The 142,055-nt window shown below is 50.3% G+C and overlaps 1 protein-coding gene across 10 annotated transcripts; it reads left to right on the plus strand.

Moving 5' to 3' along the window:
• Positions 1–2,210: 2,210 nt before the first annotated feature.
• Positions 2,211–86,096, plus strand: BCOR (BCL6 corepressor). Of its 10 annotated transcripts, none has more exons than XM_081126107.1 (15): positions 2,211–2,351; positions 61,507–61,632; positions 62,964–63,042; positions 63,997–66,840; positions 67,497–67,550; positions 68,020–68,206; positions 74,320–74,580; positions 74,898–75,242; positions 75,905–76,230; positions 76,540–76,794; positions 81,420–81,586; positions 82,698–82,843; positions 83,304–83,381; positions 83,578–83,734; positions 84,929–86,096. In XM_081126107.1, exons 2-15 carry the CDS (start codon positions 61,547–61,549, stop codon positions 85,218–85,220), a joined length of 5,277 nt encoding a protein of 1,758 aa, XP_080982233.1. In that variant the 5' UTR covers positions 2,211–2,351; positions 61,507–61,546; the 3' UTR covers positions 85,221–86,096. The 10 variants fall into 10 exon arrangements, with proteins under 10 accessions (XP_080982233.1, XP_080982232.1, XP_080982239.1 ...); XM_081126106.1 differs by having other exon boundaries at positions 2,211–2,328; XM_081126113.1 differs by lacking the exon at positions 2,211–2,351 and adding an exon at positions 41,272–41,351 and having other exon boundaries at positions 75,000–75,242.
• The last annotated feature ends 55,959 nt before the right edge of the window (positions 86,097–142,055 follow it).

Consider the following 142,055-nt stretch of genomic DNA (forward strand, 5'->3'; position numbering starts at 1 on the left):
CTACCTCCCTCACAGCCTGGTTGTGAGGCTGGTGCAAATGAGATAATACTCAGGGAAAAGGCTTTTGTAAACTATCAGGCCCCAAGTAGGCAGGCTGAGGGATTAGCGTTGGCTTTCCCTTTATACTCCCCCTCTCGGGCAGTCTGTGTCTCTGGCTGGCCTCTTTCTCTGTCAGGCATGAGCTCCCTCCTTCATTATGGGCCCTCTCCTCTCCCTTGACCACCTTCGCTTGATCTCCCAGGATCCCCACTCTGCCGGGACTCTGCGCTGAGGCTAGGCAGTTTTGAGGACACCCAGCAGGGAGACAGGAAGGGCAGGCGAGGAGGGGAGAGAGAGAGAGAGAGAGAGAGAGAGAGAGAGAGAGAGAGAGGGGTGGGGGTGGGTGCAGCGAAAGGAAAGCGCTCGGCTACATTCGTGGAGAGGCGCGCTCCACCACGGCTGCCAGGGACTGTGGAGCTGGGGGGTGGGCAGTGAGTGGAGCGCGCTGCTGGCTGGGGGGGGGGTGCTGCTGCTGGGACTATTGTGCGGATGGTGGGAGGGAGCAGTGGAAAACCTGAGGCTTGGGGCCTCTTCCCACATTACATTGTTCTTCGTTGCGGGAAGTCCAGTCTGGATTCCCGATTGTCGTAAAGTCAGGGCGTGGACTGTGCCTTAAGGGTCTTGTGATTGTGAAGCCCAAATGTTAATTCGGTGGAGGGTGGCGGTTCTCCAGTTCCTTCAAATGAGATAAACAGTCGCCCAAAACCTCCACGTCAGAGACTCTCAGCCGTGCTCCTCTAACCCCTATTACCTTTGTTGGAGGTTCCGGGAGGGGCGGAGACCAGAGGGGTCCCTATCGGTTAAGATCACCCCGGGGACCCCGCCATCTGCTGCAAAGGCCCCAAGCTTACTCGCCAAGCCAGCCCAGGCCCAACAGAGACCAGCTGTGGCAGTAGGCCCCGCTGGGAGTCTGAGTTGTCCCTGGGCGCCCAATCCTGGGTATGCCAGGCAGGGCCTGGCTGCACACGCCTCCGCATCGGGCCCGGGCGTCTGCTGCTGCCTGTGTTTCCGGGTCTGCGGCGGAGCCTCCCTGGCTTTCTCCTCCCGCTTTGTCTCGCTGCCAGCTTCTCAAGAGTCTGCCCTCGCCAAGTCTTCTGGGTCGGCAGGTCATGCTCTACCTCTCGGAGTGCGTCTCCGCTTTTACGCTGCCGCGCTCTTTGCGCACGTGTGGCTGCATTCCCTTCACCGGGACTCCGCTCCGTCTCTTCTCTCAGGCGACTTGGCACTGCCTTAGGATTGCTGCCAGTGCCACCTCTTGAGCGCCCCTCCCCCGCCCCTCCCCAGGCTGACGCACCCGAGGCTCGGAGATCTCTGGGGCTCAAACGTCCCCCAAGTTCTGGTTTAGCTCCACCAAAACAAACCCGGTACGGCTCGGAGCATCCCTCACCATAGACCCCGTTGCTCCCAGCCCTAGGCAGCAACTGGAGGGGGGCTTTTAGGAGACCCGGTTTGCACAGTTGAGGGGAAACACTTATGCGGCCGACCTCGCACCAGCTGTGGCGTTCTCTGAACTCAATTCTCCGGCTGTAAGTCCCCGAGAATTTGAGTACACGGTTCTGCTGCTGACCCGAAAATTGGCCAGACGGGTGGGTCCCGGTGGGGGTGCCCAGAGTGCGTGTGCCTGTGCCCATCACAGGGACTCAGTGGCTGAGCTCCTACAAAGGGGGGTGCAGGGAGCGCCGGTCTCGGGCGCTGGGGGCCAGCCAGGAGCCTTCAAACACCCTAGGCCGCAGGGCAGGTGAAGACACCCTTCCCACCCTGCCCCCTCGCTCTAGGTCTGCACAAGGCCGGCCTTTGAGGCAAAACCCGTCCAACTCCTTGAAAGTAAACTTGCCACCAGGGAAGCTAAAGGAGGGAGGGGGCTGGCGATGGTGTTTGTATCGGGAAGGCTTGTGTCAAGTTTCAGCCCCTAATGACACTCGGTGGCAAGGTGCCAAGGCCCTGGTAACAGCAGCAGGGGTCAGGGTGAGAGTGACCGCGCGGCGGGGCCGGACTCGCGAACCCTAAGGCACAAGGCGCACACCTCCGGCGGGTGGCGACGAGGGGGGGTGGAGGCGGAGGCGGCGGGCGGGGAGGGGGCGCTCGGGGAGCCGCGGGAGCCGAGAGGAGCGCAGGCATCTTCCGCAATCCATTCATGCACTGGAGCGCGTGCAGAGCTGCTGATCGCTGCCATTGTTACTCGCGGGCGGTGTGGGAGCCGAGCCTCCACTCTGGCGAGAGATAAATGGCCTCTGACAGCCCCTCCTCGCCAAGAGAGCTCCTCGGATTTCACCGCGCGGCGGCTCTCAGGTCTGTGCCTTGCTCGCTTCCCGGTGAGAACCTTTAAATCAGCCTCCTGGCCCTCCCTCCTCCCGGACGTTACCCGCCCCCCCATGCTCTGGCCCCGGCAGGGCCCCAGGCGAGCTGCGCGCAGTCTCCTGCCCTCTCCCCACCTGGAAGGGACTAGGTGGGGAGCTCTGGGAGGACCCAGGGCGGCGGGGGGGGGGGGGGTGGCGGCGGGGGAGGCCGCTGGCACCCCCCCTCCCCTGTTCCTCACCTCCCCGGGAGCGGAGCCCCGCGCCCCGCCTCCGCGCCCACAAGATGGATCAGGCTACCGTGCGGAGAGCGGGCTGTAAATATTTAAAAAGTCTCTCGCGCGCCGGCGGTAATGGCTTTCGCAGTCGGAATGTGTGCTAGGAGAAGAGAGGAAGGGCGATATGTGCACTGTGTTGCGAGGTGGGGGAATTGCTCCTGTGCCTCCTCCCCCTCCCCGTCCCGGGTGGGCTGCACGGTCAGTCTTCCCAATTTCCCGCCCTCCGCCTCTGCCACTCAGTCCCACCATAGCATCGCGAACGCCAGTCGATAGGGAACTTGAGCATGGCAGGGTGACGGAGACCCGGACGAGGCGACCTGGAGCCACTCTCTCCCCTTCGGGCTCTCCCAAGGTCCTAGGTTGGGACTGGCCCGAGACCTGTGGTCCACGTTCGCTTCTCGCACAGGGGAGGGAGGAGACGCACAGTTTGAAGCCCCCTGAGTTTGGGTGGTCCCTGAAACCTGGGCTGGGGTTTTTGCAGCGGGGAGGGGGGGGGCTCGGCCCTGTTTGTGCCTTTTCTCCCCTTCCCATTGCCTCTCTTAAGCCTAGATCCACTCTGAAGGAGCGCCCTTCCCCCGCCCCCCCTTTGAATCTGAAAGTAGCTTTGTGGCTGCTGGGACGGAAACCTGGGAGGAAGCAACGCGGAGAGATGGGGGTGCGGAGGGGGGGCGCAGGCTAGTGCCCAGGCTTAGTGGAGGTCACACGTGGATGTGGCGGGGAATCATTTGCTTCTTTGGCCAGTGTGGGCCTGGGATATTTAAGGCCAAGACCAGCCGGATGGAAGAGGTGGGGGAGGGGGGAATCCAGCCTTCTAGGCTGCGAGAGGCTTAATGGGCCCACAACTGGGTGTGTGCCGGGTGGGGCTGTCGCCTTTGCCAGAGGCCCCTCCCTGGCGGGGTGGGGGCGCCGAGTTGCCCGGAGCTGGGGCGGGCCGTTCGCCGGGTTCGTGCAAGAGGTTGGAGGGGGTGTGGGTCCAGTCCGGGGCTGCTCCCCTGCACCCCTTTGCTCCACCCCCTCAGGGACTGGCCAAAGTGAGGGTGCCGGCGGCGTGTCAGGGCGCGCCAGGGCGGCTGTCCACGTTCGAGCGCGTGGAGCTCCAGACTCCTGGCAGCTCCGCGCACTCCGCTTCCAGGGGCTTGTGCTGCGCCCTACTCGCTTGTTTGTCTCGTGTGAGTCTCGTAAACCGCTCTGATTTATTACCCAGACTAAATGCTTAATTTGTGAATATGAAACAGATTAAAAGGGGCGGGGGGGAGGGGGCTTGAGGTCGGCATATTTTAGCAATCAGACCAAAGCAACCCGGCAGATGTTTCAAATTTGTCGACATTTTCAGGCTCATGTGGAAAGCCAGCCAGAATGGTCAAGAGGTCCTTTCTCCTTCCTTCAACCTGAGAACTTGGCAATGATCAAAAGGAGGTGATTAGTAGCTACAGAGAAAAGACACCAGCAGGCAAGGAGTTAACAGAGGCTGAGCCCTTCAGCTCCTGGAATGGGATGGGAGGTGTGTGTGTGAGAGCTGCTCACAAAGGCAAGAGGGGTCCTGGCTAAAAAGGCCCAAGTCCTAGAAGCCAACTCTGAAGAACAAAGTAGAGGATCCATTAAAAGTTAATTCAGTAAATAAACTTAATTGGTGATAAAACAAACAAGAAAGATGGAAAGGCCAACTTAAAATAGCCGAAGGATAATAAAAATAAATAGTTTTGATGTGGCCTAAACATGTGTGTGTGCCTTTGGGCAGGCAGGTCCCTACAGCGCTTGGCCTGACACAGGCCTCTGGGGAGCACCCCCTCCCTTTGAAAAACCCCCATGTGTACAAGCAATGTTTTTTGGCATTTGTTGTTTTTTTAAGGCAACTTCACACATCAAAGGTGAGCACCGTGTTCTTTTCAGTTCCCTGGTTCCAGCCGCCCAGTGAAGCAGATACAATTTCTATAAATTGGCCTTCTCCTCTGGGTTTTGATTGATCATCACCATATGAGATTATTGAAAGTCTAATGTCTTATTTCACTTTCTCCAAGGGGTGAGGAGGGGGAACAGTTTATTGGAAGTCAGGCCACGTGAAGACTCTGGTGTTGTGCAATAGTAATTTCCATTAGCCTGGGTAGATCAGCCTCAGGGAAACTCCTATGCATCTCCTGCTGGTCCTTGTACCACCCTCCCCCTCTCCCTCCAGGTCTCAGCTTCAGTCCTTGTTAACAGGTACAGGACAAACTAGAGCTTTCTGGAGCCTTTGTAGTTGGAAGGAGAAAATGGCTGTTGACTAAAAATAAGGCAACAAAAGATTCATTTTCTAACATATTTATTATAACTTAAGAATCCCCTCTTGAGGATTGTTTCCCATTCCAAACTTTTTTGTTCCCCTTCTGCCTCGATACCGACTTTCATTTTATTAAAGTTGATTATGGTTCCTCTGTCTTGTCCTCAGCCAGACAAAGGCTTAGGGAAAGTCAAAGAACGTGTTAATTATATGTTTCTTGTAAACTGACTTTTCATTTCCCCCTAACACATTTAGTTGGCTTGGTGTTTAGTTTAATACTCAATTGCTGCAAATATGCTGCTTTAAAATGCTGTCTTTATTAAAACAAATAAATGAATGCAAAGACCTTTCTAATTTCAACTTGCGTGGGCTAGAAACAGAAGAGAAAAGCGAAAGCGAGAGCAAGAACGAGGAAAAGACAGCGGGGAGGGGAAAGAAGAGACCAGGAAGCGCACGCGCCCATACACACGCGCGCACACGCTCGCTCGCGCATACACACACACACACACACACACACACACACCCCATTCCTTCTGCCAACCCTCCCCCAGCCATGTTAAACTGGTCCATACAATTGTCCCTGGCTGCGCCCTGCAGCTCGCCAGCCCGCCTGGATTTTCCATCACTTGGCGCCTAAGGCGATCATTAGCTGAGAATGGACAACCTCCTCTACCTGCTGGCAGCCCATCACTTACCAGCCAGGGGAAGCTGGCTGCAGGCTTCTGCGCTTGGGCTGGGCCCCATTTGCTCAACCCGAGAGGGGTCCTTGCTTCTTGCCCCTGGGTGCATTGGTGCCTAATTAAACTCTATCCAGGGCTACGTGCACTAAATATACGGAGGCTGAGAGGCAGCTGGGAGGAAAAGGCGGTCATTACCTGGGCAGAGAAAGTGACTCTTCTGTGAGAGAGGAAGAAGGGATCCCTCTGATGGCACTTTCTGTTTACCCTCAGCAGAGCCCCGGAGTGCACATTAACTCCCGTGCTGAAATCAAGGAGAAATGGAAATTAGGAGGGAAAAAAAATCCATAGCCCACACTTAACTAAACAGGGCCTGTGTCACCACCAAGCAGGAGGGAGGTCTACCAGAGCTCCGAACAGACAATGCTGGCTGCAGAAAAATGACTCAGGTGCCCTTGTGGCATTGGAGTTATTGCTCATGTACCACAGCCCCGTCACACGCAGGAGCTGGAGCTGTATAAATGGCTGTGAGGACGGGAAGGAGTGGATGCGTCAGGAGCCCAAGGACCAGGTGCATGTTGTGAAGCTAAACAGACCGTGGAAAAGCAGGGGGAGAATACTCCGATGAAGGTCAGGGACACCCCACTAAGACCCGGGCCTGGGTGGGATCGAAATGGCCTGGCTTAAGTATAAAGCGACAGCCGGCAAACAGTATGGAGTTCTCATAGAACGGCTGTCAGGGCTTTAATTGGGCCCCCCATTTCACCCAAAGGAAATTGGGTACAGAGGGTAAGAACACTAACTCAACAACTTGACACGTTGGTGGCAAAAGTAAGACCAGAGCCCTGAGCTCCCTGCTTTGGACGAATTGGAGGAGGAAAGCAAGTTCTGGTTAAAGGAAGATCCAGGGCGCTCTTGGTCACTGAAGAGGCCTAGTATTTTAGTCATTGAGCATTTATTAAGCACTCACTGTCTGCAAAGCACTGTGCTGGGCATATGAGGCCACAGTGCTATGAGCCCTCAAAGGACTGAGTAAGGCAGACTTTCTGTGCCTGGTAACAAAGGTCATGAAGGACAGTGGGCAAGGGGGCTGGAGAAGGGAAGGAAGCCAACCACTTGGCGGGGTGGATTTTGCTTCTTTACGCAGCCCACTGCGAGGTTTACAGGAGGGCAGCCTGGATATAAGACTGTTCTCCTGGGGGTGGAGGTGCAAGAGAGGTCATCTGGGCCAGGGCCCTTCACACCACCTTCCTTGGAGGGCCTGTTTCCCAAGGCTGGCCAGGAAAATGAGTCTAATGCAAATTGAGGAGGCAGCTTGTCTAGCTCAGGCACTCATTGCAGTCTCTCTCTTGCCCTGGACAAATAGAAGAGTGTAGCTTATCCCCAAAGCTCCTGGACAAATGCAGGCTCCCTGGGGGAGCTGGTAAGGGAATACTGCCTCCCTCGACAAAACAAACCCGAGACTCTCCAAGGTTTAGCACTGGAATTGGAGTCTCCCAACAGAGAAGAGGGGCTGGCTTCAGTGCTTCCCGCTCTGTGCCCCCCAGATTCCACCTGCCCCTTGGGGAGCTCGCAGTGTGATCACAGGTGCCCTCCCTGCAGCCATCTGGCCTCAGCCCAGCCTCTGCTCTTGGTTTCCCTAAGCAGAGGCGAAACATGCTGGAACCTTCAAAGCACATTCCTAAACACTAAGGGAGAGCTGTGGGGAAGTGAAAACAAAGAGGCCAAGGAGTGCCGGAGCAGTTCAGCTTACAGAGTCTGTGGGCCAACAGGGCTGGCCCACGTTCAGTCAGACTTCCTGGCTGTGGGCCAGCCTGAGCTGGCAGCGTGCCCTCTCCAGCCCACCACTCAGGCCTGAGTGGCCCAACAGACCTGGGCACACCCTCGCACCCAGCCAGGCCCCAGGAAGCCCGGCTGCCCCTTAGCCACTCTCTTAGCCTGTCCTCTCCCCATTCAGGTTGCTAGTACTAGGGCCAGAATGGCTTCTGCAGTCCCTTAACCCAGCTCTTCCTAAGAGTGAGTGGGTTGCCAGTTGGCCAACTCTGCCTCAGGGTGGCCTGGTGGGTCTGGGGGTGGCCCAAGTCCCCTGGCTGATAGCTTCAGGCTTTGAGCAGCCCTGTTGGGCAGTTGTGAACACATGGTCACTGTTTATCGCTGTGTGCCATAAAGATATTATCACCTGTGTGTGTCAAGGCTGGGAAGCACTGCTAACTCATGGTAAGTGTGACATCCAGGGCCCAAGAGGTGTTCGCACATGTAAGGCGGAGAGCATCAGGCCACATGGCCCTTTAGGGCTCAGTCATTCATTGAACAAGCATCCGATCCAGCCCCCTTGTCTGTTGGGCACTGTGCTGGGGGAGACCCTAGGCCCCTCCTTAGAGAACTTACAGTCTCATGGAAAGAGATAAGCCCCACATGGCTGAATACCTCTCTGTGTTCACGTTAACTGAAGCCAGGAGAAACAGCTGCCCTGGCTTTTCCTCCTCAGGCATATATTTTTCAAACCAAAGAGCGGATGGTGTTTCTGCCCATTTTCCACTTACAGCTGGATAACCAAAGACTCCCCCAAACTCTGAGCGCTGACCTGCTAAATAGGGACTTGGGAACTGGGAATTCTCTGCTTTCTTTCCTGATGTTCCACCCAGACGACGTCAGGTTAATGGCAGATGTTATGTGTCGCACCTGCGTGTGGCACACAGTTCTAAGGATATCAGAGGGTATGCCAAGAAGTAAGCCTCTCCCTCTGTCCCCCAGTTTGCCTCTCTGCGGGCAATCACTGCTCCTGGGCTCTGGCTTACCCTCCCCAAGATAGTCTATTAGGCTAATCCTTAAAAAGATTTTGATTTTAGCCCTGGCCGGATGGCTCATACGGTTGGAGCACCGTCCCACACACCAAAACGGTTGCAGGTTCGATTCCCAGTCAGGGCACATACCTAGGTTTTGGGTTCAATCCTTGGTAGGGGCGGATGGGAGGCAACTGATAGATATTTCTCTCTCACATCAATGTCTCTCTCCCTCTCTCCCTCTCTCTCTCTCTCTCTCTCTCCCACCTCCCCTTCCCTCCCTCCCTCCCTCCCTCCCTCCCTCCCTCCCTCCCTCCCTCCCTCCCTCCCTTTCTCCCTCCCTTTCTCTCTTTATAAAATCAATAAACATATCCTCAGTAAGGATTAAAAAAAATTTTTTTATTTTATTTTGAAAAATCCAAAACCCCCAAAGAAAAATCTAAAGACTGGTACAGTGAGCACCCATATGTGAAGGCCGACTTTCAAAGGTGCTATATTTATTCAACACACCTACCCTTGGAAAGATTTCAATACCCCTTCAGAGATCTGAATTAATTTACCTTTATCTTAGAATGTTACTTAGGAATACTTTGCCCTCGTAGATACATTAAATGCTCATCTTCCCTCTCCGCAGCCCCAGCACCTTATCAGTGTGCCTTGTTCACAGTAGACAGTTAATGAAGCTGTGGATTCGGTAGCAGGGACTGCACAGTAGTTGGTAGGGTGGAGCCAGACTGCCCAGGTTGGAAACCTGACTATGCCACTTGACTAGCTGTGTGGCCTCAGGCATTGACTCTAGGCAGCTCACTTTACCTGTCTATAAAATGGAGGGTAATAATACAACAGATTCCAGAATGTTGGGACAATTAAATTAGTTGATGGACATGAACACTTAAAATCGTGCCTGAGCCCTAACCAGTTTGCTCAGTGATTAGAGTGTCAGCCCACGGACTGAAGGGTCCCAAGTTCGATTCTAGCCAAGGGCACATACCTCGATTGCAGGCTCAATCCCTGGCCCTGGTTGGGGCACGTGCGGGAGGCAACCAGTTGATGTGTACCTCTCATATCAGTGTTTCTCTCTCTCTCTCTCTCTCTCTCTCCCACTCTCTCTGAAAAGCAATGGAAAAAGTATCCTCGAGTGAGGATAAAAAAAAGTCGTACCTGGCATATGGAAAGTGCTTAATAGGTACCGGGGAGACTTAAATACATTTGGTATCAACTTTGTTTTGGTGATTGCACATGAATTATTTGGCCCTGAGTTCACGGCTTCCCCTTCGAGAGAGGCCTGAGAAAACCAGGAATGTTGCTTCACAATCCTTCCCTGCCTGAGAGAATCACCTGAGCTCAGCTCTGCTCCCAACTGAGGCAGAGTGGCATTTAAGTGACAGGGCATCCTGCGGACAGTTTCTACACTCATGGAGAGTTTCTGGCCATACTTATTAAAAAGACATTTGGAGCCTGGCTGGGAGTGGCTCAGTGGTTGAGCATCGACCTAGGATCCAGGAGATCAGGGTTCGATTCCCGGTCAGGGCACATGCCCAGGTTTCGGGCTTGATCCCCGGTGGGGGCATGCAGGAGGCAGCCGATCAATGACTCTTTCATCATTGATGTTTCTATCTCTCTCCCTCTCCCTTCCTCTCTCTGAAATAAAAAAGATTTTTTTTTTTTTTTTTAAGACATTTGGAGGGAAAGTCTTTTTTTTTTCCTTCCTATTTTCTAGCCTGGCTAGTTGCTGCCCTGCTGACAGAACCATCTTCGAAAGAAGAACTAGCTTTTTCTTTAAAGACAGAACCAGGAAGAAACGTCCTTCTCCCTCAGTGAGTTCCGGCCTCACAAATGCCTGTTTCAGGCCCGAGTCGAGGGTCACACAGCAAGTGGGTGCGATCCCAGGAGTCCCCCATCTGACAAGCCAGAGTGGGTCTTATGGACCCTCCAGACAAAGTTGCCTGGGATCCCATAGGAATGGTTGAATGGTGGATGTTTTAAGAGCCAGAGGCAAGAGAGGACATGGGAAAGATAAAGAAATTTGTTTAAAGGTATACTTTGCTGTGCTATAAAATCCTGAGTCTAATGTTAGGCTTTGACGGCTGTAATATCTGACCTTGACATTGTGATGTTTCTGCCATATAATTTAATTAACGTGTGATGCTGGCATGATGCCAGAGAGTCAAATGTTCTGACAGCTCTTGGAAGCCATATAAGTCCCTTTGAAGTTCCCCTCAGTGAACTGACACATGGAGAAACCTCCTAAGGTTGAGGACAGCCCCTGCTATGGGGTACAGAAATGTAGCTGTGTTGTGGTTACACTGGATAACACTGGTAAAGCCACCTGCTGCCTTGTCACAGTTCTGGGGGCCAGCTGTGGTTTCTAAGGGCCCTAACCACCAGGAATGGCTCCTTAAGGGACATGTGGAGGTTTCCTATTGACATATTTTTCTCCATAAAATGTGTTCTTCTTTCCCAACTTCGCTTATCACCATGTCCTTGAGCTACACATAGGAACATAAATGAGATGAGAGAGGACATTTTAACTAAAGACAAAAAGGATTGTATACATCCATTCCACACATAAGTATTTAACACCCACTGCGCACACCTACCAGAGCTCTGGAAATTCATTTATGGCAAGGAACAAAACAGTATCTTGGCCATCATAAAACTTCATTTTACTGGAGAGAGAGAAAAAGAATAAATACATGAGTGAAAAAAATATATACTATTTCAGGTTGTGATGCTATGAAGAATTAAGAAGGGTAAGGGGATCGAGAGAGATGGAGTGCAGTATTCTTTTAGATGGTAGATTGTGCATTATAAGTCTTGGGTTGACCGTGTATCAGTCAGTACTTTACCACAATAAGACTGTATAACAAACCACTCCCAAACTGAGTAGCTTACATCAATAAGCATTCAATCTTTTTAAATTTTTTTTTAATTGATTTCAGAAAGAGGAAGAGAAACATCAGTGATGAGGATGAGAGAAAATCATTGATCAGCTGCCTCCTGCACACACCCTACTAGGGATCAAGCCCCCAACCTGGGCATGTGCCTTGATCAGGAATTGAACTGTGACCTCCTGGTTCATGGGTCAACAATCAACCACTGAGCCACACCAGCTAGGCAGCATTTATTTATTTTTTTCATCAATAAGCATTTATTTCTCACATATGTGTCTGTGGATCACCTATGCTTAGCTGATGTAATCTGTGCTCAACTGGGCTTGACTCCAAGTATGGGTTGGATCCAGTCTGTTCCATGTGTCCCTCATCCTCCATGGATGAGTGGGCTACCTGGGACATGTTCTCCTCATGGGTAGAGTGGAAACAACATAACTCTTAAGTCCTAGACTTAGAATGCTCACACGGTTACTTCTGCTTACATTCCATTAGCCAAAAGACATCCTGTGGCCTGAGATCAATGGGATGGGGGGAGGTGCACTCTACCTCTAGCAGGATGAATTGCAAAGTCATATGGCAAAGGGCATAGATACAGGGCAAGGTGAAGAATTGGGAACAGTAATGCAATCTGAAACAGATGGTTCAAACAAAAACTATGTATCTCTAGCTATGACATTTATATACACAAATACATATATCAAATGATATAAGTGCCTTTGCTGGAATCTTCTGTTTTAAGTTAAATTTAAATAAATCCATGCAATAATTACACATTAGCGTCCCTGAGGTGGTTTATTATGGGACCAGAGGCTTCTGGGTCATGGCCACCAACCTCAGGAAACCTGGGAAGATGGACCATAGGCCATCCAGTGCTGAGAGAGAAGACCCTGATGGGTACCTTTCTTCCTGCCTGGACTTCCTGAGCAGGGATGGTGCAGGTGGGAAAGACCACAGGAGACCCCAGACCCAGCAACTGTCTTTGCTGGCCTCTGGGCAGGTCTTGGAGTGACACAGATCTGGAGTAAGACCCAGGAGGTATCATCACTAAGTCTCCGTCTACTACCAACTAGTCTCACTGGCTGTCTAGGACATACCTTCATGTGTTGTATAAGGGCATAGATTGAAGATTCCAACTCTTTCTTGCAGCTCCTTTTCCTCTAGTCTTGCCCTGCCTTTCTCATGTCATCTTTGAGTAATGTGGGCGGGATCCATAAGTGTCTCTTCAGAAAGCAATGATGTTTCAAGTCGGGCCTCCCTTCCATGAATTCCTCCAGGGCTATGCAGTCAGCCAAGCACTGGAACCTGGCCCTACCCTTTAGGAAGGAAAGCTTGCTGTTCAATTGATTCCAATGGCTAATGGAATCTAATCACCTTTGCCCAGAGTGATTCCAATCAAAGGAATCCACTGTATAAAAATTCAAGGCGGCAGCATCAAGATTTACATCTTGTAAATGGGGAGAATGAAGCATGGGGGCAAATGTTTAATGGTGGGGCCCCATGGGGTTCAGACCATCTCTTATTTGGGGGAATTCTGGCTCCTGTCTCCAAAGGTGTTCAAGGTGATCCATCTTCTGTAACTAATCCTAGCCTAGAACTGGAAGGGGGACCAGCTGGATGTAATCGCCTCTTAGACCAGCTGCCATTATGGAGTGCGTCGGGCATTCCTGAAACTACAACTTGGTCTCTGATTTCACTGGCAACTTGGCTTGATTTCACTGGGTCTACCTTGAACTTATCCACGTCTGAACCTCCCTCAGTTTTCTTTTTCAATCTCAATGTAAATCTCTTCACAACTGTCTCCCAGAGGCCCTTCTGTGCTTTCAGCCTTCATTCCCCATTAGATGATGATGACAATGATGATGATTTACTTTTTTTTGAATAAAAAAGCTGTACAGAACAGTATGCATATCATAAGTGCAGGGCTCAATGAACACACTCATATAACCTGTACCCAGATCAGGAAACAGCATCACCAGCACTCCAGAAATCAACTCACCCTTCCTTCCTGGTACTATGGCCCCAAAGATAACTGCTATCCTAACTTCTAATAGCATTGATTAGCATTGCTTGATTTGGTACTTTATAGAAATGGAATCTACAGAATGAACTATTTGTGTGTCTGGCTTCTTTTGTTCCACGTTGTGCTTATAAGATCCATTTATATTGTGTGCCATGTGGTTCATTCATTCTCTGCTGTGTAGTATTCAACTGTGTGAATACACCACATTTTATTTCTCTGCTATTCTACTGTTGATGGGCATTTGGGCAGATTGGCTTTCGGTCAATTACTAATCTTGCCACTATGAACACTTCTGGTGAAGAGATGGACACATTCCTGCTGGGTGTATGTATACCCATGAGTTGAATTGCTGGGCTATAAGTCAGGCCTGTGTTCAGCTTTAATAGATAGTGCCAAAGTAGTCGTGCCAATTTATATTCCCACGAGCATGAGAGTGCTCCTTGTCAGCACTTGGAATTTTCTTTTCTCACTTTTAGGCATTCTGGTGGACCCTATTAGATTTAAAGCTCTTAAAGGGCAGAAACAAAATATTTTCCTTCCTTGAAAATCCTCCCAAGTATCTCCTACAAAATCATCATGGGAAAAATGCTAACTGATGCCCTGGGAAATTAAAGCCTGTGGTTTTCTTTACATTTCAGGAATATCTGAGATTTTGTCCTTGATCTTTAACGACAGTAGGTTTTGGAAACTGAGAAAATAAAAGTTTGGATCAAGCTTCAAGGCTCCCCTTTCCCCCTCCCCCACCTGGTCTTACTCTGGTTTCCGGTGGCCCAATGCTTCCCTGAAGCCCACGGGTGACCTTCTGCTGGCTCTGTCTCCCAAGGGAGTCTCAGCTCCTAGGCCCCCACCTAGAGTGACCTTCTTGCTCACCACGACACCCAGCTCCAGGCACACTCATTTTCTCTGTACTTATTGTCACGGCCACAAAACGTATCATTTGGTTCCTCTGAAATGAGTGATATCTCCTCTGTTCAGTTGTAAGTTCTTAGAGGGCAGGGACCACAGAGCCTCTTAAGGTGTTAACACATCTTGCCCACAGTGTTGCCCACGATGTACTTGCTGATTAGATACACTACCATTGGTTTCTGTCTCTTAGTTGAGTGGAGCTGGGAAAGACTCAGATGCTAGGGTCAAGAAAGTCTAAATTTAATCAGATGAGCACATATCATGAGTGATTTCTTAACACTGGGTGTATTTTGAAGAAAAGCTTGCTGGTCTCATTTCATTGTCTGTACTAACCTAGCTGAGCAGCAGAGTCCTCTGGCTGGTTCACTCACTGACTATCTCAGTGTCGCTTGGGGTGTCAGTGTAGAATACCTTGGCCCCACGCCTGAAAAGTCTGACTCAATAGGTCTGGGGTAGGGCCTGGCAATCTCTATCTTTAACACTCACCACAGCTGACTCTGACGCACAGCCAGGTTTGGAAACTAGTTGAGTCTGAAAAGAATGTTCTCTTCTAGGAAGTGAGAAAATATCAGGGGGTGCCGTGAGAAGGGACTGTAATATAATGTTTTGGATTTAGAGAAACTGTGTTTGAGTCTCAGCTCTTCCACTTACCAGGCGTGTGATCATGGGCAAGTTACTCAACCCCTCTGGGCCTCAGTTTTCTCTTCTGTGAAGTGAAATCACCATGGATCTGCTTTGGTGCAACAAATTACCCCAGATTTGTTGATTATTTACCAGCCAATTACTTCACCACTTAAAAAAAATTTGCTTTATTTTATTCACGATTCTGTGGGTTAGGATTTCTAAGAAGGGCTTAGCTGGGTGGTTCCCTCCTGGGGTTGCAGTTAAATATCAGTGAGGGCTGAAGCCGTCTGAAAGATGTTTAAGATGGCACACTCATGTGGCTATCAGTTGATGTTGGCTGTTGTCTGGGAGCTTGGCCGGGCTGCCAGCTGGGACATTTACCTGTGACTCCCCAGCACGGCAGTTGACTTCTTTCTGAATTCTTCCAGAATGGGTGTCCTAAGAAAACCAGAAGGAAGCTGCATGAAGTCTTTCTGACTTAGCCTTAGAAGTCTGAAAGTATCATTTCTGTTGTGTTCAAAGCTGTCACAAGACCACCCAGATTTCTAGGAGTGGGGGCATCAACCCCACCTCTTGGCAGGAAGATTATCAAATAACCTGCAGACATGTTTAAAACCACCACAGTATCTAGGGTTTTTGAAGATTAAGTGAGATGATCACTGAAGTGTTGAACAAATGTGAATTTCCCTGGGGTAGAGGGACAGTCTTTCTCAGTTTCTAGTCATTTTTAGTCCCTGTGGATAGTTTGTACAGTGAAGCAGTGGGGCAACTTCTCATTCCCGGATGGTGGTTGTTGGGTACGCAAGGAGTTGTGTCCACAAGGTATCCCATGATTTTCTGCCACCCATGTCAACCCTGCCACATGCCTGGTTTCAACTGGAAACTCTTTGGGCTCCAAATAGGAACACCAGGCTGAGGACACAGTGTCATCAGGACAAGACACACACTCTGGTGTGAGGCCTTTGGGAGGCCCAACTGTGTTAGAATGGTGAACTGAGTGGCACCCGGAGAGAAGGCAGCCGGAGAGTGGCTTTTGTGGGCATTGTTGTTCCACCTCATGTTCAGGAGTGGATCCCTTCTCTGACCTTGTTTTTTTTCACCCCATGTCTGGAGAGATCCGAGTAGCTGAGGAAAAGTCAAAGGGAGACCATTCTGGCCAGCTTCCAGGCTCCCAAAGGAAGGTGGAGAATGGGGTGCTTCTGGATGAGGCAGCATTAAAAGGAAGGCTGGGCTCCAGCTGGTGCCAGAGTGCAGATGATTTGCCCTGAAGGCTACCCTGAGAAGGCCGGACAGCACAGGGAGGAGCCAGTATGTTATCTGCTACAATTTCCTGCCATTTGGGAAGGAGGTGGTTGAGAGTTCTCTCTGAGAAAGGGGTCCATTTACCTCTCTCGTTCACTCTTATTCTGGAAAAACGTAGTAGGGCCTGTGTTTGGCAGTTTGAAGAAGCTCCTCTCTCTCTGGTCCTCCTGCTTTCCTTCTGGGGTTCCTTCCCCCTTGTCCCCCATCACCACCATTAGTAGTCTCACATTGGGCAACTGTATCATTCAAAGTAGAGTGGGATGAGGCTCGGAGCTGCACAGCAATGCAACAGTTTAGCAGCCAGAGTTCACATTATTAGGTTCCTTCTATGTGTGCCTGACACCGTGCTGAGGGTGAGAAGTGGTCCACGGGCCCCCACGGTGCCGGTGGAGGAGCACACACCACATGCCTAGTGAGTGATACACGCGCGTGAGCACCTTCGGAATCCATGGCAGGACAGGCCTCAGAGGACTGTGGAAGCCAAGAGAGGACTCCTGCATGGAGTAGCTAAGCAAGGCCATACAGCAGACTGTCCATTCTCTCACAGCTCTGTGCCTCAGTTTCCCCATTTGGAAAATGGGGGTAATGAGGTGCCCTTCTCAAAGTGTCTCCAAGAGAATGAAATGAAGGGGTGCTGATAAGCACTCAGCAGGGGCCTGGCGCTGTCAGCCCTTAATCAGGTTGGTCTTCACAGGTCAGGGATTGGCATGAGGAGGAGGGACAGAAGCCTAGGGGCCCTGGGGTGTTGCCGGGAGGGTGGATTCATGGAGAAGCCAGGAGGTCAGAGGGGTTGTTGTGGAGGGAGAGCTTACTCCAGGGATGGGTTCTATATGACTGGCTGGTTTTGTACAGTGTTGAAGCTCCTCAAGCCTCCCAGCCCCTCCCACCCTCCAGATTGGTTTCATCTTCTCCCTGAGGCATTTCCTGGCAGCTCCACCCATGGTTCTGCCTTCTCACAGACCTGGCTTGGCCCTGGCACCACCACTGAAGCCTGGCCCTACTTTTTAAATTTTTTTTTAATCCTCACCTGAGGGTATTTTTCCATGGCTTTTCAGAGAGAGTGGAAGGGAGAGAGAGAAACATGGATGTGAGAGAAACACATTGATTGGTGGCCGCCTGCACACACTCTGCACGCACCCTGACTGGGGCCAGGGATTGAGCCTACAACTGAGGTACGTGCCCTTGGACAGAATCGAACCTGGGACCGTTCAGTCCGTGGGCCGACACTCTAACCACTGAGCCAAACTGGCTAAGGCTTGGCACTACTTTTATATGACCAGCTCTTTGCATTTCTCCTCACTGGGGCAAAAATCTCCATCCTCCTTATGTGACCACCCCCCTAATTGTCCAACCTTGGTGGAGAGGAAAGACCATCGGTTTAGGAGCCCAACCCACTAGCTCTGTGACCTTGGGAGAGCTCCTTAACCTCTCTGAGTCTCAGTTTCTTCATCTACAAAACAGGGTAATAATCATGACTAGTGACTTGTTTGACCATACTTCCATGAGGATTAAATAAGGGAATGCATTAAATATAGGCCTTGTACTTAGTAGGTGCTTTGTAAATGGTGGCTATTTCCATAGTGATTCTATGCTGTGTATCCAGGTGTTTGATTCAACAACATCTGGGGATGTGCTCCCTGCCCCCTTTCCCTCCTCAGAGGTACCCCATGCTGTGCCTCAGAATAGGAAAGAGCAGGCTCAGTGAGGGGGCAACTTCTGCCATGTTCTGTTGGTCAGAGCAAGTCACCAGGGCAACACGGATTCCAGGGGCAGGGACACAGATTCCACCCTGTATTAGTTTGCTTGGGCTGTTATAACAAAGACCACAGATGGGGTGGTTAAACAACAGAAATGTACGGGCTCACAGTTCCAGAGGCTGGAAGCCTGAGATCAAGGTGTCAGCAGGGTTGGTTTCTTCTGAGGCTTCTCTCCTTGGCTTGTAGATGGCCACTTTCTCCCTGTGTCCTCACATGGTCTTCCCTCTGTGTGTCTCTATGACCATATTTCCAACTGTTATAAGGACACTAGTCATATTGGATTAGGGTCCACTCTAATTATCCCACTTTAACTTAATTACCTCTTTAAAGACCCTATCTTCAAATACAGTCACATTCTGAGGTAGGACTCCAATCTAGGGGTTAAGACTTCAACGTATGGATTTGAGGGAGACACAGTTCAGCCCATAACATACCCCCTTGGTGTGTGAGGAGCTGCAAGGAAGTTGTGGCCAAGTTTAATCTACGAAAGATTATACGGTGCCTGATCATAGTATGTGCTCAAACGTGCCGTCTGCTGGTATTACTATTTCTGCTAGTTTATTACCAGCTCGTTGTGAGGTTAGTGAAAAAAAAAACCCACAATAACAACACTCCAATTCTAGGCCCTAAACCTTCCAGACTCACTCTCTCCAGCAAACACCCACCTTCCCCAGGGCTGCGGCCCTTAACACATCATTGCCAGGTACCCAGCAGGCTGCAGGGACTTCACCTGCCTTGGCTACCAATCTTCGCACTCCCTCAGCTGGCCTTGAGTGTACTGTGGGCTGCCTCCCAGAACAGGACAGGCCAGGCTGGCCTCACCTGCCTTTACTCCCCCCCCCCCCCCCCCCCCCCCCCGTCTCCACCCCCCCCCCCATGCAACCCCTCCATCTTCCGTCGGACCCGACACTGCCCCCAAGATGAGGGAGCACGCATACTAGTTCTCATAGTACCTGACTTATATACATAAAGGCTCTCTAATAAACATTTGTAGAATTTTATCGATGTCAGAGTCTTCGTGGTCCCCTTAAGCCCCTAGCTCAACAATTCCCCCGAGGTCTCAAATCCCAAAGTCACAAGAAAGCCCAGCGGGGATTCGACGGTTTCTCCTAGCACAGCTTCTCTGGTGCTTATTCCCTACTCCCCTCCCTCCAGTCCATTCCACAGCAGCCCTTCCTTACCACGTGGCGCCCTCAAAGACTTGGAGTTTTGACGTTGAACCTGCCTTTTATCTCTGTGGATGGGTGGAAGGGTGGCTTTGGGAGAGAGGCAGCATTTCTGCTCCCCCTTAAACCTCTTACAAGGTGGGACAGCTCTGCACTTCCAGAGTCAGAGAAGTAAAGGAAAGAAAGACATAGCTGCGGGGACAGCCACCCCAGGAGAAATGAGAAAGCGACAGAGAAAACAAGAAGAAATGGTGTGGAGTTGGGAGAGGTCAAGCGCTATGATGTTGGCAGCTCTGACGGGCACACAGAACAGCTCAGGGATGTGGTGGGGGTGGCAGCCTGGCAGAACAGGCCGACAAGGCCAACCCTCATTGCCAGAGCCGGTGCTCAGCTGGGCAGCCCCGCGAGGTCTGTCTCTGGACACCGTTATGAACTGACGGTGAACATGCAGAAGCCTTCCCCCCAAAACGCGCTTAACGGACTGCAGCGTCCCTACTGACTCTACACATCTCCCCACCCATGATGCGTTGGCGGAGGGTCCCTTCTCACAGTCCCCGTCCCCACCCTCACCACTGCACACACAGCTGGCCCGCAGGCCAAATATGACATCCCCTCAAGGGCGGGAGAAGCAGGTTCATCAAAGGAGGATTTACACAAGGATTGATTTAAGGAAAGGACCAAAATGAGGATTTCTGATCCCCACGACCCTTTTTTTAAAGTTGCCGTTTGGACGTCTTGAATGTTCTATAAAGGAAGGTCAGCAAGTGGCCCAGACTCCCAGGCCTCAGACTTGCCCCAGGGCTGAGGAAAGAGGTCAGACATGCTAACTGCCATGCTGTGGCCAAAAGCTCCTGCCGTGCTGAGCAGTTCTGCTAAGCCAGACCATGTTTTCCAAACAGTCTGGCTGGCCAGTCAGGCTCGGGCAGCAGCGGGCAGCAACAGGCTAAGTGTGACACTGGGCTGTGGGCCTTTTAAACAAACACACTCCGCTTCCCTCTGTACTCTGAATTGCCTGCTTGGAAAGAGAGAACATCTCGGCCCCGGTGGTGAGGGATCTAAGCCCTGGTGACAGGGGAGTTGAAATTCTCAGGATGGGCGGCCAAAGGCTGCTAAGAATATGCAGCCACAGGCCAGACCACAAGCCAGTTAACGCCCCACGTGGCGGCCTCCGTGGTCCTTCGGGCATGGGAGGAAGGAGCTTAGTGAGCAGCCAGTGCTCCTGGAGTCCCTCAGTTGGAATTGTGTAGACACAGAAGTAAAGAATCAGGTAAAGTAACATTTTAAAAACCCCAACAAGCCCAGCCTGCTCTCAAGGAATATGTGATCTGAAGAGGGGAGGACATTCCTGCCATGAGGGACTTGCTGTACATTACAGATAAAAGCAAGAACAGCCATAGAGAAGAGGCCAGGGGCATGCCACCTCACATGGGGTTGTGAGGCTGTAAGTGCCAACGACAGAGCCCACGCTGGCTTCTCACTATCAGCTTGGTTGGATCTTGTGGCCTAGCAGTTGGTGGCCTGACGGGCAGTCCGGAATATGCAGTCCCTCTTCCAGACCTTGATTTCTACATCTGGGAAGTGAAGGGTTTGGATCACCGTTTCATAACTGTTCTTGAGGGTCAGGTCTCAGATCCTCTGGGACTCTGGTGTGTGCATTCCCAGCAACATGGACACAGGCATCCAGGCCGCCATTTTCATACCATTTCAAGGGTGGCCCGGCCCCAAGCAGACCATTCGAGGATCTCAGATAAAGGTTCTGAGGTTTTGGTTTAGGGGAGGAAGTGATCTTGGAGACCTGGAGTGGGCTGCGAATAGTTCGAAGAGAAAGTGGGATTGAAGGAGGGGCAGCACTGAAATATCTACTCTATCCAACAGATGCAGTGAGCATCACCTGTGAGCCAGCACAGTGGATGCAGCTGCAAAGAAATCGCAAGGGGTCTTGCATGTTCTGGGATTGTCATTACATCTGGACAGACAACCCATTCGGCTCCAGCCATGCAGGCTGTCCTTCTCTTCCTCACATAGTTCAAGGTCAGTCCAACTTCAGGGCCTGTGCACTTGCTCCTTGGTTGCTTAGAGCTCTCTTTCCTTCATACTCTTACAGATGGTGCCTTCTCAGCTCTGGTCATCCTGGCTAAAGATGCCCCTCACAGCTGCTTGGAGCCACAGTGCCCTGTTTCATCTTCTTTGTAACACATAGTATCATCTGAAGTTGTCTATTTGCTTTCTGTTTATGGTCTGTCTCCCATAGGATAGGGACCTTGTGGGCCCTGTTCTCCGGGGTGCCAGGACAGTGCTTGGCACAGAGTAAACACCTGTCACAGATGCGATGAACCAAATGAACTAATTATAGACTTAATGACAGATTGCTGGGAACTGGTGAGGCCTGCAGTGTAGGGGGTGGGCAGGAAGGTTTGAGAGGGTGAAGCTGGGGGACTAACCTGGTTTGGAAAAGGTGTCTTGGAGGAAGTGCTGTTTGAATAGAGCTCTGAATGAGTAGGCAAAGGGGGAGGCCTCTGGGGGGAGATGGATCTGGGCCAGCTCCTGGCAAGGCCCAGATGTGGGAAGGGGCTGGAAACAGAATCCAAGAGCAGGGCTACAAAGGGCCTGCCTGTGGAACTGGCTCAGGGTTTTCCTCTCAGCTCTCTCGGGAGTGACAGCTGTGGGAGCACCATGGCTCTGGCTGGAGGAACTGCCCTCCATTACCTCTCTGATTCATCCTCCTACCCTTTAACACCCTGGAATCCTGGTCGTTCCTTACTCAGAACAGGCACTCTCCCGCCACAGAGCCCTGGCACTGGCTATGCCTCTGCCTGCAATTCTCTTCTTCCAGAAATCCTTTTACTCACTCCCTCACCTCCTTAGAGTCTTTGCTCATGTCTCACCTTCTCAAAGAGGCCTCCCCCTCAATCCTGCAAACTTCTCCCCACCCCGTGCCTTCCTGACACCCCTTACCTGCTTCCGTTTTTCTTTCCATGGTGCACATCACTGCCTACTATCCAAGGTAACTTTATGACCTGTTACCTTTATTATTTATCATCCGTCGCGTTCCTGCTGGAATACAAGCGCCTCAGGGGCAGGCATCGATCTGTTCCCCAGGGTGTGCCTGGAGGAGCACCTGGCACCCAGGAGCAGTCGATCTTTGCAGGGATGGATGCTGCTGTTGGCTGCTGTGTTGGAAATGGGCTGCAGAAGGGCAAGAGTGGATGAGGAAACCAGTTAGGAGGTCATGGCCATGGCTTAGGTGAGAGGTTGTGCTAGGCAGGCCCTGGAGGCAGAGGGAATGCATGACTCCTGGAGCTGCATAGAAGAAAGAAAACAGAATTTGGGGATGGGTCAAGTTGGAGAGGTGAGGCGGTCAGAGAGGTCAAAGGTGACTCCCAGGCTCTTGGATGACATTTTATGCATAACTGCATGTGATGACCAGGTGGTTGGTGGGGACCAGAGAGAAGAAGTAAGGTTAGGGGAAGGAAGGGAAAAGAGGGTGGCTGGAGGGGACCGTGCATGTGCAACAGTGAGGAAAGGCTGTGCCTGCTTAGGGGGTAGTGAAAAGTCCAGTTTGACTGGAGTGGAAGGGAGTTCCTGCAGAGGAGAGAAGGTAAGAGGAAAGACAGGATGGGAGGCCTGGCCATCCGCTAAGGTGCCTACCTTTCCCTCACTCTGGAGTCCAGGGCTGTGGGCGGGGCTGCTGCACTGTGAAGCAGCCTCAGCCTGAACATCTCTGCCTGGAGCATCATTCTCAACAGCTCACCTCTGTTAGGGAGCAGAACATTTGCTTCTGTTGCCATGATTTTAACCTGTGCTTCCTGGCTGTCGCTAAAACAACCTCCCCTCACAGCCCCCCTCCACCCAGAGCATCCCCGCTCTCTTGCAGCCAGGTCTCCTGCCCAGAGCTCACATGCAGTGATAAACCTTATTCTTCCCCGGTGTGTTTATGTATTTTTTTATTTATTGTATTTTTTATTTTGTTAACATTTTATTGAAGTGCAGCAAACGAACAGAAGTGTGTAAATCCTAAATGTACAGCTTGATGAATTTTTACAAGCTGAACATACCCATGCAGCCAGCAGCCAGCTCAAGATGCAGACCATTCCCAGCCTCCCAGAAGTCCCTGGTGCACCCCTCCCTCCACTGTAGCCCCTATGCTGACTTCTGACATCTCACATTGGCTTTGCTCACTTTAAAATTTGATGTAAATGGGATCTTCTTGTGCATTTTTTTCACTTACTACTTCAATGGTTTATTATGAAAAGATATAATCCAGGAACAGCCAGATGGGAGAGATGCATAGGACAAGGTATGGGGCAAGGATATGGACAAATTCTGTGCCCTCTCCAGGCTTGCCATTCTCCCCAAATCTCCATGTGTTCACTAGCCTGGAAACTCCTCTTGTGCATATTTATTTGTTTTTTAATCCTCACCCTAGGATATTTTTTCCATTGCTTTTCAGAGAGATTGGAAGGGAGAGAGAGAGAGGGCGAGAGAAAGAAACATCGGTGTGAGAAAGACACATCAATTGGTTGCCTCCTACAAGAGCTCCGACCAAGGCTGGGATCAAGCCTGCAACTAGGTATGTGCCCTTGGCCGGAATCGAACCCAGGACCCTTCAATCCGAGGGCCGACGCTCTAACCACTGAGCCAAACCGGCGAGGGCTATGCATGTTTTTTGAAGTGGCCTTCCTTTGTGTAATTTCATTCCTGGGATGTGCCCATGTTGTTGCATGTGGTTGCATTTTAAAAACGGTCTCTCCAGCAGCCTCCCACTTGAGACAGGTGAAGAGGGCTGAGCCTCCAGAGCCCCTCTGGCCAGTGGAATCCCTCAAGAAAAACTTGGAGCAGCCCTAGTGGAAGGCACTAGAGGGTCGATGGAGCCTTTGGCTGGGGGAAGGGCAACATGGGTGTTGAAGCAAATGATATGCTAAGCATTGTGGTGGGTGCTGCAAAGGATAAAAAAATTGATGTGGTTAGATGAGGAGAAGGGGAGATGAGACCGGATCAAGAGAGTTGGGCCAGGTTATAAGAGTAGAGAAAGTAGCTCACACCCGAAGGAGGGAGAAAGAGAAGATCTGGAGGGGCAAGACTCTCTGCCTCTCAAAGGATATCCTCCAGGCTACCCTGCTCTGTTCTCCTGGAAGATTGGAAGGGGGGGTCCTTGCCTTGGGGGAAGAGGCAATGTAGGTTTCATTGTCCCAGTGTCTGGGAAGATTTTTCTGTGTGTGTGTATGTGTGTGTGTTGGGGGGGGGGGCAGTGCAGGAGAGAGCATGTGCTTCTTGGAAACCCATTTCCTAGGGGGCTTCATGCCAGATGGGCAGTGCTGGATTCCGCCTGTGTGATGGTGAGAGTGAGAGGGAGGGAAGAGGATGAGGGCTTAGAGATGGGCAGAGACATCTGAGAATTTCAGAATCCAAAGTCCAGAGAGGGTGAGTGACTTACCCAAGGTCACACACCAGAGGAGCCAGCATTAGAAACTGGATTGCTGGTCCCCTCCAAGGTTTTTTCCATTACTGCATACTGCCCCCTCACTTTACAAAGAGCCTTGTGTTGCCACCAAAAGAGCTGAATTACCTCATTTTTAAAAGGTGTTATGAATTCAGTTCTATTATGTGGACTGGGGCAAAGATGTTGTGAGCAGGCATGACATTGTAATTCATGTCCCACTTCCATTTCTCTTTGCTGGGGTTTTTGTATCATTGGAGGCAGCCTTAAATCATGATTGGAACAAAGTAGGGAGAAAAATAATAATATATGATTGCAAACAAGGACCAGACCGTGTGATCCTATTAATTGCCTTCTGTGCAATCCTTATTTTTGGTATTTGCAGAATAATTAAAAGATTAAGCTCCCATTGATGGAGGTGGAACCCTAAACAGTCACATCACCTCCTGCAGAAATGGCCCAGTGCCACCTGCCACTGTGACGCTTTCTGAGTAACACCAAAGGCTGTGCTCCAGTCTCTGAGTATTTACTCTCTTCTGAGGAGAAACTCTGGCAACGGCTGTAAAATAAACCCCAGAGCAAGGAAGAAGCTGAAGAGAGGAAATACTCGGCTGCACATTAATCATAGTCGTCAGGCCTAGAGCAGAGGACAGAGGCTGGTTCGAGGAAAGACAGACCTAAATTATCTTGAAGATTGATCTTCCCTCCTCCGCACTCCCTGTGCCAGCAAGCAGGTCAGAAAGGTCCTGGCGCAGCCAGTGGCATTGAACGGGTGAGGGCGTCCACCGACTGACCAGCATGCTTTGTCAAAGAGAGCAGGGCAGGGATGTCCACACTCTGTTGTGGGGATCATACCAGAGCTTCCAGTCGCCTGGAACGGGCCACATTTTGGAAAGCTACCAAACAGAAGAGGCATCTCAGAGGGACTTGCGGGACAAATTCACTGCCATCATGTCCTCAGGTGACATCGCTTGCATGCCAGGATGCAGTGAAGGCCATTTCCTTCAGATGCGAATAAAGCACCCAGTTATGATGAGCTTGTGGAGTTGGCGGAGTCATAAAGCTGACCACAGGTGTCTGAAGAGTCTAAAAGACTCTGGATAAAAGTTTGGGCTCTAGGAATTGGGGCAGTGAGTGTCCAAGCAGGAAAGCAAGGTAATTATCCTCCAAGCCTCAGTTTCCTCACCTGTGAGATGGAGATAAGAAGAGTGCCTTTATTATAGGGTTGTTTTCTATATGGAATGAAATTATTAATGCATATAAAGTGTTTAGAACTGTTCTTGGCAGATATTAAGCCCTTATTAATCCTAGCTGCTGTTCTTCTGAGAGCTGAGAAAAGTTAGTAACCCTCCTCTTCCCACATCTCAAGAGCTGTCCAGCTTCAGAAGGGCTGTGTGGTGGGTTCTTCCTATGTCATCTCTTCCCTGCTCTAGCTCTCCCCATGGTAAGAGCAGAGTAATCCTTATTGAAGCTTAAAGCTGGGAGAAAAGTTGCCCAGAAAAAGGAAAGGGCAGCTGGTTTATAATCTCGCCAAAGGCTGAGCCATAATTTAGTATTGGTGGAGGTGCAGGACTTTATAAACAGAGCTACAGATCTACTTGTTCTGGGGAGGAAGTCCTTCCCTTGAACTTGGCCCCACACTTTTCAAAGCTTACCTGGGAGGAAGGCAACTCTTCATTCAGATGATAAATTCTTAGGTTCCCATGGTGAACACAACAAATCAGCTGAGACCTGCTGATCCCAGAAAGAAACAAACTCCTTTTGCGATATTTACTGCAGTTGGTGAGTTGCCAGGACGACCCCAGAGGGTTAAGATTGGAGAAGCTCTGTAGGATCTGATCCTAGAAATAGTTTAAGGTTTTGGGGGAAACAGTGCATGTGTGTGGGAAGCAAACAATATACTGGACCGGAAAGAGCCTAGGGTTGGAGTCAGATTCTCTGTAGCTAAACTCGGCTAGATTACATATGTATTTTGGGATGGTAATTGTAAGAGTTCAAATTTCCTCAGATAGAAAATGTGAATTGTAATACCTCACCCATAGGGTGATTTGGGGGCTTATGTGAGGTAACTTGGAAATGGACCTCATAAAGCAACTGAAAAGAGTGAAGGCCTTCAATAAACAGTAGCTATTTTTATCAAGTAAGAACTATTCATTGTTTAAAATGACTTACTCTGCTATCAAATGCTTTATAGCAACACAGTTACTATTAGAAGTCAAATGTCATGAAATTGAGAGAACTCCAACTGCCCAAGGTCAACTGTGACCAGAACCCACTCTCCTGGTCTCTGAGAGTCTCCAGAAGAGACTTTTGCCACCAAGTAAGAACCAAATGGTTGGCAATAGGCAAAGTACTTTAAGGAGGTTCTGGTTTTGGCTCTGTCTTGGTGTTGGCTGGGATGTCCTTCTCTCATCTCCTGGGAATAATATTCTGTGGCACTTATTAGCAAGGATAGGATGCCCAAGGACTTCCCAGAACGTGCATACCCAGGAACCTTGGCTCTTCTGACAAAGCCCTGTATGCATGCATCCCAAACTCCCATGGACCTCCCCAGGTGATCCTGGCATTTCCAGCTTCATGCTTCACTTTCCTAATTTCTTCTGCCTCAGTCCTCGCTAGAACTGCAGAGCCACTCCCCGCAAGCCCAGGCATTCCCTGTTTCATTTGGCACCCACCCACGATTGTTTTGCTCTCTTGAACTTGTTTTTTTTCCTCTGGCCATGGGATAGAATATCGATTCAGTTAGCAACAATGTATTAAGCATGCCGTCATTCATTTATTGTTTATCAAGTATTTTTTTTAACATCTACAATGTGCTACGCACTGCTAGGCACCATGGGCTATACTGTGCTTATGCAAGTTTGTTGCTGGACATTGATGTAAACGTAGTTCACGGTGATGATGTGACCTGCCCTTACAGAGCATGCAGTCTCGTTGGGGAGATGAGAGCACAGGAAGACTCAGAGCCTGTTAAGGAGCGGACAGCAGGCCTGTGTGCTGGCCCTCAGAGGGTGAGATAGTAGCAAGCCACGATGTGGCAGGGACCGTAGACCTTGTTAAGGAGTTTGGGTTTTGTTCCAAGCGCTGTGGGAGCTAGTAGGGTAGCGACATGTGACGTTTCAAAAGACCTTTCGAGCTGCGCTGTGGAGGATCTAGGAGGGGAGCGAGTGAGGCAGCACAGAGACCAGCTGGAATAATAATCCTGTATGCTAATCCAGTCAAGAGAAGATGGTGGCCTGGCCTCAGGGGGATGTGGGAGCATGGGAAAGAGGAGGTTTATGGCATAGAACATTTGGAAGTAGGATCAGTTAGCCTTGCCAGTGAACTGGAGGAAGGTGAGATACCAGATGGAGACAGATCAAGAATGACACCCCCCCCCCCCAATTCTGCTTTAAGCACTTGAGTGGCTGAGACATTTTCTCTGAAAGGGAAGGGAGATGAGATAAAGGGCAGGTTCCAAGGGAAGAGCTGGATAATTTGTCCCGCTTACCACTGTTTCTTCAATGCCCACCACAGGGCCTGGCATTTAGTAAATACCCCAAATATGTATAGAGCGATTCATGTTTTTAAGAATTCAGTTTTAGGGATGCTCTGAGGCAGTGAGGCAGCGTGGCTAAGAAAGTGGACTCTGGAGCTAGGACAGCCTGGGTTTGAATCCTAGTGCTACCATTTTCTGAGTGACCTTGGAATGTTCTGTAATGTCTCAGTTTTCTCACCCGTACAATGTGGATAATAATTCTACCTACCTTATAGGGTTATTGTAAGGATTAGTAATTAATTTATGTAAAGGGCTTAGAATACGGCTGCCAGCACTATGCAAACGTTAGCTATTGTTATTAAGCTGGACATAGATTGCCCAGATGAGAGGTCAGGTCCACAGTTTGATATGGGGGGCTGGAACTGGGGGGGAAAATGAGTCATCAGCAAGTAGGTGGTACATAAAGCCATGGGCCTGGATGAGATTGGGGGGAAGGGAGGATCCAGGCACAAGGGTAACTGGTAGAACTGAGAAAAGAGCCCAGAAAGAGGCTCCGAGGTAGGATGAAAACCACTCGTGAGTGGCATCTGGAAGCCAAGAGCAGCTCAACAAGGGAGTGGTCAGGGGTATTGGGTGCTTCCCAGGCCAAAGGAAAGACTGAAAAAACAGCCCCCAGGAAGTAACTGGTGTTCTTGAGTACTTTCTCTACAATGGCTAGCGAGGTTGGAGGTGTGGGTTGAAGAGTGTGATAAATGATGTATCTATACAAACAAGGCCCATCTTTATGTGCTGATAGAAAATGATCTCTAAGATGTAGTGGTATGTTTCATAGGTGAGGTACAGAACAGCTTGTGCACCATGTTCCCATTTCTGAAAATAAAATTACGGACATGCATATGTACAAAGAAAGTGGTGGTGGTGGGGTGCTACCCAGCAGTTAGGGATGTTTAATGCACATACAAATAAACATATGTCTACATTCCCCCCTACTTTTAAAAAAATATATATATTTTTATTGACTTCAGAGAGAGGAAGGGAGAGAGATAGAAACATCAATGATGAGAAAGAGTCATTGATTGGCTGCCTCCTGCACGTTGAGTCCACAACCCAGGGATGTGCCCTGACCTGAATGGAACCACGATCTCCTGGATCATAGGTCAATGCTGAGCCATGCCGGCGGGGCCCCCCTACTTTGTTTTGACACAAACTGTAACATATCCAAATTGTACCATATTATACATACCCATTCATTTCTGCACCTTATGTCCTTCCTTTAACAATAGATGTTAGGGGTCATCCCGTATCGGTACACAGAGCAGATCTTTATTTTTTAAAGAGCTACATAATATTCCTTTGTGTGCATGTATCATCACTGTCATTGCTGGATATTTAGGTTGCTTCTAATCTTATGCTGTTACAAAGCAAGCTGCGTTTATACCAATATCTTAGAATAACTTCAACACTAGCTGATCTTTAGAGTGCACACCAGGTAAGGAAATGGAGATGCCACATGGATGTAGACACCTCTTTTGAGAAGTACAGCTGTGCAAGGGAGCAGATAAATAGGGAGCTGGGGAAGGAGATGTGGGGTCAAGGAAGGGCATTCTAAAGATGGGAGATGCTTCAAAGGAATGAATACACAGAGTAATTCAATAAAGAGTGTGAGTTGGGGGAGGGGACATCCAGGAAGAGCCTCTGTGTCCGTCATATTTTAGCAAGTGTAGAAGAAAGACTTAAAATGATTTGAAGCCCTGTGCTGGGTGCTGTGGGAACGCCAGGATGGATGGATGAACACAGGCCTTCAGGAAGGTTCCGCTCCAGCAGGGAAGCTATGATGTTTCACAAATCAGTGGCAATATTGTTAGAAAGTGGTTGATTCTGTTAGTGAGGTACAAAGATCTACAAACTTCTCCCTGGGGTGCCTGCTGGTGGAGTTTACTTACATTTCCAGCGGTTCCCTGGGTTCCTGATTCAACATTAGCTGGGGGAGAGGAGAATGACATTTTGCCTGAAATTTGTAGATTTTCCCAAAGGGATTAAATGACATGCATGGCCTGGAAGGCTTAAAAAAAAACCCCACAGAAATAAATAAATAAAAATCCCAAGAAGAATTTATATTCCTGATGGCTTTGCTGATGGTCTTGTAAATTGTATATTTAATCAAAGGCACTCGAATGTCTTTTTTTTAACTATTGAAGAGCCATTTAAATGTCAACATAAGTGATTCCCTCCCAAATAGTGCTGTTTATACATTACTTCCCCTAATAGACCATAATGATTCATAAGGAGGCATTTCGTGCCTCTAAATTGTAGGCCTATTGAAATATAAATTAAGATGATAAATAATTTGACCTTACCTGAGAGTACTAAGTATTTACATGTGTCAAATACGAAATTACCCTGAATATCAGGGTCCCTAAAAAGACAGCCTTTCTCCCCTGGCTGAATTCAATAAATAAAACGATTTAGAAATTTCCTTGAGTGTAGAGGAAAGAGGAACATACACAAAAGAATAGGCCCGTGGACCTGCCATCCCCACCCCCCATGACTTTCCATTAGTCTGGGGGGTCGCCGCTGACCCCCCTCCGGGGAAGTGACTGGCGGGTGCGGGCAGCCGCCGTGCGCCTCGCGCGTTCTCCTCCCCCCTCCTCCCGCAACGCGGCTGGAGTTTCTAAACATGGAGTTTCCACGGGAACTTTGCCAGGCCGAGCTCCCAGCCCTCCCGAGCCCCCGCAGCGGGATTCGCCGAGTCGGAGGCGCCGCACGGCCTCTGCGTCTCCCTCCCCTCGGGGAGCAGCTGACCAGGCGCACTCGTGCAGCTCCACAAAGCCGCTCTGCCGGGTTCATCACCCGAGAGGGCGCGGAGCCTCCCGCGCTCAGCGCCCCCACCCAGGCCCCGGTGGGTGGCAACTGGGCGCCCTCGGCGGGGGCGCGAGCCAAGCCTGCCCGCCAGGCCTGTTTGTTTGCTGCCAACGGCGCTGGGAGCCCGAGGCCCAGAGAACCTTTCACTCCCCGGGCCGGGGTCGAGGCGGTGGAGGGGCGCTGGCGGCGACGGGCCCGGGTTGGGCGCGTTCGCTGCTAACGCTGGGTTTCTGTTTTGTTTTGAAGCCGCCGTGGGGGAGGGGCAGCACCTTGTCAATGAGAAATTTCCTGTTCGCTAGACTCCGCTTGCAGAGTTTCTGTCCTGCCCTTGAACTGACAAGTGGATCTCGGCAGTGCGGGTCCCCGAGAGCCCATCCAGGCGCGCCGAGCGCGCGCGGGGATGGGGGCGGGGGCACCCGCGCCGCGGCTTCCAATTCCCGGGAGCCCGGCGGAGCGGGGCCGACGCCTGCTCTCCCGGTTCCCGGGCGCACCCGTGAGCGCCGAGCCGAGCGGTGACTAATCTGCGGCTTAGGGCCTCTTGGCGCGCAGCCCGGGCTCGCCTCCCGCCCCTAGTCCCTCCCCCTCCCCCGCTGTCCTCCTGGCCCGGCAGCGCCAGGTTCAGCCGAGAGAATCGCGCGGGCCAGCGCCGCCACCGCGTTCCCGAGAGTGTGGGAAGCGGGTCGAGGCGGGCGGCTCCGAGCCGTCTTTCCAGTCGGCTTTTTTCGACCCAGGCCCGAGTATGCGCGTGTTTCCTTCCCTGTAAGCACTTTGATCGGCGCTTCCTCTGCGCCGCTGAGGAGCCAGGGTGAACCGGGGATTTTAACCCCATGCGTGCTGCCCCACGATGGGCTCTGTAGAGAGGGCGCCGCAGGGAGACTGGTCGACATGGGGACGATCAGTTTAGTTTGGCAAGCCAGAGTCTGGAGGAACCCGACCGGGTCCGAGGAGCTTGCCCAAGCGCGGCAGGCTCTCACGGGGAGAGCAGGCCGCGAGGCCCGGGGCGGCTTGTTAATGTTCAAGCCCTCCCCGGGGCCGCGCAGTAACCCGACCTGCCAGGCGAGGCGAGGCGAGGTGCGGGCCTAAAAGGCATGGCAGGCAGAGGCTTCTGGAGGGGATCGAGAGGCCCCGGGGGGACTCGCCTTAACGCACCTTGTCTGCTAGCGCGTGGACGGCTCCCAACCCGGAGAGGGGGGCCTGGCGCTCGCCCCACGGCTTTGCCTCTAGCCGCCACTCCCTCCCCTCGCCAGGTTTCGCTGGGGAGTTAATGATTGATTTACTGGCTCCGCGCGGCCGGCGCCCTCCAAGCTATTTGTCCAAGCTGAGGAGTTGCTGGCGAACGGTGTAAAGGCCGGGAGAGGGGGCTCGCCTGGGAAGGGGAGCCACGTTGCCCACGGGAACGAGCAGCCACTTGATTAGCCCCCACGGAGCGGGGCGAACCCGTTGGAGGCCCGGGCTGGGCGAAGGGAGCATTGGGAAGCGCCACACGTAAACGAGTTGGCAGCTGGTGATTAGGCCGCCCGGTTTTATGAGTCATAATGGGCCGCCCGCCTGGCCCTCAACCTGCTCGCTGTGGACTCGGCGCGCCTAAGTCCAGGCGGTGAACAGTTCCGCGCTGCGCAAAGGGGGATGCTCTGGGGGGCCTGGACCGCCGAAGGCGTTGCGCAGGATTTCCTCTCATTTCTCGCAGAAGGCAACACAAACACCCTAAATCAAACCGCTCCGACAACTGAGGGCTCCACACAGACACATCAATAAGGATTTCGCCTCCCGCGTTCGAACGCACTGAAACACTTGTCCTATTTTTATGCAAATGACACCACACAAATAGATCTCGAAGGCCGGGGAGTGGGGCTAGAGAAGGAGGGGCGCCGCCGCCCCAGCCTGGGGGCTGCGAGAGGAGGAGGGAGTTCCAAGCCCGCACCCTGGGGCCCGCGCCGGCTCAGGCGCAGCGGGGCTGGTACTGGCCAGGCAGCCCGCCCCGCGAGCAGTGGCTCCCTGCCAACGCCGCCAAGTCGGCCGCGTCCCCAGGCAGCCTGCAGAGGCGGATTAGGGAAGGAGCGAAGCGAGCCTGTGACTAATCGCGGGGCCTCGGACCGGAGCACCAAGGCCATGTGCGACTGACAGGATCGACACTAGCAGAGGACACGGCGACGCCTCGCTTAATTGCAGGCTTAAAAAATTGCCGCCTGAGCAGCTCCGGTGCGGAGAACCACGGGCGTGCGCGCTGGGCTGGGGAGCGCGCCAGGGGGGACCGGCGCTCCCGCTCCGGGGAGGGAGGTTTGGCGTCTCCTTGATTGAGGGACCTGGCCCCCACTCTGCAGGAGTGTGGCTGAGCCAGCCAGCAGAGTACGGTCCAGCTCCCAAGCCTAAGATTCTGACCCTTTCCTGATGGAGCCCACGGTTCCCTTTCTCGACCTAGATCTTATAAAGGAGGCTCTACAGTGGGGATGAGAGATTCCAACAAACTGAATACAAAAACCACACACCGAACCACTTTCTTCCCTTCCTTTCCTTTTCCACTGACTGATACAAAGCCCCAAAGACCAAGGGGAGGGAGAGGCAAGCCAGGGCTGCCAGGAGCCAGGTCACCGAGTGCCCCAAACTCGGGGCTCACAGACACGCACCCTAGGCTCTTCACTCCTGGTCAGAGTCCTTCTGGCCCAGACCTCCTTCCTGGAGCGCTGAGGCCTCTTGGGGGAGAAGGGGGAAGCGTTGGCAGGCCTGCCGGCGTGTGTGTGTGTGTGTGTGTGTGTGTGTGTGTGTGGAGGGCGGAGGGGGGAAGGCGGGGTGGCGGGGAACCCAGCGAGAGAAGTTTCCACCACGCTCTGGTCGGCTGCTGCCAAAATCCCCGGGCCCCTCCCCGCCCGCACCGCCTTACGTTGCCACCACAAGTTTGGTTTAACGAGAGCTTGGGACAAAAGCAAACGTTTTCTATAGACCCCGAAAACAAAGGGGAAAGAGACGCGCGGGGCCGCCTAGGAGCGGCTGCTAGTGTAATGGTGCCGGGCCGACAGCAGAGCATAAGAACTGCAAAAGCCGGGCGGGCGGGAGGAAGTGCGAGGCGGGAGCCCGGGGAGGGCGGGCGGGCGGGGGAGGGGCGCTGCGCCATGTTTCCGTGTCACCCGCCGAGTCGCCGGCGCTGGGCTCCGCCGCCAGCTCCCGCCTGCCTCCGTAACAGCAGAAAGCGTGCGATTAGCAGCCAGACAGGCGGGGACTCCGGGCCCGCGGGGCCGCCGCACACGCTGCCCGCGGCCCAGGCCTGCGCCCCCCCCCCCCCCCCGCCGGCCGGGTAATCATCCTCCTCGCTGCCGCGCTGTGTGCACTCTCATTAGAGCAGGGAGGCTTTTCTCTGCGCACTCGCTCGGCTCCCGCTGGCAAAACAACGCCTTCCCCGGCCGGGCCCTGGGCCAGGACTGCTAGGGAGGGCGGGACAGGGAAGGGGGTGGTGAGGCAAAGCCAGCGGCGCAGGTCACGTCGGCCGCCCGATGTCCGCTGGGCACGGAGATGAGGAGGGTCCATTGGCCCTCCCCACACTGGGTCCCTACCTCGTACCAGACCCTTCGTGGGCGGGGGCGGGGGGGAGTTGCCGGTGCCGCCGTGACCTACTCCCCCTCGCGAGGCTAGAGTGGGGGCAGAGGGCAGATGAGTTTGTCTGGTTTGGAGAGCGGAGGCGAACACCGGGAAGGCTCCCAAAACAGGTTTTGTCCCATCTGCTTTGTGGCCGACCACTTAAGGCCAGAAGCTCCATCCCAAGGGAGGCGGCCCTTTGACCCTCAGAAGACCCGAGTCCCCAAGACTCGGGCTTGATGGAAAAGAAGAGGTGGGAGATGGGGGTGGCCGAAGCACGGCTGAGTCTCGCCCCGAGCTTCGGAGCCCCATTTTCTCCGCGATCTCTGCACACAACAGTAGGCAGCCTCTCCCAGCAACACGCGCCCAGCTGCAGGGCCCGGGAGCAGGTGTTCCTGCCCCGCCGGAGTGGTGGCTCTTTGCCCCTCCCGTCCCAGCTGCGGGGCTGGTTGGTGAAAGGGGGGCGCTTATGGCGGTGTAGAGGGAAATCTCGCTGGAGTGCGAGAAGGGTCCTGCGGACTTAAATGGGGATACCCCGGGGCGAGGACGGCCGCTCGGGCCAAGAAGAACCGAGGATGACGCGCGGCCGGCCAGCCCCTTGTCTGGAACAGCCTTGGGGGCCAGCGGAGGCCGCTCGGGCGGCGCAAGGGCTTCCGGTCCCGGTGACTGCGGCGGTGGGGCGACTGGGAAGTTCCCGGGGCGGCCTCGAGGAGCACCCGCCCCTGGCTGCCGCCGCCGCCGCCGCACAGCTTTCAGAGCGGTGCCCTAGGAGCCTCTCGGCGTCTGGCAGCGCAGTTCTGAGCTGGCGCGGGGCTGGGGGCGGCGGGGTGGTCCGCGCCCAGCCCCAGGCAGGGAGGGGCAGACGGGAGTCAGAGACCCCGCGGGAGCTGCGGCGCCCTCCCTGCCCCCTCCCTTCGCCCAGGCCTCTGATATGGCGGGCACGTGAAGCGCAGCTCGGCGCCTCGGCGCCAGCCAGGGAGCGGCCTGCCCCGCCGGCTCAGCTTACCCGCGGGCCCAGGAACGCGGAACCGAGCCTGGCCGGGCCCCGCAGAGCCCGCGCCCCCCGCCCCGCTCCCAGCTCGCTGCGGCCCCGCACCCCCTCCCCGCCCGGCCTTGGGGCCGCGCCAGACGGCTGGCCCGAGGGGAACTCAGGCTGACTAATGGGTCGCTTGTGGGCCTTACGTGAGGCCCGGCTGTCAGCGGATGCCCGCTCGCTCGGCGCCTACGCCGCGGTCAGGCTCTTCGGGGAAGGGCGAGAGGAGGGGTTTCCCCGCTTCGAGGTTTTGGCTCCCCGGGGACAATCCGGCCGGCCGCGGCTGGCCCGGGGCTTTAGGTCGTGCAGCCCGGCCCTGAGGGGGCAGACTCGGTGTGCCCCCGGCACCAAGGTGCGAACCCGGGATGAGGATGAGAAAGTGGGAGCTTCGGAGCTCTGACCCGGAGGTGGGTGCTGAGGCTTGTCAACTCGGCCTGGGGCGCCCACCTTGATGTTTAGGATCTGGGGCCAGCCTCTGGGCTGGGGGAAATTTACAGGCTGCCCTGGGAGCCTGGAGTTCAATACCGAAACCGCCTTGAATACAAAGTCTAACGGAAACCCCTTCGTGAGATTTTTGTGTGGAAAAAAAGGATTTTTATAAAACTCCCCGTGAGTCCAGTTCGGCTGAGAGTTCGTGGGTCCTGGGACGTGTGATGCCTTCTGCTTTCTTTCCAGTAACAATCTGTAGTTTCTTATTATTTTGCATTAACAGCCACTTAATGTTGACATAGTTATATGACCCTCCCAAATATAACTATAGTTTCAACACACCAGCTCGATGGTGAAACACAAACACCAATCAGTAACTAAGAGGAGGAAAACCAGGCTGTGAGCTTGGGGTTGGATGCAGGATAAATCCTCATCATACATCTCTGGTTTTATTCAGCCTAATTACACTAGTAATCCTGCCCCTCATGAGAAATCCTGAAACCCTGGAGTTGAGGTACGACTTTTCCTGGGGAGCCCCGCCAATGGGGAGGGGGTTTTAAATGTCACTTCCAAATGAAAATGCTTCCCTTTAGCCTTTTTCTTTCTTTTTTTTTCTTTCTTTTTTTTTGATGCAGTTTTCGAAAGGAGCATTTTGGCGAGATAAGAAGTGACCGATCAAAATCGCTGAGGGGAGGTTGTAAGCAGCCGCTTTGCCCCAGCTTAACGTTATCTTATCTTTCACACTTGCATGGCGGAAAAAAAAATTGGCTTATCTTCATCCCCACCCCCTTCTCGCCTTAATTGCTAAAAAACACTGGTGTGTTAAACCCGGAGGAAGGAGGTCTCCCGATCGTCAGTGGAAAAGGAAGATTCAGAAATGTGGGCGCCTGGGGAAAGCAAGGTTGGCAGGATTTCTCCCCCCCCCACCCCCCGGCCTTCATAATACAACCTAGAAGGGCCAGTAGGGGTGGAAGTTTCCATGGCCAGATTTTGGGGGGTAAATTCTGGCGATGGCCTTGGGTCACGTAGCTTCCCTCGGCCTCGATTTCTCCCGCTGCCTTTCCCTACCTCTCTTCCCCTTCATCTCACAAAACCTGGAGTGGGTCTCCGATTGAGGCCTCTCACTCTGCTTTCATTCCCCCCTCCACTACATATCCCCCTTTTGGGGAGGGGGATGCAAGGCTGGGACGCATGGCCTGCTGGAAATCATTAAAATATATGCGAGTGTCTGCAAACACACTTTTAAATCATGGCGTTTCCCCTCCACGCTGGTATATTTAAACTCCAGAGCGAGCTGGATCTCCTCCCTCTCAGTCGTTTGTCTGTGTCACCGACAGGCCGCTAATGGCCGGGCTTCCAGGCGCTGTGCATTATGCATTAGCCTCCTCCCTTTGCCGCACACAGAAGGTTCTGTCAGGCATCGAAACACAAAACACCCTGTGCCCCCCACCCCACCTCCGCAGTCGTGGCTGGGGGCTGCGCTGCTGCTAAGCGGCTGGAGACGCAGGGATGGGGGAGGTGTCATTGGGGGAGAGGGCAGAACGGAGTGGGTCCGGAGGGGGAGTGGGAGAGGGTAAAAATGCCCCGGATTAGGCTGCTTGGACTCTCCAGCTCTGTGCCAAGCCCCAGCTTTGCTCCTGGCTTTGACCTTCCCGAGGCAGCCACCCCATACCACTCACCTCTGCGCCCGAGTTGGTGGGGGCCTCAGGGGTATTTTGAGACAGATCAGTACTGCATTTCCAGGTGCTGCGCCCCTACTCTCTTCCTGCCCTCAGCGAGGGGCTGATGGGGCCTTCCAGGTCCCTCCAGTTCCCGGGGTGGTGGGTATCCTCAGGGGTCCTAAGGAAGTGAAGGAGGAAGGCTTGATCCAAAATGGCTGGGGCTGAAGGCCCCCGTGCTAGCTCCGTGGACCAGTAGTTGGTGGTTCTCCGCTCCCTATCCCTGAGTTCCCGCGCACTACCCCAGCCGGGTAAAATATTGGCTGGAGGCGCCTTGCTAAATAAGCAGCCAGGGCGGGATGTGGCAGCCGGGTTTATCTGCAGGAGCATCTGGCCCAAAGCGGGGTCTTCCAGCGCTCTTAAGCTGGGACCAGGTGGAGTGCAAGACAGGACCTCCCAGAAGCCGCCTGCATTTAGGCTTATTGGGCTGACACCCACCTATCTACCCAGGGGACCCCCCAGTGTAAATGGCAGTTCACCCACTGTCCCAGGATTTGGGGATCTCAAAGCCTGACACTAATCCAGCCCGGACGTTCCAAGAGGCAGTTGCTTGCTGCAGTTGTACTGGGCTTGCCTTTTGGACCCTCCTACCCAAATGGCCCAATAACCCTTCAAAGGCTAGGCAGAAAGAGCAGCTATCTTCAGTCTGGCCACTCCTAAGTTTGGCAGTCTCCTGCAATGGAAGGCAGCTACCTTTAGTTTCTGTATAACAAATTCCTGGGACAGGGATGTCCTGTGCTTGGGAGGGTGGGCCAGTGGCTCTTTTAGGGCCACTGGGTAAGCCCTGAGTTCTCTTACAAAGTGACCAGGGGAGACTGTTAGTGTGGGTGTTTGTTTTTTTAAAAATAGCTAACATTAATAGGCTGGCTCACACTATGTAAAGTAAAAACACATTATCTGAAATCACCCAACTCCCATCTATTCCAATAACCAGTGTCAAAGACCTGAAAACAGCCTCTGAAGAGGGCCATCTGGGGCCTACAGAGCTTTATTATTTAGATTCTACACGTTACAAACGACCCACCCACACAATGTTGGGATCCCAGGGTCCCCCAAACGCCAGGTAAGGGCCTCACCACCGGATGCATAGCCTTTTTCCCTAGGCCTGGCCCAAGGTTGAAGGCGTGGAAGAGGCCCTGGCAGACCCTGCGCAGTCAGCCTGGCCTGAAAAGGGTGGCCATGCTCCAGGCCTGCTCCCCAAAGCACCAACCTGGCTGCCCAGTTGCAGAGCCTGGATAGAACATGAAGAAGGAGAATGCCTGGGAGCCTGAGGCGGATAGGAGAGGGGTGGCCCCCCACAGCTCAATTAGAAGCACCTCTATTTCTCCACTGCCTGTGCAACCTCCCCTTCCTTGCACTCACTCACTTGCTCTCTCCGCCTCCTCTGCTTTCATTGAAATTCCCCCTTACTGAGTGCCCCATATAGCGGCCTGACCCCCAGGTCAGCTCCTGGGAGAACCGTGGAGGAGGGAGCAGGGCTGAAGGCTCTGGCTGCCCTCACACTAGCTACAGGCTCTGTGGTGTTCCTAGCTCCTGGAGCCTCTTCCTGAGTGGGAACCCAAGATGGGACTGCCCTTCTTCAGTTTTCTGCTTCTCCTCCCTGGAACAATTCCAACTAACCAGGCCAATGGGTATAAACTCCCTACCCACCCCTGTGCCTTGGAGCACCTCAGGAAAATCTCACATTTTAATTCTCAGTGAGTCATGAACACCTCCCCCTACACACACACACTCATGCCTCTTAGGATTCCCTTAATAAGATATTTTAAAAATCCCGGAGTTGGAAAATGTGCCCCTTCGAGATGGAAGAGAAACCCTTTAGTCCCATCAGCCCAAAGAGAATACCTTGGAGGTGAAACTCCTTAAAAAAGAGTGGGGTATGAAATGCTGCAAATTACGTCAAAGGCGAATTTACTGGCCTGTTTGTCTCCAGCATCAAATTTCTCCCACAGTCAGCCCCCTTCGAGGCCCCTTCACATTTACAGCAACCCCCCCCCCCCCCATTCATTTTAACCCTAGGACTTTTAAAGTTAGACAAACAGGCCCCTTTGTCAGCAGCCCCGGGAGGCCACAGGACTCCTAGAGGCAGCAGGCTCCATACTCTCGCTTGGTTCCGGGATTTTCCAAAAATTCTGGACGATTACTTGCAATTCTTAACTCCGGGAAAAGCCTGTGCCTGGGGGGAGAGTTGGAGAGGCTTGGGAAGGGGAGAGAAGGGGGTTGGGCACTTGGCCAGCGTCTCTGCGGCGGCCTAACCGAGCCGGAAGAGCCTGGCAAGGCTCCCTACTCGCCAGGCCAGCTCTCCCGAGCGGCCCACAGTGGCACAGCGGCCTCCTTGCCTGGAACAACGTTCATAGAGTTTCCCCACAAGTACCCAACTTCAACCTTCTCAGTTATTGTAGATTTGTTTTGAATAAAAGGAGTCGCTTCAAAAAGAAATGTTGCTACAACACACAACCAGAGGCCTTTTCTCCAGCTGCGTCTGTAACTCGCATGCGTTCAGTCTAATAACTTTTAATGTCTGGCCCTAAAATGTCTTTATAAAAAATAGCTTTACAGCATAATAGTCCAGGTGTCTTTCTGCTTGTTACCGGAGATTAAAAAAATGTGTGGGTTAGCTTTCAGAGACATCCACCTCCAGAAAGACGGGAAGAAAAATGCGTGCATTCCATCATGCAGGCGCAGGTCCTGGAAGCAGTGGCGGCCCAGCAGGGCTGGGCACTGCTCGCTGGGGCACTTGCCTGCCTGTCTTTTGCATCAGTTGTTATAAGCAGCTCTGAAACATGAAGATTTAATTCTGCCCGAAGTTTCGGGTTTCAAACGGTAGAGATGTTTCACTTCTGCTTTGGAAAGGGCTGTTTTTATAACTGCTGAGAACTAAAACAGAATAAATAAAATCGCACCTAACACCAGTCCCGCAGTCAGTATTAAGTCTAAATTTTAAAAGGGATTTTCTAGCTAGAGCTGATTTTGGCCTTGACCTTGACTTAGTAATCAACTTGAGATGCTTTTGATTATTTTTGGCATGGAGACACTCCAGGATATTTTAAAACTTTCCGTGTGGATTTACAAGCCACCTCCATTTCGGATTGATGTTCTCATCGAGCTTGCACCATCTTGTCCTTAAGCAGAAAGAGACTCCCCACCTCCAGCATAGAAAGACCCTAGCGAGCAGCGGAGTGGGGTCACCTTTTGCCGCGTAGTCCCGGCCCGGCTATCTGGGTGCGGTATGGCCGGAACACCCCTCCCCCACTCCCACCCCTTTCCGCTAGCTTCAAGAACTGGGGCTTCTTGGCTCTCCCCTGAGGCTCTGCGCTCCGGGGAGGCCGGAACCTCGCCTCTCCGCTTCCCCCTCCCGCTTGCCTGCCCCCGCCCTCCCCCCAGCGCCCAGCGGCGCGCCGGGTGCGCTGGAGAAGCTCAATACGTGTCAATTGAATTAACTGCTGCGGGCGCGGGCTGTACGATCAGCACAACGTTACCGAGTGGAAATTTATGGGGCGAATGGTGTAAGCCAAAAGTTGCTCCCTGCCAAGGAAAATAAAACGCGGGAGATAATCTCCCGAGGTGAGGGTGAGGGGCTGGGACAGACCCTCCAGCCTTCTGAGGTGCAGACTGTGAAATGCCCGCGAACTGGGAGACATTCCCTCCGATCTCCGCTCCCCTACCGTCTCCACCCCCTCATCCCCGCCTCCCTGTGCCCCAAGGGCTGCCTCCTCCATCACCCCCCTCCCCGCCTCTCCAAACAATTCCCACACAATTGAAATGTCCGGGGAACTCGGGCGCGGAGTTCGGGGCGGAAAGGCCACCGGTGCCCGGGGCCGTGTTTTCAGGTAGCTTTTGACAGCAAAATGGGAAAGGGCTCCTTCGGGAGGAAGGGGAGCCCCAGGCAGGGGGTGGGCGCCAACGGGCACTCGCCAGGCTCTGCTTGGTCTCGGAGGGGACGGGCGACCGGGAGAGCGCAGCGCTGGTGGCAAGAGGAGGCAGCAGTGGCTGCCGCTGGGGTTTGACAGCTTTGGCTGAGCGGAGTGTGAGGCGCTTTATGGTAATTGCGGTCCTCCACTGGCCTTCTGGGTAGCGATGGGAGTCTCGGCGGGCGGCTGGGAGAGGCACCCCCGCCGCCCCCCATCCCCTGGGCTCAAGATCTGCGGGCCGCCCTCGCCGCCGCCGCTGCCTGAGTCGGTCTGGGGCGCGCCCAGACCCGGTTTGCGCAGCCAACTCAGTCCGAGCCAGGGAGGGGAGGGCCAGGGGCGAGGGGGCGCCACCCAAGTGGCCCGGGGTTCGGACCCAGAGAGGCGAGACGCGCTCGGGGGAACCGGTGATGGCCGGGGCAACTCGGGCAAATCTTTCCTGGGGAATCACCCCTCCGAAAGCCCACCGCCGAGGCGCCGCAGCAGAGGGTGAGCAGAAGCTAGGGGAGCTCAAACTTGCGAGAGCTGGAGGCGGCGGCGGGCGGGCGGCTGTCGCCCGAACGCTGCGCCTGCGGGGGGAGGGGAGGCGGCTGCTGGGAGGAAGGGAGGGAGAAAGGGCGGGTGGAGGGAGGGGGAGGAGGAAGAGGAGGGAACCGCGGAGGGGGGACGCGTTGGGATCGCGGCGTGCGGCGGCAGACGGAGCCCGGGCTCCCAGCGGCAAGGTGAGCCTGAGCTACGCTCCTCGCTGAACGCCGGCAGAGCTCGGCGGCTGCGGGGGAGACGCGCCGGAGTCCAGACCGCGACCGAGAGCGGGAGCGAAGCGAGCGGCGGCGGCGGAGGGGGAGCCCGCGAGCCGCCAGGCGGGGAGCCCAAGCAGCGCTGTCGCCGCGCAGGGACGACTTGGCCAACACTCACACACACTCTCTCTCTCTCTTTCTCTCTCGCTCTCTCCTCTCTCTCTCTCTCTCTTTCTCTGTCTCTCTCTCTCTCACACACACATACACACACACACACACACACACACACACACACACACACACACACACAGCCCGAGCGGGCGCTCGCGGCGATCCGTCAACATGGCGCTGGGGCTCCTGCCGGAGCGCGGGCGGCAGCAGCGGCGGCGCGGGAGCTGCTAAGCCCTGCTGAGCCTGGTCCAGTCGCGGGAGCCCGGAGGATCGCTCAGGGCTGTCGCCACCTGCCTGGAGGCTTCGAGCCCGCCCCGCCCCCACCCGGTCCAGAGCCCACCCCTCAGCAGGGCCAACCCCGAGGGCAGCCGGCTGGCAGCAGACTGCGAGGGAGGCGAGCGAGCGCGGCGCCGCGAGCGGGTTGCGGGCAGCCAGGGACAGCAAACTTTGCTGCTTGCCACGCTTCCCCGGCCTGGCTCCATCTCAGATCGCTGCCGTTGCCACCCCACTTTCCTCCTACCCCGCACACCTCTCCACACCCACCCAGCCGCCCCTGGCTCTTCGCCGCCTGGGCTCTGCTGGGGGTGGGGGGGGACTTCAAAGCTCCGGATCGCAAGCTCTCTGCTTACTCCCCGGCCGGGGATTTCAGGTCAGTGCCCGAAACACCTTTCCCGGGGGAGGCCGCGCGGGCGGGCAGACGGGCGCGCGGCGGGCTGCAGTTGGCCCCTTCCCTGGGGCCCCCGCCCGCTGCGGGCTGCTCCTCTGACTCTCGTGTAACCCGCGAAGCTTTCGCCTCGCGCTTCCCTTGGCTGTGATCGCTTTCGTTTTTATTTCTTAGCTCTAAGTTATTAAAAATGCAGCCAACCTAAGCAGCTCTGTGTGGGCACCTGGGAGGAGTGCGGCCGGGGTCTTGCCGCCTCCCGGAAGGCCGGGAGGAGATTGGGAGTTCGCGGAGTGGAAGTTTGCAGCCTGTGTGTCTGCGTGCGCGGGAGCGCGGTTGCCGCTGAGCGCCGCGAGTCGTGCGCGGGGGGTTTGGGGGGGGCTGGGCTGGAAGCTGGGAAGCTCGGCTCGGCGTTAGCTCGAGAGCAGGAAGGGGGGGGAGGGCGGCGGGTTCCCGTCTGCTTTCTTTTTCGACTCGGGAAAGAACTGTAAAAACCCCCAGTCGCCGCCGCCTCGTCTCGCCTCTCCGGGGGCCGCTCGTTCCTCCTAGTGGAACTTGGCGTGTGCTTGCGCCAGAGTGTGTGGCAGGCGCCCCGGCCCAGCCGAGCCCGACCTGCCGCCGCACAACTCGGGAGGGGAGTCCCGGGTTTTTTCTTGGCTTGCCCCAAAGCACGAATCACGTGGATTAATAAAAAAAAAAAACAAAAAAAAAAACAACAACTAGGAAATCGACCGGAGCTAGGGGTTCCGACTCGGCCCGTCCGCCCATCCACCAGGTCAGACGCTTTGTTTTGTAAATGTTCCTGTAAAATTGCAATCCGCGACCTCCTCCCATCCCCACCCTTCTCTGGACGCTGCGGGTTCTGTTTTAAGTTCTGAGCCCCCAGGGGTGGGGGTAGAATGGTCGGGGGCGACGGGAAGGGAGGGCGGGGGTGGCAAGACCTGGGCCCTCCGCTGGGCAGCGGGGAGTCTGGTGGGAAGCCCTGTTGGGCGTGTGCGAGTCTGCGGCCGGAGGAAGTTGGTCCTACTCGGAGGTTGTGCGGTGTTGAGGTGGAAGGTGAAGAGGAACTTGCGCACCCGGGCGGGATCCTCAGCCGCGGCGGGGAGGGCGAGGCGCCGCCGCGCCGCGGGGCCCGTGCTTGGAGTAGGCGGGGGGCTGCGCTGCAGAGCCTCCGCCAACTCGGAGGCTCCGGGCGGCGGCGACGTGCGCCCGCTGTTTACGAAGCAAGCCCTGAGGCGCCTTGTGTGGATCCGGGAGGCTCGAGGCACGCGCAGTCCCCGCGGGCTTCCCGTTGCTCGCTCTCTCGAGTGGGCACGTCCCCTGGTCCCCGAGACGGCGGAATCTGACCGCGTGTAGGCCAAAGCCGGGCGAGGCTTAATTTGCTGTTAATGAATCTTTTCCAGAAAGTCCAAGATCTCCTGCTAGAAGCTAGAGGCTGTTGAGTGCCTGAGCGCGAGGACGCGCTCCGCCGGCGTCTAGAAGGGTGGGGGTTGGGGGAATGGAAGAGCGAAAGAAGAGGGGGGTTACGTATATTTAAAAACAAACCTTAAAAAGAACCCAGCACGCTTCAAATAGGTATTCGCTGTGTCTAGACTAGACAGCTCGGGGTTTTAGCTTTCCTTTCCTTTTCTTTCCTTTTTTTTTTTTTTTTGAGAGGCTAGGGTAGAGGTAATGGTGTTATGTTCTAGAGCCAGCCTTTTGGAGAATAAGCCTTAAAATGGCCTGGGGGTTAAAAATGGGGAGGAAATGGCCCACCCCTGAAGGTGGTGGGTGGTGAACCCAGACAGACTTGGGTATTTCTAGCCATCTGACACTTCCTGTGGCACTGGAAACGGACACCGCGGGTCGAAATCAATCCTTACGAGGTGTTGGATTCGGTTTTGCCAACAGAATTGCTTGTGTGGAAGGCGTTTTAATTGTTGGCCTTGGAGGCTCCTGTACGTGGACATCTGGAGAATACGTTTGCTTCTCGACCCTTCCCACTCCACCCACGACCTGTTATCTGGTCTGGGCTTTGCAGTGTTGGTTTTCGTGTTTATTTTGGGCATGCTTTCACCGCGTGGAGGAAGTAGGGGAGATGTTGATTAATATGCCGTCCAGGTTTAATCTGAGACTGGCCTTCACTGTGCCAGTATACTCCACTGGTAACCTGGTTCGCCTGGGGTAGATAGGGGGATGCGCGGGGTTCGGGCGCCTGGCGCTCGGCGGGCAGATTGGGACTGGGGCTCGGACAGCCCCAGCGCTATCCTTTGAGGCGCTGTCACCAGTAGGTGACTGAGAGTTAATTAGGAAGTGTTCTTCGGATCAATGGGCCGCACAGCTCATTAGCGATTCTCTCCAGTCCTTTGCGAGGCCAGCCTCTGCCTCCCACACAGGCCGAGCCCCGCCGCCCCGGCTGCGGAGAGCGCCGCTGGGAAGTGGGGAGGGGCGGGCATCCAGGGTCGGTGAGGAGGCGAGTATAACTTCGACGGGCGGCGTGTTGCGTGCGGCGCCCGAGGCCCGCGCAAGCCCGCTCTTTCTTCCTGACCTCGGTCGCCTCGACTGTGTCTTTAACTCACTCGCGCTCGCGTCGCTGCCTAGCTGCTCCTCCCCGCCTCCCTCGCCTATCTCTTGTTCTCTAAGCACGACGCCTGTGTGCTCTCCGCCCAGTTTGGGATTAGACAAGATAAAAATAGGACTGCCCAGCGCGCAGAGCTGTGACTGTGCCCCGGCAGCCGGGTTGGCGGGAGCTCGAGGGGCCGGGGCCGGGGCGGACCCGCGGTGCGCTCTGGGCGGCCGGCGCCGATGGGCTTCCCCCTGCATCCCACAGTCTCGGTCACACTCCCTGGGTTCTGTCCGCCGGGAACCGTGCGGGCAGGGGGACCTGGGCAGGGTCTCCGCGCTCTCGCGGGTGTTGTTGGTGTGCCTGTGATAGATCGGTCTAGACAGGCATGCAGGCTCCCTCCCGGCTGAAGGACGGGAAGGGGGGGGCGGGCCGCGGAGGCGGCTGCAGACTCCCGTGAGCAGTTAGTGAGCTAGCCAGCCTGCGGGCCCAGCGAGCAGGGTGGAGGGAAGGCTACGAGGGTTTCTCTTAACCCTTTAAAGGCTGTTGGAAGAATGTAAGGGGGGTGGGCAGGAAGCCTAACAGAAATTCCTGGAGGCAGAGTAGCCCCGGTGGGGAGGGGCAGGAGCCTGGGCCTTAGGCCTAGGGTTTTTCTTTCTCTAATGTTTGCACGCGCACATCCTGGTGCATTGGGCTCGATTCTTCAGAAACCAAACGCAGCTGCTTGATGATCTAGTTTGACCTGGTACTTCTCAATGGGGGAGATCTGAACACAGTGAGCACCCTCACTTAAGGAACTAAGTTTGGGAGATGCAAATGTAGACCTCAATTTCCCAGAAGAGAACTCTTGTGGGCGATCCAGTGTGGGAAGGTCTGCTCAGAGCTGTAGTTGGCTTGGGCCTCTGACCAAGACTACTGCAGATGGAAGACCTGAGACGGAAATGCCAGGCCACTGTGTACAGGTATGCATTGGAGACAGCAAATAGGTCCTTGAGTTGTCTGTATAGATAGATACACTTTTAACCTGAACTTGTGGGGAGTTAGTATCGGGTATGTGTGGAAGACTGCCTCCAAACAGGAGTTGGACAGTGATGTGTACAAGATCGATCATTTGTATACACATACATGGGGTGGATATTGAATTGGTCTAAAAATTTAATACAACTCTGCAGGCATTGGTCTAGTTCTTTTCAGAGGTTGAAATTGGTGGGTGGGTTACCCTATATATAAATAAATCATTAGTAGCACCCCTGTCTCCTTTCCCCTTCTCTCCCTTTTAGAGTTTGCCGTCTAGGGGATGTTCTAGTTACATTTAAACTGCAAACCCATATTGGTCTGGCCTGAAAATGAACCACACAATAGTCAAGGCAAGAATGTAAGTAGTAGGGAGGTGTATGTGTTAGACAGGAGTGCTCAGATTAAGATGTGTGCCTCGATGACATGTGCTGAGACAAATCAAGATACTTGGGCTCTAGTGCCCACAAGGAACAAGGGATACATAAGAGATAGAGAACTGGACAAGAGAAATGTAAACAGGGATTTACAAATACAGGGATCTATAGCAACATTCTAAGAAAAATTCCAGACTGTTGAGCTGGAAACTGAGGCAGAATTTCTGTGACTTTGGTCTAGAGACAAAAACCCATTTAAAGGTGTGAAGTGAAGAGGGTCACTTGGAAACAGAAAGCATTCATATGCATACATCCATGCTCAGATACACAGACTGAATGACAAATGTAGACTTTTCTGCGGAGTGAGACTGTGAAGGACAGGGAAGTGTGGGGCACACCACCACTTTCCAACCCTCCTTCACAGGGAAATGTCTTTGGCTAGAAGGGAATGGAAGGCAAAGTGGCCTAGCTAAGGGTGGATGGACCTCAATTACCGAGATTACTTGTGGTTACAGTTTCTTCCCATCTAGGTGGAAGAGAAGGGTATGTGTTAAGCAGGTAGGGGGATTTCCAAGAGATTTTGAGTTCTTGCCTTTGAGTGGATGGAGGGTGGAGGAAAAAGAGTAGTAGCTTTACACTTTGGGTCAGGAGGGAGGAATGGATGTTGCAATGCTCAACTGTTTAAGGTGGTGCAGGGCCCAGTGGACTGATTAAGACAGAACCAAAAGAAGTGCGAAGTTCGGCCTCTGGGAGGAATAAAGGGGAGATATGTTTTCATTTTGGTAAGGTTTTTTGTTTTTTTTCCTGGAGGAGACCATGTGGGGACTGGCCTGCGTAGAGTGGATTAGCAGGCGTCTCTGTGACCCCAGACGCGCACGTAAGCTAGGCTAGGGTTTGGTTTGCCCGCGGCGTCGATTTGCCGCGGTCCCTCTTTGTCTGAGCGCAGCCGGGAATTCCAGCTTTTATTGGGAAGACCGCACTCGGGTGGAGCCCGCGCCGGGTCGGGCAGGGCAGAGGTGGGCCGCGCGGGCTGAGCAAGAGTCTCGAAGACTGCAGGACAGAGCCCTAGGACAGCCTGGACGGCCCTCTGGAGTGCCGGGAGCCCTGACAATGCCACCTTGGTGGTTTCCTCGAGGGCGCCAGCCGGGCCGGGTGGGGGACCGCGCCTGTCCACTTTGGCCACCGCGCCCCACCCTCCCTGCCAGCCCGAGGCTGAAAGGAGCTCAGATGGCCCTTTGTTAGACCCCAGGGTCACACCGGTGCCCTGGGGGTCGCACAGGGGCGAGAGAGCAGTGCTCTGGGCGAGAAAGGACCCTTTTGCTTGGAGGCTTCCTCTCCGGCGGACCACAAGGTTCGAGCCTGGCCAGACCTCACCCAGCCTTGGGAGGAGAGTACTAGGCCCACCCCGACTGCTTTGCCAATGTGCATGGCCGGCAAGATTCTGTCCGTGCAAAACCGGCTGTGCTGCTGAGCCCTGGGTGTCAGTGGCCGGCTTGAGAAGCAACCAGAGCAGAAGTGGATGTCCCCCCCCCCCCCGTGGCCAAGCCACCTTATCGCCAGGATTCGGCCTGGGAAGTCCACCGACTTCTAGACCTACCCGAGGGTTTTCTGTTGTTGTCTCCAGTGTGTTCCTTTGGAAGGGAGATCTGACTTGATGTTGGATGGAAATTAGCGAAGGATTCTTTTCCTCGACATTTCTGTAGAAGGCCCCCTTTCCTAGCACAAGCTCATCTCTGCCTGCCCCCAATGGAGGGTCTCAGAAATGAGGATCCTCACTCTGTTGATTTTTAGAGCCACATCTCCCCAGCCAACAGCACCCCTCATCACCCATGGCGTGGCTCCCCGTGGTTAGACTAGTGGGGAAGTCCGCTAGGATAAGATCCTGACAACATAAAATATAATTTGTGATCTAAGAGACAGTTTCCAGTATAATCTCATTATGCACCACAGACTCCCGGTGTTATTTTGTGGAAGGCGGACAATGATCAATTTACATTGACCCGGGGCTGGGCGAGCTTTTAGATGGTAATTGCCATATTGATTTGCATGCAAAAAGGAGACCTGCTAAAATTAAAGACCGGAAGCTAAATTAAACTAAATTTATTGTCTAGGTGCAAACCAGAGGAACTACTGGGGAAGGAGGGTGAGTCAGGTCAGGGTGCCAGGGGCAGAGCAGGTGAGAGGCCCCAGAGTTTCAGGTCACAAATTTGGGAGTGATGTTTGCTTTTGTGGTTTCATAATGTGAGGATGGGACTTGTTTAGGGTGTGGGGACCCAGCGGGGGAAAAAGTTATGAACAGGCACTATTGCATTTGAAGGTACTGGAGTCTTTTCATGCCAGTGGTAACTGCGAGGGGAGGAGAGGTTTATAGCGTTATAGGGGTCTTCCAGCACCATTTCCGGCACTCCTCCCATTTCTATTGTTCTACCCGAGCGAGCGCTCGCAATCGTGTCAGGGATACCCAGAACTCTCCGTGAGAAGAGTTAAAAAAAAATTTTTTTAAAGTAGCCCAATAACCCTTTCTGCCTCATTCCCTCCCCCTCCGCCCTCCTCGAGCATTAGCGCCTTCGGGAAGCGCGTGAGTGTGGGGCGAGTTGCACGGGCGCCGCGGGCAGGCTTGGACCGTTGGAGGCTGCGGAGTTCCTCCCCGGACTGGACTAAGTCCCTGTCTCAGCCGGACGCGTATGGCTTGGAGAGGCTGCCAGCTCCAGCTGGCCCCAGTGGGGGAGGGGGCGTCTGTCGGGACCTCGGTCACAAGGTGCCAGGGGTGGGGGTCGCCTCCCCTGAGATTGGAAAGGCCTGCCCCGAGCTGCGGGGGGCGGGGAGGGCGGAGGTGGGGAGCTGGAAACCCCGCGCCTATTGCAGACGCTGGAAAGTTTAAAAGTGAGAGCAAGCCACTGGCGGGGAGTCAGGGGAGGCCGGGCCTCGGGGGCGTGTTCCGCTGGCTGTCCGGCTGAGGACCCGGCCCGCCAGCGTCTCCATCGATCCCTCCTTTTCGTAGCCCAAGCCCTTGCCCACCCAGTGATTCCTGGAGCCATTTCTCACACCCGGAGCCTTAGCTTACGGAGGAGCAACTGGTCCTGTGCCCCTGCCGTTGCCAAACCCCACCGAGCTGAGCTGTCTGCTGTGGGTAGTTTCAGGAGCATCTGAAAGCCTGGGGCAGACCTGGAAATTGGGGATGGGGGTAGGGAGGGAATGTTGGGCGCTGACCCCGCGTTTCTGGGATGAGAAGTTGGGGAAAGGAATGGTTTTTTGTTTTGGGATCCCCAGGAGTCCGGTAGGGCTCAGCTTCTTGCAAGCCACTTCCATCTTAATTCCCTCCCCCACCACACTTGGGTCCCTGGGGTTTTTCCAAAACCCTAGGAATGGTAGGTGTAGGCACTCTTTCCAAAGGGCTTTTGCTCTATCTAGATAACTTGATTTATTGCTTTATGTAGTAAAACTAGGGTGGCAAGCCTCGTTCTAATGCCAGGAATCAGCACTTTCTGCAGAGACCTGAGAGTAGCAACGGACCAACTATCTCTGCCTATTCTGGGATCCTGGATGGAAGAGAAAGTGGAGCCTTACTGGAGCCCTGGCCTCACACCAAAGTATTCCAGTGTAGGGAGATGAGGTGTGGATGTAGGGGGAATTGTGAAAAAAACTTCAAATGGACCACGGGATTACTGGGTGTAGAAGCAACTGGGTTCCAGGCTCCTTGTTTAAGTTACCTAGGTGTTAAAGGCTATCTTTTTACCCTGAACTTGAGTAACAAGGCCTATGGAAACCTTCTGAACTTTTTGGGGATTTCGAATGGCACAATTAGACCAATAATTGGCTCCTCTCCGCAACTCCAGGACTGAGTTTGACCATGGCCCATTTTTACTAGCTGTGTGACCTTGGGGGCAAGTTATTTATGGCCTCTGAGTCTTGGTAGTTTCTTCATTTGTAAGACTGGGAATAATTATCCACCTTAGGATCAAAGAATACTTTGCACATAGTAGGCCCCGAGGATCAGTGACTTCTTTGAATGACTGGTCATGTTCCTATAGGTTGCTCCTCCAGTCCCCATTCCCTCTGAGACCTGCTGAGGCCATTCTGGGGACCAACGTGCAGGTTAAGTTCCTCTCCCGGGGTTTCCCCAAGGGTATTTCTTCCCGGTTCACCTCCTTGGTTCCTCTCTCCCTTTGTTTACAGTTCTTTGCATTCTGCATTTTAAAGGGTTCCATATGAAAAGACTTGGTTCCCCCTCCTAAGTGGGATCATTATATGGTTAAGAATTGATTCCAGAACTGGTATCTGGGTGCTCTTTGGCGATGTCTTCCCTTCATTCTTTTGGGGGAAGAAACTGCAGTGGCTGGAGGGGAGAGACCTGGTTGGAAGAGGTGAGAGGGGGGTGACCTGCTGCAGAAGCCAGAGGTGCTGTGGTTTGTTTGATAGGGATTAAGTCCGGATGTTATGAGGGCTCAGTGTGGTTTTCAATAAAGTCTGCCAGGGATTGCTTCTTTTATATCGATATGTATTTAAAAAAATTACTAGCATGAGAAGAAAACCAGACCTGTATGGATCCAGGCCGGTAGTATGCTACTGTGATCAGGTTTCCTACTCGACTCCCAGAGGGGAAGTCAGCGTTTGATTGAAGCTACACTTGGTTCTTGACTCTCAGGGGATGCCTGCTCTGAAACAGGAGCCCTCCCTTTCTCTCCTCCCCCCTCCTCCTCCCTCTTTTTCCCTTCTTCCCCTAAAAGCCTTTGTGCTGAAAGAGCTTCAGTAGGCATGAATCCCTGGTCCCTCTCTAAAGAATGCCTTCCAGCCTTTGCTGACATTGTTTCGTGAACAGTAGGTTTTACCAGGCCAGCAGTTTTGCCCCCATCTTAGCTCACTATTTTAGAGGTGTAGCGTATGGCCAGGATGCACCTAACAGCAATGATTTCCACAGTGGGTAGCCAGGGCTTTGCCTGTCATCCAAAGACACCTTAACCTTTGCCCTAGGTGTACCCCCAGAGAGGGTGAAAGTGGGGAGAGCAGGGCAGGGAGTTGCTGAGGATCAGTGTGGGGCGAATCAGAGTATGCGTGTTCCAGCTTTGGATGTAAAACTTGATTTAATTGGAGAAACTCTTAGGCATTTAACAGTTCTGTACAAATGCAAACTTGAAATAGCTCTAGGCCTAGGTTATTTAGGAAGGAATAAATGAAGTATAGAAATGTCCAAACTATGTAAATCCTCTAGTTGTCTGCCCTCCTATAAACACATGACAAGTGCCAAGGCATTGCCAGTCAAAATACCCGTGGAGCAAGCAACCTCCACCCTTTGTATTTATTATTTTATTAACAGCATTTTACACAGCATTTAACAAGCACAGCCTGCCTGCTTTGCACTCCCAGCAGACGAAGGGGTGGAAAACAGCTGGGGGTGGGGAGGAGTGGTCTCTAGGAGAGACTTCTAGCTGGAGAGAAAGCTCTTCAGATGAGAAAGGAAAAGTAGCATTTGGGGTTGGTTTCTGCTGGCTCCAAAAAGAAGACAAAAGTAATGCTTTGGAGGAAGACCATCCCATCCCTTCTTCCTTCTCGGGAGGACAGTTGTGCAGATGTGTTATGTCTGGTCTCTGCTTCAGTATTAGAAGGTGAAACTGAATTCGTTTTATCATACTTTGCCCATCGGTTATTGGTAATTTTCAAAGAATAAGTATTTGTCTGCTATCGTTATTCTATATCCTGGTGGAAAGTTTATAACGAAAAGTAATGCCTTTCTTAAGTCATAAAATGAGCCTTGTATGATTATTTAATTAAAATCTATTTAAGGACCGATTAGGCGTGTAATTTGCGCTAATAATGACGATTATGGAAATGTTCGACTTAACCAAAAATCATAAAGGAGACGTTTTGATCAGTGGGGCGACCAGTAAGTATTCAGGGAGTTGGACAATTTCTGAAACACAAAGAGCTGCGGAAAGCACAGAACTGCCTGGCCCCTGTAACAAGCAATAGAGCTGTAGGCCTCCCTGCCCAGATCCCAAGCATGGCCCAGGCAGGCTAGCCCAGGCTTTGCTGATCATGGAAACCAACCCTGGGAGCCTGAACAACCTTTATTCCCAACTGCGGAACTGTGGGGGAAGAATGGTTCCCCAAGCCACCAGGAGGAGAAAACTCTAGGAGCAGACTGATAAACCACACTAAAACCTTGGCGAAATGGCTGTGCTCTTTTGCTTTGACAATCTGGCAGCAACAAACGCTTGCTGCCTTGGCTAGCCTTGGCTGGAGCCTGGAGGGGTGGGGGGGAGGGGGGGGTCCCTTGTTCCGGAGAAACCTGCCAGCTGCTGGGCTTGGTGCGAAGGCCGTGAAGGCAGACACAATGCTGCTGTTGTTGGTTTGATCTCGAACTGTGGATTGTTAGTCTGGCTTTAACTATGTGGTAAGGGGGGAATGTGAAGGCTGTTTACAGCGAGTGCAAATAATGTGACAGCTGTTGGTGCACGAGCAGCGCTGTGCCTCCTCGGCACTTACACAAAGCGCACACTATGCAGCCCACAGAGGTGGCCGCCACTTTCTGGCCAGTGTCCTCAGATGAGAGAAAGCTCAGCAGCAGCACCCGCCCCTGACATACACCTCTCTGGCTCCCAGGATTGGGATGGTGGAGGTGCAGAATGTTTTGTGTGTTGTGGTTTAGGAAACTTGTTAGAAAGAGGTGGCCAGAGAAGGTCCACAGGGTCATGAGTGTCCCTCTCTGGAGGGGTTTGGCCAGGATCTGTGGACCTGGGTCCTTAGCCATTTACGACAGGATTTTTAAGATTTTGGGAAACTAACTTTCAGCCCTTAGCAAGCTTGTTGGAAAGAATGTATTATTAACTGAAGGCTTTCTGGAAACTGCAAAGCTCTGAAGGCTGCTGTTCCCTCTTCTAAAATGACTCCATTATTCAGACAAGTTAGAGAGATAGGCAGGCGCTTTGTGTGCACTCCGCACGGTGTCCTGCATTGGAAACCCAAGTGTGTAGGTTCGGTACTCAAAGAGGGGAGGGTGTATCTGGGTGGAAGAGGTGCAGCTTGGGTTCTGATTACCGGCATCCCTTAACCTTCTCTCCCAAGCCTGCCCATTTTCAAGAGCGCATTTGCCTTCAGCTGCAGGACGAAGAGGTGCAGTCCTGTGGTCTTCCCACAGCGCCACCCACTCTGAATTAATCAGCTGGAGGCCCACAGCCACAGGCCTTCTGAGTTCCTGGTCCCCCCTAGGCAGGCACTTGGCAGGGGACACCAGGGTGGGAGGGACAACAGTTGGTGGCAGCAGTCACCAATTTGGCCAGTCCTGGGAATTCATGGATGGCCAGGAAAGTGGGTTTGCCTCTGGGCTGTCCTTGGGCAAGCTGGGTGTAAAAATCACCCCCCCTACCCCCCCACCACCTGTATTCCAAGGTTGAAGTCTTCTCAGCCCTGGCCCCTAGGGTTTGGAGAAGGATCATTTAGAGCTGACTTTACACTCTACATCGTGCCCTTTTCTGTGTGACTTTGCTTGGTCCCTGGGTGTACGGCCTACAGGATGTCTGCAAATCGAATTCACCCCACCCCGACAGGTCTCCTCTCTCTGAGTTTTAATGTGGACTTCTACATTTAGTTGGGTTCCCTACTGGGGAGCTGGGAGATGCTTCTGGAGTGATACATGAACTTCGGTGCCAGTTCTATAAATTGGTCTCTTTTTATGACGTGTGCCATTTTCTGTAGGAATGTTGCTTGCAAAACGAGTTTCGCCTTGGAGGAAAGGCGGAAAGATAAACAAGCTTGCAACGCCAAAACACTGGCAGTCTTTCCCTCCTTCCAGCTCTCTTAAAGCAGCCGGGCTGTATTTCCAGGATTAGACTCCGTGCTTGTGAGGAGGGACTCTGGTTGGCTTTTTTTTTTCCCCCAAGCAAATGCAAATTAGAGAAAAATAATTTTCTTTCAACGATATGCAATGTATTAGTCACTTGTTATCGTGCTCCGAGGCAGGCCTCATTTGCGCGTCTGCCAGCTCGCTCACATCTGCTCGGCGCTGTTCGGGGCATTTTAACCTTGGCAGTGTCGTGTCTAGTCCCACGGATCAAGGAGGAGTAATTAAGCTCTGAACAGCTACAAAAATTCACGGGCCCCCATCTATGCCACACTTGTTCCACAGCTTTGTTTGGGATGTTCCGAGTTCCAAGATTGAGTAGCAGACATGGGGTTCCCATTGTTCCTTGTAAAGAAAGTGGGCGCCCCTCTCCTCCTCTGACCCTCATCCCTAGCCTTCCCAGGACCCCCAGGCGGCACACAATCAGCAAGGAACGCGGGTGCAGACCACAGGACCCTGTGTTTTATGCATCTTTTATTCATAAAAAGTTCCTTTGTGCTTCCTGTGTGTACTAATGATAGCTGTTGTTAATAGCCTTATGGTATAGTTTGTTCCTTTTGGGGGGAGGGAGCATTAAGTGTGCTTTATTTCTGCAAAGTCTTGGTGGAGACTACAGTGCATTGACACCCCCTGTGGAGTTGTATGAATCGTTTATTCTGGATATGCCCCTAGGTTGTATAAATGCCAAGTGGGAACCCAGCTCTGTAGAGACTAGACAGAAGGGGGTATGGGGTTTTTTGGGGGGGCGGCGGTAGGGGTGATTAATTGCGCTCAACCTAGGTTTCCTTTCCAGGCCTCCTCCTGTTGGAGAGGGACATCAGCTTCCAAATGCCCCCCCCTTCCCCTTGCGTACAAACGTGGTTCTGTGGGCCACAACCATGAAAGAAAGTGAAAGGAACAAAAAGCCAAGCAGTGGCCTGGACGGCAGCAGTGGGGAAGGGGAAGTGTCCAACATTGGTCCCTTGAGCTGACCCGGGGCCTGGGTGAGGGGGATGATGCATGGCTGCCAGCCTCAGTTGGGCAGCAACTCTCCTGGTCATCCTGCTGGTGCTCACTCACCCTCTCCGTCTTTACAGTTGGCTACACTTGGCTTGCATCTTGGGGAGAGGGGTCTGCGGAGGCAACAGTCCCTTCTGGTCAGAAGGGAGCCTAGGATGATGGTTGGGGTCTGCAGTGACCATTCTGGGGGGGGGGGGCTCTGCTGGCAGCACGCCCTGGTTTCTCTGTGCGCCCACCTAAAGTTGTTTATTGTCAGATTCGGTGTCTGGGAAAGGAGGTACATCGAGGACTTGGGAACGGGGGGGGGGGGGGGGGGGGGTGCGGGGTGAGGGGTTAGGTTAACCCAGGTCAGGGGATTTGGGAGTGACCAGGCAGGGTCCCATCCTGGGAGTGGGTGTGCGGGGTGAGTGGGTGTGCCGAGAAACCTCGAGGAGGGTCGGATTAACCCTGAGCCGCTGGGGTGTGTGTGTGTGTGTGTGTGTGTGTGTGTGTGTGTGTGAGAGAGAGAGAGAGAGAGAGAATCCTTTTGTTGCCGACTGATCCGAGCTCTGGGCTGAGTCGGGGGAGGGTGCGCCCCTCTTGCTCTGCCGGCCACCACTGCCGCTGCGGAGGGCCAAGTTCACTCCGGACCAACCCTAGTGGCTCTCTCCTGACCCACTGGCCCTAGGAGGAGGCAGGGAAGGTTCTTGGTTGCTCGAAAAGATCCCGTCCTCCTCTCCTCCCCCTACCCCTTGCTCCACAGCTCAGTGTATTACTAATGCAAAACTTGGGGCGTGGGTGGGGAGGCCCCCCCAGGCAATCGCCACGGCTTGGAGTGTGCCAGGAGTCAGCGCCTGGGCAGGCTGGATCACTCCTCTCCCCCCACCCTCATGGAGGGCAGGAGGGCCGACCTCCCTCAGCCACAGCCCTAGAAACCTGAGGCCCGACCTTGGGGGACAGCCTTGGGGTCCTCAGCTCCCTCCTGCGATGCACACCCAGGAAAGCAGCCCAGGAGGACCCGCCCCAACACTGCACATCCGGGAGAGCTTTTCCCTCTCATCTCCCACCCCCACAGAGCCCCTCCATCCTAAAATAGGAACTTCACCCCCCCTCCCCTTCTTTGACACCAGTAGAGAAGTGCCGCTGTGTGTGACTCAGCCTGCACTTGGAACTGCCCCAGGAAGGGCTCCCTCGTGGTTAGCTTCAGCTTCGGTGAAATCCTCACAACTCTGCTGAAGGTCACCCCTCCCTGGCCTGGTCCCCTCTGTGTCCCTGCCTCAGCCTTCCCAGTGCCACAAAGTAACTATGCTGAGATTTTGGGGTTGTTACACAGTACGTTTAGTGGAGTCAGATGCTGTTTAATGGGGTTAAATGTGTCCTGTACCAGCTATTGCCAGGCAAAACTCAAGTCCATAGTGCAGTTTAATCCTCTGGAAAACATGGTGCCAAATATTTACAGATGAGGGGACCAAGGTTGAAGAGGTTGAGCCACCTGCCCAGAGACACACCGTGCGTGGGAGGGTGTGGTAACCATGTTCTGACTTGTTCTCCAGAGAACCAGCCACGTATGAGGGAGACCCCTTCCCACTGCACACACTGGCTGGGATCCCTGCTCAGCCTTCTTGGTTACTAACTAGATAACTGCTTGATGGGGGCTAGTGGTGCCTAGCGAAGGAGACCCTAAGGAAAGGGGCACCATTAGTGCTTGTGTGAAGCGTGGGAGTTGAGATGGTTTGGTGGTGATGCTTTCCATTTTGTCTGTGCCACTTGACAAGCGTGATATGCAGACTTTAACTGATCGGCACCTCAAGGGCGGAGGCAGTGGAAAGTGGCCTGGTGCCAGGAGGAGCCAGGGTGGAGAGAAAGGACAGGTGCCAGCAGTGGCCTGGCGCTGCCTTCCCTCCCTTCTCTCATCCCAGCCTCTCAGGGCCACTGCTCCCTCGTTTTCAGCCTGCTCTTTGTTTTCTGTTAGGGCAACTCACCTTTAAAGAAAAAAGAAATGTTCTCTCCTTTTCCTCAGTCCATAATGGTGTCCTTATGGCAGAAATAAGTGGAATGGTTGGTGGTGGTGGGTGCTGCTTGAGGCCCATGTGCCTCCTTATGTCTTTTCACAGAGGGCAGAAGTACACCTTCTCAGGGTGATAGCTCCTAATCTTGGTCCCTCTGACCTCTTTCTGCCAATCACGCCCTTCTCCCCAGTGTCCAGGCCAAGTTCAGATACTAATCATAGCTCTTGGCTTCCAGAGCAGATGACTGCCTAAGTCTGTTGAGGGAGACCCAAGCTCTCCTGTGCTTTCAATTACGGCCAAACTGAGAGTTGGAGACCCCTCCGTGTGTGTCTGCGTTTTGCCAGCCAGGTCTCTCCCCGGAACTGTTGTTCCGGCAAGCAGCCACTGTAATTCCCGTCTGTTCTTTAGAAACCAGACACTCCTCAGTCTCCCGGTCTGACCTCTTCTTTCGACCATCTTCCCTCTTCATCCCTGTCCTGCATCCTTGCCCCCTTTTCTCCACTACTGGAAAAAAGGGTTAAACCCCAGAGCCTGGGTGTAGCTCAGCAGCTCACACTGCGAACAGGTTGGTGCTTGTAAAGTGCTTTTCATGAGTGACTTCACACATCTTGGCACTTCTAGAAGCATAGCCTGCCTGTGGAAGAACGGGGGAGTGTTGAGAAATAAGGGCAAACGAGCTTCTTATATATAGCAGCAAAGTGCCTGTCCTGTTTGTCATCCAAATCACATCATTGTCTTCTCCATCGTGTCCCACGGCCAAAGGTCAGCGAAGCCAGTTTTGAAACATTTCCCTTTAGAGGTAAAAAGTAAAATAAAATAAAAGTCCCACCTATTTCAACAGCCCCTTCTGGAGTGGAGTGGGTGAGTCGCTGGATCTCTGCCTCTCAGTCTCTTTGGGTTTCTTACCCTCACTGTCTTCTTAGTAATACATCCCAGAGAGATGGGGAAGGGAGTTTCTGTTCTTCGGTAATTGTGAAGTGTACACAGTGTGGCCTTTACCGAGGATGTTCCTGCCTGGGAGTTGGGCTGCTCTTGTTTGTCACCCTGGAGAAGGGCCTTGTGCCAGGCAGGCCCTTTCCACTGAGCTCCATCTCTGGCCAGGAACCTGAAGAGTTAAGTCTTTAGCTTGTTGCAATGAAATTATGGCTGGCAGTGGCGCCGCTGTTTGTTCAACAGACCTCCACTTTTAAACAGTTCACAAAAAGTTCATGGGGCAGCTAAAGATTATAAGTGTGTGTGTGTGTGTGTGTGTGTAGTCAGCAGGATCCTACAATGTACTCCTCCCCACCCCCCCACCCCCGTTTTGCTTCTTCATGTTCATCCCTGCCACCCCCACCCCCAAACACACACAAATGACACTGAATCATGGGTACTCTGGGCCTCAACACTCCATCTGACCCTGAGCATGTGAGAACACTTCATTCTGATGCCCGGTGTCGTTTATCTGTGCAGCATTAATATTGAAAACCCCACAGGACAAACCCTGGAAAGGGGGAGAAGCTTTGAAAGCACCCAGTGCTTCCAGATATCTCTAAACTACATTCACCTTTCCACTAAGTCCAGGCTGTCCTTTGTAATGAAAAGCCCTTTCAAAAGAAGGGAACTCTGGAGGATGATTGAGGCAGCATCCTTCTTTCCTCTTCAGTCAGGTGTTGGGAGGTCCTTGTCACCAAGTGACTACTAAAGGAGGTGTGTAGGAAGTGGCTTGTTGAAGACTGGGACACTGGGAGATTGAGGTTTCGTAGACACACACTTTCTTCCCTCATTCTTTTCTTAGGGGTTGGATTCAGTGACCCTTTCGCTCCTTATGTCATTTCTGCATTTCAGCTTGGCACACAGTGAGGGGGTGGCATGGTATGGTCCCACTGCTTCAGCCAGTGACCAAGGACACTTGCACCGAGGAATGTTGCTCCACCTTCTACATTAGGCCACTCAGAATGTCTTCCTTTTGTTAAAGGAGCCACAGGGGTTAAGGAGGGAACCCTCCTGTGACTGTGTCTTGTGGTTGGCCAGCACTAGTGGTGCCCCCTCTCCCAACTCGATTTGTATATTTGGAATATGGGCGAAAAGCCCATGAGCTTCCACAGAACCTTCCTCAACACCTGAGTCCATCTTTCTTGGAGGGGTGCAAGGGGTGCCGTGGCTCACGCTTTGGAAACACCCCACCCTGTCTGAAGAAAGATGCTTCCTGGAAAAATAGCTCCTTCAGAATCCCACCAGACCTGCCCATTCTGCAGATGTCTGCCTCTTCTTTTCTTCTCTAGCTTCATGTGGAGCTCTGACTGTTCGAGGTGTGTCTGTACCTGTGGCTCTTGATTAACAGACAGTGTTCTATGTCTAGGGGCCGATGGGGGATGCTGGTGGACAAAAGGCATAGTTAGGACAAAGAAATGCCCAAGGACAGCCTGGCTTTTGGATTCAGGTCTCCCAGGTGCTCCCCACCCCCACCTCACCCTCTGCAACTCTCTGAAAAAGATTCCCCGACCTGGCGCCTCCATCCCAGGCGACCCGGCAGGCTCCGTTTGCTAAAGTGTAAAGAAACGAGCATTTGCATATTTTTTCCTGCTAACAAAGGAAATGTGTCGTCTTAGGGAACATTTGGGCTTTCGGAAACTGTGTGGGTGGGTGTGTGAGGGAGAAGGAGAAAGAAAAGTTCCCCTGATAATCTGCACGTCAAGGATTTCACACTCAAGTTTGGGACGAGGGTAAAGATGCTGTGTCCAGTCCAGACAAGGGAGCTGGCGATGTGATTGTGATCAGGGAATTGCCCAGGGCCATCGGTCCCAGGCATTAAAGGCTCCCCTACTTATTAACCCAGCATTTAACAGCAGGATATGGGCTGAAGCGCAGTCAAAAGAAACGGCTCAACCTCCAAAGAGCAATTAAAATCCTGCACGAGGATAAATCACGAGCCGTGATAATCCTGTTAATAAAATGCAGCTTGTCCTGACCCTTCACTCATGCAGCAAACTAGAATGTGACGTGGGTGGGGGTGGTGGGCAGAGAAGGTAAGGAAGTAGGGGTGGGGAGAGGTGCTCTCCCCTCCTCTGTCTGTCAGCCTCCCCCTTCCAGTAGGTGGAAAATGGGTGGCTTTTGGCTGCTCCTAGTGTGCCAGCGGCTTGCAGCCCAGCAGCCTGGGCTGCTAAGACTTCTGCGCTCGTTAATGATTTCTGTCCCCAGTGAGCAGGCGTCATTGAATTACTCAGCTGCCTCCCTCTGCAGCTCCCAGGCCAAATCACCCGGGTTTGGTGCTTAATCTAATCTAGGGTTGGGGTGGAGTGGATCACCAGCCCACCAACTCTTTTTTAACCCTCAAATTGTAAGTTGCACACACCACAGCCCAGGAAACTCATGGTGGTGTGGGCCACACCTGACTATTGTGCCTTCCACCTGCCCTGATCCTTTCAGCCCCAAGAAGAATCAGTGCTTGGCTACCTGGGCTCCAGCACTCTTCCTTCAGAATGTGTTCTCCAAAGGCTGGCAAAGGGGGGGGGGGGGGAGCAGCCAGCGGGCAGGGGTGGGGCCTATATGTTGGATGGTATGGAGGTAGCGCTTTAACCCTCTCCCCTCCCCGGACCTTCGGGTCAGGTGTGTGCCTACACTCCTGCCATCTGTAGAACACCCAGCACAATCCGCCTTCCTGAGTCTGCATTATGTACGGATTGCCTAGAAAGAGGGCTTCTCTCGTTTCCTGTTTGGCTCTTTATTCAACCTCCTGGGATTTTGTTTTGTTTTGTTTTTTTTTAAACAGACTAGACGCTTGAAGAAAAGCTGCCATCCAAGAAGACGACATGCTTTCAGCAACCCCCCTGTATGGGAACGTTCACAGCTGGATGAACAGCGAAAGGGTCCGCATGTGTGGGATCAACGAAGACAGGTGAGTGTGCCTGTCTGGCGGAGGTCCCGGGGAAAGCACACGGGTCTCTCGTCCCCCCTGCCCCTGAGCAGAACTGAGGCCCCCCTCACTTTCTCACAGTGAGAGTGGGCCCTAAAGGGGTGGAGGAGAAAGATCTGCTTCACCGGCGGCCCTTGATTTACAGTTTTAACAGGCAACCTAGCTCAGCGAAGCATTGCCGCCCTTTAAAAGATTAGCCCCTAAAGCGGCCTTTCAGTGCACTTTCGTCCTTAATTTATTATTTCATATTTATGAAGGAGAATTAATCCCAGACTATATGCTGCTTTAACTCTAAATGTCAGGAGTGCGGACCCAGGTGGATCAGCATTCGATGTGCTTTTAAAACAAATAGTTTGCTCAGTAATAACTGGGGAGATAGCCACCCTTTGCTTCATTTAAGGCCAGGGTTTCTAGGTGTCCTGTGCCGCCCATTCTTTGAGGCCATTGGCTTCTGGTTTCAGTCACCTGACAGCTCTGTTATGCTTCCTAATCAGTAATTTTGGGGTGTGGGGTAGAGGCATCTAAGCAGTAGATGATTAAAGCTGGTTTTCAGAGTAATGATGAAACTTTCCTCTGCTGTTTGTCAGCAGTTTTATCCTGGGGATTTGGAAGTTGGCACCAGGCGCCTTCTTTATCGATGCTCTCTGATAACAAGTCCCAGGGCAGCCACAGCAGCCTGGCACAGATGTGCGGCTTCCTCTGGAGCCTGGAGAGGCTGACATTTGTATGATATTAGTGTTTATCCCTCATCGTTTTGATAAAGGCAATCAAATATGGCTTCATTATCACCAAGGAAACCAGTTTTGGAGGACATGGTACCTAATTTTGGGGAAAAGTTTCGAAAGCCTGCCCTTGTGGTAACGCGGAAGTGGTTGACGTAGCCAGCCAGTACACTCCAACCTTTTGTCCCCTGCTTTGGTCTTTGACCATTGTATTACTTAATGGCTGTCCTCAGGTAGAGCTTATAAGGGCTGTCTAGGACAGCAGAGCCCAGATTGGCCTACTTGGCATCTCTGGAGAAAAGACTGTGCTGGAGGAATGGTTGTGCTTAATTTCAGGCTTACCCATCTCAGGGTCATATTTGTGATCTCATGTCCCTGTTGCCCTGCCTTTGTTTTTGCCAGTCCAGTTAAATCACCATTTGGGGACAACTTTCAATATGGGCCATTGAGGAGGAATCTTTTTTTTTTTTTTTTTTTTAGGAGCAGTTGAAAAAATTGAGTTATTAGAAACTGGTGTTTTCTGGGGGTGATCTATGAAAGATAGATTAAGTGAGGAATGCTTTCATGAAGTTGGTGTGTCCTTTTAAATAGGAAAATTCCTGTAAATGATGGTGACGCTTCAAAGGCCAGACTGGAACTAAGGGAAGAAAATCCCTTGAACCACAACGTGGTAAGAGATGAATGGCTTCTGTTGATGTGCTATCTGAGTCTCAGTGATCTGTAATCAATCGTGCATTAATTTGCATACCATTAAAGGGCTTGGGGGTGGGGTGGAGCCGGGTGTTTCAGGGCAGGGCTAAGTAGAAAGCCTCTGTCTGCTGCAGGAATAGGCCCTCACTTAAGCTCTTCCCATCTCACGTCCTTGGCCGAGCCCTCCTTTCAGCAGGCTTGCCATTTATGTCTGCGTCCCCTAGTGACTGGTGGGAAATGTGCTGCCTTTTCTTCACTAAGCTACATGCCACTTCAATGGTCCCAGTTGGATAAATTTCCAGCCTCCAAGTAGATCCTTAGGGTTTACCTTTCCAGTAAAATATGAAACACAGAACCTTCTTCAGACACCAGGGAGAGGAAGTCAAAAGATGCAACCACAGTTTGACCCATGACCTCTTTATTGATTTAGAAATGAGACATCTAAAGTCCTCCATTCTTCCCGTCCCACTGAAGATTGTTTCTTGTTATGTTAAATAACATCCAGGAAAAATCCAGTGAACTCGGCCCCCAACCCAACAGGCCTAGGGAGGGTTAGTGTGAGTTCTGGACCCTGTGAAGGTGGTACAGAATGTAGTGGAGTTGGTATGTCTCAGTTGCAGCAGTTTGGTGGGTTTTTTTGCTGAGAAGGTGAATTTCCCAGAGTTAATAGATGAGTAAATTAATGTATGGGCTTCAAATCTAAAGGGATCAACGTTTTCTGGGCTTTTGGGATACTAGTTGAACTGACAGCAAAGGGTTTTAGATGAAGGGAGAAGGGCGCCAGAGACCCTGTGAATCCTTTCCTTTTTAACCCTTTCTGATCAGATGTTGAGGCATCTGATGTCATTATTGAGCTCGTTTGCAGTTTCTCTTTGGGATGGGCTGGACTGCTTTGAAAGTATGTCGTAAGTAACACCCATGTTCTTCTGCAAAGGTGGACGCGACAACAGCCCATCGGATAGATGGCCTGACAGCACTGAGCATGGACCGCACTGGCCTGATTCGGGAAGGGCTGCGTGTCCCAGGCAACATCGTGTATTCTAGCTTGTGTGGACTGGGCTCAGAGAAAGGTCGTGAGGCTGCCACAAGCACTCTAGGTGGTCTTGGGTTTTCTTCCGAAAGAAACCCAGAGGTGCAGTTCAAACCGAATACACCTGAGACAGTGGAGGCCTCCGCTGTATCTGGAAAACCCCCAAATGGCTTCAGTGCTATGTATAAAACGCCACCTGGAATACAAAAAAGTGCTGTGCCTACAGCAGAAACACTGGGCTTGGACAGGCCTGCCAGTGACAAACAGAGCCCTCTCAACATCAATGGTGCTAGTTACCTGCGGCTGCCCTGGGTCAATCCTTACATGGAGGGTGCCACGCCAGCCATCTATCCTTTCCTTGACTCGCCAAATAAGTATTCTCTGAACATGTACAAGGCCTTGCTACCTCAGCAGTCCTACAGCCTGGCCCAGCCGCTGTATTCTCCAGTCTGCACCAATGGGGAGCGCTTTCTCTACCTGCCACCACCTCACTACGTCAGTCCGCACATCCCCTCATCTCTGGCTTCACCCATGAGGCTCTCGACGCCTTCAGCCTCCCCAGCCATCCCACCTCTGGTCCACTGTGCAGACAAAAGCCTGCCCTGGAAGATGGGTGTCAGTCCCGGGAACCCGGTCGATTCCCACGCCTATCCCCACATCCAGAACAGTAAACAGCCTAGAGTGCCCTCTGCCAAGCCAGTCACCAGTGGCCTGCCAGGGGACGCGGCTCTCCTGTTGCCACCCTCACCTCGGCCTTCACCCCGAGTCCACCTTCCCTCCCAGCCCACTGCGGACACCTACTCTGAATTCCACAAGCATTATGGCAGAATCTCCACCTCGCCCTCCGTCACACTGTCGAAGCCATACATGACAGTCAGCAGCGACTTCCCCGTGGCCAGGCTCTCCAGCAGCAAGTATCCTAAGGCTCCAGAAGGGGCCGAAAGTGCTCAGCCAGTTCCCGGGCACACTCGGAAAACAGCAGGTCAAGACAGGAAGGATGGCGGTTCCCCTCCTCTCTTGGAGAAGCAGACGATTACCAAAGACGTCACCGATAAGCCACTGGACTTGTCTTCTAAAGTGGTGGATGTAGATGCCTCCAAAGCGGAGCACATGAAAAAGATGGCTCCCACGGTCCTGGTTCACAGCAGAGCTGGAAGTGGCTTAGTGCTCTCCGGAAGTGAGATTCCAAAAGAAACCTTATCTCCTCCAGGAAACGGCTGTGCTATCTATAGATCTGAAATCATTAGCACAGCTCCCTCCTCCTGGGTGGTGCCAGGGCCAAGTCCTAACGAAGAGAACAATGGCAAGGGTATGCCGCTGAAAAACAAGGCTTTGGACTGGGCGATACCACAGCAGCGGAGTTCTTCATGTCCTCGCATGGGCGGCACAGACACTGTGGTCACTAATGTTTCGGGGGCAGTGTCCAGTGCGGGCCGCCCAGCCTCTGCGTCGCCAGCCCCAAATGCCAATGCAGATGGCAACAAGACTAGCAGGAGCTCCGTGGACACCACGCCGTCCGTCATTCAGCACGTGGGCCAACCTCCGACCACGCCTGCCAAGCACAGCGGTGGCACCAGCAGCAAGGGAGCCAAAGCCAGCAACCCAGAACCAAGTTTCAAAGCAAGCGAGAATGGCCTGCCGCCAAGCTCAATATTTCTCTCTCCAAATGAGGCGTTCAGGTCCCCACCAATTCCCTACCCCAGGAGTTACCTCCCTTACCCAGCACCTGAGGGCATCGCTATAAGTCCCCTCTCCTTACATGGCAAGGGACCTGTCTATCCTCATCCAGTTTTGTTGCCCAATGGCAGTCTCTTTCCTGGGCACCTGGCCCCCAAGCCTGGACTGCCCTATGGGCTGCCCACTGGCCGGCCAGAGTTTGTGACCTACCAAGACGCACTGGGATTGGGCATGGTGCATCCCATGTTGATACCTCACACACCCATAGAGATCACTAAAGAGGAAAAGCCGGAGAGAAGGTCCCGGTCCCACGAGAGAGTCCGCTATGAGGATCCAACCCTCCGGAACCGCTTTTCCGAGATGTTGGAAGCTAGCAGCACCAAGTTACATCCAGACGTTCCCACCGACAAGAACCTAAAGCCCAGCCCCAGCTGGAATCAAGGGAAAACTGTCATCAAAAGTGACAAGCTTGTCTATGTAGACCTTCTTCGGGAAGAGTCAGACACTAAAACTGACACAAATGTGTCCAAACCTGGCTTTGCAGCCGAGAGTATTGGCCAGACCGCTGAGCCCACCAAACCCCCGACTGATCCGGCCCTGCAGCCACACCGTGATTTCATCGCCCTGAGGGAGGAGTTGGGGCGTATCAGTGACTTCCACGAAGCCTATGCTTTCAAACAGGCTCCTGGCCAGTCAGTCTTCAGCTTAAGCAAGGAGAATGTTCCAGCAGGAACCAACAAGGAGAACCTGGGGATGCCGGTCTCCACTTCATTCCTGGAGCCAACACTAGGGAGCGATGGCTCTGCTGTAACTTTTGGTAAAAACCAAGAAGATCCCAAACCATTTTGTGTGGGCGGTGCCCCACCAAGTGTGGACGTCACCCCCACCTATACCAAAGATGGAGCTGATGAGGCAGAATCAAATGATGGCAAAGTGCTGAAACCGAAGCCATCTAAGCTGGCAAAGAGAATCGCCAACTCCGCTGGCTACGTGGGTGACAGATTCAAGTGTGTCACTACCGAACTGTACGCAGATTCCAGTCAGCTCAGCCGGGAGCAGCGAGCATTGCAGGTGAGCCCCATACCCAAATTTCAGTAATTTTACCAGTTGTCAGTTTTTTTTTAATGTGTAAAGAGGACTGGGGGAGTGTGGTAGGGCAGGACACTGGGCAGATTTGGTTAATGAAGCTTATGGTAATTTAAATGTATGAAATGTGGCCAGTAAGGGGACATGAGTGGTAGCACTTAGGAAGTTCATGTGTCTGGTTATTTTAAATTATTCTGTAGATTTTAAGAGAACTCCACTCAAATGCTGATAAAGGAAGTTTTTATTATTGTGAAGGCTATCTAAAAACTGCATGACGTTTACCTATCAATTGCTTTAATTTCTCTGCCGTTACTGTACGTTAACAAATATACCTAGAAGTGCTGCTTAGAATGCCTTACATGATACTTGGTGGAGGTGTGTAGCAGCCGCATGTCTGTGGGATTCGTGCAATTTTTTTTCACCAAAAAATAAAAGCTCGCTTAAAGGGATAGAGTATGTATTTAACTTGCTAGTGAATGATAGATGTTGTATAGGAATTTCCTTAAGATATTTTACTTTTAATTAAAAGATAAATAAAGCCAAATTGTTTTGCAATGTTAAGAAAAAAAATTTAGTTTATGCTTATAAAAATGGATGAAGTTATCTAAATGATCCATTGAGTGCCCATTTTAATTACATAGATGGAAGGATTACAAGAGGACAGTATTTTATGTCTACCCGCTGCTTACTGTGAGGTCAGTTCTTCAAATTTTTATTACTAGAATCTTACATAAACCTTTTGAGTTAAATTTCATTTCCAAATATACAAAGGGAAGTTTGTGGGCCATGGTCGTCTTTATTCATTGTGCACTTTGTTTTCTTTTCTGTTGTGTTTTTGTTTTGTTTTCTTTGCGTTGTGTTTTTGTTCTTTTTTATTTACCTTCAAAAGAGAATGTCTGTCTCTATGCAACAGTGTATGTATGGATATACATACACACCGCATATATATCTATATGGCTTTATGAATAAAGAATGTGTGACTACTTACATATAGATACTCTTAAATTTATATCTGTTAAATTTTAAAATATCTCAGTTGTATCATAAATTGTGGTTGGTTTTGGGCAAACTTTTCTTTGAAAATACTTTCCTTTAAGGTAAGGCAAATGAAATAGCTTTTATGGTAAGGTGTTGTTTTTTTTTCCGTCTTCATTCTCTTTCTAGCGTGCAATGATGCGCTTCTCAGAGTTGGAGATGAAAGAGAGAGAAGGTGGCCACCCAACAACCAAAGACTCCGAGGTGTGCAAATTCAGCCCTGCAGAGTGGGAAAGTTTGAAAGGAAATCAGGACAAAAAGCCAAAGTCGGTTGCCCTGGAGGAGGCCATTGCCGACCAGAATGACAATGAGAGATGTAAGTAAACCCAATGGCTTGTGTGTGGTACCATGTTGGTGAAAACAGGGTGACTGTTACCAGTGCTGAGGGAGGTGAGAGGAAGTAATTCACTTACTGTGGCCTGATATCCATTTGGCGGCTATTCGGAGGAACGGGTCACCAAAGGGACGAGACGGCAGTGGAGGGAAGGGCTGATTGTCCTTTTGAACATTACGGCATCCGGGAATGAGGCATCTTCGAAAGATTATTTCCTGGGACACATCTCCTTTTCCAGAGAAACACTGTTCCTGTAGTTAGTAACAGTCTAATACAATATAGCAGAGGAATGGCAGTGGGAGACTAAGTGTAATGTGTAGCACATCTATGTTCTATTTTGTAGCAGGTACAGATAGGGTTTTGTTTGTTTGTTTGTTTTTTTGTAGCAGTGGAATGACACTTTCAGCCAGAGGTGGTGCCCATCCCCCACAGTCTGGTCTGGAATGGAGAGTACTTGTATTCTTCCTCCAAAGGCAGAGCTTTTGTTTAAATGGGATGAAGGATGATTGAAGGCCCTGTAAAGATGAGCATAATTATTTTCTGTGGCGGGTTTGTTTGTTATCATTGGGAGTCGACAACACAATCCAAGGACACTATAAATGAAAGGGTTCTTCCCACCAGACAGAGTGTATTACGTTTTAGAGGCAAAATGTGGAGAGAAAGTGCTTTCCTCAAGTCACTCTTCAGTCCCAATAGCTGGCCCCCTGCTGTGGTGGACTTGGGTGGACTTTGGGATTTGCTCATGAGACTTCCCTGCTTAATGTGTTGGCAGCAAGTGGAGAGGTCTTTGTGAATGCTTGAGGCCTGAAGCCCATTGCAGCCCTCAGAAATGGTGATGTTGAATTAGGGCATTTGGGTGAACATTGAGAGAGTGGGTGCAAAATCCTCCTGAGGCAGGATAGTCCAGGATGATGAGTGCAGTTGTGAGCTCTGTGCCATTGGATGTCATAGGTTTGCAGTTCCTACGCACATTTAGTTCACCGGTGCCCGATGGAATCTGGGAGAATTTGTTGTAGGGGAGAGCTCGATTCTCTGCCTAGAATGAAGCCTCCTCTCCCTCCCCCAACTCATCCTTGGGGTCAGGCAGCAGCCTGGGGCCAGGGGCTGAGTAGGCCACACCAGGACCAATTTGTTCTACATTAGCCCAGGAGAAGGGAGTTTCTGTTGCTAGTCAGAGGCGGCCTTACCTGAGTGGCAGGGATTCTTGATGTACCTGAAGTAAAGGTGTCCTCATTCCTTTACCTCAAGGATTGATATGGGGAAATGGAAGGTCCAGGCTGCTCTTGAGTAAAGCAGCAAAGAAAGCTTTCCTTGCTGATGCCCACACCAGGCATGTAGCCCTTGCCGTCTGAGGCGCCTGGGAATACCAGCTCTTGAGGAATTTTCTTGGGGAGATCTGGTAGAAGTAGGCAAGGCCAGTTCATGGGGTGCTTCTCTGAAGAAGGAAAACTGCCTGTGAGGGAGAACCCCTCTCTCTTCTGGGTGGATGGTGAGAGACACTGGAGGCAGGGAGTGGGAAGTTAGCCAGCCTCAAGTCTTCTTGTTCTTTCTCTGGTTTTCCAATAACATGGCCAGACCCAGATGGCCCAAGCCCTTCATATCTCAGTGGCCTCACCCCAGCCTTTCTCCCAGAAAAGTTTGTGTCCTCCCCCATCTTTTCTGCTGAACCTAGAAATGAGAACTCCGTGTGGTCAGTGGGGAGCAGGGCCCGAGCCCTAGATGATTCAGAAAGGCCTTCCCTAAGATTCTCCAAGCTCAGACCATTGGGATCTGTTCCTGGAGCACCCACGACAGGACCCAGTGAGTCATAAATGGCTACTGAGGTCAGGAAAAGGGCTGGGGAAGGTGAGAGGCTCAGGTTTAAAGAATGGGGCAATGAAGGGGAGAGGTGAGTCACCATCCCGTTTTCTGGGGACTTGTGGCTTGTGGTTGGTTAAGAGGAGTAATCTAGAGGAGCCCTTGTCCTTGCTGCCACCTCTCATCTAGGGGACAGCAGGAGCAGGATTCATTCAGCTGCAAATTAATAGGCCGTCTTATCCTTGTGTCTTGAGCCTGTGTGGGCTTGGTCCTGCTCCACATTAGTTCCCTTCTCAAGTTCTCTTCTCATGAGTGTCATTGTGGGTGAGAGCTGAGCTCTGAGCATGTGGGAACTAGAATAGGCAGGGGTCACAAAGAGGGTACAGGACGCCTTCCGATGTAGCCCTCCACTGCTGGAGGCACCAGGAGCTTCTAAGACAGTGGGTGCATCTTATTGGAAGGGGCTAGCTTAGGAAAGGTGAATTAACTTGAAAATAATGGCCAGGGTTTCCATTATTCTTTGTGATAATGGGGGTGGCTTAGTGAAATTTTTATTTTAGAAGTTCAACAAATGAGTCAGGAGACTCCTCAAACTTGGAAATTTATTAATAGGAACCATCAGTGGCATTTTGAGGTTGGGGAGGGACAGGGAGCATGGATCTACCATGCTCGAATGTGGAGTCACCATCTCCCTTGCCAGTCATTTGGCTGGGGCAGATACAGGACCTGCTCAGTGGCCATACCTGGGCAGGAACTGGAGAAAGCTTGAGTCGAAGGTCTTCACAAAACTTCTTAGCTCAGGAAACTTGTCGTCTGGCTGAGCACCTGCGTGTTTTGTAAACTACTTTGAGTTGGGAACAGAGATTGCCTGTGTCTCTTCCGTGGAGGGTGTAAGTTTTAACAGGGTTAGCCTTTGCTGGAGGTGCTATAGTTACTGTATAGGAGGGACTTTGAATCATGGGTAACCTTCCCACCTTGGGTAGGGCTCACTGGGCATGGCTCACTAGCGGTGAGGGTGCTTTGTTGCCACGGTGACTTGTAAATGTTGCCATGGCAATGCTTCGGTGAAATAATGCTATGGCATAACGCTATAAATTATGGGATATATATGCTGAGTCATATGACTAGGCTGCAGGGATGAAGTAAGTGTTAAACCACAAACAAGACAGCCACAGTCACATCTGCTTACCCCAGGTGACTGAGAGCACATGGTTTCCCACTTGCAGAAGGGCCAAAAGTAGTAATGATGCAGGAGCATGGTGGTTAGAACCCTGTACAGCTATCTCTCCATCTCCTTTGCCCTCAAGGGTAATCCTGTGGGTTGTGGTTGGGATAGAATCATGTAGGAGCTTCGGGTCGGTGTGCAGGAATGTGACCTGGAGTCTCTGGCCCATAGCTGATGGCCATGTGTATCTTAGTCAGTCAGGGTGTCCTGCAGCATTATTACTGGCCTGAGTAAGGTCTTGGAGTCACTGAGGGGAATTGGGATCTTTGCCTGAGAGGCTCGGAAGGGTGGATGCACCGAGCTTGGGAAAAGATCCTTGTGCAAAATAGGGAAGAAAGCAACAAAAGTAGATGTGTGAGTGGGTGGGTAATTTCAGTGAACCCTGACTTTAGTAATGACGGGCTCCTGATAATAGTTCAGGATGAGGAGCCACAGACATCGCACTGCAGGGCCCCTGAGTACAAGGGCAGGAGTGGACTGCCGGGAGTGCCATCCCGGCTGAGCCGGAATGACAGGTGTGCATGTGGCTAGCTCCCCGCTCTGAAAGGTGAAGGGGCACCCTCTGCCCTCAGGCAGCTTTACCAGATGGGGAGCCTGGAGGAGACCGGGAGGGCTCATCTTGTAGGAGTGCTCTTGTTCAGCAAAGAGCAGGGAGACAAGGTCCCCAGTCATTGTCTGCTGACACCTGGAAAGTAAGTCATCACAAGCCTTCTAGGTGGTTTTCTGTGGGCAACAAAGCTGGCCCTGTGGCAAAAGGTCAGGTCAGGGAAATAGAAACTAATTTCACTGTTAGGAAGTTGGCCATGAGGGAGAAAACTTAAGAGGGAAACCAGCTCCCTGAGAAAAATGCCTCTTTAGGCAGGGTTGGGACTGTTACAAATTCAGGTAACTATGAGACCTGGAGCTAAAACGTAAAATGTGGAAGTGGTTCTAAATCTGATTAGAGGCCATCTCAGGTGTGGGCAGAGGTGGCAGAGCAGGGCGGCCCCATCTGGGCAGGGCCCCACGCAGGCCAAGCTGCTGCCTGATTGTGACCCTGGAAGGCACTTGTCGTTACCCGGTCATCCTTGCTTTCAAACCACCTGGTTTGAACCATCTTTCCTACCTAAAGGTGAGTGAGTGGGTGGGTGGGAAAGTACGCTTTGAAATTTAATTTTAAAATTGCACATGGTGGTTCTTGAGATAGCCCTTACAGTTTCACAGTGATCCCCAGGCCCTCCCATGGGGCATTCTGGGATGACTGAGTGGACCAGAGAAGTCAAATGGTGTAACTAGGAGGGCTCATATCCTTAAATTTCATACATATGGGGGCTACGATTCCAGGTGGTTTGAGAGTCTTGGTGTCCTTTTGTTAAAGCTATTTCTCCTGACTTTCCCTTTGCCGGCTGGGCCTGTTTATGAAGCCCACCCGGGAGGCGGCTTGCAGTAATATTCCCACTTTACAACTGAAGGGGGCCAAGTTGTAAAGTGGCGCTGTTACTGCCAGAGTGGTTAAGAGGGTCACAGAACAGCCAGAGTGAGTGTCGCAGCAGCTCTCTGCATGGGCCAGAGGTTTGGGCGAGCTGCGGGTTTCCTCCAGCTGCTGCTAGCTTTGTGTTGGGACACTGCCATGACGGAAGACCCACATGGTTGGGGCAACTCCACCAATCCTTTGCAAGAGTAGCTATGGCTACCTCTGTCCCACCTACGGTGCCCTTGGAGAGGGGTTGAATGGGCTCCTTCCGGTATTAAGTGCACAGGCTAGCCAAGGCCAGGGTGACACTTGCCCCCACAACTGACTGCCACTCAACTCTGGGAATGACCCCAAGAGAAGTCTGACCAAAGAGCCAGCAGGGCTGGTCAGATGGAGGTGATAGCGTGTGAGGAGTGTGTTTATGATTTCATCTGGAAATGTGAGCGTGTTAGGAGTGTGTTTATGATTTCATCTGGAAATGGACATGGGTGGCTTACTTAGCTCAGTGTTACTGGTGATGTGCAGGGTCGTTTTTGGGGAACACTTGAACATCACCGTGATAGCTTTGGATTTATTAGTGTATTAGAAAAATGCAAGCAGCAAAGCAGCCCATGAACTGTTTCTTAGGCTAGAGCAAAAGTAAGGAGAGATGTTCGGCTGAGATGATTTAAGAAAAGGCCCCCAAGTCGATGCCAGGTTGAGCAGAAAGAACAGGAATGGCACAGGCAGTGTTGGCCTAGTGTGGAAAAGACACCTGGTGGAGAAAGGGGTGGTGTCTTGTCTTTGGAATGTCCTTAGATACTTGCATGTGAAGGAAGGCATGAAGGAGTGCCAGATGGGGTGACTACATCTTTGTTGGGTGTGCGTGGTGTCACTGAGGTGCCGGGGCCTCGGAATTTCCATCTGGACAGGAAATGGGAGCAACTCCTTGGTTTCAGTGATATGCTTTTCCCCCAAGGGAGTGAGAAAGAGAACAGAGGGACGCACTGTGATCAGGTTGAGTTCCTTGACATTGCTCCTGACCCCGTGTGCGTGCCAGACTCCTCCTGCCAGTGCCTTTGGTCTCCCAGCTTCCCTGCCTCCCAACACTCTCTCCTGTCCCTCTTCCTTCATCATCTCCCCTGTTGCCCAAGTGAACATGACCTCAGCCAATGTTGCCAGAGAGGGTCAGCTGTGATTTAGTCATATCTTGCTTTGGGGTCACCCATCCTCTGTGGGAAAGGGCCCTGGAGGGGACCTGAGCACCATCAACAGTGACCAACTGGAATATAGCAGGTGGGAAGTTCTTTCATCATGTGCTTTAGAAAAAAGATAGTGTCAATGCCTCATCCCCTCGATTCTCTCGTGCCTTAACTCTAAAAAGGTAGAAAGAGAAAGTTGTGAGTGATGCATGCCACACTGTCTGCTTTTACTAGCTGATTGTCTCCAGCTGCCTTTCCTGTGGGACATTCTGTTTCCGACAGGTTTATGCTTCTAGTGTGTGAGGCTCCCAGTCTCCACAGAAAGGTCTGTTGGTAGCACATTACCTTTGGCATGGAGGGCCTGCTTGCTCTCCAAATCCTGCCTTCTCGTGGTGACCTTTGGCTCTTCATTGCTGTGTTACTGTTCCCCCTCCCGCAGGTGAATATACTGTTGGAAACAAACACGACCCCTTTGAACCCCCGGAGAACAAAGACCTGACAATGGAGAAGTATTTTGTGGACAGGCAACCCATAAGTGAGCCACCCACGGAGCAGGCAGCTGTGGATATGCCGAGCAGCCCCACCCTCCAGCTGGACAGAAAACGCAAAGTCTCAGGTGACAGTGCCCACACTGAGACCACTGTAGAAGAGCTGACAGAGGACCCTCTGCTGAAAGCCAAGCGGAGACGGGTCTCTAAAGGTGAGCTCGGTCAGCTTCGGCTGCCTGCTTAGCGGCCAAGGGTGGACAGGTGTGCGCCCACCCTCACCACAGGGCACCCCGGGGAAGTCACGGGGTGGTGCCGTGGATGTTTCCAGCCCTGGGGAACCTGCTCATGCCTCCCTCCCCCAAAGCCAGAGGCAGGAAAGATCTTTTGGCCCAAGACTTTGTGAGAAGCTCCAGCAGAGAGACAGTGACCACTCCCCTTCCCTCCCCCACCCCCCATTAGTGATGGGTAAGACAGTTTGTTCCCCCTCCCAGGGGGCTTTTTGATTAATTTGTAGTTATTTCTCCATTAGATGACTGGCCTGAGAGGGAAATGACAAACAATTCCTCTAACCACTTAGAAGACCCACATTATAATGAGCTGACCAACCTGAAGGTGTGCATTGAATTAACAGGGCTCCATCCTAAAAAACAACGCCACTTGCTGCACCTTAGAGAACGGTGGGAGCAGCAGGTGTCGGCAGCAGAGAGCAAACCTGGCCGGCAGGGCAGGAAGGAAGTGACCCAGGCCACTCAGCCTGAGGCCACTGCCCAGGGCAATAACATCTCCGAAGAGAAACCTGGCAGGAAAAGGGCAGAGACCAAAGGCAACAGAAGCTGGTCAGAAGAGTCCCTCAAGTCCAGTGACAATGAACAAGGTATGCAGAGGCCACCCTGTGACTGCCCGCCCCACTTCTGGAGGGTGGGTCACCTGCCCTCTGGGAAAGGGCCTTGAAGGGGACCTGAGCAACAGAAGTTGAGTGACTGGGTGGTGGCAGAGGGGGAGTTCTTTCTTGATGTCCTTCCAGCCTCCATACTTCCTTCTGGAATGTACAGTGAGGAGCACAGCTGAGAGGAGGCAGCTGGACTTCCTGGGCTGCCCCTCACCCCTTACCCATTTGAGGAGCAGGAAGGGGAGTCTGGGTGACCCCAGGGCTTGCCAGTGCACTCATCTCAGCCTCAGGCTGTGTGTGGTTGCTAGGTCCTGAGTACCCAGACTTGCCATTCTTGGGAAGGTCCTAAAAGTCCCAGGCCCCGTGGGGTTGTAACGAGAGAGCACCTAGGGCTGGCTTCTGCCCTCTTGTCCTATGCCTTTGAAGAAACTTGCCACTTGGCGTTTTGTGGGTTAACCTATTTGCCGTTTGAATGTGGGGTAATTAAAATATTAGTGCTTTGGAAACATAATTGGTATATCTTTAAAAACTGAAGCCGCTCTAGTGATCAATGCTAACAATGGGCTTTTCTCTCCACACCGGCTACAACTATGTAACGCCTGCTTCTTCTCCCCCTCCCTCCCTCCCGCCACCCCCTCCGGATTTAGGTTTGCCTGTGTTCTCGGGCTCTCCGCCCATGAAGAGCCTTTCATCCACCAATGCAAGCGGCAAAAAGCAGACTCAGCCAAGCTGCACGCCAGCCTCGAGGCCGCCTGCCAAACATCAGAAAATTAAAGAAAGCCAGAAGACAGATGTGCTGTGCACAGACGAAGAAGAGGATTGCCAGGCTGCCTCCCTGCTGCAGAAATACACCGACAACGGCGAGAAACCATCCGGGAAGAGACTGTGCAAAACCAAGCATTTGATCCCCCAGGAGCCCAGGCGGGGCTTGCCGCTGACTGGGGACTACTACGTGGAGAACGCTGACGGCAAGGTACCTCTGGCCCCTCATTCTCCCCTGGGCTTGGGTGAGCACACCCCGCCTGTCTGCTGCTCTGCTTCTGGGGACAAAGCTTTCCTTTTCCAGGACTCCTTTCCCAAATAGCACTCCCCCATTATAGGGGGCATGTCTCCTGGGTGGCAGTAAAGTTTCAAACTAGTAAGAAGGAACCCCCTGTCCCCAGCCCCCCTCCCCCAAACAAAAGAGGAAAGAGTGCCGGCCTCCGCTTGGGTTTTATAACTCGAGGAAGACGCAGCTGTGGAAGGCTGCCTTAAATGTATGCACTGCCTGGTTTTGTGATAGGTGACCGTCAGGAGATTCCGAAAGCGGCCTGAGTCCAGTTCCGACTACGACCTGTCACCAGCTAAGCAGGACCAGAAGCCCTTTGACCGTTTGCAACAACTGCTACCAGCTTCCCAGTCCTCGCAGCTGCCGCGCTCAAGCTCCCCTCCAGAGACCACCCAGTCGCGCCCGATGCCCCCGGAGGCACGGAGACTTATTGTCAATAAGAACGCTGGCGAGACCCTCTTGCAGCGCGCCGCCCGCCTGGGCTACGAGGTGAGTGTCCTTGGGAGGTGCCCTGGATTCAGAAACCACAGGCTGCTGCCCCCTGAGGCTGGTGGGGGGTGAAGGGGGCTAGGGGAGGGGTCAGGACTTAGAGCTCAACCCCTCTACCTCACGGCACTAGGCTGGGTGTCCCCCAGGATGTTTGTGTTCGCCCCACTCCACTGCTGTCTCTTTGGTGGCCTGTTCAATCGCAGTGTGAAAAGAAAGGCCTCTCTGATGTTCGGTGCGTGTTCAGGCAGGTAGGCTGCTTGGCATCCTCCCATCTCGCTCACTTATCTCTGATATAAAATCTGACATAACCCAGGGCTTGGCGACTGGGGGAATTTTAATGAGCCCTTTTGGATTCTGATTAGCAAGGGGGAGAGAAATTGTTAGCTCTATTTTAGGTTGAGGGCAGAAAATGTCTGTGTAGGTAAGGGATCAGGGGAGACCTGAGCCCTCTTTCTCAGAGGGAAAGAGAGCCCCTGCCCCAAGGGCTGAGGATGAGGGGAAACTCGGGCTTTGCCTCAAACTCACTGCCCTTGCTGCCTATCCCCACCGGCGTGTCCTATATTGCTGTAGCAACATAGAAAGAAATGTATCTTATATATTTCTAAGCCCATATGATCCAAAGTAACTCATTTCACCCTTTCCATGTCTTCACATGGTAATCACTAGTGTTACCCCACTTTCAGATGAGGAAACCAAGCCCCAGAGGGGTTAAATGACAACTTGTACAGCCCCTCCCCCACCTCCCCAACTCTCCCCACCCCTCCCCCACCCCGCTCCCCTCGCTGGCTGGCTCGCATTGGAATTGCCCTTTGTACAGTTCCAAACCTCTGAGAGATAGATTACTCCCTCTGCCCCTAGCGGCTCCCCCACCATGCTTGTCAGTTGAAATTGTGATGTAATAGCCCACAGGGCAAAGGCATTTTTTTACGCTGGCATCAGCCCTCTGGGAGTTGAATGGTGAAAATAAAATGCAGCTCAGCAAGCTGAGAGTGGAGGTGTGGATAAGCTCCGGGGTAGCAGGACCCATGCTGGCCTGCGCTCCGCTGAGGGCTCATAGGATTTGTCTGGAGCCCTGGCTCCCACAGCCCTGCTCACTGTGCTGCTGTCCATTGTGCAGTGAGCCCTCGACTCTGAGCCCACCCCCAAGGTGTGACTATGTGTAAGATGTTGGAAGCACTAGTGTGTTCTTAGTTGTGGGGATATTTTTGGTTGTTGGTTGTACGTGCTGTTGTTTGTGTCAGCGTGTCTCTTCTGGAGATCTATAGATTACCTGGAAAGAACTCTCTGGAAAAATTTGGTAGTTAACTCATGAAATCCAAGTGGCAGCCGATTGGTTTCCCTTGAGCTCAGAGTACATAGTAACAACTTAGGAGGACAGGGTAGATATTGCACACGGCACTGAGCTAGACTCCTCATGCCAGGTGTTCGCTCTTTACTAGCTGTGGTTGAGAAAATAGACCTGTGTTTCCAGCAGACCCTGGAAATGGGGGGAGGGCAGAAGACAGCTTACTCCACCTGCACGGATTTCGAGGTTCCTGGCGTTGCCTTTGATTTTGGCATCATTTCCACCAGTGTTCCTTTGGGACCAGAGACCTCAAAAGGCCCTTGTTGGCCCTCTTCAGGAAGTTTCCATTTTGGTTTTCGTAGAACCGACGGGTGTGAGGCCTGGACCAAGGAGCACTTGATCCATATTTTTTTAGGCTACTAGGCCGCTGATGGCACATGAAGCCCTGGGGATGTTTATGTCAGGACAGCTGTTGTGTTTTTTCCTTGAATATGCAAATTGCACAGGACACTAGTTTTAATGTTGAACATTTAACTACTAGGTGAAAGATTTCAACTTTGAACCAAACTTTCTAGGATTTCTTTAGGCAGAATTTACGTCAGAATGACGGCTGGTCAGGAGATGTGGCAATTTAAACCTTTAAAGTTGAAGGACAATTTGCTTAACCTGGTGGGAGGGTAAAGGTGTAGTTTGAAGGCACAGGTCTGGGAGGGCTTTCCTGAAGTGAGTCTTTCCCATTGTTATTTTCTGCTTAGCTGAAGATACCATGTGCTGTAAAAAGGCTGTCCGAGCTTTATGTCCTGTTAATCTGGTTCTTGAGGTTTGGAAACACCCTCTGTGTTAAACAGACGACTTGCATGGTCAGAGACACTCAAACCTTTCCCTCCCAGTAAAAAGGCTTCTGGTTCTTAGGCTAAAAGGCCAATGTGCAACCACATGCTTGTGCGTTTAGTGGTGATGGTTAAATTTTCTATGAATTGAATAAATCATGTTTTTAAAAAAGTTAATGAGGCATTTAATTAATTAACAATGTCGGGTTTATGGCCTTTATGGTTACATTTTGTGGTTAATGGCATTCAGCTTATAGCCGCTTAACAGAGAACTGTCCAACAAAAACAGTTTGATTTTGTTTGGGAATGGGTAGGCTGCCCATGAAGCACTCCCATTTCTAGGATAGAAAAGAAACCAAGAAATGTATTGGGTAGGCAGACTTGGCTGCCTCTTAACCATCCTCCCCAAATGTTGGTGACAGCGGTTGCCGTCCATTTAGAGGCAATCGCCCTCCCAGCGAGGAGAAGTTAGTTAGCCCACTTGACCCAACAGAGAGGGCCTGTGCCCGGGCTGCTTGTCAGGCTGGATTGCATCCCTCTCGCCGGGGCCTTCTGAGGCCTTTTCAGTCTTCCCAGCTGCCCAGGTACCGAAAGACCTGAGTTCTAGCTCTAGTACTTCATGTTAATTTAACTTGTCTGGACCTCAGTTTCCCCAAGTGTTGAATGAGAACGGTACCACCTTCCCTTTGATATCTCATGGGTTACTGTGTGATAACAGAAGATATGCTCATTTAGGGAAATGAGAAGTGCTGTGTAAATAGCGAGAGCAACATGGCCGAGTTCAGACAGCCTGTGGCATAACAGCTGACCTGGCTGTGGGTTACTACTGTTTCTGTTGCCACCTCCCAGGAAAAGAGTTGACTTGCCCATCAGCTCTGCCGTCCTTTCATTTCTAGGCACCCTCAAATCAGCCCTAGTAGCGATGCAGATTTCCAGGTGAGGGCCATAATTGTCAGAGCAAATAAACCCCGGGTTGACAGGACACCAGACAGGCCGCCGGGACCCGGGTAAATTGATCTGTGCACAGCAGTCTGTGGCGCTCAGACCTGATCCCAGACCACGTGACGGGGCCTCTCCCTGGCTGGGGCACACAACTCATTAGCTTGCAGCCGTCCACTCAAGTCTGGCTAGTGAGGACCTGCTAAAAGAGCAGCAGCTTCATGCGGTATCCTGGATACCAGGGCTCAGGGCAGGTGGCCTGGGAGCCCAGAGGATTGTGGGCTTTCTGGCAGGTTAGGATCTGAAGGGAGAACGCATTTGTGGGCATGCCTTCCCCCTTCCTCCTCTTGTTTTGAAAGGGAGCTGCTGCACTGACCTGAAGCAACAGGGCACCTATGGCCACGTTTACCAGCATGCAGCATTAGGTTCACATGTGGAACATTCTAGTTAGCTCCCAAGTGACAGGTCACCTTTGATTGACATGTCCTCGAAAGGGTATACAAGAGTTGTCACAGAGAGGCTTGCTGTGACCCATCCAGCTCCCCCTGACCAAGTGGAGCATGTGTCGGGCCACCTGTGGGGTTTGCCTACTCGGCTCTCAGAACCGGTGGCTCTGCTGGGCATATAGGGAAAAAGAATAAAACGTGCTTTCTGGTGGGAAATGCTGTTTTATGTGTTTGAAAACTTTCTTAATCAAGGTAGTAAAACATTGAATAAATTACTGCTCTGCTTACTAGGAGTGGTTCATATTACTATTTTAACATGCCAAAGAAGTAAAAATAATGCAGTGATTCGAATGCAGGCTGTTGACACAGAACAACTTCTGAGAAAGGGCAAGGGTGGACTTATTTAGTTCCTGAAAAGTGTAGGTGCAGTGCATGGTATATCAGATCCCTGTCAATAACTGAAGTAAATATGAAGATGTTATAGTGATTCAGCCCCAAGTGGGGTGGAGGGTAAGGCAAAATACGTGGCGTGGGGGGGAGGGGGTGGATTTGAAGCTTTTTGTGTCGTTTCTTAATGGTGTATGTGATACAGAGAGAGCCTAGCCTCTCTTTTACTCTACTTAACATACAAACTGGAGCATGTGCACCTTAGGCTCTGTTTCTTGAGAGTGCCCTGTACTTGTCAATGTGTCATCTAAGATATTAGAAGCTGGACACCTCTGTACTGGCCGTGCCAAGCCCTGGCCCGAGGGCTTTCTTAGCTATCTGATTGCGTCCTCTCAGCTGCCCCGTAGAGCCTCTGCTACTCTGCTGTCTCACAAGGAAGAAACAGACACTTGGAGAAGTTCAAGGGTATTTTGCCCAGGTCCAGGCTGCTGGGACAGCAGAGCCAGGTTGCACATACAATCACCAGTCTGCAGAGCCCAGATGACACTGTCTCCATCACCAAGCCCTTGACACATGCTCTTGCGCCCTCACCAAGACATGCACCGCCTGCCTATGCTGCAGCTGGCCCTTGGATCCAGAATGTATGCCTCTGAAAGCGGGCACTAAGCTATGGAGAGGTCACCCTTACAAGGTTCATTGTGTGGTGGTCTGATGGCATCCCCCCCTCCTTCCCCACAGGAGGTGGTCTTGTACTGCTTGGAAAATAAGATTTGTGATGTGAACCATCGAGACAACGCCGGATACTGTGCCCTGCATGAAGCCTGTGCTAGAGGGTGGCTGAACATTGTACGACACCTTCTTGAATATGGCGCTGATGTCAACTGCAGTGCCCAGGATGGAACCAGGTCAGTTGCGGGTCTTGCTGTCAGCCTGGTCCTGCAGGGGCACCAGCAGCAGTTTTCAGGGTACACGGGAAACCTCAGAAAGAAAGCTGGAGAGTGACATGGAAGCACATTGATGGCAAAGTCCTCTAGAATGGAATCGACCAGACCTTTCTGGCAAATTTAGATACAACTTTAAAAGTTTGTAACGTTCCTATGGACAAAAGCCCCTGAATAATGGGAGGTGTTGCCTTTTAATACCTTTGACTCTTCATCAGCATCTGTTAAATCACAGTGTTTAAAATATACTGGAGCTGACAGTCCCAGAACCCAAACAGGGCCATGTGCCACTGGCTTGGTGTACGACCTGCCCTGTCCACCCACATTCATAGCGCGTGTGTCCTGTCCTTGACCTTGGTCCATGGATCAAAGGCTGAGTCTGAGTCAGCCCAAACATCTTCCTGGTTGTGTGCATGGGGTGCTACGAGGGGGCGGGGAGCTAGGCTTCCCTGACAGTCATAACATCGGCAAAAGTGAAACGTATTTGGTGTTTTATGGTTTCCAAATAGCATTCCCTCAAGAATGGGACTTCAGGCAGTGTTTCGTGCCCTAGTGGGCACTGGCAGGAGAGCCCTGTACCTACCAGAGAACTCGCCCTGGTGACTCTGGTTCTGGGCCAGAGGGTTGATCATTAATCTCTGGGCTGCTGGGGTCCGGCTTTCGGGAGAGGCTCCACTTTGCGCCTAGTTTCTTTTAAAAACAGAGTAGGCTTTTTAAATAATGGCATAACAATTGCTTGTATTGACTTCCATAATGGTAGGGTTTTTTACTTCTGTAAGTTATCTTAACTACTTAAGTTCGTTGAAAAGGTTTTCATTTTGGCCTGTGTTCCTCTCTAGGCCCTGGATTAAGATACATTTGCATTTGAAAATTAGGCCTGAAATAGTCAAGAGATGTTGCTTGAATTTGGGCCAGCCATTGCCTCAGTTTCCCTATCTGGAATAGCAGTGACGTTACACTTCTCCTCAGTGAAATATTGTACCTAGGACACTTGGCATGCATACCCCTAATTTTGCCTATTGTTAGAGGCAAGCGTTGTGTGCACAAGTTGAATCTTTCTGCCCATCTTTCCTAGGCCCCTCCACGATGCTGTCGAGAACGATCACTTGGAAATTGTCCGCTTGCTCCTCTCCTATGGTGCTGACCCCACTTTGGCTACGTACTCAGGTAGAACCATTATGAAAATGACACACAGCGAACTTATGGAAAAGTTTTTAACAGGTACGATACAGTTCCGTTAATGGTTTTATTCAAACATCTAGATGGTGACTTCACACACTTCGGGCCAACGAATGCCACTTACTCACCGAGTCCACCCTTGTTTACCTTAAGTTTACTTACTTGGAAAAACAGTGTAAAGTTAGTTTGTGAAAGAACAGATACAGAATTCAAAAAAAGAGACGCATACTTTATTTTTGCCTATGAGGGCTGAAAAAATTCTTAGCTTGCCAGTCTAGCTTTTGTTTTGCTGGACTAAGCGCCGTAAGGGCAAGGGTGGTCCATCCCTCGGGAGGGCAGGTGAACAGGTACGTAGGTTTTGGTCAGAAACAGCAGAGAACGGTGTTGGAGAGCACACAAAGGGCGTGTGCCCTGGCGTGGACTGGAGTGAGATGCCCCCTAACTCTGCCAGCGTTCGATTCTCACCAGCAGGTTTTGTCTTGTTTTTTTTTTTTCCCTCCAGACTATTTAAAAGACCTGCAGGGTCGCAGTGATGAGGAGTCCAACAGCTTTTGGGAGTTTTATGGAAGCTCCGTGTGTGGTGAGCAGCATTCCTCTTTTTAGTTCAGTGGGAGGTGAATGAGTTACAGAACGTCTCTCTCTGCTGTGGGTGAGGGGTGGTGGGTGCTACAAGCCGGTCTCGGTTGGGAAAGAATCTTTAGAGTCCTTTTTTGACAATAGCTGAAGTCTTGCTGTGACTGATTCCAGTTCTCTTTTCCTTGTTTTCCCTCCATTAGAACCAGATGATGAAAGCGGATATGATGTTTTAGCAAACCCCCCAGGGCCAGAGGACCAGAATGATGACGATGAGGCTTACAGTGATGTGTTTGAATTTGAATTTTCAGAAAGTCCCCTCTTACCATGTTACAACATCCAAGTGTCCGTCGCTCAGGGGTGAGCATGGCTCTCGTGTAGCTGAAAACTAGCTCAGATGCTCTTGGGGTGGGTGGCAAGAGTTAGAAATCCCTTGAAACAGATGAGGATGGGTGGATGAGTGAATTCCTAAGTGTCCATGAACCTCACAAAGTGCAGCCCATCGTTCCGGAAGAGGGGGGTGGGGTGGGGATGGGGCTACAGCATGGGATAATTGCCCTCATCAGAACACATCCCCAGAGCCCAAAGGACATTGAAGTCGGTGACTGGAATCTTAAACAACTTGGGTCCTTTAGTCACTAATCTCTTTGGGGAGAGGTCCTTCTTAAGAGCCTCTCCAACAGGCCACCATAGGGGCCTTCCAAGGCACTTGACGTCTGCTGGACTGGACTGATGCTATAACCCCTTCTCGTATAAGATGAGAAAAAGCATTATGTGGCACCGGGACCTTGTGTGCCATCAGATTTGGTTAGATCCAGTCTGGCTCCCGTGGTCAGGCCACTGTCCCTGTGACCAAGGCCTTGTGGTGGACCTGTCAGGGGACTGTGTTCTGCTGTGTTTACCATGTTGCTTAATGAGTAACATCCTCCTCAGGCTCTGCGGCAGTAAACATGCATGTCGTCACAGTGACATTTTATTAGTAATAGAAACCGTAAAGTGTGGGGAGGGCGTGTGTAAGGAATGTAAGACACCTTCTCCAAAGCACTGAGGGCTGGGGGTGCGGGGGTGGGAAAGGAAGGGAGAGCCAGTCAGCCTTCCGTGTTTATAATGCCCTGTTCCGGAGGGGTGGAGGAGAGGAGAAATCAAAGAGGCATTTGTGACTGGCCTCCTCCAGTGACTATAGCCGGGCACTCACTCGGAGAGGGATGACCCGACCCGAGTTGTGGCCAGAGCCGAGTGAGCAAGTCTTTACCTGTCGGTTTCCATCAGCACCAGCAGCCTGTGATGAGGCAGTTTGTGCTCCGGCTTCTGGCTAAGTTGGTTGACCTTCCCTCGGTGGTCTCTTACTAAATCGAGATGCATCCAGAGTTCCCACCACTAGAAGCAGATCATTTCTTCTAGGTATGGTGGGAAACGCTAGGGCGAGTGTTGTCAAAGCAGAAGTAAGTGGCCCTCATTCCAGCTAGAGACTGGAGCTTGTCGGGATGGCATTTAATACTTTGAAAGCACTTTTAATTTTGCCAGAAACTCGAACTGCTTTCCTTTCTCTTGTAGGCCTCGAAACTGGCTGTTGCTTTCAGATGTGCTTAAGAAATTGAAAATGTCCTCCCGTATATTCCGCTGCAATTTCCCAAATGTGGAAATTGTCACCATTGCAGAGGCAGAGTTTTATCGGCAAGTTTCAGCAAGTCTCTTGTTCTCTTGCTCCAAAGACCTGGAAGCCTTTAACCCTGAAAGCAAGGAGCTCTTGGATCTGGTTGAATTCACTAGCGAGCTTCAGACTCTGCTGGGCTCGACCATGGAGTGGCTACACCCCAGCGACGTGGTCTCAGACGACTACTGGTGAGCTCACCAGGCCCGCCGTGTACAGTGTGTTATAGTGTTAATCCTTGTGCATATGTGTCATAATACGACTATTTCTGTAAAGAAAGGACACTATTACATATGAAAATATCTCTTCTTTATATAAGAGAAATGACTCCAGTCGGAAGGACTTAGAAACAGGTTTTGTTTTTGTTTATTTTCTTTTTAAACTTTTAAGTCAGTTTTTATGAAGTTGTTATAATGTTTCTTTACTTTTCAATGCACACATGCTTTGGGATATGTTTGTTTTTACTTGGAAGATTTGTTTCTTTTTTTTAAGGAAAAAAATGAGGAAAGGGAGCGCAACACTTTGACTTAATTTCATACAAAGCTCCGATGGATGACAGAGTCCGTAACCATTTAGAGTGTGGTCGGAACTATGTGGTTGGTTTGGGGGAGTGAATTTGGTGAAGGCACTTGGTGATGTTGTAACTTTATGTTTTGTTTACAGAGTACCTGCTCGGGTCAGGTAAATGCTATTGGATGTAATCCAGTAGCGTGTAATATAAATTCAAACCATATCCACACACAACAACTAATTGTATGAAACTTTTATATCCTAATTTAAAAGCTGTGAAATTAGTTTTCACGCATCAAACCGGATTGTTTATATGTTTAAACATTTTATGCTCTTATTTAAAGAAGACTTTGAGCTATTTTTTTCTGTACCCTGTAAAATATTGAAAACTAACATAATATGTTGAGGTTGCTTGAAAATGTACATAAAACTAAAATTTTCTGAATTGTGTGTTTATGTTTGAAATCTGTGTTTTAACTTTGTAAGTAAATTCTCTGCCTTTGTATTTATATTTTACAAAAATTTTCTTAAAAGGCAATAAACCTGTTGAAGAAAGGAAAACATTGAAGTACGTTGTGCCCTATGTATTCCTAAAACGTCACGGGTTTGGGTTTTTTTTAAAGTAATATTGATGGTCAATTCTCTATAGATGACTTCAAGGCAATTTATAGTCTCTGAACCAAAGCAGACGAGGATTTCAACAGTTATGCTTAGAATATGATTTGAGGTCCTATTCTGAATGCCCAATTTGTTGGCATATATGTTAATGTCTCAAATCTTTATCTTCCCCATCTTCTTTGAAGCCCTAGCCAGGTTTTACGTTGCCTTTGGCTTTGATGGACTACAGTGGTTCCATCATGGCCAGCCCTTTATCTTTAAGAGCGCTTTTCCAGAAACTTGGCTCTCGTTGTGTCACTTTTCCCTTCACACCTCATGTTCTTCAGTCACTTTCTAGGTCAAGTGCAAACTGGCATGGCCCGATAGTCAAGGCCTGTACCTTTGACCACTCTACTCTTCCACTGCTCTTATATTTGCAGCAGTATTCATATTGGGTACTGTCAGTTGGTCCTCAGTTTCTGTCCCCCTTTCTTTTATGTCCCTCCTTAACTGCAGAGGCTAGAAAACGGAAAACTACTTGACTCCCTTGCAGCTAAGAATCTGTTCTGTTTGGAAGGCAGAGTGAGGTAGAGGCATCTTCCAGCTCTAATGGCTGCTGATAAGAAAGGTCAGGGAGGAGACATGCTGGCCAGTTGAAGTGACTAGACCAGCCTTCCGACATTGGGTCTTCAGCTTTGTAGCTGATGAGAAGCAGTAGTTGTAGTGGCAAGAACATTCTGATGTTTGGGTGACAGCCTCAGCTGACTGCTCTTGAACCCAGTGGTTCCACTGTTGTACCTCACTTACATTGCTCTGGTTCTCCCAAAGATTTGATAAGCATCTGATTACTTGTATCAAATCCATTTGTGTTCAGAATGCCCCGAGTGCTTTCCAGACCTGCATTGAACCTTGAGAATGTCAAGGCAGAACAGACGAAAAGGGGGCTTAAGGGTCAGGAAAGAGGCTGTGGAGATGATGTACTTGAAGGGAGTCTTCAAGTATGTGGAGGGGAAGGGTCAGCAAACCCTGTGGCCTAACAGGTGGAAAAGCCAGACATAGTTGGGAACAGGGAAATCCAACACTATCAGATAAGCAGCATGTGGAATAAGGGGGAACCCCTTTCAGGGGAAGATTTGGAGTACCAAATGAAATTTGGCATGCACTGAACACAAAATTTGGCAGCTGACAAGTGTTTTTGATCTATTAATTTTTCTGATCATTTTTTTTATTTGTAAATAAATAAATACATAAATAAATAAATAAATATCCAAGCATTTTAGAAATAGAGGCTCTTTGCCCATCCCAAGTCAACTTTTCCTTCCACTCCCCACTCCAGAGTTAAAGCCACTGTTAATAATTCTCTGAATTTTTTAAAGGAAGTCACTTCAGGCAAGTGGGAGTGGTGGAAAGAATGAAATAAATAACAAGATCAGTAAAACAGACTTGCAGAAATGATTTGAGCAAGAAAGGACTGGTGAGGCTGAACTGCTCTAAGCAACAAGGGGCTCCCGAGAGCCTAAATTAAGGCAAAGAGTCATTCCTGGGTGTTCGGCTCTTTGTATTTGGGCAAAGGGAGGGCCCCAGACCAACTGAGGTTCCATCCTGGATGAAGGTCATTCTGTTAATGCAGCCAAAAAAACAAGCGGAAGCCCCAAGTTTAAGGGGTGCAGGGAGAGTTTAATGACCTTGATTTAGGAGACATTGAAGGTTCTGGTTCGTGCAGTTGGAGGAGCTATTAGAAATTTCAACATTGAGTGTAAGAACCATCAGGGTCTTTAAAAACATGAATGAAGAATTAAAGGACTGACCTGGGGTGGGATTTAGATGAGATGACCATGGCCTAGAAAAGTTTGGATGTCAAAGAACTCCCCCAGGGTAGAAAGGAGATACTGTAGGTTTAGAAACACTCTCCCCTCATGAGAATAGAGGAAGCACAGGTATAGACCACTTGCATTGGCTATAGCAGGATCACAGTTATAGATCCATCCATAATGCTCACCATGACTGGAAAGCAGAGCGTGGTTCATTCAGCTAAAGGGGACCCTAAAGCCCGGGCCGGTGGATGTGGCTCAGTTGATTGGAGCGTCCTTCTAGGCACCAAAAGGTGGTGAGTTCGATTCCCAGTCAGGGCACATACTTAAGTTGCGGGTTCCATCTTGGTGGAGGCAACCAATCAGTGTTTCTCACATGGATGTTTCTCTGTCTCTGTCCATCTCTCTCCACACACACACACACCTGCCTCTCTACAATGAATTATTATTATTATTTTTAATATATCTTTAATGATTTTAGAAAGAGGGAGAGAGAGAGATAGATAGATAGATAGAAACATCAATGATGAGAGAGTCATTGATTGGCTGCCTCCTGCACAACCCTGACTGGGGATCAATCCCGCAACCCGGGCATGTGCTCCGACCAGGAATCAAACCTCGATCTCCTGGGCCCTAGGTCGATGCTCAACCTCTGAGCCACGCCCGGCCGGGCTAGAATGAATTTTTTTTTTTTAAGTTAAAGGACACACCTATTGTCTTCATCCTATCCTCTTTCCTGGCTAGAATGTATCTGTGACAGTTATTGCCAGAACTGCCACCCAAGTATGTAAGTTAAGCATTCAATGTGTTTGGAGGACCCTAGTTCCCTGGCGACCTTGTAGAACAGAGCTGCCATACCAGCCCTGCCCTGCCTGCCTTTTATGTTTGAGAAAAATAAAGGATTATGTGGAAGCCACTGAGTTTTTTTGCTACTCCAGCAAAATCTAATCTTAATATGTATACCATCATTGTGAACTTGGGCATGTTACTGTTTCTGCCTGTTCTTTTGTCAAATTGGCCAACAGTTGTAATAACAAAGGACTGAAAACACCCAAATCTCCATTAACCAGGCCCTGGTTGAATTAACAATGGTGCATCTACGCAGTGGGCACTATGCAGCTGTACAGGGAGTTGAGTAGCTCTCTAAATTGCTTTAGTGTGTTCTTCAGAAGTATATCATTAAATGAAAAACAAGGTGAAGAAAAGTATGCGTGGTTTCCTACTATTTAAGCAGGGAATGGGGAGTTAAGCATATACACATATCTGCTTAAAAAAGGAAAGAATAAACACCTCTTTAAAAAAATGGTTACCTCTGGGGAAGGAACAGGCTGCAAGGGACAGGGATGAAAGCACACTTCTCTGAATGTCCTTAAAGATTTGACTTCAGAGTTTATGTAATTATAAACCAAAAGCAATGCCTACAAATCAAAAGGCAAGATGAAGCAAATAAACCTAACTCTGTATTCAGTTGGTAGCATAACCACACAGAAAGGAACTGTTTCTAGTAACTTTAAAACACAATAAATTGATTATATAATCCCTTGTGGATTTACCCTAAGGACAGAAAGATGCAAAAACATTTTAAATTGTTTTCAGTAATCTCATCCTTGTTAATGCTGAGAACTGTCTTTTTTTTGTGTTGTGAGATAAAGCAAAAAATATTCGGTATTGTTGAGAACTGGGATTTTCAGCCTGGGAGAAAGGAGATGCAAATGTCACATTGCTGAGAATGGATAGAAATTATGTGGCGTTGAACTTGAATTAGAAGCGTGGGGGTTTCTGGGTTGGTGAACATGGGGAGATTCAGGGACAGTGGTATGCCTGGAGAGGGCATGGGAGCTCCTCACTTTGTCCCCATACCTTGCCCCATGCGTCTCTTCCATCTGGCTGTTCCCAAGCTATATCCTTTTATAATAAATCAGTGATCTAGTGAGTTAAAAGTATTACTGTGAACCTATGATTAATTTTATCTTTAAAAAGGTGGCCTAGCTCTGCTGGGCGTGGCTCAGAGGTTGAGCGTCGACCTAGGATCCAGGCGATCGGGGTTCGATTCCCGGTCAGGGCACATGCTCGGGTTGCGGGCTCGATCAATGACTCTCTCATCATTGATGTTTCCGTCTCTCTCTCTCCGTCTTCTTTCCTCTCTCTGAAATCAATAAAGACATGTTTAAAAAAATAAAAATAAATAAATAAATAAAAAGGTGGCCTAGTTTTGTCCACTGAAAAGGCTTAGAAACAATGACCAGTGGCAATGAGCACCACTAGCTCTCAGACTGTGGTTTCTAAGCACCTTTTTTACTAAAAAGAATTGAGTTTCCTTTGAGAAATCGTTGATTCCAGTATGAAGAGGGAGAGAGTTTGAAAGGAGTATGGATATACACAAGCTGGTGGGACTGTGTCAAATAGACTGGGCAGCCAACTTGAAGAAGTCCCAATTGGATAAATATGGGCTTCTTTGAACATCAGTGAGGATAACTGCAACAAACAAATACAAATACAACAAATGTAAATACAAACACAAAATGTGCTCCAATCCATGTGTTCATAAAGGTACACAAAACAAGCTACTTGATCACTTTTGGAGAGATGTTGGGGGAAACATCCTTTGAAAGCTGTCAAATAAAGGAAAAGAACCAAGCATTTTCCCTACCTTTCCTATGTGAAAGGAAATGTTATGCTTTACAACAGCATTCCAGCCAGTATAGGAAGAAATAATAAAATGTTACCATTTTACAGCCCTTAATGAAGTAGTAGATCTAGGCAATGATCATGAATGCCAACATTACCAAAAATAGAAGGAAAGTTATAAAAGGAACATTCAGGCATTTGAGCCTCCTGATGGGAAAACACCTACTATGAAGCAGTCTTGCCAAAAAAAAATTGATCCGGAAACCGATCAAGCCTCTACAACAGTGCTGCCCAATAGAAATAGAATGTGAGCCATGTATGGAATCTAGAATTTTCAAGAAGCTATACTTTAATAAGTGAAAAGAAACAGGTGAAATTAATTTTTATATTTTACTTTAACTCATTATAGCCGAAGTTATTATCATTCCAACACGCAATCTATAAAAATTATTAATGAGATATTTAACTTTTTTCTTATACTAAGACTTCTGAACAATCCAACTCTTATTTTACACTTACAACATTTTCAATCTGAACTGGCCATATTTCAAGTGCTCAATAGCCACATGTGGCAAGTGGCTACCATACTGGACAGTGCAGGTTTAGATCTATTTAAAATTTACAGAAAATACAGGGGACAGATGAACATGTTAGGACACTATGGGTATATATTAAGCAAAAGCCAGACTGTTTGAGGTCCTATAATGCACATGACTTGGTTTCTTCAAATAAATTGTAAGTGGGAAAAAACAGATGGAGGGGGAACCTATAGATTAAAAGGGACAGAAATACCAAGAGTTGCAAAATATGGATCTTTGAGTCTGCTTTGAACAAACTAAAAAATATTTGTGAAAACCAGAGAAATAGGAACACCACATTTTTTCCCACTATACTGTTCGCTCTACTTTTGAGAGTACATTTGAAATTTTCCACAATGAGAAGGGTTCTTCTTTTTCCTGCCTTGGCTGGTGTGCTCGTGGTTAGAGCATCGGCCCACTCACTGAAGGGTTGAGGGTTCTATTCCCGGTCAAGGGCACATACTGTTTCCTCCCTGCCCACAGTTGGGGTGCCTGTGGGAGGCAACTAGTCGATGTGTCTCTCTCACATCGATGTTTCACTCTGTCCCTCTCTCTCTCTCTCTCTCTCCTTCCTTCCTTCCTCCTCTCCACTTTCTCTAAAAAAAAATGGAAAAAAAAAACCCTCTGTTGAGGATTTAAAAAAATGATAACTGTTAAGATAGCTTAAACTTTACTTAGCAAATCTCTTTTGTGGTATTTGTGTTGTAATTCTGAAAGCATTTTATATGCATTGTAGTACAGAGCAAAGGATAAGTATATTGGTAACGCTGGAAACCACTGAGTAAGAAGGGAGATACAAATATGGAATGGGGGAAGGTAGAAAGAACCTTGTGCTGTGTTCGAATTGCCAATTTAAGATTCAAACAAATACAAAAATAAATTCAATGTAGATTTCCAAGCTCTGCCCACTAAAAGAAACATTGACACCTCTGTAGCAATGAGCACATCTAGCACAAAATTCTTTGTTTTTAAATACCATTCTCCACTGTCAAGAACTAGGGGCTATTTGAAGAGATGGTTGAGTCTGACAGGGAACATACATGGTGAGTAAGGGAACAGCATCACCTCTGCAATGTTCTTGTCAAAAACGTGTAACCCACCCTAGCCGGTTTGGCTCAGTGGTTAGAGCTTCGGCCCGAGGACTGAAGGGTCCTGGGTTCGATTCCAACCGAGGACACGTACCTCGGTTGCAGCCTTGATCCCTGGCTCCGGTCAGGGCGAGTGTGGGAGGCAATAAATCGATGTGTCTCTCTCACATTGACCTCTCTCTCTCTCTCTCTCTCTCTCCCTCTCCCTCTCCCTCTCCCTCTTCCACTCTCTCTGAAAAGCAATGGAAAAAATATCCTCAGGTGAGGATTAAAAAAAGATGTGTAACCTAAATTCAGCCCTGAGGAGACAGGTAATCCAGAATGTGTGACATTCTGCAGGACAATTGGCCTGCCTATTTATTTATTTATTTATTTATTTATTTATTTATTTATTTATTTATTTATGTTAATCAATGGCATGGAAAACAAAAGCAGGAGGGAATGTTCTAGATTAGAGAAGATTGAAGAGACAAGGCAACCAAACAATGCATGAACCTTGATAGAATCCTAGATCAGGGAAAAAAATAACTATAAAACACTTTGGGGACTACTGGGGAAATTTTTAAAAATCAATTTTATTGAAGTGTAATTTATATACAATAAGAGACACCCATTTTAAGTGTACAGTTCTATGAGTTTTGACAATTTTACACCCAGGTAACCACCACCCCCAATCAATAATTTAACATTTCCATCACCCCAAAAGGTTCCCTTGTGTTTCTTTGCTTTCAACAGCCCCCTCACCCCAGGCAACCTCTGATGTGGTCTCTATCATTATAGAGTCAATGGGGAAATTGAAATAAAAACTATAAATTAGAGGGTATTATTGAATAAATGTAAATTTTCTTAGGAGTAATAATGGCATTGTGGTTATGTAGGAAAATGTTCTTATTCTTGGGAAATGTATGCTAGGGTGGTTAGGGGTGAATTATCATGATGTCTGTAATTTACTTCCAAATGGTTCAGTAAAAAGAGTATACACACAGAGATAAGAGCATGGCAAAATATTAATAATTGGTGAATCTAGGTAAAGGGTATATTAAACTGTTCTTTCAACTTTTCTATAGGTTTGAAATTTTTCAAAATAATAAGTTGAGGGGCAAAAAATGTAATTTTCATCTCAGACTTTTTTCAATGCCTCTCATAACTGCTTCCTCAGAGAAAGATGAAATAAAGACTGGTTAAAACATTTATTACCTTGTCACTCCTCTCCCTTTTCTAAATGGTATTAGGATTCTGTCGGGAACAGAAGGCCCAAGAGGTTTTGCAGGCCCTCCCCACCTGGGCCTCTCCTGAAGCCCAGGTTCAGAGTTTGGGGTTTGGATTTGGCTCTGGTCTGGGGGAAGGGGATGTCATTCCTCTTCATACTGAAGTCACCCCCTGTCTTAGTCCATTTGGACTGCTGTAACAAAGTACCACAGGCTGGGTGGCTTATAAACAATAGAAATTTATTTCTCACAGTTCTGGGGGTTGGAAGTCTGAGACCAGGGCATGTGCATGGTTGAGTTCTGGTGAGAATGCTCTTCTGACTGCTGACTTCTCCTTGTATCTTCACACGATGGAAAAGGACCTGGCTGGCTCTCTGACCTCTGCTTCTAAGTGCACTAATCCCATTCCTGAGGGTTCCACTCTCATGACCTAACCACCCCCCCCAAAGACCTCACCTCTTAATAAATATCAGCACATTGGAGATTAAGAGCTCAGTCTATGAAATTTATGGGGAACACAAACTTTCAGTCCACAATACCCTCCTTCCCAGAGCTCCCTGTTTTGGACAAATGGAAGAATTGATCAGCCAGCCAGGTCTCCACCTGAGAATGTAGGTCCTCATTAAGCACCTGCAGGCAGGCAGACAGACAGACAGGCAGACAGAACCAAGGTGCAGGGGACAGTGGCTGTGCCGGCCATGAGAACATGCTGTTCAGACCTGCCTTGGGGAGCATATTTCGTGGAAGGCCCCACTGCCTTCCTCCTCCGAATCCACCACCCCGTTCAGGCTAAGGCCGCGGTCGGTGGCCTGTTCCCAGCCGATGACTGAGCACAGCAGCAAGTGCTGAGGTTGGCTCGTTCGGGCAAGATGTGGGGCTCCTCCAGTGGGAAACTTTGGCTCAAGACTCCTCGTGGTCTGGCCGCACCTCTCCTGGAACCACACTGCAGCCTCAGTATCTTCCTACCCACCCCTCCCTTCCTCTCTTCTTCCACAATGGTCAGTCCTGCTCAAGGTCCGAGGGCTTTCCTTACCTTTCCCTGCTTCCTCCTCGAACGGCTCACCTTTTTAGTCTAATTCCATCTTGGCACCTGTTTCTTTTTGAAATATCTTTATTGATTTCAGAGAGAGGAAGGGAGAGGGAGAGAGAGAGATAGAAGCCTCCCCACCGGGGTTTGAGCCTGGAACCCGGGCTGCACCTGCTTCTTGGCTGCCCCAAACACACACGCCTTCCCTCGGTCACAAGTGCTGTAGAGTTAGCAGAAGCCGGATTTGCTTCTGAAGGCTGGCGGTTTCCCTCAGTGTGTTTATATTAAAGGGGGGAGGGGGGAGAAGAAGGGGGGAGGGAGAAGGAAGATGGGGGGGAAGAGAAGGAGGAGGAGAAGAAGAAAGAAAGGAAAGGTCGGCCTCTCTGGGGAGTGGTGTTTGAGCAGGCAAATGGATAAATAAATCGGCTCATAGTCACCCCACGAGGTGCTAGATCCCAGCCACACCAGCCAAGACAGATGCACGTCACAAACAATACTGACTAAAATAGAAGGCAAATTACAAAAGAATGTATATAGTGTGACACATTTATCACTTTTACAAATAGGCAAAATACTATGTCATATTCTAAATCGGCTTCCCATAGTAAAGGTATAAAAACAGGAACAGGAGCGCTACATATCTAATTCAGGATAGTTGGTACCTCCGAGTGGGGAGAGGGTGGAGAGAAGGAATGGTTATCAGAAGAAGGAAGGAAAGGGGGGAGGGAGAGTTGGGAGATGACAGAGAGAGAGGGAGGGAGAGAGAGAGGGAGAGGGAGAGGGAGACCAAAGATACAACCTTTGGAAGCAGAAGATCCAAGATATAAACTTTGACCGAAACCTGTGTGATCTTAAAATTTACCAGAAGAAAACAGTTTCTGGCCTTCAGGCGCATCCTATGTATAACCCTAGGAAAATCACAAGACTTCGCATTCATTCCTTATCTGCCTGACTTTTCTCTATAGATTAATCTTGCTAGTGGGTGGGACCATGACCCTGAGCACCTTTTAGTGGCGACTGTGAGTCTGACTTTGGTCCAAGGCTTCATTTCTGCCTCTACCACCCCTCACCCTTAAGTGAGATTTGCAAGATGTATTCAAGTTCTAACAATGTCCCCAACCAAAGGCTTCAGGCTAAAAGGGTGGGACCGAGAAGGACAAGTCTGAAACCTTTCCAAGTTGGCGTGGTTGTTCTGTTACGCAGCTCAATTTCACTTCTGGAATGAGCAACCTTCACGGCCCCTGGGGTCAGAAGATAGCTGCTTTTACAAGGCATTTTTAAGGTATCCAAATTTAAGCCAAGAATAGGCTTAAGACTCAAAAAGGAACAAGGAAACTCTCTCCTTCCTTCAGCTTTTCTCCTCCATCTTCCATTTAATGCCTTGCATCTACTCGCCTTCCCTGCAGCCTTCCTGTTCCAGTTAAGGTGGCTGCCTAAAAGTCACCCCCAAACTTCATGGTTTACGCTGGCTAAGGGCAGACATATAGACCAGAGGAAGAGAGGAGAATGGAGAGCCCAGAAATAAACCCTCACCTAGATGGTCAACTGACTGACAGCAAGGTTGCCGAGACTATTCAATAGGGAAAGGACGGTCTTTAACAAATGATGCTGGGAAAACTCTGGATCCACATGCACAGGATGAGATTGTACCCCTACCTCACACGATACCAAAGAAGTTAACTCAGAGTGGAGCAGTGACCTAAATGTAAGAACTAAATCTATAAAACTCTGAGGAGTAAACATAGTAGCAAATCTTGGTAAGGCAATTGTTTTTTAGATAGGACACCAAAAGCATGAGCAACCGAAGAAAAAAGAAATTGGACTTTTTCAAAATTAAAAACTTTCGTGCTGTAAATCATTACCATTAAGAAAGTGAAAAGACAATCCATAAACTAGGGGAAAAATTTGCAAATTACATATCTGATAGGGGATATATAAAGAATATATAAAGAATATATAAACAACTCGACAATAAAAATACAAATTAAATTACTAATTTAAAAAAATGGGAAAAGAATTTGAAGAAACATTTTGCAAAAAAAATATGCAAATGGCCAATAAGTACAAGAAAATATGTTCAGCCCTGGCCGGTGTGGTTCAGTGGTCAGAGTGTCAGTCCGTGCACTGAAGGATCAAAGGTTCTATTCCTCGGTCAAGGCCACGCACCTCAGCTGCAAATTTGGTCCCCAGCCCTGGTCGGGGCACATGCGGGAGGCAACCAATTGATGTGTCTCTCTCACATCGACGTTTCTCTCTCCCCTCCTCCTCCTTCCCTCCCTTCCACTCTCTCTAAAAATTAATAGAAAAAATATCCTCAGGTGAGGATTCACAAACAAACAAACAAAAAAAAAAAAAGAAAAGAAAATATGTTAAACATTATCAGCCATCAGGAAAATGCAAATCAAAACCACAGGAGAGGTGAGTTCAAATGATGCAGCAACTTTGGAAAACAGTTTGGCAGTGCTCTAAAATGTTAGAGTTTTCCAAATGCCCCAGCAACTCCACTCCTAGGTGTATACTCAAGGGATATGGAAACACACATCCATGGAAAAACTTGTACACAAATATTCATAGCAGCATTATTCATAAAAGCTAAAAAGTGTACAGAAACCAAATGTCTATCAACTGATGAATGGATAAATGTAAAAATGTGGTGCATCCGTACAATGGAATATTGCTTAGCAATAAAAAGAAATGAAGTACTGACATGCGTTACAACCTGGATGAACCTTGAAAACTTTCTGCTGAGCGAAGAGGCCAGACACCTAGGATCACATGTTATATGATTCCACGTGTGTGAAATGTGCAAAACCGACACATCCATAGCGACAGAAAGTAGATTCGGGGTCACCAAGGGCTGGAGGGCGGGGAGAGTGAAAGAGGGAAGCAAGGAGTTTTTTCGTGCTGATGGTTGTACAACTCCGAATATACTAAAGCCATTGAATTATACACTTTAAATGAGTGAATTTTACGGCAAGTGAATTATATTTCAATAAAGATGTCAAAAGAAACGTCTCACTTCAAAACAACAACGTTTATTTTGCTCCTGAATCTATAGCTTGAGCAGGTTTCCTTCGGGACAGCTCACCTATGCTCCACTTGGCGGCCGCTGAGGTGGCTCAAAGGCTGGGGCTGGGATCCTCGGGAGGCTCCTTCCCTCACATGTCTGGCTTGGCCGTTGCTGCTGGCTGTTGGCTGGGACTCCAGCTGGGGCTGTCAGCTGGAACACCTACTCTGCATGTGGCCTGGGATGCTTTCCTACACGGTGGCTCGGTTCCACGGGCAAGCATCCCTAAAAGAGAGGGGGACCACGCGGAAGCCGTCTTTCCTTTCATGACCTACGTCTGAAAAATCACACGCTGGCACTCTTATCTCATTCTATGTGTTAGAAGCCAGTAAACTGAGGCCAGCCAGTGTTCAAGAAGAAGCCATCGCGTTCCCTTTGCCCCCCACGTGCTCCAAACCTTTGCAGACAGGAAAGCGTTCCTGGGGTGTAAACCAAGGCACTGCAATGCCTACAGAGACCACAGGGCAATGTGAAGGAGCAGCTTGGGCCAGATGCTCACATGCACCTGTCTTGGGGTTACCCCAGAGGGCGGCTGGAGCTGTGCCAACCGGACAGTGTCTTGCCTAAAGGGGCCAGCGCTGCTTTGCAACAGGCCATTGCTGTACTGGAACTCTGGGTTGCCAGCTCTCCTGATTTCTCAGAAGAGAAGCCAGCCGCCTGGATCTGTATGTGAAGTCTCACGATCATTTATGACACTGATAAAATGATGTGTAGGCCAAACAAAACTAGTCTGGTTAACCCAGGCCCACCCGTTTGCAAGCCCTGGTGTAAATTGGTGAGATTTTTTTTCACTCACACGGAAAGATGGAATAAAAGTTTCCAGAACTGTGCTCCGTCTCAGTCCTGATGACTCACCCCCGCTGTAGGGCAAAGAGACCATATCAAGAGCCTCAGCCACAAACACTCCCCAGAGAAACAGTGCAGTGAGGCCACTGAGCCTGGAGTCCTGCTTAATTTCCTGGTAACTAAATAAGCGAAGCCAGGGTAGAGCATGAACTTAAAAAATTCTTTTAATTTAAAAATTTTTAATTTTTTATTACACAAATGAACTGCAAGCCCATGAGGGTGGGGGAGGTCAGCTGTTGGCAAATATCCTTTCAGCTTTCTTCTTCTGTGCATATATATATGTTTGGTCTTGTTTTCTCATACCATATAGGTGTTTTATAAGTAGCTTTTTACATGAACACTGTTCCACCATAATAAGTATACGTCTCTACTATTATTTTTGATGATAAACATGGTAGTTTATTGTACTAGAATTTATTTAATTAATTCCCTGTTGTACCTATTAGGAATAGCTTTGGACTTGAGGGCCAAAAACAAAAAAGTGAACAAGCGCGCATGAATAAACCAATGGTGGCTTAAAGAAGACCGAAGCTGAAATCTCATTGACATCAAGGAAATCCAGAGTAAGAGTGCCGGTCTACACACCATCTCTTGGCTCGGCCTCTCTCAATGCGCTGTTTTCCACTCATGGCTCACTAAAGGGGGAGGGAGCTGCCCTGAGCAGACTGGATGCCCAGGAGCACTTAGGGGAGGCAGGCTCTCAGTCTCACTTCAAGGAACATTCTGGAAACTAGAGGGGCACCATTTTCCACATACTAGGCCAAGTCTCATCCCATTTCCCCACTTCCAGTTCCAGTCTTTCCCTTGCTGAGGCCCATGTGATGTTTCTGAGTCCCCAGCTCAACCTGCCCTCTCTGCTGAGACCCCCAGTCAGACACCTCCTCACACACACAGCCCCACGCCCACCCCGCCACTTGTCAGCTCCCTTTCACAGCTCTTCCTTCTCTGAAGACCCCTAGGTTATCCCCCAAATCAACCCGTGTTTGGCTGCAATATCCCTCGCAGCTGCTCTCCTCTTATTCCCCCAGGCCAAAGACCAGAACCCAGGCCACTCAGTGCTCAGCAGCAAGGCTGGTGGCTTCAAATATGTCCCCCTTCCCCACAGCACTCTTTCCCTCCAAAGCCTCCAAAACTCCTCATTCCCAGTTCCTCCATCAGACCACCACCACATACCCTTCCTTCCACACCGACCTTTCCAAGTCTTCCCTCCTCCCAGAGGTGTGGCTTCTCTTTCACACCTGCTCCCTCCTTTAACTCAGAAACTTGCCCCAGCATCACACTTCTAAAAAGAAAGGAAACAAAATGAAGTCAAATGTAAGTCACCACCCAAAATCCATCTTTAAAATGAGACTTCTCTAGACCTAGGAGAGCCTCATTTCTTTTCTGGTCCCTGGAACAGGAGAGGCACACGATATTTCTGCCCTGGGGCATCATAAATTCCTTGAAGACCACACTCCACCTGAGTACGGAGTCTCCTCAGCCATCTGCCCACAATGGCCCCTTCGTCTAGGCTCTCTCTGAGGTCCCTGGCCACTACGGATTTGGGCAATCTACCTGGAGGAATCTGTATTGCCTGTCACTAAATTACAAGACCTTTGAGGTTGGAGAGAATTTTGTTTTTATTCCCTCAGCCCTAACACCAGGCCTGGGTACCACATAGCCTTATTTTCCTTCAGAAAGAGAAAGTTCCCTTAGAGTTTTTGCGTAGAAACTGTTTTATTGAAATGTAACATACAAAAAAGGACACAAATCGTAAGTACATCTTAATGAATACATGAATTTTCACAAACTGAGCACACCCATGTAACCGGCACCCAGATGAACCAGAACATGATTAGCACCAAGAAAACCCCCTTCCAGTCACCTCCCCACCAAGGCTGGTGCCTAGCTTGTCTTCTAACACTATAAATTAGTTTGACTGGGTTTTATAGTTCATATAAATGGAATCTTATTGGGCATATCCTTTTGTGTTTGGCTCCTTTGGCTCAGCATTTAATTTGTGAGCTTCACCCGTGTGGTTATGGGTGTTTGTAGTTCGTCACTTTCATTGCTATGCAGTGTTCCATTCTGTGAACAGTTCACCTCATATTGATTCATTTGACTGGTGGCAGTTGCCTTATATTATTTGAGTCCCAACAAAATCTCTTGCTTTGGAGAACACTCTCAATGACTTGATTTTGAACAACATAGTGTTTGGGGAAGACCCATTACCTGGAAATGGTCTCAATCAATGCTGGCCAGTAACGCTTAGAGAGGTCACCTAACAGAATTGGTTTACAAAAGGAAAAAAGGAAAGGGAAATAAAGAAGAAGGAAGGAAAGAAGAAGAAAAGAAAAGAAAAGAAAAGAAAGGATGTTGTCTTTGTCGGTCTGGGCTGCTATCACAGAACACCATAGGCTGGGCAACTTATAAATACACATTTATTTCTCATGGTCCTGGAGACTGGGAAGTTCAAGATCAAGGCAATGACAGATTTGGTGTCTGGTGAGAGAACCCACTTCCTGTTTCATAAATAATCATCTTTTTTTTCTGTGCTCTCACAAGGCAGAAGTCACTTGAGAGCTCTCTGGGGTCTCTTTTAGGGCACTAATCCAATTCCAGAGGGTCCCACCCTCATGACCTAATCACCTCCCAAAGGCCCCGCCTCCATATACCGTAATGTAGGAGATTAAGATTTCAGCATATGAATTGACGGGAGGTGGGGGCAAACATTCTGTCCATTGCAGAGACAAAGCAAGTTAACCAAAATTTAGTCGTTCATGGTTTAGACACAAATATTGACTGTTGTCATGAGTAAGCTCTTTAGTGCTTGCTTTCAAAAACAAGTCAGTGGTACTGTTGTGGAAACGACGAATGCACACAGAAAGGAGTGAAAGAAAGAGAGGGCCTCATGGCTGGGCAATGAGTGCTTGTAGCTTTGGATGAAATTCCCACACAGAAAGTGTAAGTTCTCAAACTACTCAGTGAGCAGAGCAGGGGACATGCTCTGGAAAGCCTTGTAGGGTGACGGATTCAGTATAGTGCTGAAGAAATCACTGGTGTCAAAGATTTGTGGGAAGCTTGAATAAAATAGCTTTGGGCTGTGACAGTGGAAAAGGCAATATAATCTCAACTAATAAGTTATTTTAATTTTATGTGCTTTTAAATACATATAAGTAGCTGTGATGGTTTTTAAAAATATGTCCCCATATTCTTTAACACTCCTTCCTCAAAGAGGTGGAGCCAAATTCTTTTTCCTTTGTCTGTGGGCTGAACCTGGTAGTTGGCTTCTAAAATTAATAGAATAAAGGGGACATGCCCTGGCTGGTTTGCTCAGTGGTTAGAGCTTTGGCCCACGAACTGAAGGGTCCCGGGTTTGATTCTGGCCAAGGGCACTTACCTTGGCTGTAGGCTGGTCCCTCACCCTAGTCAGGGCCCATGAGGGAGGCAACCAGTAGATGTGTCTCTCTCACATCGATGTTTCTCTCTCTCTCTCCTCCTTCCACTCTCTGAAAAGCAATGGAAAAATATCCTCAGGTGAGGATTAAAAAAAAAAGAATAAAGGAAACATAATGATGTGTGACTCTGGAGGGTAGGTCCTAAGGAACTGTGGACATCTGGTTGCTTGGTCTCTTGCTTTCTCTTGGATCATTTTGTCTGGGGGAAGCTGACTACCATGTTGGGAGCTGCCCTATGGAGAGGCTCATGTGGTGATTGAGTGAGGGAGGCCTCCAGTCACTGCCAGCGAGGAACTGAGACCTGCCAACAACTGTGTGATTCTCCAGCCCCTTCAACCCTGGAGCCCTGGCCCACATCTAATATTTTAGGTCTAAAAGTAAAAGGTAAACATAAAAGGTATTTTGGGGCCTTCTCATCAGAAAAACTTGGGCTCATTTTACATTTGGCCATATAGGACATTTCATTCATTGACGGATGGATGAATGGATGGATGGATGGATGGGTGGATAAATGAATCTGGACTTTAGAAAGGATAGACTTTGGAAGAAGGGTTTGAGATGGAAGAGCCCATTGGCAGAAGCCAATAAGGATGCTATTGCAGTGGTCTAGCAAGAGAGGATGGGAGTCCGGGCCATGGTCAAAGCTCTGGGCAATGGACAGAGGAGGACACTTAGAATCAGAAGGATATTTCGGAGCAGAGTTTGTCATCATGAACCCTTGTGTCAGTCGGATAAAGCTTATGAACCCCTTCTCAGAATAGTGTTTTACAAGGCATATAATAAAACAATAAGATTACAAAGAAAACCAATTATATTGAAATATGTTATCGAAATACCAAACAGCCACAAATCTCTGATATAGTCATTGAGTCCACAAATTCTTGCAAAATCCTCCATTGATAGGCAGGGTCTATGTTCCCTCCCTTTGAATCTAGACTGACCTTAGGAAGAGATTTGCTTGGTCAATAGAATGCGGCAGAGGTGACATCCTAGCACTAGGATCCTAGCACTTCTAAGGCTAGCTAGGTCAGAAGGTGGCAGCTTCTTCCTTATTATCTGAGCATTTTGGAGCTGTGAGCCACTAGATAAGAAGTCCCCCTATGCAGAGGCTGCCCTGATGGAGAGCTCATTTGAACAGGCGACATGGACAGGCCAGGAGACTACCTGGAAGAACGGAGAGACGGAGCTGCTTAAGGAGCCCCCCCTTATTTGGAGTACCCCATCTGAGTCCTCTGACATTGCCTGGAGCTGAGGTGAGGCAGCCTGCCAAACCCTGCCCAAAAGAAACAATTGTTTTTAGCCACTAAATTTTGAAGCAATTCATTAAATAGCATAGATCACCAGAACACTAATGGATGTGCCTCTAAGTTACGAATTAAATAATAAGATTTAACAGCAGACCTAACAAATATCATAATTTCAAATTAGTGATGTAATCAACGTAGTGGGAGATTGGCATCAACTGTAATATGATATGAAGATATCCGTGATTTTCATCAGTGCCCAAGTCATAAGTGCTGCTAACAGAATTGCAATTGTTGCCTACGTGCATGACTGAAGGGACACGCTGAATTTCAGTTGAAGTTTAATGAAAAGAAAAGTAAAAAGATTTCCCATCCAGTTCACAAGTCCCACAAATTCGATGCCAAGTTAAGGAGCCCTATTTTAGAGAGAAATCGGGGCATCCCTTTGATGACTGATTCTGTCCTTCTTAAGAATTCAGTGAAGCCTCTTCTATGGGCAGCTGAACGGACTGTATTTTTAAATGTGTTTTACCAGAAGCTTTAAAAATACCCCTCCTTTCATTCTTCCTCTCGCTCTCTCATGGTCTCATTTTTCTTTTACAACAGCTTTTGCTCCTCTTGGTCCCCAGAACCCAGCAGTTCAGGCCCCCTTCTCCTTAGCCCGGACAACACAGAAGGTCCCCTCAGCCTTCATTCGTGCCTGTCTCCACCCACCCAGTGCCCTGCTGCTTGAGGGAGCTTCTTAGAACACAGACATCATCTCCTTCCCTCTAGCTCCAGCTCCCAAGTCCACCCTGGTGACCAAGAGGGAGAAAGGCTTCTACGATGAAGACATTCATTTTAGAAGCATGCCCCTCTCTCTTGGCCGTTGTGATTTTATGACACTTCCCTTAAGGTACCGGCCTCTCTGGGTTTGCTTTTACACTTCCACCCTCCCTGAATACCTTCCTGCATCCATTCCCAACTCGAAGACGGACTTACAAGTGAAGAACGGGCCTGCATCACCTCCAGGAAGCTTTTCCTAAGCTTCCTATTCCAAGATTAACTAACCTCTCCCTTCTCATTGGCCACCCGCTCTCTGGGAGGGTGGGTTTTTTCCTTACACATTTTATTGAAGGGAAGCACATGAGCAGAAAAGCACATGTTCTATAAGTGTATCGCTGAACGGATTTCGTAAACTGAAGGGACTTGTTGCATTTGTGTATAAGCGGCACCCAGAATAAGGAACAGAATCTTCCTGGTCTCTGAGGGGTCCCTCTGCACCTCCCCCCAGTCACTACACCCCGCCCCACCGAGGGTAACCGTTGTCTTGACTTCTAACTGCAAACACTAGTCTGGCCTGAAATCAGACAGTATGTGCCTTTTGATGTCTGGTTTCTTCTTCGCGAGATTCCTCCATATTGTTATATGTGATTCTACATTGTTTGTTTTCGCTGCTGTATCTTATCTCACTGGGTGAACACACCATCGTTTTCCCACTGTGCTGTCTAGGGCTATTTGAGTAGTTTCCACTTTGGGCCCATTCCCGAAAGCACTGCCAGTGAACCCTGCCTTTTGGTGAACATAGATACACAATTCTGGTTGCCTATATACCTAGTAACCTACAAAGGCTTCTTGAGCCTGGCTGGGGTGGCTCAGCTGTAGAGCATCGACCCAGGTATGATCCAGGAGATAGTGGTTCGATTCCCAGTCGGGGCACATGTCCAGGCTGTGGGCTCAATCTCCCGCAGGGAGACATGTGGGGGGCAGCCAATCAATGACTTTCTCTCATCATTGCTGTTTCTGTCTCTCTCTCCCTCTCCTTTCCTTTCTCTGAAATCAATAAAAAATATATTTTAAAAATGAAACAAAAAGGCTTCTTGAAACAACGACAACACTTTATTGCACATCACTATATAATTTGTGTCCCTATTTCCCTCTCCCAGACTGGGAGCATCTTTAACAATGGGCTGTGTCATCGCCATTTAGCTTATAGTAGCTGTTCAATAAATATTGTTCAAATGAACGAATACTAACAAATTGCTAGAAAAAAGTATTCCTTCTATGGCCTTCATATTGTCTCCTCCTTCTAGTCTTAGCTTCTCCTACATTCTGGTTATTTCCTGTTTATATTTTTTCATCAGTTTGCTACATTTTTATTATAAATGTACACAAATCCTTTGTAGAAGAACGTGAACTACACACACACACACACACACACACACACACACACAGAGTGCCCTTTCCCATCTAAGCTCACAGAAAGGAGTGGGACTAAGTAATTTGAGTATGCGATGATTTACCTATTCTTCTTAAGGAGAGCCTTAGCTACACTACCAAGTCCCTGTTCCTGGGACAGGAAACAACTTGAATCATCTAGGCCATACTCCAAAAATTTTATCATTTCGGTTGTTGAAAAATACCACGCATATAGAAAGGAAGTTATTTTATCTTTAAGTAGCACTTTGGGGCATACCTATAGGAGATTCACTCCTCCAGAACTTAATCATTTCAGTTTTGCTTTTCACACTTTTGGTGGCTTCTTGCAGGGTATGAATGTGTGTTTTGTTTCGTTTTGACGCTGTCTCCCAGAATGATCTCTCTCTGTAAGTTAAATGATAATGAATTCTTACAAAGATCTGACTTTCAACTGCAAAGTGATCAAAAGAACTACTTAAAACTGTTTTACTGCTCCTGCTACTTTATCATCACTGTTATTGCCGGAAACATTATTTTACCATATATATTTAGTTCGCTCTTTTACTCCCTGTAATATGATTTAAGTTATTCCTCATGGCTCTTAGAAAATGGTCCTCGAGGTTGAGAAAAATGAATAGGTGTCTTCCTTTGGGGGCTTGAAAGAGGCACATCCCCTCATCTAGGCAAAATAGAAATGTGTTTAGTGTTATTAGAATGGTTTAGAGCTATGTCCAAAAGCAAGACTGACTCATGTATTAGTTAGTTATGGCTGCATAACCAATCACCCCATAATTTAGTGGCTTAAAACAACAAACATTTATTATCTCAGCGTTGCTGTGGGTCAGGAATTCAGGAGCCGCGTAGCTAAATGGTTGTGGCTCAGGGACTCTCTCGAGGTTGCAGTCAAGATGTTGGCTGGGGCCTCAGTCATCTGAAGGTTCCACTGGGGCCGCAGGATCTGCTTCCAAGATGGCTTACTCACATGGCTGTTGGCAGGAGGCCTCAGTTCTTCGACACGTGGCTCATTCCATAGGGCTCCTTGAATGTCCTCATGATATGGCAGCTGGCTTCCCCCAGATAGCAACGAGAAAGCCACAGTGCCTTTTATATCCTAATCACGGATGTCAGGGACAGTCACTTCTGTCACATTCTGTTCATTAAACCGAGTCACTAAGCAGGGCCCACAACTAAGGCAAGGAAAATCAGGCTCCACCTTTTGAAGGGTGGAGAATCAAAGAATTTGTGGACATATTTAAAACCCACCACAGGTAGTAAATGGGCTAATTGAATCCAATCAAGGCTTGGAGCAATAAGAGTGGTAGTTACATAATTCCCTCTCCTCCGCTGTGACGACGGAGTGGAGGGAGAGAAGAGGTTAGAAAAGAATCAGGGTAGGATTTACCTTGAACTTGGAACCTGAGGTTGAGAAAAAAAAAATTCCACCAGAAGAGTGTGGCCTTGGATCTTCAGTTGTCATAGCAACTGTAAACAGGATTGAAAAGGGCTCTCTGGGTCTGTCTGGGGTGTAAGCAAATTCTCCCTGGAGATTTGTAGGGCCCATACCCCGCATCCCGGCTTCCAATTTCCAGCTGGCCACAAATATGATCTATACAGTGTGGTGAACCATTGACCAATGTTAAAGGCTAATTATCAAAAGGAGGTAAAATCCTGACTCTCATACAAATATAAAATGAATGTATTATAGAGGTTTTATTTAACTCACTAATTAAGTGAAGGAATGGGTGAGATAGTATAACCAGTTTAAAGGAGAATCCCAAGAACAGAAATATTTATAGATCAGGAATATTGAAATAAATTGGCAAATGGAAGCAAAACTGGCTTTTGGGGTGAGGGTGGGGGTGGTCCCTTCCCCAGATAGAAATTATTTACTTATCTATAAGCAAGAAGTATTCACAATGCTGTTACATATCTGTCCCTTATAGAGTTGTATAGCCTAGGCACAGACAATGGATCATATTGTTACAGGTTCAGACAATCTACCGCCCCTCAGGATCCACCATTCCATTGAAAGAGCCAGTAATCACTTTTGCTTGTTCCAAAGCCTTAAATTTTTCTTTACATCCAGCAACCTCAACTCCCTTGAGATGGCAAAACACACTCCTCAGAGGGTGTTCTTTTAACCTTGGGAAGGTTGAGAATTGAATATGGAGAAGATGAAATCAATCAAATATACTGTGGTGATATTTTGGTGTTAGTTTAGGAATAATCTATGGATGTAATTTAATTTGTAGTGTTTATGAAAACTTGATGGTAGTAAAGAATCAGACAGCTTAGCCTTATGATTCCGGCTTAAAATTGCCTAATAGACTCGAGACTTTCAGTTTTAAGGTAAAAGGAATTAAAATTTGATTTGGAAAGCAGAGTTGCAATGTAAGACAACGAGATATCCACAAATTTAATTTATTTGACTTACAAATGCTGAAGTCCTTGGGAAGGTTTTCTTATTAGGGTCATAAGTCTGTCTATTCGGGCATTTAAATGGTTAAGAAAATAAAACAAATTCAATGTACATATTGCAGTCTAAAATGTTTAGGAAAATTTAGCTAAACTTATAAATGGGTGGAACAGTTTAAGAGCATTTAGTCTGGCCCAGGCCGGTGTGGCTCAGTTGGTTGAGCATTGTCCCATGCGCCAAAAGGTCACTGGTTCGATTCTTGGTCAGGGCACATGTCCAGGTTTTGGGTTCGATCCCAGGTGCATATGGGAGGCATGGGAGGCAGTGGATCGATGTTTCTCACATTGATGTTTCTTTCTCTCTCTCCCTCCCTCTCCCTCTCTCTCTAAAACCAATAAAAAAGAAAAAAGAGCATTTAGTCTGTTCAATTTATCCTTTTTAAAAAATATGTCTTTATTGATTTCAGAGAGAGGAAGGGAGAGAGAGATAGAAACATCAATGATGAGAGAGTTGTGATTGATTGTCTGCCTCCTGCACGCCCCTGCCTGGGGATCGAGCCCGCAACCCTGGTTTGTGCCCTGACCAGGAATCCAACCGAGATCTCCTGGATCCTCGGTGGATGCTCAACCACTGAGCCATGCCCGGCCAGGCCAAACTGTCTTAACTGAGCCTTAATCAAAGCCCTCTCTAAGAATGATTGCTCTAATTTTATATAAAAATAACAAAGTTAATAAACGAAAGTTAAAGCCTTGTGAAGGTCTAGATTTTAAGATCTGGAACTTGAACAAATTAATAGTAATTTAAAACCCCAATGTAAATGGTCTTTTCTATACACACCCACACAAATTTACTGGAACATCAAAGAATTCCCATTGATGGTTGGGAAGAAAGAAATGTGGAAAGAGGTAAAGGTGGGGTTTAATATAAAACAAAAAATGAAGTCACATGTTCCGTTTTCTTTTAAAATGGATGGGTGGCAGTTTTCAAACATAGCCCCAAGATTCTTTGACATACCTCCCATTGAGAGAGAAGAGGGAGAGGTCCGTGTCCTCTGCCTTCGAATTGCGGCTCTGTGATGCTTCACCCATAGGATATGGTGGAACTGACACTGTTAGTTGCCATGCTCAGGCCTTAAGTAAATGGCAGCTTCCCTTTCCTTCTTTCTTTTGGGTGCTCACTCTTGGCACTCAGCCACCATGCTGTGAGGAAGTTCAAGCGATCCTGTGGAGAGGCCCACATGGAGAAGAACCAGAGCCAGCACCTACTTGCCAACCATGTGTGAGCCATCTTGAAAATGGATCCTGGAGTCCCAGTTGAGCTGTCCCAGCTGACACAGCGTGGAGTGGAGGCAAGTTGTCTTTGCCAAGCCCTGCCCAGATTGCAGATTCTTGAGCAAAATAAACGATTATTGTTGTTTACACCACTAAGCTTCGAGGTGGTTTTACACAGTAATAGATAACCGAAAACATGATGTAAGTTACACATAGTAAAGTGTGCAAACCTTAAGTGTATAGCCTAATGAGTTTTTACATTTTGTATATAACTATGAAGCCATTGCTCAGGTTAGATATAGAATATTTGCATCTCCCCAGAAGTTTCTGTAGTGGAACAGCTTCTTGAGATACTCAGACATCTGAACTATTAGCTCACAGCTCTGGACAGCTCAGCATTTATTTTTTTTCTCAGACCTTTCCAAACTTAACTGGATTAGAAACATTCTCTCCAGCATCCATCGATGAAATAAAAACAGGCTGTGATGCGTGGGCCAGAAATAAGCGAAGGCTCAAGTGGAAGACAACCAGATTTCAGTCTGTAACCTCTGGGAAGTAGGTCCGCAGGAAAATGAGCTGATCTGCTCTTAAACCTTCCATCAGCTGAGTCACCTCGTAAAATGCAAGTGCATAGGGTGCTGTCTTAATACCTGTGGTCAGGCCTCTGAGGCCTGATTTGGTACTTACACTCCTAACTGCCCCAAACAATTGAGGCCAAAAGGGCTTTTGGGAATCTTTAAACTGGGCGGGGCAGATCCCACCGCCCCCAAATCTGCTTCACCAACTGCTTACTTTAAACTGTGGGCTGATTTCCATTTATCACACTTGGCCCTAATTACCCTGGAGCAGCCTTTCTTCCTGCGGCCTGGAGCAAGAATTTTAAGGGGCTCCTGACAAAGCAAGTCCCTGAGACCAAACAATAGTGGAGATTCCAGAAAAAGACTGGGTGAGGAAATGTCCATTTCAACTCCTCTCCTTCCTGGAGACCCAGGTTCCAGGCTGGCTTGGGATCTCCCCAGGTAGGAACCCGAGTTCCTCCACTAAATAGATTTTCCTTTTGTTGTCACATTAATTTGCAACTCATTAATAGTGACAGAAGTGAGGTACTGCACTGAGGTCATTTGCATATTCATGAGTGACTTATTATTAAACAAATAAGATTTTCCTATCTTCGTGAGCACCCAAAGTAAGGCTGAACAGTACATTACACCGGCCTCGATGCTTTATTCTCTCTTTAATATGTTAATAGATGCAGTTGATTTCTTTAAGTAAATACGCATCTATAAAACAACACGTACTTTATAAAAAAGAAATCATTTAAATAATAATCCATTAGCAAAGTTGGCAACAATTTAAGAGGAACAATCCATTAATATCAATGCGTGAGAATCAATTTGCGAATTTTAACTCGGTTGGGTGGTGGGTTGCGGACGACCGAGGAGGAGGACTTGGAAGAGTATGTGCACGCTTAAAAATATTTTTTAATGAGTTTCTGGAGACGAGCACTGGAAGCCTTCGCGTCTTTCGGAGGCCGGCTCCCAGTAGGTCGCGTCCGGCGCCGGATCGGCGTTTTTCTGGCGTCTGCGGGGCACTAGGATCGCGAGCTGAAAGCAGGCCCAAGAACCAGGTCTACCCGGCCACTTTCACTGTGCCCAGCGGCCCCCTATGAACACCAGGTTAATGGGGTGGGGGCGGGGCGGGGCATGGTCTCCGGGAGAGGCTCCCACATCGGGCTGGAACTAGTGGCCTCCCCTCCGATCCACCCCACCCCAGCAAGGCTTTAGTCACAGCCGGTTCTGTCCTGCTGAGGTCAAGGCAGACTCCCCCCGCCGCGGCGGGGAGCGCGGGGCCAACGGCGCACCCTTATCTCGGCCGAGTCAGACACTCGCCGCGCGGAATCTGTTGACATTTACTATTGTTCGCAGGAGTCCGGAGCAAGGGGCGGGGGCAGGGGCGCGGGAGGGCCAGGGCGAGGAAAGGGAGGGCGGCGAGTGTGGGGCCTGCGGTCCGCCCGAGTGTGTTTGTGTGAGCTCGAGGGGGGGTTGGGGGGGGGTGCGTCGTCTCCACGGAAAATAAAAGTGGCCTGCGGGCCCGGAAGCTTCCTAACCCGCTCACTGGCTTAGGCAGGGAATCAAGGGGGTGCTGGGGTGCGCAGTAAAGAAACTGGGGAGGCTGGTGATGGGGTCCGTGGGTGTAGGGGGTCGGCTCCAGCCGCCCGGCCCCTGGTGACCCGCAGGACACAAGTGCATTTGTGTCGAGCCGTGGCGGGGATTAAAGTGCCATACGGCCGGAGCGAGGGGGGCTAAGCGGGTGGAAAACAACTCCCCGCGCGCACAAAGCGCGCATTGTTCCAGCCACCTCCATTATGCCGCGCTGCAGCCAAGAGCCCGTTTCGCAACTGCCCGCCCGGCGCGCGCGCGCGCGCACGCACGCACACACACACACACACACACACACGCACACACACGCACACACCACACACACACACACACACACACACACACAAGAATTCGCCCTGACCGAGGCCGGGGGTGGGTGCTCTCCGCCGGGACTGGGAGAGGCCGCTGGGGCGGGGGAGGGGTGTGGGGGGGCTCGCAGGCGTCTTTAAACACGGCTGTTTGTCTATTCAGGGCTGGGCTTTTTCATGTCTTCTCTCCCTAATCTCCAACTCGGCTCTTTCCTTTTCTCCGGTTCCTCGGGCCTGCCCCGAGCGCACCCCGGAGCCTGGAGCTCCCCAGGAAAGGCGGCGACAGTGGGGGTTGGAGCCGGAGCGCTGTCACCCGCGGATCGCAGCTCCAGACGCGCAGTTCTTGCCTGCTCTGCTAAGGACACGTGCTGGGGAAGAACGGGGAAGCATCCCGCCTTCCAAGGAGAGGCATCCCGGGCTCTCCAGGACTTCCCTGGGTTCGGAGAGGGAGGTGCGGAATCCCGGGCCGCACTGCAGCCCTGCCTGCCGGTGCGTGCCAAGTGGGACGGCTCGGCCGCCCCACCCTCACAACGCCGGTACCTCGGCCCTCCGGCCCTGTCCTCCACCCTTTCCCGCTTTCACGGCACCGGATAGGAATTTAAGGCTTGCCAGACACTTAGGACCCTACTCTGTTCATTACCGGGAGCGGAGCGGGGATGGGGCGGGGAGGAGGGAAAGACCGAGGCGGCCTCTCGCCTCCCGCCGCGCCCTCCCTGGTGGGCAGGTGGGGAGCGTAGGAGCCGGAGCGCGGCGAGCCAGCGCGGTCTGGTTTCCTTTACGTTTACAAGCTATAAATAAACTTCCCCTTGGGCGGATGCGCGCTGCGTCCAAAGGCGGCTTCCCGCCGAATAGGGCGGGTGGTTTACGATCCGGGCCCGAGCCGGTCCTAGGGAGGCCGGAGCCCAGGGTGGGGCGCTGGCTCCGGGAGAGCTCAGAGGTCGGCCAGGAGTGGCCGAGTGACCCTCTATCGCCCGCCGGGCTGGGGCGCCTCTGCGGTGAGGCCCGAGGGTGGGGCTGGGTGATTTATGAGCCGTCACCCTACCCCGCCCCTGCCGTTTCACTTGTTTTCCTCGCCTTCTCCAGCTCAAACCCGGTTCCCAAGGCCTCGCCCCCAACCCTGCCCAGCGACGAGTTGGCAATTTCAGGCTGCTGGAGCGCCAACACCAGCCCCGGCGGGGCGCGTGTCCTCAGGGTGTGGCTGAAGCCCTCCGAGCTTTCACCTCCGCGCCCCCACCCCGAGAACGACTTGTCTAAGGCGGCCGGGGGTGGCCTTGGCTGGAGACGTGGAGAGGAGGGGCTGGCCGAGCGACTCCGGAAACCACGGGCCTGCGGGGTGGATCACTGACCTTCAAGGTCACCGAGCGCGGGGAAACCACCGGCCCACGCCAAAGCCGAGGCCACCGCTCCAGTTGGAACCCTACTGGGGGTGCATAGCTCCTCAAGGAAGCCCAGAAGACAAGATAGAAGACGTAGCACCGGGGCCACCACAAGTACCAACACTGACCTCCATCAAAGGAGCGCCGTCTCATTCGGCCTTGGCGCCCACACAGTGAGCGCTGGGGCCCGGCCTCCTTGAGTCTCCAGCACACGTGTATGTGTGTGTGTGTGTGGGGGAGGCTAGTGGGGTGACTGTGGCAGCAGCTACGTTGGTTTCCGCTGAGACTAGGGAGGCCGCGGAGGAGAAGCGGCCAGCCGAGTGGGCGAGAGCCTGGCTTGGGAACGGGAAGGAGGCGTCTTCTGTCCAGGAGGCTCTGTAGCAAGCTCCCCCAAGCGTCCCCTTCCCTCCTGCCCTGGCCGCAGCCCCACAGCGCCCCAGGGTCGCTCCTTTGCCCCATGTTTGTTTAACCCTCAACCCCTCCGCGGCAGCCACGGGTAAGAGGGATTCCTGGCCAAGCTAATCCTGCGTCTGGACCCCAATCACCGGCCGGCCAGAGCGCCCCTACCCCTTCGAACCTGGAGGCTGAAGGTCCCGATTGGCAGGCGCCTCCACCATTTAAATGGGCCTGAGGGCCGTCCGGGGTCGACTGAAGGGGACCCTTGGCAAGGTCCCCATTGTTCCCCAGGAGCTGGGAAGCTGACTCACGCTCTGAGCGCCGAGCACTGCTGAGTGTTTTCTCGGCAGCCTTTACCCGAGTGCTTTATTTAGACAGGCTTTATTTACAGTACACATGTTTTCAGCTCGTTATTCTGGAGGCGGGAATGGAAACTGGGCAGAGCAGGAGTTCTCCCTGTGAGCCTCACGTTTGGTAGGGGCTGAGGCGCAGCGCAGTCGAAGGATCCCACTCCCGCTTGCTGTTCCCTAGTGAGATGATGTGGAAGAAAACATTGAACTGGTGGACGTGGAGGGTGCTGGGGGGCAGTACACAGGGGTCATCCACTCCCGAAGTGTGTGCTCTTCAAAATGCATGGCACCCCAAGAAAGGGAAGACTTCTGCATGCCCATTTTACAGACTTCAGGGAGAACAAGAGCTGTAGGTCATACAGGCAACACCAGCTTCGTGAGAAAAGCATCTTGAATCCCTTTTCCTTGGCTTCTTCCTACCAGTTTGGAGCTTCCTACCAGTTTGGGCGACCCAGGTCCTGGTCTCTGGATTCTGTGAAGGGCCTTGTCCTGACTCCTGAGTGTGGGGTACAGGCCGGCCAGGCGGCTGGAAGGCCTCTGGTGGCCAGCCTGCAGTCAAGCCTGCTTTTTGGCAGCGGCTCAGTAAGTGGGGTGGTCCGGTTAGGGACTGCAGGAAATTGTCTGAGCTAGATTAAATATTTTACAAAACCTTCGGGGGGCCTACGGTTGACTTGAAGCTGGCAATGTTAAACCAAACACAAGTTAACGAGTTCTCTCTCCTGACTTTTTAGGTACAGTTCAGAGAAAACTCAGGGTAGCGCTCGCTCTTTAGAGGAAGCAAGTTTAATGGCCTTTCCTCTCATTTTTCTCCACCTCGAGAAATTGCAGTTGTCCCCAGTGCTGCTTGCAGAGCTCAGTAGCCTCTCTGAGGTTGGGGTGGCAGAAAGGCCTCTCCAGGGTCCCTCTTTCGAGGGTGGCAGCTGACTTGAGCTCTGATGGCCACTGAATTCTAAGTCTTACCCCATTTGCTTGCTTCTGATTCCTGTTTGGAGTGAAGTGCAGCCTCACCTGTGAGTTGCTCCAGCCCTAGGAACTGCTCAGGACACAGTGCAGACACTAGGGCCCTTTCTGGACTTTCCCTTCGGCAGGCAGCCCCTGGGGGGAAAGGTTTTCTCTGCAGGAAGGCCTGATAGCCATTGCCTGGTTTTCTCTCCCTCCCTTGAGGGAGAATTCTGGCTGCAAATTCTGAACTGCTTTTTGGGGTTTGTCTGCAGTGTTTCCTTTCCTGAATCCCACACCCTTTGGTCCCTGCCCCCTGGCCTGGGGGTGACTTGACTTCTCCCCTGCACGGATGCCCAGAACGGAACTGTGGCCAGTTTGAGAGAGGGAGCTGGCTTGACCTTTGAAGGAAGGGAAGAGAAGGCCGATTCACAGTTCAGCGCTGCAGGGAGACCCAGGGCTGCACAGGGAGCCACAGGCATTGCCACAGCCCCAGCAGCACTGACGGGAGCCTATAAAGAGGAAACCAGCTCCGGGAGGCAGAGAGCTTCTGTGTAGTATGTGTATGTGTCCGGGTGAGATGCACAAGCACCTCCGCTCAAGAGGAACTGCCTGTGGGGGCTGCAGTTGCTGCCAGAGTAGTGCAGTCCTGGGGGGGGGGGCTCACAGAGGCTGGGGGCCAAGGTTGGAGCTGTTGTAAAGGATAGGGCCTCCTGAGAAGACAATCGCTAAAGGACTCGCTGCTTTTAAGAGGCCCAGCCACCTGGAGACTGGCTCATCAGATGGGGGTGGGGGTAGGAGTGCTCGGAGCAGCTTAGGAAAGTACAGCCTAGGAAGGCAGCAAGGGTAGAATTGTTAAAGGATGGAGACGTTAGAGCTTAGGTCGGGTTTTAAATAATACTTGGGGTGGCATCTTTGAGACAGCATCTTCCCAGGGAAAAATAGGCCCTTTACTACTGTTAAGTCCTCAAAGACCTCAGGCACAATGATCTTCTCTGAGCCAGCAGTCCAGGCTCACCTAGGAGTGTGTGTCTCCGGAGGAGGCTGTGGAAAGTGCAGTCCACGCTGGTCGCTTACCAGGCTCTGGGGGAGAGATGGGCAGCAATGGAGTGTGCCGTCTTTTGGGGGTGAGGTGGGGAAGGTGCTGCCTGAGCTTCGCTGCTGGAAACCATTGTTTGAGTCTGCACCCAGCGCTTCTCCAGCCGGGCTAATTCTCCACGTGTTCAATTTTCGTGTCTGAAAAAAAGCAGCAGCAGCACAGAAACAAAACCATATGACAGGACTGGGCTGCAAACCTGGAAGAATAGAGGGGATGGGGGAGGTGGCGGCTGGGAAGGGGGAGGGGAAATTATGTGTGTAGGGGTGCGCCGGCGCACCACTCAAAGCTTCGGCTATTTCCTAACCGATCTCACCTCCCGGTGTGCTCATCTGATGCCGTTCCAACTCCCTCAAACGGTTCCGCAGCCCCAGCGCCCGCGGGAGGGTGGAATTACAGTTGGGAGGCGAGATGCTGCGGCGAGAGGCGACGCGCAGAGCTGGGGAGCGCGGAAGCACAGGCCAGCAGCAGCAAGACACGGGTTTAGCTCCCGCTAACAGTCGGCCCCCTGCGGCTCTGTCCCCCTCCCAGTCCGAAGCGGGAAGATCGTCACCGAACACGCCGGGCGTGGAGGGTGGGGGAGAAAAGGGGACAGAGCTTCTGCCTACCTCTCGGGGGCGCGATCCTCCCCCCCCCCCCCCCCCCCCGCTTCCTGAGAGTCAGTTCCTTAAAAAATAGCCTAAGGACCAAACACTGAGCTACAGGTTCAGCATTTCCCCACCCCCTGTGCCTTTTCTGCATTCTGTAAAGAGGCGAAGGCGCTTTAGGTCCGCCTCCCCCCGCCCCCCCCCCCCCCCCCCCCCGCTTCCCCCTGTGCACAAGCGGGTGGCAGTCACTTCTGCGTCTCTGGAGGTCGAGGGCCTGGAGCTTTGTTTTCCCGGGGCTTACCCCTCCCACCTCTAAGTCATCCCTGTCCCCACACGTTATCTGCCCCCCTTCCGGTCCTCACACACAAACAACCCAGGTTCATAATCTCATTAGCATAGGCCTGGGTCTGGGTGACCGCCAGGCTCCCCGAGCGCCTCGCTCGGCTTCGCAGCTAGCCTGAGGTTCCACAGGGGGGAGGGAGGCCGGTGGTGGTGGGGGAGGACGACACACTGTTGGCTTTGGGCAAGATTGGGACTGGCCGAGAAGAGGAGGCCGCCAGGGGCAGCGGGAGTCGCGGGAGGAAGGCCCCTCCCAGCGCCCAGTTGCCGTGGTCCCCGGAGCAGATGGCAACTTTGTCTCCTGGTGTGCGCGCAGCGACTTTCAACACATTCAAAAGGCTGCGCTCAGCCTGTCGGGGAAGCCTCGCTGACATTCAGAACCGATTAAAGACCCGAGACGGTGCCAGGCGCAGTGGAGAGTTATGAATTAATCATGGGGGTTACCGATATCTGAGGCTCCCCAGGGCAGCCCCTCTATTATTAAGCAGCCCCCACTGCCCACTCCTGACCCCCCCGCCACAAAGGGGTAGGCTTGGCCTCTTTTGCACTACCCCAATTAACAGCCACCGGGTAATGTGAAAAGTGCTTGCCCTGCCACCCTCGGTGCGGGCTCAGGCCGCGCCGCTGGGCCTGCCAGACTCGCGTCGGGCGGAAAGCTCAGCCTCTGGAACAGGCCCCGGGTGAGCGCCGCGCTCCGGCGCGGGGGTGGGTGGAGTGAGGCGCGTTCTCAGGCTCTGTGCCCCAGGCCGGCCTCCTTTCACCTCCGCATCAAGGGAGACCCTCGCCCAAAGGCGACGCCGGGGGCCACGAACCGCGGATACGCGTCCTGGGACCCCGAAGCAGCGGCAGACTCGAGGTTTGGCGTGGTGGCTCTGGCTGTGCTCCAGGCATGGAAAAGTGAGGCTCCTGTGTGTTGTGAAATCCCTCAGAGTCCCTAGGAGGCCCAGTGGCTGGAACCTTCGGGCTCCAAGCAGCCCAGAGCTAGCCTAAATAACCCGAATCCCTAGGAACCCAAGCCTACATCTCGACCATCGAACCCCCTGTCGGCATATTGTTAAATCACGCACACCCTTCTAATCTTCCCTATTTATTTCCTGGGCCTGCCTGGCCACAGATTTCTGCAAGACAGAGCAGTCTTCGGGTTCCTCCTGCTTCCAGAGGGGCCATAAAAAACAGATGGTCTCATTAGGAACAATTTATGCATATATATTTCGAAGAGTTCAGCAGAGCCGGGGTAGGTTTGCAGCCCCTGCGTCAGGCAGGAGCAAAATATCACCACTTGCAAATGTTTCCAGTTTGCAAAATAATGGCCTATCCAAAGTAGCTAAGCAACGAATTACTCAAACACTAGAAGGTTAGATGCCAATATTATCACATTCCTCGTGTTCCTTAAACCGTCCTCCTCCGCGGTCACTGGATTTCGGAGGGAGGCTCTCGGGCTTCGCACCCCTACGCCTGCGGCTTCCTTTCAACGACTATTTCCAATCTCCAAGTCAAATCACTTATTAATTATAGAGGCAACTCGAGCAAACCCAATTACCCGTAGGCAGCCCTTCCCAGATGGGAAGTCTGTCTCGCCGCTCCCACCGTGGCCCAATTTCTGGGGAGCCTTTTTTTGCGTCCGATTTCTTTTTGTCAGCGGTCCGCAAGCAGCCCTGAATGTTTCCTCTCCCCGATTCCTCTTCCATTTTCTTACCCAGTTCCCTTTCCTCCTTCCAAGGAGACATTCCCGCCCCTTAGGAGGCGCTGCCTTCAGGCTAAATTTACCACCGCGCCAGGTTTCAGCCTTAGGCGTTGCAGACCTGGCGCAGGAATGGCGGAAGCCGGAGACAGAGCCCTATTCATTTGCAAAGACGGAAGGCTGAGCGAGCTATTCGCCTGCTTGGCTGTCCCTCGACTCCTCCGTCCTCCCTTCAGGCCTAGCGGGTGGCTTGGGCTCACCTCGATTAGTGAGATGTGGCCCTGGACTGCGCGGGAGCGGCTCGGAAAAAGGCCACCTCACTTTCAGTGCCGCCAGTTCTGGCCATATGGTAATAGTGATGCTAACCGCCAGGACTTGGTGCCAAGCAGTTTACATATACACGTGTCTTCTTTAAACTTCGCAGCCGTGCTTTAAATGGGCCTCATTTCTCCCATTTTGCAGATAAGGAAACTGAGGTTAGGAAACTTGGCTCAAATCACGCAGTGAGTTGGAAATGAAGCCCTTAACCCCAAACCTGAGTTTTCATCCACAGCTTCAAAAACACCTTCAGGGATAGGCATAAACCGTAGGGGGCTGGAGGGGAGCGGTTTGCATGCAGCAGAGAACGCCTGGCAGCTCAAAGGCCTCGGAGGTTTCAGGGAAGTGATCTAGGCGTCGAGTTGGGAACTGGAGAGCACACCAGCGGGACGCGAGAGAGACCTTGGAAACAGGCGCTCCTGGAATTTGGGGTGCTAGGCTGGTTGCATTGTCTGGGGGCAGGGTTGAGGGGTAAAGCGCAGCCGCGGGGATCTTGCAGCACGTTGAGGAGGGTCCTGTCTTTAAACCTTCGGGACCGCAACAGCTTCTTCCAGGGCTGTGGCGGGCTCGCCCCGACCACCGGGGGTGGGGGAGTGGGGCGCAGAGTGCGAGAAACCTGAGGAGGTCCCCAGAGGCAGTTGGCCCGGGCCACGATTCTTGGGCGCGCTCGCTAAGATGGGCTCAGCAGTTCCGCGGAGGAGAGAGGAGAGCGGGGAAGGGGAGGGGGAAGAGGAGGGAAGGGGGAGGGGAGGGGAAGGGGGAGAGGAGGGGGAAAGGGGAGGGGAGGGGGAAGGGGGAAACGGGGAGAGAGATGCGCGGGCGAGCTGGTAACCGACTGCAGCGAGGAGTGTAATTGCCCCTGTGACCGCGGGCGGCGAGGGCGGGGCGCGCGCCGGGCCTCCTCCCTCCCACTCCGCCGGCGGCGCGGAGCTGGTTTTGGCTGGGGAAGGTGCTCAGCACCTCGAAGGCCTGGCCGGCTCAGCTTAGGGCGAGGCCACTCAAAGCCCTCGCCGCCTGGGGCCTTCTCCCCGAGTGCAGACCACTTCCTTTGGCTCCCATGCGCTTTCAGACACCAGCTTCCCCTCTTCCTCGGGGTGCGCCCGGGCTCTGGCCTGGGGCGGTCAGCTGCGCTCGGGTGGCATCCTTCCCTGGAGAGCGGCCAGCCTCGGGTGGCGGGTGGCCTGTGACACCCTGCACTCCACCCTAGGCCAGGGCGGGCCCTGAAGCCCGCGCGCTTCCGGTTGTCCTGGGCCACCCCAGCTCCCGCAGGGTCCCCGGCTCAGAAGGGAAATAGAACTTCGTGCGATCCCCGAGCCCCCCTGATCTCCCCGGGTGTGTTTTGCCCTTTGGTGGGTTCCTGGCCCCATGCCGAGCAGAGGGGGCCGGATCTGAGGTGGGGAACGGGGCCCGGGCCGGCCAGAGATTCCGGAGTTTGTAACCCGTGTAGTTTCTGGCTTTCACGGCTCGTTTGAAATCCTCCCACAGGAAGGTGTCTGCCAAGGAGGCCTGAGCGGCTCGGAGCCCCGCGCGGCCACCCGCGTGTGTGAGCGTGCGGGTTGTGCGTGGGCGCGCGACCCGAGAGAGGAAGGAGGGAACGGCTCGGGCTCGGCACTTCCTCCCCGGCGGCGCTGCTAGCGCCGCAGGCAGCACAAGCCTGGCCCCCGGGGCTCGCCCGAGCCCCAGCCTCGGCCGCGCGGGCGGCCCGGCGCCCCTCTCGCGCCTTCCTCCCTGCCCCTGCGGCGGGAACTGTTAACCCAGGCAGGTGACGGCGCCCCGGCGCCCGTCGTGCGTTGGTCTTTATACCTCGTGAGTTCAACACTAATGAGTTATGGGTTGGCCCACGAAAACATAATGTGTAAATTAGGAATTTAATGATGTGTAAGATTAAAAGCTGCGCAGGGTTGCATTTATTTAAGGCTGCCATCTTGTGTTCGCAGAGAAATTACTTGAACGACATTGACCCCCCCTTGCCCGGATGACTGGAAATGGCGCGGGGGCGGGAGTGGGTCTTGGGGGCTTTGGGCGGTGGGACTTGAGGCCGGACGCAGTCGGTGGCGCCTGAAAGACAACTTTGGGTGGGTGCGTTCACAGGAAGCATGCAGAGGGGCTGATTAAGCCCCCTCCCCCTTTCTGGGGCCAGGATTTGCAAAGGTTTGACAATTTCGGGAAAACTTAACTGCTCCCTCCTGGCCTGGTGTACTCCTGAGTTGTAGGGTCTGTTTCCAGAATTCAATGGGACCCATTTCTTTTTAAAAAGTAATCTATATTACCCATTTCCCTTCATTTGCCCAAGCTTTAAGTGTTGCCTCTGTCCTCATTGACATGATATCCAACCCTTGGAGAAGCCAGGGCCCCCTAAACCCAGGCAGGCCTGGACTCTGCATCCTGAACCCTGGGGTTTACACAGGTACGGCTCACTTTCTGTGGGTTTTTCCTTTTCCTTTTTGCAAATTCTAGGGGAAATTGAAAGCAGAGACTCCCTGCCTTTATGCTCTGACATTGGGGCTCCCTGCTCTGTGTGAGAATGCCTGGGTACAGGCCAGCAGCCACCTCAGTACCGCTGGTCCCTGCTGATGTCTGCAGAGCAGGGAAATTTGTCTCCTGCAGTTTTCTTTTTCCAGCAAAAGCCCTGATGAAGTATGTTGCTTGAGTCTCCCTCTCAGGTGCTCCTCAGACCCAGGCAGGGCATATGATGTCATCTTGGGAGGCTGTGCAGAACAACCACCAGGCCTTGCCTTCCATCTGGTTTTGCTGCCAGGGTGTCTGGCAGGTGGGAGGCCTCTCATGGCCACTAGATGTGAGGCCTCTTGGACAGTCTCTGCCCAGCCCTGCGGCAGCTGAGAAAGGAACAAGGCAAGGCTGGATGCTCCTGGGACCCAGTACAGAGCTCCCTGCTAACCCCTCAGGAAACGGGGGCTTTCTTCCCTAAGGGGTTGCTTTCTACCTGGAAGAATGAGATGACCTGGTGCTGCCTGAGCTGTAGTGCTTCAGGGGATGTGGGAGGAGTAAAAGCAGATGAAGAAAGGATTGGTTCATGAACTTCTCTTTAAGGAATGAGGGCTTGTCTTGATAAATTATAGGGTACCAGCGCCCTGGGGGACATCAGGAGGCCTCCAGTGTGTGTTACTTAGGCCTTGAAAGAGTTAATGGGAGAAATGCTGTTCTTGGTTTGTCTGTTTGCTCAGGCCCCACACTTATCTAACCAGTCCCTGAAAGGGTATAACTTTAGAAGTTTCTGTCTCCCGCTTGGCTGGGAGTTTCAGAAAACCCTTGCGTAAGTAATCATGATAATCCTTTCAAATTCCTTAGGGTCTGAGGCCATTTGGTGTTCCCACTTGAGTCCTGTAAAAAAAGATAAGGAGAGAAAAAGGCAGCCTATCATAAAGAGCATTGCAACATAGCCCTCTGAAAACTTTCCTCCCTGACCTGGCTATATGGCCCAGATAAACTTACTAAGTGCGTCTCCAAGTTTCTGAGAAATGGTACTGCCAGACCTGGGTGTTGACAGGGAAGAGAAAGATCAAAGGGAAGCCAGGTGAGGGGACCATATTTCCCCTTTTGGTAAAACATGAAGGGGACACCTGCCCTCCTTGGGAAGCCAGGGGGAAGCGTATCTCACTGTGGGGAGCAGGTCAGGGTGGTAGGCCTTTGAGGTTGTGCTGATAAGATACCTGGCTATTGGAATCAGAAAGAAGGTGTGGTTTCTTGTAACTTCTTCAGACAATTTTTTTATTGGTGTCTGTTGCATGATTTCCATAAGGGGTCCTTCAGCCCTGGACCAGACCTCCTCTCTGCTGCTCAAACCAGCCTGTTACAGAAAACTGCCCTGCTGCCACCTCTGTCTCTAGCCACATTGTCCCTGATCCGGGCCTGGGGGCCGCAGACATCCTAGCCCTTTATGCAGCCTGGCCTCCTTCAGTCCAAGAGGATTTTCCCCCAAAGAAATTCTTCATTGAGCTATCACAGTAAGCTGGCCAGACCTGTTTGAATTTCTAGTGACATTCTCCAGGGTTCATTTAGTCCTTTACACACCAGTCCCAGAGAGGCTGCAGAAGTGAAAGAATGCTGGACTGAATTTTTGTAGGTGTTTTCTCATTCTGTTCTGTAGCTGATCTAGCCCTACATGCTTAGGCCGGCCTCCTCCCCTCCCAGGGCCCTGGTGTGTGTGTGTGTGTGGGGGGGAGGTTCAAAGGGCCTCTTCAGCTCAGACATTCTGGCAATTTTTTTAACAAAGCTGGAAGAAGCTAGGGTTCTAATCCTCAAGACTGGATATAGGAAAAAAGTAGTTTTTGATGGATTGGGATGGTTTTGGTGTTTATGGGTTTTTTTGGCAGCTCCTCAGAACACTATGGTAAACAATTTTTGCTTTGCTTATCCAACATTTGCTCCCCCTTCTAGATTCAGAACCCACACTTTGGGAGAACCACTCCTCTCTGACGCTCAGTCTGGGTGCTTTGTGGGAGGACACTGACTTTATCTCCTGGCTGCAGAAGTGGGATGAATGGAGAGTTTGAACTTTCCCCTCACCCTATTTTGGCCACGGGGATTGGTTCAGAGATGGGTATGTGGCCAAAGTGGGTCCCAGAGAGACAATTTCAGAACTTGCTGTTTCTAGTGGAAAAGAGAATCGTGCTTTCTACTGGGGTTACCAAAAAGATAAGCTACAAGCCTGGGCTGGCTGGCAGCCTAAGAATGGAGCCAACAAAGACAGAGCAGAGCCAGGTGACAGAGTCTTCATTGTTTGAGCTCCTGGATCCCATTGAACCTGAAGCTATTCTCTGACCCAGGATATTTCAGTTATATGTGCCAGTAAGTTCTCTTTCTTTGCTTAAATCCCTTTGACCTGGATTTTCTGTCACTTGCAGTTGAGAGAGTCTTGATTTACCAATATAGTGGTCACTACCCCGGACAGGTTGGGAGAAGTTAAATCCAGGAGGTATGGAACCAGGATGGGAACCCAGATCTGTCTTACCATGGTGCTTGGCCCAAGGAGCTTTGTCATCATTTTAGTTTTCTTTCTCTGGCCTTTTTACGTCTTTTCAAAAGACCCACCCAGAAGTAAACCCGGTGTGTGGGGGCATCTTCATCCTGGCTGGTGCCAGGGGAACATGTTTGCTTTTATTTCTGGCAGAGCCTGTCCAGGATTTCAGGCTTTGCCCTCAAACCCTCTCCTAAGCTGTCTTCCCAAGATTAACTTCTTTTCTTTTGGTTTTCTGTTTTATTTTCTTGCCCGCATTCCAAGGACATTTTCTTGACTCCCATCCATTCCCTTAATCTGATTTTCTAATATTCTACTTTAATGATACTTCCCAGGCCTGGGTCTGGAAACAGTGCTTAGCAGACAGTGCTAAGTACCTGGTAATCGTTCATTTGTTGTTGCGCCGAAGTACATTGCTTCCTTCCCCTTGTCTACCAGACATTGATACTTTGTCTTCCTTCTTTTGAGCTGTTCTTAGCCCCAAGTCTTTCACAAGCCTTATCAATATTTGAGAAAGAAGTGGACCTCTTCCCTGGCTCTGGCCTAGATAAATGAGTGTGGCCCTCTCTCCTCCCTGCCTCCGAAGCAGCCAGCCCTGTCACAGTGTTCAATACCAAGAGCCCTGGACCAGGAGATAAGAGACCTGGTGCTAGGCAAATACTCTAGTTAGTCTTATATCCATTCTAACTCCCTTCCACTTTCTTAGTCTCTATCATAGAGGCTAGAGAGTGAAATTCCCTAATTGCCAGGCTCCTTTAGAACTAGCAATGGACACATGACTCCGAAATAGGACAAAATCGTGACTGGAGAAGACTTTTAATTCTTCTGTCTTCTTCTTGCCTGGAACACGGATGCTGTGCCTGGAGGTGCAGCAGCCATCTTGTTACCATGAGGATGAAACCCACATGCACTGAACAACAGAGCAGGAAGATAGAAAGGGTCTGGGTTCTTGATAACTTGAGCAGATGCACAAGCCCTGGATTCTGTATGTTCCTCTGGACTTCTGGTTACAAGAGAAAAACAACCCCCTTGCTCAAGCCACTGTTCTGGGAGGATTTCTGTGTAGTCCTGGGAAAGTGACTTCACCTCTCTGGGCCTCTGTTTCCTCCTTCATAGGATGAATATTTGTGAATACATGCTTTAGAAGATTTTTATAACTGATACCCTGATTTTATACATGCACCTTTGTATTTTTCTCTATTGTCTCTACCCCTGTGTAGGCTTGTCCTTTCAGACTGCCACCCAGTCTCCTGACTTCCAGGTCTGTTCCACCTTCTCAATTTCATACATCGGGGGGTGGGGTAAAGGGCTTCTTAATATATGGTGATTGGAGAAGATATGACTTTGTGTGGTGGGCACACAGAGCAATATACAGGTCTTGTAACATAGAAACCCACACCTGAAACCTGTATGTTCATATTAACCATTGTCACCCCAACGAATTTAAGAAAATGTTAAAAGAAATTTCATACATTACCCCTGGGTTAACCCAAAGTATAGGAAGGCTGCTTTGTTACACTTGAGAATTCTAATGGTTCTTACCCACAAAGTAGAATCCTGACTCTTTTTTTTATTTTTCCCTACAAATGTCAAGAGGTGAATATACTGCTCTGATAGCCAATATCCCATGTAATTGTCTCTGAAACAAAGAACTGATCAACTCAATAGAAGAGAGTCTAGAAAGAGATTTAAAACACTATGAGAACTTATTCTATGACAAACCAAAGTAACCAGATAATAGCTAAAGGAATAATTATTTAATAAATGCCATTAGTACTATTTATTGGCGTAGAGTAGAACGCCTTTGGATTTGTATCTCACACCAGACCCTGCCAAAAAAGAAATTCTGGATGGGTTAGAGTTAAATATAGAAACAAAGCAAAAATATAAACAACAACAACAAACTAGAAGTAAGTAGAAGCATGTTTATAACATCTACATGAGGGTAAGGTGGACTTCATAGAAAACGACCAGGACAAAATGCTATGTTTCGATAACTTGCGCACAGTGAAAGTGTGGGTGTCTCTTTGGGTTCTGTATTCGTTCCATCTTGTCAGTATGTGTCTGTCTTTCCGTCTGGACCACACTGTCTTGATTATTGTTACTATGTAATAAACCTTCACATCAGGTCGAGTGACAATCCTGTCTCGACCTTGAAAGCATCTGTGAGCTGACTCAGTGTACTGTCCCCTCTGACTGGTCTGTTCTGGACACTGTTCCTCACAGCTCCCGTGAGCATGCCTAGATTCAGGCTTGCCTGCCTGGACAGTTGAGTCCCAGGCTGCAAGGCAGAGCAACTCTTCCATTAAGATTGATCCCACTTTCTTCCTTTTTTTGTGAAACCTGTGTTGGTTCCCACTGCTCCTCACTGCAGTCCTCAAAGTGATTGTTCTTTTCCTCCTGAATTCCCTGCCCTCCTTCTGTGTCATTCACTGGGGATTTAAAATGTTAACCTTTTTATGTTTGGCCTTCCCAAGTGTGACTGTGCCTTCTCGATTACACATTCCAGGTACCGGACACACAGTGTCTGTTATACAGTAGGTAGTTTGCAAAAGAGTCATCACTGGGGAAAAAAGAGTAAAGCAAACTCCATTCCTAATTCAGAATCGTATGTGTGTGGAATCACGGGTGGCCAAGAGTACACCTGCGTCCTTTAGGTACCAGAATACTTGGAAGTTGACTTGCGAGAAGGTCTCTGACACGGTGTTGGTGGGAAGCCAAGTCTTCTGTAGAAACAAGTTGACAAAGGCTGTCTATTGAAATATCACCTGGAGTGGATATAATAACCATCACCGTAACCCAGCTGCATAACAAACGACCCCAAATCCCAGTGGCTTACCACAAACACTTATTTCTCACCCACGGCTGCTTGTGGCTTCTCTGCTCCAGGCTAGGGGTTTTGAATTTAGGTCAGCTCCACGCATCTCTCATTCCAAGGTCCCAGGTTGAAGCAGCAGCAGCTGCCTGGCGGCGTGTTCTCAGGGCGGGAGTGCGGGAGGCCAGGCCAAACCAAGCGACCGCATTTAAAACCTCTGTATCGTGTTTGCTTATATTCCGAAGCCAACATCAGTGGGGCCGGGATGTACTTCTCCACGGAGGGGCTGGAGTAAGGAGAGGGGAGTGAATATTTGCTGAGCAATGATGCCGTCTACCGCAGTGCATACACTGAATACAGTGCTTAAGCAGAGACTGAGGGCCCAACTACAAAGGCCTGAAGCCAGTGGGGTGGAACGGACCCGCTTGGGGCCACCCCAGGAGGTCTAGAAGGAAGAAGTACTAGGTAGGGACTGTTCTCCAGGGTCCCCGGTGAGGAGGAGCTGGAAAAGCATCACAACCTGCCCTGCATCCTTTATGGGTTGCATAGTAAAACTTCGCAGTGCTCTGAAAAAAATCCAATCTCTGGCAGAAGTGGAGGATGCATCCAGGTGCAGGTAAGGACACTGACTCTGCTGTGGATATTGCAAATCAATTTTTCCCCTTCGGCGATTTCTTCATCTCTCATTCCACTGTTCATCCTTAGTGGGGAAGACGTTTGAGTCCCGTTTCCTTACTATGAAATATTGGGCTATGGGAAGGCGTAACCTTCGGAAAGAAATCACAATTGAACTCTGGAGTGTGGAATGTTCTCTCTCACATGTCTATGGTTTGAGTCCTTGGCAAAGCCAGAGGAGAGAGAAGCCAGGAAGCTTCTCTAGGTTAGGGGGGAATAGCTGAGGTTTTACTGGAGTGTTTCCAGGTTTTCCTTGCTGCTTCTCATGGGAACAGATTCTAAGGGGGAGCAAGGTGGCCCGCTCAGTGTGTTCCCATATCTCAGAGTCAGTATGTTGCCAGGGAAAGGAGACAGGTCCCTCTGGCAGCTGATGAAGACACTTTGCTTTTGCCCATGCCTTCGTTTCAGGCTTGCTTCTGAAGGTGGCTGCAGGAGCCGGTGCTTACCAGCCGATGAGAACCAACGACACATTTCTTCCCACCTCTGCAGTCGGTAATGTCAAGTTAGTAGCTTAAAATCGGCCACGGTGAGAGGATTTACACCACAGAAATCAGCAAACGCTGCAAACAGGTATTCCCCCCCCCCCAGAGTCAGTTGTTAAGCAGTTACCAGCCCATTATTGCTGCTGAGGGACAAGTTCATGCCATTGAAACCATGGAAGAGTCTTTCTCAAGGTTTCTCAGAAGTCTACTGTCATCCTTTCGAATGCAAAATGAGAGTTTGTGAGACGGGGGGGTGGGGGTGGCAGTGACATATAGGAGAGTTTTTGAGATATAGGAGAACCAAGTGTGTGTGTGTATGTGTGTGCGTGTAGGAATTGTAGTATCCCATGTTTGTGCAGCTCTTACTATACAAAAGAAGCCCTCAAACATTTTATTTTATTCTCTCTCTCTCTATATATATATATTATTCTCTCTCTCTCTATATATATGTAATCCTCACCTTAGGATATTTTTTCCATTGCTTTTCAGAGAGTGGAAGGGAGAGAGAGAGAGAAACATGGACTTGAAAGAGACACATCGATTACTTGCCTCTGGCACGCACCCCGGACCAGGCCTGGGGATCAAGCCTGCAACCAAGGTATGTGCCCTTGGCCAGAATCGAACCCGAGACCTTTCAGTCCATGGGCCGACACATTAACCACTGAGCCAAACCGGCCAGAGCTGAAATATTTTATTTTTGAATTCAAGTCCTGCGTGAGGCTGATCGGCTGCCGCTCCGATAGAGGAAGGCCTGTGACGGAAAGGATGGAAGGAAGTGGCCGAATCTACAAGAGCCGCCCATATCTATCCTTTTCTATTGAGCACACGTTTGTCATCCATCACCTGAAAAGGTTATAAATCTACCCAGTGTTGAAAAGCCCCAGAATGAATCGAATGGAATTAAATGTGCGCCACATGAGAAAGCTCTGCTGGCTGACTCCTCTGCATCTCTCCTCAGATGTTTAGGGCTTGGCCAACACACCATGGGACCTCAAGGAACATTTACTGAATGAATGAATGTATGAATGAATGCATGAATGAATGCATGAATGAGTCCGTGAGTCAGTGAAGGTGGAAGTCATTTTGTGTGCCTCTGCTCTTTTCCCTCTGTATTTTCATTCAGCAAATGTTTTTTGAGCACCCACATTGTTCAGGGCACCAAGCCCCCATGACTCCCTGGGCCCCGGCGGGGGCAGCCCTGCCCAGCTTTGGCTTGTGGCCTCGGCTGTGAGATCTGTGATCCAGGATCCGAGGGCAGGGTCTGGCTTGTCTGCCCACACAAAGCCCATCATTAATTCCTGCTGGTGCTGCTGCCACCCCCGTCGAGCCTTTGGCATGGTGTTGGCAATCTCGTAAGGAGAAAGGAATAATTTTGTCTCCTGTCACGTAGCAAAATAAAAGCTTTTGGCAAGCATGAAGCCTGGGAGGCCTTTACTGCCACATGTATAATTAGAACTTTGGGCTAAACCCATCCCCGAGGAGCAAAACATTACATTTTAAGGCACATGCTTTTTGATTTATTTAATTTTTTTTTCTTTTTTTTTTTTTTTTTCAGAAAAGCAGTTCCCTTCATTTCCTCTGATGACATCACGGCTGAACACAGCACACAGCTCTTTGCCACTTTAAAGGGGAACATTCTGTGTGCCGTATTCTACTTCAAACCCTTATGAACCATGACTAGAGCATTCCAGACCTGCACTTGGAGCCCGCGGTGGGCATTTCTCTTCAGGTGCAAGGATCATTACAAGGAATGCATTCTTAAACCAGGCCTGCTCCCAGCACACCATTTCCACATATGGATATTAATTTATGTGATCACTTGAATACAAACGCTCAGCTGTCTCCATAAGTTATAGAAGCAATCATCCCAGGGAGCATCGGCGACACCGAGAGTCAATTCTTGTGTAATAATTTCATATTCGAGCCAGGGATGCCAAATCACCGCCCCTTTGGATAAAATGTGAGCCTGTGGAAACACTCCCCTCCCCCTTTTTATTATTGTGCATTTTATTTCTCCATAAAATACGTTTATGCCCTGGAAAAACAAACCAACCCAGGGGGCTAGGCTGACAGTGTGATGCAGGGAGTGCCTTCTCGACGTTGCCCGAAGCTTCTGACTCAGCCAAGAGCAGGCACCAAGATGGGGGAACATGTCTGGGAGCTGCTGAAAAAGCCCTTGGGCTGAACCTTGAGGGGTGAGGTGTCAGAAGGTTTCCAAGCCTTGGACGTTGGAATCGAAAGAGGTCATCTGGCCCCAGCTTCCATCTTGGTGGGAAGCCTCTATTCCATATATATACATATGGCTTTATTGAGATATAATTCACATACCATACAGTTCAATGGTGTTTAGTACATTCACAGAAATGTAGCCATCACCACTTTGTATCATCCCCAAAAGAAACCCCAGACCCATTAGCAGTCACCCCCATTTCTCCCCAACCATCCTCCAGCTTTAGGCAACCACCATCCTACTTTCTGATTCTGTAGATTTGCCTATTGTCGACATTTCATATAAGTGGAGTCACGTAATATGTGGCCTTTTGTGTCTGGCTTCTTTCACTTAACGTAATGTTTCCAAAGTTCATTCATGTTGCAGCCTGGGTCAGTACTCATTTCCTTTTGTTGCTAAATACTATTCCACTGTATGGATACAACACATTTTGTTTATCCATTCATCTGTTGGTGGACATTTGGGTTGTTTCCACCTTTTGGCTACTATGAATTATGTTGCAATGAACATTCTCAGAGACATGCTTTCATTTCTCTTGGGTATATATCTAGGAGTGGAGTTGCTGGGTCATATGATAATTCTATGTTTAACTTTATAGAGAAACTGCCAGACTGTTTCCCACAGTGGTTGTATGTTATATCCCACTAGCAGTGTATGTGGATTCCAATTCCCTTTTTGTTTATTTATTTATTTTATAATTTGTGGTAAAATACACATAACATAAAAATGATCATTTTAACCATTTTTAAGCATACAATTCAGTGGCACTAAGTACATGGACAATATTGTGTAACCATCACCACTATCTGTTCCCATACATTTTCACCTTCCCAAACAGAAACTTTGTCCCCACTAAACACTAACTCCTCATTCCCCTCTCCCCTCAGCCCCTGGTAACCTTTATTCTACTTTCTGTCTCTATGAATATACCTGTTGTAGGGTTCCAATTCCTTTTATAGTTTTTCTGACATATGTTTTTCTCGATTCTGCTTAAATACCTCCAGTGACAGAGGGTTCAGTCCTTTGCCAGGCATGCCATTCCAGTATCAAAAACATGTATTGACAAGTCTTTTATAACTTTTGCCCCAGTCAGCTCCCATCAGGCTCATCTTCTCACCTCTGGATAGAAGACATCTCAGACAAGTTGACTTCCCCATCCGCCAATAAACTGTAAGAGAAAACTTAATGTCTTTTTAAAACAAAACCTAGGGCCTCTAGGATCTAGCTCTGGAGAGACAATCTCTTAGTGGCACAAGAAGTGAGCAGCTCTGACCTTGTGCCTGCCAGAGTTCCCTTCCCTTGGAAGGCTGTCATTTGAGGTTCATTGATATCAACACACTAGTCCTCAATATTGCCCCCTCTCCCCTGCATGAGCACCCCCTTCTCATCCTTGGCTCCTCTTGGCTCTACTGAGACCTCTAAAAATTAAAGGGAAATTGACACAGAATACACAAAACGAAACAGCCTGGCTTACGGAATGCAGGGTCACAGCGGCCTCACAGAGCCTGCCTCTTCCAGCACAGTCCTAAGCCTCAAGGATTGGGACAGCTTGCAGACTCTCCCTCTGCCCTCTCTAGTCTTTCTTTGGGAAAATCCTGTTATTCCTCACCTGTTGGACCTTCTGGACTGATTCTCCAAGTCTCCTTTCTCTTGTTTTCTGTCTCTTGCTATGTTCCATGTTCTGGAAGAGTCTCTTGATTTTTTTCTTTCTAACCTTCAGTCAACTTCTTTGATTCTGTCCCCATATTTTTAATTTCCAGGTGCTCTTATTTTTCTCTAATCATTAGTACCGTCTTCTTGCTTTATGGATGCAATAGCTTCTCACATCTCTCAGGGTACCATGTAAAGCTTTCTCCTTCTCCTCCCCACCCTCCTTCTTTTTAAAGTTCTCCTCTGTTTACTAAATTACCTGTTTCCTCGAGGATCAATTTTCCTGTTGTTCTTTATCTTTCTCTTGGATGTTGCAGGCTTTTTAGATGAACAACCACAAAGTACATCTCTTCCCACGTAGTGGGGGGACATGGACCATATTAAGCGTTGTGTGCATGGGTGGAGGTTGGTGGTGGGTGTGCTCCACTTAAGGGGAGCAGGTGGGAAGTTGGGATCTCCCAAATGATGGATGGTAGGAGGCTTTCTTCCAAGGCACTAATATACACACAAGCTGCTCCAGTTCTCAGAAACGTGTTCCATTTCTTCAGAAATGAGTCTTCACTGCTTTTGTTGTTATGGTTGTCGGGAGTGCAGGCAGAAACTCCAGTGTCAGCTCTAAGAAACCCAGAAGTTTGCTCCTGGCCCTCCTACCCCGGGCGGTGGGGTGACGGAGGGGGGCCAGCAGGTTCGCCACAGACCCTCAGTCAATCCCGTTTCCAGCCGCTTTCCCCACTCTTGCCCTCAGGGACCCCCCCCCCCCAGCCTCAGCCTGGAACCTCTTTCTTGCACCTCCCCTCCAGGGAAGATTCCAGCTGTGGCTCACTCTGCTCTGCGTCACCTGTCACCACCCTTCCTTCTGCTCTCTGTCTTCCAGAAATGTGTTGAAATCCCTCATCTACTCACACCCTCCCCCCTCCTTCCTTATTGTGGGTTTATACCTTTTTTGTTCCTTCGCGATCATATTAAAGGGAGCTTGGGAGGAAGGGGAGATAAGTACGTGTGCTCTGAGTATGTAAAACAGATAATCTACACGCATTCTGCACAATATCTGCTCAACAAATGTCAGCTCCTCTTAAAATTATCACCTGCCGTTGTCATGTCTTGGGGTGTGTGGAGAGTGGTGTGGGGGGCAGGGGACAGTGACTTCTCAGTTAGGGCAAGGGGATAAGGAGGTAAGCTGTGGTCTCTCTCAGTGAGTCGTCAGGGTCTTCTAGCCATAGTTTTCCCTCTTAGAAATTTATTATTTACAATTGCTTTTTAATTGCATTAATAATAAATGAATATATCCCTTTGTAAAATATGTAAAACCTTGAAACAACCTCATGCTGATTCCAATCCCCTGGGGCCTTCTGTCTCAACTTGGATCCTGGAAGCAGGCCTGACACAAGAATTGGAGGGCCAGTCCTTTATTTGGGAGGTGGCCCCAGGAAGCCCCGGTAGAGAGATGCAGAGATGGACCAGGGGAGGGAAGGAAAGGAAACCAATGAAGGAATGGCAAGTTGTTACTGTGGGCAGCTGAGACTCAGTCCTACTGGGGATCTCTGGAGTCAGTGGGATGAGCCACCCAAGGAGCCAGGGTGCTGGTGGATTTTTCGTTGTTGTTGTTAATCCTCACTGGAGGATATTTTTTTTCCTATTGATTTTTAGAGAGAGTGGAAGGGAGGGGGAGAGGGAGAGAGAGAGAGAGAGAAACACCGATGTGAGAGAGACACATTGAGTGGTTGCTTCCCACATGCATCCAGACCTGGGCCCAGGTTCTAACTTGCAGCCTAAGTTTGTGCCCTTAACAAGGAATTGAACTCAAGACCCTTCGATGCACAGGACCACGCCCTAACCACTTAGCCACACAGGACAGGGCAGCACTGGCAAATTTAGCTACCATGCTTGCTTCCTGGCCGGGCTCCACGAAGGGGATCTTTGCCATGGTTCCTGAGACCATAGCTTGCATGGCTCACTTTACCCCAGATATTCCTCTTGGAGGCAAGAGGGTGTCAGCCACTTCTGTTCCTAGAGCACATATCACCCCATCTCCTCCCCAGTATTTTGGGGATGAGAGTGGGAAGACTCTTCAAGTCCTTTTCCTTATAGCCTTCCCCACTTTCTCCCTTCAAAAGCCTATCCCATCGATCAGGCACTGTGTGCTGGAACTAGTTTGTCCTGGTTTGAGCTGGCAGATGGTGTGCATCTCTTTCCAACTCAGAAGTCAGGGATATCACACTGGTAGCTTGAGATCTGCCAGGGTGGAAGTATTTACACCACAGAAATTGGCCAATGCCCCAGATCAGGGCTTTTCTTCCTGGAGAACCAGGTGTTAAGTATTTGGCACCACACCAGTGTTTAACTTCCAATGTGAAGGAAATATGGGGGTTAGAGAAGCAAGCTAAATGACATCACAAGGAAGTGACCTGATAAATCCAGAAGTGGAACAATTTGCAGAAGAACTATCTTGCTCTCTTTAGTACATAGGGACAATTATAAAAAGGACTTGATTAGCCAGAAATACTTAAGTGACATAACCAGATGCCTACTGGTTTGTAAAGACATTATGGGATCCATTGAAATCTGCATATGTTCTAGGTATTCGATAAGATGAATATCTACTGAAATGGAAAGGTGGAGATCCTTGACTGGAAAAAGCAGGTTGCTTATTATACTTATACTACAAATATGTGTTTATAAATATATATATACAAAGAAAGATTCGGAAAAATAATGTGGTAAGCAGAATTCTAAACACATGGCCCCTCAGGATTCCACACCCTTATCCAGTGAATGTGATGAGATTTCACTCCTGTGATTGTGTCGTGTGATATGGTACCATGGACCTTAAAGGAGGAAGATTATTTCAGTGGGCCTAATTTAATCACATGAACCCTTTACAAGAAGAGTTTTCTCTGGTTGTTGGCAAAATAAGAAGGCAGAAGGAGAAGTCAGAGAGAATCGAAGCATGAAAAATTTAGGTGTGCTGTTCCTGGCTTGAAGATGTGCATGACCCAGAGAATGGCCAGCAAGGGAATGGAAACCTCGGTCCTACAGCCACAAGGACCCGAATTCTGACAATAACCTGAATGAGCTTGGGAGTGGATGCTCCCTCTAATCCTCCAGATAAAAGCCCAACTTGGCTGAGACCATGACTTTGACTTTGTGAGACCCAGAACAGAGAACCAAGTTCACCTGGACTTCAGGCCTGCAGAAGTGGCAGGTCATAAAGGGGTGGTGTTTTAAGCTGCTAAATTTGTGGTAATTTGCTACACAGCAGTAGAACACTAAGACAGATGTGCATTTAGGTGTTAATGGTGGCGATATCTGGAAAGTGAGTGTGAGATTTTTATTTTAACATTTTTGGTGGTCTATATTTTCTAATGTCCTACAGTGTGCCTGTTCTATTATATTAAAAGGATATTTTTAAAAACCTTCCAGATTACTGGGGGGAAACCCTCTCCTTCATTTTCTCCCCACCTGAGACAACCTACCACAGCATTATTCTATACCTCCTCCTTGATACTTGCTGTATTTTGCACCACCTATGTTATTATTAACATAATATTTTTTATTTAAATCATTTTTTTTCTTTAAAAAACAACAACACACCAAACAGCACTAAATACTTTAGTTTCCTCCTGAGCAATGATATTCATGAAGTCGTGGGTTGGCTGTGTCAGTTCTTTTTCCTAGCACATCAAAATACATAACAATTACTTAAAAATAGGGGTCTGTGTACCTCCAGCGGTATACAAAACAGGCTCTGGGAACAGCTGATCCCATATAATCCTTTCACTGCTTTGCCTTCAGTTGAAAACAAAAGCCTGGGAGAGGGTTGGCTCCTGGTGCCTGGCAACTTCAGCTGTGACCCTGCCTACAAAAGTCCAAAGGCTGGGGACACCAACACCTGGCTACTGTCTGGGCCATCAAGGGGAATGGAACCTATAGCAGGAGGAGGTAAAGCCTAGATTTGTGATTCTGGAAAATAACCTGTCATGGATGGGTGTCAGAGCCCTGGCTCAGCCCAGCCCAGCCCACTCCTCAGCCCTGCCTCAGGCCGCTTTGCCTCTCGTGGAAACTACCAGAAGCATAAGTCCCTGAAGGAGTCAGGCATCAACCCAAAGACCAGTGGACAAAACAGGGCTTTTCCCCCCACTTTTGTTTTACTGAAAGGAAGGAGAGAACAGCAGAAAGAGGGAGCTAGGTAAATTTGGGTTTTAATATAGTTGATCTCATGGGAAATCTAGATCAGATTTTTCCTGGTAAAAGAGTTTACCAACTGGGTAACTTGAGTAAGTTACTTAACTTCTCTGTTTCTTTATCTTCAAAGTGGGAATAATAAAAAAAAAAAAGTGGCTTTTGCAAAATGCTGGTGATGGAGTTAAAAACAATTCCTACTCAAACTGTATTTACTACCTTTGTGGTTCTCAGTATCTGTATGTGGAGAGTCACTGGTTCTGTAGTCTCTTCACTGGTGTTCTCCCTTTTGCTCTCACCCCTCTACAGTTTGCTCTGAAAACAACAGCCAGAGAGGTCTCCTAAAACCGGAGTTAGGCCCTGTCCTTTTTGGCACAGAATCTTCCAGAGCCTTCCTATGTCATGTGAGTGAAAGCAGAGGCCCTGCCTGATCTGGTGCCCTCCTTCCTCATTTTTCTGCCCTCATGACCTGTTACCTCCCCCTCCTCCACTCCAGCCTCCCTGGCCTCTTTGCAGTTCCTGGAATACACTGAGCCGTTCCCACCTTGGGGCCTTTGCATCGGCTGTTCCCTGGCCCATTCTTTCTCCATCATCCACAGGGCTCCCTCCCTTACCTCCTCAGGGTCTTTGTTGAAGTGTCAGCTTCTCAGCAAGTACATGCCTGATCACTCTTTCGAAACCTGCAACCTTCCCCTTATCCCTGGCCCTATGTTCCCTGTTCCCTTCCCTGCCTCATTTCTCTCCTTCTCTCTTCCTCCCATAAAACACACTGCGTGTTTTGCTTATTTGTTTTCTACCTTTCTCTCCCACAAGAATGTAAGCTCCATGACTACAGGGATTTAAAAAATCTGTTTTGTTCACAACAGTTTCCCAGGGCCTAGAAGAGCGAGTGACATATAGCAAGTACATAGTGATTATTCGTTGCATAACTAACGAATGAGCGAGCGAATGACGGATGGAAGGATTAAATGGGACCATGCTCGCGAGGCCCAGGTGGCCTGATTTGCAGAGGGTATCGCTTCGGGCTCGTGCCTGCCTTGGCCTGGGGAGCCTGTTTCTCTCCCAGGACCCCTTGCGGTTTGAACGCCAGTGGCCACGCTGTCTGCTCTTCAGCAGCCATCCGGAGCAGCCCTCGGTTGGCTATGCTTATGCTGGATTTTCAATACGTGATTTCCCCCCATAGACAGAATGAAAACCATTTAAAATCGTTCATGAGAAACTCATGGCTGTGTTTTCTGCAGGCGGCTTTGCAGGCCACGAGCACCTGGCAGTGGGGGTGAAAAGCAGAGAGGGGGGAAAAGCATTCTGCCCACATTCCTGTCTCCTCTCCTCGCAGTTGTTCTTGAGGCCTGGATCAAAGAGCTGCTGTTCTGGTCAGGGAAAGCTGCTTGGGTGACCACGCTTAGATCTGAATGAAGCAGGCTGCACTTCAGGCGTCTCAGCAGCTGGGGTGATTGTGGCAGGTCCTCTCCCTACCGTCCCCTCTGCTTCCCAGGCCTGGAAGTTGCTCCCCCAAGGCTCAGCCTGGAGCCTTAGGCCTGCCCCAGCTCCTGGCCGAGGCTACAGTCTGGACCCCTCCTCTGCTCAGTGGCAGGGTTAGATCTGTCCCCAACCTGGCTCCCAACGGCCTAAGTGATGAGGCCATGCCCTTGCTGGCTCCCTGGGTCTGATTCAGATGGTTAAGGGTGGTGGCCCCTGGGGTTCATCTATATAGTTCCATGTACCCTTCAGCCCTTTACTGGCAGCGAAACATTTAGGGTGGGCTTGGAATTTTGCCATGGGGCAGCTCTGCTCCTCCTGCTGGCTTGACCTGCCTTTTGCAACAGACACAGGGTACCCCACTCACCTGCCTGTATGTACACATCTCTATGCTCAGAGGACTGCTTACTGAAGTCACTTATGCCTCTCTGCCCGAGGAAGTTTTTCTGGTGGCACCTCTTCCTGCGGCTGGGCACAGGGCAGGCTGGAAGAGTTGCACCAACAAGAGGGGATCAACAGATAAATACCTCAGCACCTCATCCCTTGGTTGGGGAGACTGAGACGTGTTCTACACTGTCCCCCAGAGGTCCCCAGTGGGACTGAGTCCTACCCAGTTGTCCACAGTAACAGCTGCTTTGATAACATAAACTTTATGACTTCTTTCCCATCCCTGCTCACTTCCTCATTTCCCTTCCTGTTATCATCACCGAGATTGTGGTGGATTAAAGATGGTGCAAACTCTTTGTCAATTTCCCTTACCCAGAGGTAGGGTGTTGTTATGGATTGGATTGTGCACCCCCATCAAGATATGTTGGAGTCTCAACCCCTAGTACCTATGACTGTGACTTTGTGCGGAAATAAGGTGGTTGCAGATGGAATCAATTTAAGATGAGGTCATACTGGATTAGGTGGATCCTAAATCCAATGACAGATGTCCTTTTAAGAAAAGAAGATGAAACCCTAACCAGTTTGGTTCAGTGGTTAGAGCGTCACCCTGCGGACTGAAGGGTCCTGGGTTTGATTCTGGTCAAGGGCATGTACCTCGGTTGCAGGCTCGATCCCCTACCCCGGTTGGGGTGCATTCGGGAGGCAAGCAATCAATGTGTTTCCCTCTTTCTGTTTCTCCCTCTCCCATTCACTGTCTCTAAAAAATCAATGAAAAAAAATATCTTAGAGTGAGGATTAACAAAAATGAAAGAAAAGAAGATGAAGACACAGAGACAGATGCACAGATATGCCATGTCACAGCAGGAGATTGGGGTGATACAGTGGAGGCCAAGGAATGCCAAGGATTGCCGGCAGTCCCCAGAAGCTAAGAGAGAGACCGGGATCAGATTCTCCTTCTGAACCCTCAGGAAGGAACTAACCTGCCCCTAGGTTGATTTTGGACTTTTGGCCTCCAGACCTGTGAAAGGATGAATTTCTGAGCTTGCAGACAATAGCTTGCATCAACTTGCTGGCTCTTCAGGAAATGGATCTCGGAGCCCCAGTGGAGCTGCCCCAGCTGATGCTCAAATTGTAAAATCGTGAGCAAATCAATGATTGTTATTTATTTTAAGCCGCCAAGTATGGGAGTGGCAATAGATAAGTGAAACACATGAACTACTGGCCCTGGAATCCTTGTCTTAAAGTCTGTCTCTGGGGGAACCACTTGAACCATCTTCTACATTCCTTCTTGCAGACTGAGCCCCACTTCAAACTCAGTCTGGTTCGTAACAACTGCTTTTCCAGGCCTGGCCCCTCTGGACAGTTCTCCTGCCCTCGACTGCCCACATACTGACACCTGGCTCTGTTGCTTCAACTGGGTGTCCCCTGTAGGTTTATTCCTGAGCTAGGACTGGGACTCCATGCCCCTGCCCCCTTCCCCTGGCCTGTACACTGTCCTTAGACCTCCAGTCTGCCCTTGAGATCCAGCTGTCATGGACTGGTCAGGGTGACATGTCTGTGCACAGAGCCAAAATGGAAAGAGCATTTCTTACTGTAGATCGTGGTCTAAGAGTTCTGAAGCCACCGTAGAAACCAGTTTGAGTTGAGGTTTTCTGCAACTTGGAGTTAAAGTTAAAAGTATCCATGGCACTTTCTCTTTCCATTTGCCGCTTGGTGACACAAACTCTTTTCTTCCTGTTCTTTCCAGCCAGCCGTGTGACCCTCGTTTCTGCTTTAAGTCTCTCTTCACATTCTTGTTCCCTACCTTTGCCTCTCTCCCTTCTCCCCACCAGCCTGCCCTATCCGATCCTTCAAGTCCTAGCTCAGGCCTGACTGGGTCCTTGCCTTCTGGGAAACCCATAGCACGTATTATCTGCAGTGGTTAAGAGTGTGGGCTGTGCAGCCCCACTCCCTGGGTTCGAATTCCGACTATGCCATCTACTAGCTGTGTGACCTTGGACGAGCTAATGAATCTCTCTGAGTCTCAGTTGTCTCATCTGTAAATGAGGATTATAACAGTATCTGTCTCATAGAGTGGTTAGAAGGATTAAATGAAGAAATGTTTGTAAAGTGCTAGAACAGTGTCCCGCACTACCAAAGTGCTTTATAAATGTCTGGAACAAATGACATAACTGAAAGTTGTCATCAGGTGTGATATTTGCTATTGCACGTGTCTGTGCTCGAAGCAGAGCCCACACCAGGGCTCCTGCGTCTCCCCAGGATTGGCCTTGGATCTCTCTGTTCCTGGATCTTGAACTTCTCTCTAGGTTTCTGACTGGCCTTGTCTTCAGCCTGCCTGCCTCATCCCCTCTCATCTGGCCACTCTCTTACCTGGTAGCCATGCCCACCCCCTGGCTACTCACTGCTCAGAGCTGCCCCTTCCATCTCCGGCGTCAGCCCGGGTGCCTGTCTTGCCGTTGGGTGGGAACCTGGAGGTGGCCTGCACAAGCTGATTTGGTTTTCAGTCACAAGGGGAGAAAAGGGGCTGCAAGTGCTCTCGAGTCCCATTTCATTGCTAGGAAGGTGGCACAAGGGATCCTCTGGCTGCTTAAGTTTCGAGAAGTACAGTGGTAATAGTAGCCATTGTAAGAAAATGATGATGGGACCTGTGAGTAGTCACTGAGCACGGCATGTGTGGAGCTGACCTGTACCGAGCTCCCTCACCAAAACTGCACAGCATCTGACAAAGTAGGGACCGTCATCCCTCCTCTAAAGATGACAGAACTGAGGCCCAGAGTCACTTTTCTAAGGTCACACAACCAGGAAGTGGCTGGGAGGACACTCAGGTTTATTTCCCAAAACCCACTGTCTTTACTCCCCCTCCCATCAGTGGACAGTGACCATTCTTGTCCACTGCTCCGAGTCCTTGGGAAAGTGGGGAGCCCCATGGTTTGTGCCCTTAACAAGGAATCGAACTCAAGACCTTCTCAGCCTCCAGTGCCTTCTCAGCTGCCATAAGCCTGGCCTGGGTTGTCCCTCTCCAGGCCAGCTGGGTTTTGCTAGGGGAAATGTGATTAAAGTTGGTCTCTCCAGAGAGGGTCTGTTTTAAAGAATCAAAGGATTGAAGCAAGAATGTTCAGTGTTCAGGGGGTCTTCGCAGCTGGGTTTATTTCCAACTGGCCTTGTGCTTGGGCGGCTGTGGAAATATTAGACCTCCCAGCAAAACCTGCAGGCTTGTTGGTTCAGAAGCGGAGAGGGGAAGATGAGAGTAAAAACAAAACCCTGTTTGAAGCAAATGGTAGAATTCTGACAGCAGCTAGATACCTGGAATCCTTACAGTGTGAAAAAAAAATTATCTGCGAGAGCAGGAGGTTCTCCATCCCACTTTTAATTGCACCTGGAAAGGGGCTTAATATCTCAGCCAATTTCTCCATCATCTTTTGCAAATCTTGGGCTGCTCAGGTCCCCAGGGGGTTTGTGTAATAAAACGGGATGGTTAAAGGGCATGTTTCTGCATTAACGAATCTTTCTGCACTGGCTGGGCCCGAGCATTATGTAAATGTTTACTGTAATTAAGAGATGAAGTTGTCACGGTGCAGTATTTTGGTGGCTGGTGTGGAGCTCCTGCCGTGCTCCAGCCATGAATAGTCACCCGAGAAGGAAGAGGAACAGGAAGAAATGGAGAGAGGAAAAGGTGGAAATGTGTGCATTACACGTGGTTCACCGTGGGAATAGTGGCCTGGTTTCACCGTGCAAACAAGAGCCGGCGCCACATCGAGTGAAGGCAGGTCTGGGCTCGGTCACGTTGACTTGCCTTCTTGCCACTGCTGCAGTGTGTTGGCACCCCCAAATCATACTGCCTTGGACTTAAAGTGGGATTTCTCTTGCTTGATCCCAGAGACAGGAGGGTATATGGAATTCCAGATTCCTGATTTGTTGTACGTGTTTGTTTGTTCAGAGGAGAGAATATGGAGCATGCCAACATTAAAAAAAATGAAGTATCGTTTTTATACAGTGAAACACATTTTTGAAAAACCAGCTTTATTGAGTTATAATTAACATACAATAAACTGCACATATTTAAATTATACAATTTGATCTGTTTGGACACGTGCATCCATCCGTGAAATCATCACTATAATCAAGATTGGGAATATATCCGTTGCCCCCAGGGTTTCCTCGTGTGCCCTTGGAATCCCTCCTGCCTGCCTCTCTTTACCCCCCATCCCCAGGCAACCACTGATCTGTTTCCTGTCACTGGAGAATAGTTTGCATTTTCTAAGGTTTCATATAAACGGAATCATGCAGTATGTACTCTCTGGCTTCTTTCACTTAGCATGATTATTTCGAGATTCATCCATGTGTGTATTAGGGGTTTGTTCCCTTTATTGCTTAGTATTTCATTGTACGATACACCACAATTCGTTTATCCAGTCATCTGTTGGTGGATGTTTGGGTTGTTTCCAATTTTGGGCTCTTACAAATAAAGCTGTTATGAATGTTCACGTACATATACTTTTCTTTTTCTTGGGTAAGTACCCAGGAATGAATATGACCAGGTCGTATGGGAGATATTTGTTTAACTTTATTAGAAACTGCCAAACCATTTTCCAAAGTGGTGGCACCACTTCTCACTCCTATGAGAAATGTATGGGGGCTCCTGTCACTCTACCTCTTGGCCAACATTGGGTGTTATCATTCTTTTGCATTTTAGCTATTCC

This window comes from Miniopterus schreibersii, assembly GCF_964146895.1.
Source record: "Miniopterus schreibersii genome assembly, chromosome: X".
NCBI classification, from domain to species: Eukaryota; Metazoa; Chordata; class Mammalia; order Chiroptera; family Miniopteridae; genus Miniopterus; species Miniopterus schreibersii.

Excerpts from the sequence above, each read along its gene's own strand:
- BCOR (XM_081126107.1), top strand. The coding sequence starts at position 61,547 with ATGCTTTCAGCAACCCCCCTGTATGGGAACGTTCACAGCTGGATGAAC. Across the intron at positions 61,633-62,963 it reads TGTGGGATCAACGAAGACAG|GAAAATTCCTGTAAATGATG; the intron begins GTGAGTGTGCCT and ends CCTTTTAAATAG. Across the intron at positions 68,207-74,319 it reads CCAGAATGACAATGAGAGAT|GTGAATATACTGTTGGAAAC; the intron begins GTAAGTAAACCC and ends CCCCTCCCGCAG.